Below are 144,179 nucleotides of genomic sequence, written 5' to 3'. Positions count from 1 at the left end.
CAGGTCACTATCATTGATTTCGGTTGCTGGCACTATCGCAGTTTAATTAATAACTCCCAGTGTATTACATTACCGCAATACGTTAAACATGTTGTGTAATGTTACCCCATTGTTCTCTGTTGAAGCTCAGTGCCACTACTTTACGCGAAGGCTGTGGCCCTGCTGTTCTCACATTGGTAACTCACGCGCATGTATCGGAAGGCTGCCACCTGAAATCTTCAGAAGGGTTTCTCATTTTGTTTCTGCACAAGCAGGAGATGTTTAATTAAGTTTAACATGGAATTTAATGTGCCGCTCTTGTTCCTTCCTTATTTTCGGAGTACATGAGAAGCATGGTGATCGGGGGATTATCACTCATTCCGCACTGTCAGTCACGCAGCCTCGGAACTGCTCGCAGCGAGATCTCTAACCGTAATTACAGAGCGCGGAAGTGTTTCTCAGGGATCTCACCGGCACACACAGGCCAAAGGGAATCTTATCTTTCCTTTCTTTCAACCCTTTTGGTGGCGCAAACCTTTCCTGCGTCCTACTCTGTGGGATTATTTAACCCTTTCCTGTGCCCTACTCTGTGGGATTATTTAACCCTTTCCTGTGTCCTACCCTGTGGGATTATTTAACCCTTTCCTGTGCCCTACTCTGTGGGATTATTCAAAACTTTCCTGTGCCCTACTCTGTGGGATTATTTAACCCTTTCCTGCATCCTACGCTGTGGGATGATTCAACCCTTTCCTGTACCCTACTCTATGGGATTATTTTACCCTTTCCTGTGTCCTACTCTGTGGGATTATTTTACCTTTTCCTGGGTTCTGTGTATAATTATTTAACCCATTCCTTCCTCCTTTGGTGTTTAGATTATTTAACCTTTTCCTTCCCCTTCTGTACGGGATTGTTTAACCCTTTCTTGCCTCCTTCTGTGTCAGATTATTTAACCCTTTCCTGCCACTGCGCATTTTATAACAGGGAGAGGATTAAAGTTTTTTCTGCCCCCTCTGGCAGTGCAATTTTTTTTGTTTGTTTATAAGAAGAATATTCCATTGTGTTATATTTTACATTTTTAAAAAAAGTTCTGTTTTTAAAATATCCAGCACCAATGTTTTTTTTATTCTTATAGGCTATATATTTATTTATATTCGCAGAATAAACGAGACTGCTTAAAATGGCAGTGGGACGGACAGAAACAACCATCGTGGACACAGATGGAACTCGACTGGATTCCAAGAGAAATTAGAAGACCAAAACGACGACCAAAAGTGAGATGGGAGGATGGGATCAGAAAATGTGTGGGAGCGACGTGGAGAAGAGAGGCTGTAACCGCAGGACCTGGGAGATCATTGGGTCAACATGGGCTGCTGCTGATATACTGTACAGTACATATATACATATATCTATTGTTGTGCCTGGCTGTTCTTTAAACCATGTTTCATAGTTGGTGTTTCCCTAATTTTGCTACCTATTGGATTTGGCCAAAAGAAAGGGAAATTACTAATAGTAACTGTAATTTGCAGTGATCCTGAATGATGCCCAAAATTGTAGGACAGGGTGAGGAGTGGGACATTATCTGATATACTGTATCATATGATTACTTTTTATTTTATTCTCAAGATTGATGCCTGTGAGCTTGGAGGATAACTCAACTGCAATGCAAAATATTTTGAAAACTGTAAGAATTCAAAACTGTGTTTGAGACACAGGGGAGGAGGGGAGAGGTCCCAGGTACTGGAGGAGGTGAGGAGTAGGAGGTGAGAGAGCAGGTGTAGAAATCAGGCCTGGGAGGGCATAATGAGAGAGGGAGGAGAGGAGGAGGGGGAGGGGAGGAGGAGGGGGAGGGGAGGAGGAGGGGGAGGGGAGGAGGAGGGGAAAGGTACTGGAGGAGGTGACAGAGCAGGTGTATAAATCAGGCCTGGGAGGGCAGTGTAATACTGGAGATTAAACAGCAGCTTAGAAAGTGAGTCTAAAGATGTGTGAACAATTCTCAGCACATTTAGAAAGTCAGGTTTTCACAGTTGCAGAGTTGTTGATGAAGGGAAGAGTTCAGTTCTTGTATTATTCCCCTCCAATTTTAACTCCAATATTAACTCCACAGACACTTTATATGCGACACTTAGGATGTTACACAGCCATATGGTACAGCCAAGATACACTGGCTTAAATACTCTAAACACATTCACATGACTAATAATTAAGGGAGGGGTTTGCCTACAACTCAGACAGACATACAAAGGAGATGTTAATTAGATAAATTCTGTTTCTATTGGGGTTAAAGTAATATAACAATTCCACTCAGACAGACATACTGTAACAATGAAGAGAAAAGAGCAAGTCCCAGAAGGCAGGACTCGCAGAAACTCCAAATGGGGCACTCTGAGTGGATACAAAAATGTATGTTTATTAAACAAGCAGCTGAAAAAAGGACAAACTAGACATACTATGATAAAAACACTAAAAAAAACATTTAGTAGACCGTCTCCTCTACAACTGAAGTCACAGCTAGATACTAATATCAATAAAGAAATGCTGTAAAGGTTCCTATGTGTATAACAAATGAAAAAGGTGCATATAGACAAAATTAGTATCAAAGAAAGTACTAACAGTACTATCAATACTCAGTAATCCCAATGATCTGGGAGAGGATAAACAATATGCCTCTCCCAAAGAAGGGGATGTAACGATATACTGTGGTGTGAAAAAGAAAGTACACCCTCTTTGAGTTCTATGGTTTTACATATAAGGACATAATAACAATCATCTGTTCCTTAGCAGGTCTTAAAATTAGGTAAATACAACCTCAGATGAACAACAACATATGACATATTACACCGCGTCATGATTTATTTAACAAAAATAAAGCCAAAATGGAGAAGCCATGTGTGAAAAACTAAGTTCACCCTTACTGCTTCCATGGGGATTAAGATGCTAAGTAGCAGACAGGTGCTGCTAATCAAATGCCCTTGATTAATTGATCATCAGCAAGTGTGACCACCTCTATAAAAGCCAAAGTTTTAGCAGTTTTCTGAAGCATTCAGGTGTGTGTTAACACAATGCCAAGAAGGAAAGACATCAGCAATGATCTTAGAGAAGCAATTGTTGCTGCCCATCAATCTGGGCAGGGTTATAAGGCCATTTGCAAACAATTTAAAGTCCATCATTCTACAGTGAGAAAGATTATTCAAAGTGGAAACATTCAAGATAATTGCCAGTCTTCCCAGGAGTGGACGTCCCAGCAAATTCACCCGAAGGTCAATGTGCAATGCTCAGAGAAATTGCAAAAAAAACCAAGCGTTACATCTCAGACTCTACAGGCCTCAGTTAGCATGTTAAATGTTAAAGTTCATGATAGTACAATTAGAAAAAGACTGAACAAGTATGGTTTGTTTGGAAGGGTTGCCATGAGAAAGCCTCTTCTCTCTAAAAAGAACATGGCAGCACGGCTTAGGTTTGCAAAGTTGGATCTGAACAAACCACAAGACTTCTGGAACAATGTTGTTTGGACAGACGAGACCTAAGTGGAGATGTTTGGCCATAATGCACAGTGCCACGTTTGGGGAAAACCAAACACAGCATATCCGCACAAACACCTCATACCAACTGTCAAGCATGTCAAGTATTCTAGAGTTAAATGTGAGGCCATATGTCCGACAGCTAAAGCTTGGCCGAAATTGGGCTAAGCAACAGGACAATGATCCCAATGTAACGGTGTTTCTGAACTGGCCTGACCCACCCAATCTCACATTGGCCCCTGTGGTCTAACCAGTCCCCATTACATGGTAGTGTCTGGTGGTGCACCTGTTGGCAACAGGACTCCTGAGTCTCCCGCATGATAGTGTGTGGGGATTTGCCAACCCAGACAGGCAGCTGAGGTAGTGTGCTGAGTCCTACCTAGATCCAGTGCAGCGCATCCACCTCATCAGGATCCCGGCGTCCGCTTGGGGATGAGTCTGATGAGGACCTCCTCTGTGGTGCTTCTCTCTGTGCAATAACTCCACACTTGCACACAAGAGTGTTGTTAATCAGGAACATCTTTATTAGTACGGTGGGCCAGCTGCCCTGCACAATGGGGTGTATTCAGCCTCCCATGTTCACCGCACTTCCCTTTGAAAGGTATCTCTTCCCTTAATTGGTGGGTTCCCTATTTCCCCTTTAGGGAGATAGTCCCTGTGCCAGGTCCCTGGTCACAGTCTTATAAGCTGTCTCCTCCCAAGCCTGCACTCAGACTTGCTCCTTGTCTCATAGCTCTTACATATCTCGGCACCTCGAGACTCCGCTCCGCTGCGACACAGGTAAGTGCTGGTTCTTTTGCAGCACCGCTGTAGTGGTCCGCCGGTAGGCGCATCACCACCGATGTCGGGCTTGCCTGCTCCTCGTCCGATGAAGCAGACTCCGACGCTAGTAGTGGCACTTCCGCAGAGGACCGACGGTGAGGTTCCGGGTTCTCACCGCGGTTGTAGACCCCTTTCTCTCTAGGCTCCGTTGCGATCATTAGGAGCGATCCCCATTCTCTGGGATCAACTGGTTCGGTGCAGGCCGCACGCAGGGCTTCAGCAGTCAGCATGGCTGTGTCCGCTCCCGCCTCCTCGGTCTGCCCAGGTACGAAGGGCTGCCTGGCCCCTAGGAAGTGGATGCCACATTGGGGACACCTTGCCGTGGTGCTAGCTTCTCCGCCGGGTAACCTGTACTGCGTGCACAGGCACCGCAATGTCTCTTTGTCCCCAGCCTTGACTACCAGGAAGCCTCCTGGCAATGAATAGGGATATATGTCCATCTCGCTTTTGGTAGTGCTGGTTACAGGAGACACTTTGCACAGTGGTCTCTCCTGTTCACCAGCTCCTCGCAACTGTGGGACAGGAAGCTCACATCCAGCTCCTCCCTCAGACAACTCGGGTCTTGCCTGGCAGAGATAGAGACCCCCCCCCCTGGTGAATATTTGGGGAGGGTCCCACAAGTTAATTGGATGCCCCGGCACAGGGGCTGAACTTTTCACAGTCCTGGGGGGCGCGGCCTCCGATTTCGCGCCCTTATCCCCAACAGGGTGGGGTTCCTCTTTTGCCGCCAATTCCAGCCGTTTTCTTTCAGCTGCCTTGTGTGCGAAGTACCCTTCCTTTTTGCACACCACTCCAGCTGCCGGAACTACTTCAGGTAATTGCGTCGTCGGCTCACCAGTTCCTTGGCTCGCCGGATTCATGCCCAAGGGGCACAATTGGAAACCACTCCCCCTGGTTGAGATTAGGGGGAGGTCCCATAGATTTATCGGGTGACCCAGCACTGGGGCTGAGTGAGTCACTGTCCATGACGGCACGGCTGCAGCTTTCGCGCCATACCCCCCATCAGGGCGGGGTTTCCCCGTTGGCGCCACTCCTGGCCAACTCCCTGCAAGTCTTGCATTTGCAGAATTCTCTGCACTCGGCCCACGTGGTCTCCCGGGGAAGCGGGAACCGCCATTTTGGGTTGCACTGTCAGTCTGTTCAATGAATGAGGTAGCGTTCATCTGTTTGTATTCCGACTGACAGTCACTCTCACTATGTTCTCCACTTGTTACAGCAATGTCCTCAACACTGTCCTCCAGGGTAGTACCCTGCGGTCCTAGGCAGGACCAAAACGGTGCGGCCACAGCTTTCGCTCCACTCCAGAGCAGGCTTGTAAAAGACATGTCAGCAACAGCTTGCTCTTCAGTGGGGCGCACGCCACGTGTGCTCTCCCTATCAGCCTCCGGTCGCCATTTTGGACTATCCGCACCGCGCGGATCCTCCATTCTTGCGATCGTCATTCCCTCGTAGTAGTTATCGTACATGGGGCTCCTCTCTGCGGGGCAGCCACCACACCGGTACAATAAAGATTTCTCTGATGCACCACCATGTGTACCTAATGTAGGCTGGACTCGTGTATGCACTACCTCAGGCTAGGCTCACTCTCTCAGTGTCTGCTGTATCTCCTTCCTCACAGTCTGTGCTCCCTACGGTAAGTGGTCTGGAATGGGCTAGAGTACTCTGGGCTTCCATGCAGTACTGGGGCGTCTACCTGTCTTGGTTAGCCTAGCGCAGACCCTCTCCAGGAATCCTGACCACGTTAACAGGCTATCCCTTCTGGCATCCTACCAACTAGCACTACCTCACGGTGACTAGGACAGCTATAGCCCGGCTCCAAACCCCCAACTCCTTTCAGGCCCCTAGGTCGTCCCTGCGAACTGACAAACTCCATCAGCCCCCTGACTACCCCTAGGTCCGTCCCAACGCAGCACAAAGTGGCAGCAGACACTCTCCCTGTTTCCAAGTGACATAGCAAAAGCCTGTCCTGTTGACAGGTCTATCTCAGCAGCGCCTCCAAAATGTAACGGTGTTTCTGAACTGGCCTGACCCACCCAATCTCACATTGGCCCCTGTGGTCTAACCAGTCCCCATTACATGGTAGTGTCTGGTGGTGCGCCTGTTGGCAACAGGACTCCTGAGTCTCCCGCATGATGGTGTGTGGGGATTTGCCAACCTAGACAGGCAGCTGAGGTAGTGTGCTGAGTCCTACCTAGATCCAGTGCAGCGCCTCCACCTCATCAGGATCCCGGCGTCCGCTTGGGGATGAGTCTGATGAGGAACTCCTCTGTGGTGCTTCTCTCTGTGCAATAACTCCACACTTGCACACGAGAGTGTTGTTAATCAGGAACATCTTTATTAGTACGATGGGCCAGCTGCCCTCCACAATGGGGTGTATTCAGCCTCCCATGTTCACCGCACTTCCCTTTGAAAGGTATCTCTTCCCTTAATTGGTGGGTTCCCTATCTCCCCTTTAGGGAGATAGTCCCTGTGCCAGGTCCCTGGTCACAGTCTTATAAGCTGTCTCCTCCCAAGCCTGCACTCAGACTTGCTCCTTGTCTCATAGCTCTTACATAACACTCCAACCGCTTTTCTCTGTCTGCCTTGTGCTGCCAGACTCACAGCTCTGCATCAGACTACTGCAACAATGTTGCAGACCTCCATGTGCCTCTTACTGAACAGAGGCAGCACAACAACAGGAACGCAACTAACTTTAGACAGTGCTGTGTCTTATATCACCTAGGAACAGGCACATCTCTGATGTCACTAACCGTGGACACACAGCATATTGTCACTTCCTATGGGACATATGACACCTCACCAGGGTGTGAGGGCAAACCTCCATGATAACTGCTGGCATGCCCATAACTTACCAGGCCTTACTGTCAGCAGGAGAGATGACTGCAGCCATTTTACAGCATGGTTACACCAAGTACACCAGCAAATCTACTACAGAATGGCTGAAAAAGAAAAGAATCAAGGTGTTGCAATGATCCAGTCAAAGTCCAGACCTAATTGAAATTCTGTGGCTGGACCTTAAGAGAGCTGTGCATAAACAAATACCCACAAACCTCAATGAACTGAAGCAATGTTTAAAGAAGAGTGGGCCAAAATTCCTCCACAACGATGTGAGAGACTGATAAAGTCATACAGAAAACGATTACTTCAAGTTATTGCTGCTAAAGGTGGTTCACAAGCTATTGAATCATAAGGTGTACTTATAGCTTATCCATTTTGGCTTTATTTTTGTTAAATAAATCATGACACGTGTAATATGTCACGTGTTGTTGTTCATCTGAGGTTGTATTTACCTAATTTTAAGACCTGCTGAGGAACAGATGATTGTTATTATGTCCTGATATGTAAAACCATAGAATTCAAAGAGGGTGTACTTTCTTTTTCACACAACTGTGTATGTATATATATATATTATGCATGTATATTTATCAACCCAAAAATGTATTAGCCGCAGCATGGGCGTCTCATTATGTATTATTTTCATATGAGGGCTATTATATATAATATTACACTAATAATTTATATTTACTAATACTATTTATAAATGTAAAAATACACATAATTCTGTTTTTATTTCAATTGTATCAATCAGGTATTCAACATGACCCGATGCATAAAAACGATTTAAAAACAAATGATGCGTTCGTTATATGTATGAAGTTCATTCATAGGACGCACATTTTATGAAATGTATTCGTTTGTGTTAGTACATGGGCCCTTAAAAGATTTGCCTTTAGAAACACAGGCTGCAAAACTGGAGCAAAAAAACAGCACGAGATTTATCTAAGAAAAAGTTCCCATAAAAAGTAATGGCATTCTCTGCTTTAATAAAAACATTATATAAATATCTGACCCAGCACTCAAAGCAAAAAATCACTATCCAAATATGATGGGGCCTCCAGCTGTTATATCAAGAGCATTAGAAATGTATTAATATTACAAAAAAAATACATATTACCGACATTTCGTTCCATCGGGACTTTCATTAGGGCTTTAAAACATTTTCATGCTGTTTGTTCGGGTTTTGCAGGCTGGACAATTTAATACATAACGCCCTTCATTTTTCAGTAGCCCAAGTATTTTTTATTGGAAGAGAGCAGTCTTTCTCAGTCTGATTTTATTTTCCTGCGTGCTCATTTGATCGGCATAGCACCCTGAACAAATAATGCACTTTTAAATGACAAATCTTTCTCTATAAATCTACATTGGATCTCTAGACATCAAGGTGAATTAGGCTTAAGGGGATTACATGCATTGCACTGAGTATATTGATTTTATTTTTAACATGCCCATGATAACCTGATTTATTACCTCTGACGTTATACTGTCCAGAATAAAATCTGTTATTTATGGCGGCATCCTGCTGAAAACAGGGGAAAAGCCATGTTATTAGTTAAGATTGAGAATGTGTCTTAACTCTTTGTGATAACAGAGGAGTCTGCAACACATTGCAAGGTTCCCCTGAAGGAAAATGGTACATTGCCTGCATTCATTATTCAATATTTATCCAATCCTTGTGTGCATCAGACGTGTGATATGTGTTAAACAGCTGCAACACGCAAGAGGACATATTGTTGCATGTTTAATTAAAGTATTTACATTGGTAAACAATTGTATGTTGAAAGTCATCGACTCAAGTTTTACAGAGCAATTCATCATGGGCAAAGCACATACGGGAGAGGCTGAGTCTTATTATTTGCTATAAATTGTGTGCAATTAGCCTCTGATTTGATTCTGGATAAGAACAAAACATTTTTCAATTCAACAGCTGTCAAGTGGTATGAAATGAACTCTGCAAAGCGCCTTTCTATCACCTTCTGCATTCAAGAAAGAATTCTAGTTATCCCAGCAAAACCATTGTCCTTCCTGGTGTCCTGATTGTTATCTGAAGGACATTATGGGGTCTGTGTGTGAGACAATGCAATGTGCGCTTTGGTGAGCAGCCGTCGTTTATGTTTTCGGCGGCTGTGGCAAACCATCAAAACATCAAACCTCTTATTGAAATTTCTTACACTAATATAGATTATTTGTCTGGGAAATTTACATCAGTACCGACCCGGGGGACATATCTCTGCTGCAAAGATGGGGCAAAAACTTGTACCGAATGTATCAAAGGAAAATGTTCTATTAAAACGAATTTGATGCAATTTTTCGGGTTTCTATAGATATGTATATTCTAAAAGCAATGAAATGCCAGACGGAGAGACTGAATGTGATATATCGTGTTATAATACAGTAGATGTGCCAAATATACACAGGTCAAATTAATACCAAACTGTTGTTTAATGGTTTTGTTGCAGATTCCATGTGCCATTCCAGGACGTGTTCAGGGCATGTGAAGGACATGTGCAGGGCATGTGAAGGACGTGTGCAGGGCATGTGAAGGACGTGTGCAGGGCATGTGAAGGACATGTGAAAGACGTGAAGCACGTGTGGCTGTTTCAGCTGGTACATAATTTGGGGGTGAGCTTTGTGTGTTAAGGTTCCATTACTACGTATTCCCTATACTGGCAACCCTCTGCTGGTTTCCAGTCAGTGTTTAAATTACTTTACAAAGTAGACCATAGGACAGGACAGAATCATTTTAACTTCATTAATATCCTGGCGCCGGCAGCATAGATCTCCGACATCCAATGTCTATTCCTTATCCAAAAGGATTTTTTGAAGCTCTGGGACCATTACTTTGCGATACGTGGAATATGTGTAATACGTGGAATTCGTGGTCTTTAACAATTTGACCGGCTTCTGTTCCAGCTGGAACATACATTTTGTAGCAATGAGCCAGATTGCGCCATAAAATGTAATTAAGGCTGAAAATTAGGTGGTATTTTTAGCATATTTTAAAAAGGAAACGCAGTACCATGATTTAAAAGATGGATATTTATTTTACGATTATAAAGTCCCAATAGATTTCTGTGAAAGCTTTAGCGTTTATATTTTGCCTCAGTTTTTCTGTAAGAATAAATGTAATCGGTGCAATATAGTGAAAGTAACAATAGTAATCTGTAGCACTTCATGCCCTGTGGCGTACAGTTCTCACTCGTTGCCCAATAAAGCTGGCGGTCTAATTGTTGGTGTTTGAGACACACGGATAATGGGAGTTGCAGTAATTAATGTTACCACTACACTACTCGAAAATATAATCTGTGGTTCTAGTCCGCACCTACAACTAAGTGTTGATGAAACTTGCAATGCTGCTTTGGCTTCTAAAAACACTAAAACTGCCTGAGCCCCCAGGGAATAGTTGAGCTTGAGTCAATGATACCTTGAAGCTTGGCTGGTTCCCTTATTTAGGATTTTCCATCTGGTTGGCCATCTCCAGTCTGTTGTGTAGCTTGACAAATGGAGCCAGATGGAGGATCCCGCGCAAGCTAGTCAGTTTCCTGTTCTATTTTGGTGTCAAGCTGATAAAGAGAGAAGATGCATGTCCGTAGTACCGTGCCAAATGATTGGTGTTGGCAGCTCCTCCTGTATGCTGTCCAGGTGCCGACCACAGATGATCAGAGTCAGTCATTCTAATTGTGCACTTAGCAGTCATTTCCCACATATTTCTGAGACTCCTGTGGCAAACAGCACCAACATTGTCTTGTTTTTCTCATATCTGAGATATACCGTGCACTATCAGACCATCCCATTATGCCACCAGAAAGCTAGTAGGTACATGATATGCATTTTAATTAGAGTTTGCAAGTTAATTTCACATTATTTAGATTGTTTTCTTCTCTCCTTCAAGGCTTTGCACTTCTCTGCTTCTCCTTATATCTCAGCTGTAATATCTTGCTATGCCCGTGCGCTGTGTTCCTCCCTGCCTCTTTCACATCTGAAGCCTTTTTCTATCTATTTGCATTTATCGTTGGAATTTAATTCCCACCAGTCACCATCAGGTCCTTCGTCTTCAATCCTGTGCAGGGAAGTGCCAAGCTTCCTACACTTTTCTCTTCACTTGCCCCCTCTATTGTGCACTGAGTTTGCAAATTCACCTATATTTTTTCATATTGCTAGTAGCTGTCTCCTAACTAATGTACTTAGATTGAAAGAACTTCAGGACAGGAAAACTATTTCCTGTGTGTGTGTGTGTGTGTGTGTGTGTGTGTGTGTGTGTGTGTGTGTGTGTGTGTGTGTGTGTGTGTGTGTGTGTGTGTGTGTGTGTGTGTGTGTGTGTGTGTGTGGTGTGTGTGTGTGTGTGTGTGTGTGTGTGTGGTGTGTGTGTTAAGGTTATTACATAGTTGCATAGTTAACAAACAGACCTGTGAATTATGGTTATGCCTTGGAGGGGCTCGCAGGTTTACAATGCTTTGGCCAAAGTGTTAAACTAAATGACCCTTTTATTCAAGAGATAAATAGGTATTTCACTGTGTATTTTTGCCATTTGATGCAGCACTGGGCTCTGTCTGTGTTTGTTTATAGTTGCATAGTTGATGAGGTTGAAAAAAGAAATGCGTCCATCAAGTTCAAACTACTGTATGCTAAATTTAGACGACACATACTTTATCCTATATTTCTATTTACAGTATATTGATCCAGAGGAAGGCAAACAAAAACCCCCAGTGACACATCATCCAATGAAATCTCATAAGGGGGAAAAAAAATCCTTCCTGACTCCAATATTGGCAATTGGATTAATCCCTGGATCAACATCCTTCCCATGTATACTTATTTGGGCTATCCATGTATAACTTTCCTTTATCTGCCATCACAGTCTCCATGGGTAATGAATTCCACATTTTAGAGGAGCAATTCATGCTTTTTTAAATTACTGTTTTTGAACAAAGAATTGAAGCAGGGGGTCTCCCGAGCTGAACCCCATTAATTTCCGCTCCGGGGCCCCCGCTTCCTGAGATACAGACATCCAAAGTGGGTGCTGGTATCTTGGCAGTTTAAAGCTCCTGCGTCACGCAGACCAATAGGAAGCTAAACCTGATGACATCACGGCTTCCTATTGGCCCGTAGGGTGCGGGAGCTTTGAAAAGCGGCCACTACATTATCCATGATAGTCGATCCAGATCAGCTACCGGCATACACTATGGAGGTAAGAATCTCCGGAAATTAGTAGGGTTCAGCTCTGGAGACCCCTTGCTTCAATCCTATGTTAAAAAGAAATCAGATTGCCTCTTTCCTTGTTGTTGGTGGAGTCTCCTTTCCTGCAACCTTAAAGGATGACCCTGTGTCCTTTGTACTGCCCTTGGGATGAATCTCAAAAACAAAAAAAAATGGGGGTCGCAAACAATGTAAAATATTTTTTAAATGATTAGTAAATCAGCATGAAATATATAAAAACTGTGCACTCACACATAAAAATGAAAAGGTATATTCGCCTGATTCATAAAAACTCCTGTCTCCCGTATGGCTGGTTAGCTGTAATCGTGTGAAGTCCAATTCCCCGACAAGGACCCGCTGGGCGCCTTCCTGGTCAATGTGATGGGGTGTGAAGTCGTTTGCAGGCTGTAGACCCCCGTTGGGTGGCAGCGGTCTCAGCTCTGTTCTGCAATTTTCCTCCCTCCTCTGGCCGGCGTCCCGATCTGTTGCGGTGCTCTCCCGGAACTGATGTCACTGTACCGCAAGAGATTGATCCTTGTCTGCGTTCCACATGCCTTCCAGGCTTCCCACTACTCGCCGGATGCTGACTACAGGGGAGCAATGGCGAATTTGCCAGTACTGTGTCTGCTTGTAACATCCAACGCATTTCCCCACCTACTGTGGTCTCATCAGGGATAGTCTGCACCTACCTTACATCCTTCCCTTCCTTGGGATGAATAGTTCTTTTAAAAGCTCTGTGTACTGTCCCCAAATATATCTGTATATAGTTGTCATATCCCCTCTTAGACACCTCTTTTCTAATGTACACAAATATAATTTTGCTAGCCTATGCATAAATCATATTTTCCACCCTTTTATTCATTTGGTGGCTCTTCTCTGCACTTTCTCTAGTTCCATAATAAATTCTGTTTTATGGCGTGATGCCCAAAACTGTACTCCATATTCAAGGTGAGGTACAGTCTGTACTCTTTCGATATTCTCCTATATCTCTTCTTTTACATATTGTAACGTGCTTCTAGTATGGTCATCAATGGCTAAAATGAAACTGAAATTGAAGCAGATGTCACTACAGCGATGCAGTACTGCAATAAAGCTCTCCTCTGATTCATACAGCCCCAGTGATGCTTATGTGGGTGGCGAACTCTGTGACATGCAAGTTGACATAGAGTGGAAATGTGCTGAACCATTAAATACTAAAATAACAATCCTGAGTCAATGCGCACAATGCACGCAATGCACACCACAGTGAAAAGTAGCTATTTCATAGTGAGAATTTATTTAATACTTTCCAAATGTTTCAAAAGTAAATAGTGCGCTAACTGAAAAGCTTGTTGTGTTACATTTGGTATTGACTTTAAAATACTAATTTGCAATGCACATGTATTTGTCTTTAACACATGTATTAATGTCTTTGTATTAAGGTACGATACACTGCAAATAATTTGTTATTGCATTAGCTAACATTGCCTTTCAATTGAAGAGACTGCCTCCAATTGAAGAAACTGTCTCCAATGGGTGAGACTGCCTCCAATGGGTGAGACTGCTGTGACGGTGTAACCAGGCTCACAATAAAGGTTTACGCCTGTTTAGTTACCTCTGGTCCATGTATTGGGGTTCCAGAGTGTCAGCCCTTGAGCCCAGGGTTTGTACATGCATAACCTGTAATGTGCGGTAATAAAGTATTTTATGTGTTTTTACCTTTCCAGGAGTGCCAGCGAGCAGAGATTGCTGTGGTATGAGTTTCAAGGGAGGTTTTGCGGAGAAAGTGTTGTCAGAATGTGCCTAGGTAGCCGGAGTCCGGTGTTGCTGGATACCCCAAAAATGTACCCGGGAATCATGAGTGATTCCTGGATACATGTAGGTACCTTGTCCCGGCAATATCTCCCCTTGAAAATGCTTTCGCAACTCACCACTAGGGGTTCCCTGTGTCAGCACAGACCAGAAAGGTAAAAGGGGCATAGGGATGTGAAGAGTCCCTGAAACAGTCAAGGGGTCGCTACGTTAATGGGGATACCCAGTAAATGCCCAGGTCACCCATAATTGAAATAGGGGTTCTGAGGTGCTCAAACCATACATATAAGGTTGTGAGGGGATTCTTAGAACCCATACTAGGTTTATGCAATAGTGTGTGGGGAATATGGCTAGTGAAAAATAAAGTGCAGCTTTTTATTCTATTTCCCAGACCAGAAAGACTTAGGTTTTGAAAGTGTATATTTTATTAACAAAGTGTGTTAAGCACATATATGCTTTGTGCACAGTAAATGAGCTGGGACTTTCAGAACCAATGTTCTGACAGGCCACTGGGGCTACCAACTTGGTGCCAGTAGGTCTGACAGGACATCGGAGATGAAAGTCACAGAGGATGTCTGAGTGTCACGGTTGTGCTCGCCACAAACCTGTGTCGGACCGCGTGGCTGAGGTGGGGTTGTAAAAGCACCGACCTTAGACCGCGCAGGCTGATCCGGATTGCGCAGTTCGTAGTCGTACGTAGCAGGGTCAGGACTGGAGAAGGCAGCATCGTCAGTGGACAAGCCAGGGTCAGGGTAAACGTTGTTCAAGCAGGAGTTCGGCAACAGGTAGTCAGGAGTTCCCCGCTTCAGCTTAGGAGCGTGAGTGTGGGAGTGGACTCTGTGCGTGCGGTGACCACGGCCCATGGTACTGGTCTCAGGAAGTGATAAGTAGACCGGAGTGGGCACACCGCCTGGCAGCAGTGGTAGATCAGTGCTTCAGCGCAAGAGTCCTGAGCGGGCTGGAGAATCCTCTGCTTCCGCGCAGGAACCAGGACACGGCCTCTGCAATAGAGAATGAGCAGCAGGCCCCAGGAACCAGGGAGCTGAGGACAACACTGGGGAAACCTCCGCTTCAGCACAGGAGACAGGAACAGACCGCTGCATGACACTAGCAGCCGGTCTCAGGAAACAGGGAGCTGAAGTCAAATAAGGAGAGTACTCCGCTTCAGCACAGGAGACAGGAACTAGGACAAAACAGAGTAGTAACGAGATAACAAGCCAGGGGCTTGTGGCAGAACACTCGGTGACATCCAGGAAGGACTATGCTCGGCCGAGAAGGATTGTGGGGATGCAGTACTTAAAGGCCAGCGGGCCAATCCCCGTAAGAGGGTGTGAAGGCACTGCTCCAATGAGTGAGTACAAGGCTAGGTTGCAGTGATAGCTTACACAGCTGCAGTAGATACCAGAGGCAGTGTTCAAGGACTGCACAGGTCTGTGAGGCAAGGTAAGCAGTAAACTGAGGTGTGGATTCCTTACACAGGTGTCAAGACAATTTGGGCAGGAGGGAAGAGCAAATACCTGGGATAAATGGACGTTCTCTGAATTTCCATGCGTGTGGCTTCTGAATAGCAAGTGGCTGAGGTGGTAACCTTGCACAAGCCCTTGGCAGATTCAGCACCCTAACTTGCCCGGCATCATAAGACCAGCATCATTCTCATTGGCTGGTTAGGAAACTCCCACGCCTGGATTGGCTACAGGGTTTTGTGAATGAAACTCAGAAGTATTATAAGCCCCTGAGCCAATCAGATTTGTAGATTAGAAGCCCCTGCACCTAGGAAAGTATAGTTTTCACTCCCTGACCCCCAGTAAGTGTGTATGTTCTTATGTAGTTTGTGTAACATTGTGTGTCTGCCTTTTCCTGTGAATAAATTTACAATTTATTTCATTACCTTGTTTTGCACAATGTTTGATCCTGGTAAAAAGGTGTAAATGCCTGGTCTCCCGTGACACTGCCTCCAATGGAAGAGACTGCCTCCAATGGAAGAGACTGCCTTCAATGGAAGAGACTGCCAGCAATGGGATAAGGGCACTGAAGGTGTGAAGAGATTAACCCAGGGGCGGCCAACTCCAGTACTCAAGAGCTACCAACAAGTCAGGTTTTCAGAATATCCCTGCTTCAGCACTGGTGGCTCAATCAGTAGCACAGCCTTCAACTGCACCCCCTGTGCTGAAGAAGGGATATCCTGAAAACCTGACCTGCTGGTCGCTCATGAGGATTGCAGTTGGCCACTCCTGGGTTAACCGCTTCAGACTCAGTGTGGCCCATGCAGCATGTTGGGGACTCACATGGTACTAGAGGGGTTAAATGCTGCTTTTAATACATTCCAGCTCCCTGCCAGACGGAAATTCATGCTATATGTTTATTTACTCATTAGCTGCTTCTTTTACTTGAAATGCTGCCAATTGCCTCACTGATCGACTGCGATGGAAACGTTCACTTAGAAACCTCTCTCCGAATCAGCCAAGAGGATTCATTTCTTGTTATCGAGTGCCTCAAATTCTGCTGTCAGGCGCTGCTGCTCTATTAGGACAAACAGTGTGTTAGTCTCAGTGGGTGAGTACTTTGCGTGTGCTATATAAATAACGATATAAATATATATATATACATACATATCATGATGTAAGATCAGTTATTCTACTTTCTTATTTTGGGTCAATGGTCCTTATGCTATGATTTGTGATAGCGGCGATATCCCGTTCAAATCCCATTGACTTAATCTGAACTATCCCAGTTTATGGAACAAGAGTCAGTGTATATTTGAAGAACTGCTTCAGAAGTAATGGGCAGTATGAAACATTTTCTAAATGTAACAAAATGGTATCAACCCTTCTCACCAGCGCCATGCTGTGCGTCACAAGACCGCACAACGCACACCAAGCTTTGGTTGGGAAGTGAAACTTCACCTTCTTGGTTTAATTTGAAAGATCTTCAGCAAATGTAAATGTCTAATGAATCTGACAATAACTACTTTAAGTTTATGCAGCTGCCGTAAACACGGTGATAAAAGTTTCATGCGCGTCTGGATACATTTTTTTGCTTCAAATTTTAGATTAGCTTGATAGAAAATTAATTGCATTTGTCTCCAAATTGTCTGCCATCTCCTAATCTGGCCCACATATTAATGGGAGCAGGCAGGGAATACACTGCAAAATGAATTCATGATGGGAAGATACTGAGACATATTACAGTTTTATTCTGGTTTTGCCCTGATATTATTCGTTTTTACAGCACTTGGAATAACTTGGAATTATTGATACATTTCTCCTTCTGTGTACGACACCGTCTGAGAATTGATGCACAGAAAACTTGGATTCGCTGCACCATTTTCTACTTGAGGCTTTATAAAGAGGTTGTCTTCAATCACATTGGCTCTAATACCATGTGATATGAGCCATGTGGTTTTAAGGATGTGGCGTACCTCCCTTGGAGATGACATCACATCCTTAAAAAAAAATTAAATAAAGAGGCGGGCACATGATACAGCGTCCAATTGGATTGGAGCTGTACCTTCTGACCCTAAAATGTGACGTCACAGGCCCTATATGAGGCCTGTTCCGTCTCATTTTAGCTAAAGAAGACATTGAGGCAACATCCGTTGTGGATTTAACATTGGGTTTTGGATTGAAAGATAGAAGATTATATAAAAGAAGAAAATAATGACAGGTGAAGATAGAAGAAAGAGACAGAGGATGTAGAAAGAAGATTGTTTTACCTGATGCTGTTGTAGTCGGACTGCAGGGGATGACATCGCAGGTCAAGAGCTTCCAGATACGTCGGGATTCGGAGAGTGAAGATTTCTAAAGGTAAAGAAAATATTGAATGTATGTCATTGTTTTTTGATCAAGTTTTTTTAATTGTATTTATTTTTATGTTTTTCATTGCCCATTGACTGCTAATCTGTGACCCTGTGTTGGGGGGGGGGGGGGTCTTGGGTAGAGGAGGTGGGTAGTAGGGTTGTTGTGTGTATTTTTGTTTATTGTGGGCAGAGGGATTGGGTGAAGGGGGTAGTAGCCCCAAGGATGGATGTTTAGGCCTACCGGGTCTTAGCGGGAGGGGTTAACCCCTTCATTACCTTAGCGGTATTAACCGCTAAGGTTATGAAGGGGTTAACTCTACCCGCAGCACCCCTGCAAGAACTAAACACCCACCAACGGCCAAATACCACCTTCACCCATCCCAGCTACCCACAATAAACATGGCATTGGTAATTAACCCCTTCATTGCCTTCGTGGTTAACCGCTAAGGTAATGAACTTGCCTGTAAATGCATTTTTATTGCATGGGATTCATGTCAGGGGTCTCCGGTGCTGAAATTAATGGTTATCAGCTCCGGAGACCCCTGGCGTCAATTCGATGCAGGAAAATGCATTTTTTTTCTATGTCCCTCTCTCGCCGCCTCTCAGCAGCACCAACTTTTCCTGGCGTGAGGATTTGGGGAGAAAATCGCCATTCTAGAGCTGCGATTAGCCTCGATAAGCTAATCGAGGCTACTAGAATCACCGAGTTTCATAACCTGCCGATAAGTGGCTTATCGCCGCTCACTCGGTTGTGTTTTGGTCAGAAGCAAAAAATGGCAATTCCTGCCTTTATCGCCAACGTATTGAGGCTTTCTGAATAGCAGTAGGCATTTTGGCCGAAAAGGACTTAATAAGTGGCTTATTGAGGCTTATAGAATAGGCCCCTTAGTTTCATTAAGTTGAACATATGGAGCTGCTATCAGTTAGGTGCAGTCCCTACATTCTGCCACTAGAGGGGGCTCCTCTTTCTGTTACAATTTAAGTGCTCCAGTCTAAAATGCAGCATTCAATGGAGAGAAATCACTCAGACATGCAACATCTTCTCTGTCACTTTTTAAATAATTGATTTACATTTGACCATACATTTGCACATTTTAGCCCAGAAGCCCAGCCTGTGAAAAGCACAAATAAATAACACACCACAAATAAAAATCCCACTTGTGAGCACATTCACACGTCAGACAGGTCCACAAACCTGCCTTCCCCATTATCTCTTAGAATGCAATGCTTCCACTGCAGCCAGGGATTCTGGGTAATGACATGAAAATGAGCACAGTTCAAAGTTCAAAGATTGGGGGATACCTGTAAACGCGTAAAAATACCTGGCGGTTCCTCAAATGTGAACGAAACGTTTTCACACCTCTAGGACAGCCAGTGACCTCACGGGTACATTTAATTCCTGCCGGCTACTCTGATAGTAAAGAGGTTAACAACACACGTTACTAATCATGTTTATTTGTATGTGTGGTTCTTTGCGGATCAAAAATGCAATCCAAGAAACGACATGGGACGGTGTTTGTATCAAAGGGAAGGAAATCCCCCTTAAGCCCCATACAATGATTAAGGACATTTCCTTCCTTCAAATACTTGAAATACAAAATGCATTTTTCTTAACCGAGCTTCTGATATTTGAAGTTAGACGGACGCGTTAATGTCATTTCAGACCTGGCTGGGGAAATGATCTCACTAAGAAACTGGGGGGAAATGGCTGAGCATATTGTTATGTCCTCTCTGACTCCTGCTATAGACACTCCACAAACCACACACTGGCACACAAGGGACACAATAGGTTTAGAAGTTCCTTGATACTGTAATGAAAATGTTCCATGCTTAGCGTTCAGTGATAACTGCTTTGATACTGTGACCTGAAGCATTGTTCCAAATGTTGTTCAATCAGACTAGGGACCCCCAAAATATTAAACCCCCATAACTTGAACTTTAGCTCTCTAATATTCCCTTTGAAAGCCACACGGGGTCATTTGCGTGAAGGAGACTTCTGCTGCTCTGTGTTTGCTTGTGTCCTTTTCTCTCCCTGCTGTCCTGCTCCTTGTGTTATTTCCCTGTGTTTCCTGAAGGCCGAGCTGATGATAGCAGATCAATAAAGTGCAGTACAATAATTTGCAGATCAACAAGTTGCAGAACAATAAATTGCAGAACAATAAATTGCAGATCTATAAGTTGTAGAACAATAAATTGCAGATCAATGGCGTGGGTGAAAGGGGTAGTTGCCCTAGAGTGGGTGGTTAGGCCTACCGGGAAGGTTGTGGAAGGGGTTAATATTGCCATTGGGGTTATATTTGCTCCCATTGAGGGCATAGGTAAACAAACTGGAAATCAATGGGTGTATTGGATAGTATTGATTGTTGTATTGTATTTTAATGTTTATTGGGGGTAGAGGGAGGGGGGCGTAAAAGTTGGAGTTGCCAGGGTGGGTGTTTAGGCCTACTGGGTGGGTAGCGGTTAACCCCTCCATTACATTAGCGTTAGTAACCGCTATGGTAACGAAGGGGTTAACTCCTGCTGCAACCCTCCCGAGTTGACTAAACATCCACCCTGGACAACTCCAACCTTCACCCACCCGCTCTACCCCCAATAAACTCGGCACTGGTATTTAACCCATTCATTACTGTAATGAAGCGGCCTATAAATGTATTTTTATTACGTTGGATGGAAACAGGGGGTCTCCAGATCTGGTATTAATGCGCGTCAGCTCCGGAGACTCCCGGCTTCAATACAATGTAGTAAAAATATATTTTTTCTTCAGAGTCACATCGCGGATCCCACCTTTGAGGTGGTGAGATCAGAACCTGCGAGTTGCCTGCGAGTTGCAGCCGCGATGTGCATATTGGAGATACTAGAAAAGCTCGATATTTTTTTTTTTAAAAAGCGAGGTTGAGCATTTTTTGAGCTGCCACTCGGTTTGACATTACGAGATTGCAACAGTTCTACCGATCGGGAAGAAGCCGTTTTCTAGCGAGTTTGGCATGTTATCGAAGCTTTCTGAAAGCTACACTTGCAAACTCGCTAGAAAAGTGCTCAAAACTGTCGATAAGTCACTTATCGAAGTTTACTGACTAGGCCCCATACTGTAGTGTCATAATAATGTTAAAGCAACATAATAAATAAGACTTGACATAATTACAGTATTAAGAAAAATGTAACAATACAAAACATCAATATAGCAGGAAGCATGAACAATGTCCTAATGCAACCAATAAATACTATCAATAAGTGGAAAGTCTCAACACAAAACATTAGTGATAGTGGCAGAAATATAAGAAATACCTGTTAATGTGTTACCTATCGAGTTAGAATGGGGGCAAGTGTGAATTTGGCAAGCAGTGAGGCACCCATAGTAAATACAGATAATACTAGAAAACGTCTAAAGACTAAACCCAATGGGCACAGAAAGGAAGGAGCAGATAAGATAATAGTACAGGCTGAACAAAAAAACTTAAATGCATGCTTGCTTATACAAGAAGCCTGACAGATAACATGGGGGAGCTTCAATTAATAGCTGCAAGGGAGCCATATGATATCATAGGCATTACTGAAACATGGTGGGGTGAAACTCATGACTGGGCAGTTCATTAAGAGGGTTGTTCCCTTTTCGCACTGGTGATCTCAGATTATCTCACTGACAAAAAGGGACGGTATGTTATCATCCGAGACGCCATTGAATTCCATTCTATCACCCTCAAATATCTATGCACCCAATGGTAGCCCCAATTTTTTTGAAGAGCTCACTAATCAAACAGAAAACTCCGGGGTTATTAATCTCAACGACAGATCAGGAGATGGTTCCTGTTTTACAGGAGCGGACCACAGCTTACTTAAATTTATCTCCGAAAAATGCGCTCGTCGATGTCTGGGCTAACAAGTATTTTAGCTCCAGGGATTACACATAATATTCCCCTAAGCACAAGACATACTCAAAAATGGACCGATTTATAGTTTACTCAAACCAGATTGTGAATATAGTGTATTAAGTTATGTGATATTGGGCAGATTACTCTCGCTGACCATGCTATGATATCTATATCACTCCATATAGGTATGAATGATATACCACCGTTTCAACGGTCCCTGAATAGATTTATTCTCAAAAAACCCAAGTATAAAAATCAGATACGTTGCTGGCGGGAAGAATATTTCTCCTTTAATGATACAGAGGGTCCCTCACCTGCCACAATATGGGAGACAGCTAAGGTAACTCTCCGAGGAAGATTCATTGATCTAGTTACACCATATTAAGAGGCAGAAAAATATAGAGAGAATATATCTAGAAAACCAAATGAAGCACCTGGAACACAAACATAAAGATGGTGGGGAGGCTGCACTCAAAAAACTTAAGAAACCAAAAACACAACTCCTTGATTTAGATAAAATCGAGCACTCCCTACTCCGAACCGAAACAAATGTATTATGAGCCCGGAAGTAAAACCTCATCTCTACTGGCCTGGGAACTTAAAAAACAAAGAACTAAAAACAGCATCACCAAAATAAAGACCAATGAGGATTTGGTATATACAGACCAGGGAGACATTGAAAAATAATTATTATACACAACTCAATTTGAACAGCCTGGTACCCCACCGACCTTTAAAACACTAACAGATGTTAGTTTCAGTGGCGGGGAAAACCTTCTAGAAGACCCCCACCTCCATCACCGAAATAGCGAGTGCAATCGCATCTCTCAAGAGCTGGGGGACTGGATGGCTATCCAAGCGAATTGTGTTAATTCCTATCTCCCGAATTGTGTTCTCTTTTATGTAGGGAGTTTAATAGTGTGTGGGAGGGGACTGTATCTTCTGAATTGCGTTCTCTTTTATGTAGGAAGTGTCCTGGAACAGGAATTTCCATTTCTGCTCCCTCTGTTTACCCCCACCCCCCTTTGCAGCTCTGCCTGCTAGCTTATTTGGTTGTAAGCTTTCCCTGCAGCTTCACTCCTAGTGCAGATGGATTGGATACATTTAGATACCTTTCTCTCTCCAGTCTGCTAGGCCCTGGTTGCCCTGGCAACATCTCCAGTCCTCCAAGTTAAATGGACTTTTCCATACTCCCCTGTCTGTTTTCACAGGTAGTTAGCCCTGACCCTTATCCTGTGTTACAAACTCTCACCCTGGAATGAAATGATTTGTGAGAAACTTTTTCCTCTTCTCACCGATAACGATGAAGTTTATAGATCTTCCTCGGAACTTCCCTCCTGGATCCTCGCACTGAGCCAATCAATGCCCAACTCCTCGGAACTTCCTCCCGGGATCCTCGCACTGAGCTAATCAATGCCTAACTCCTCGGAACTGCCCCCCGGGATCCTCGCACTGAGCTAATCAATGCCCAACTCCTCGGAACTGCCCCACGGGATCCTCGCACTGAGCCAATCAATGCCCAACTCCTCGGAACTGCCCCCCGGGATCCTCGCACTGAGCCAATCAATGCCCAACTCCTCGGAACTTCCTCCCGGGATCCTCCCACTGAGCCAATCAATGCCCAACACCTCAGAACTTACTCCCGGGATCCTCGCACTGAGCCAATCAATGCCCAACTCCTCGGAACTGCCTCCCGGGATCCTCGCACTGAGCCAATCAATGCCCAACTCCTCGGAACTTCCTCCCGGGATCCTCGCACTGAGCCAATCAATGCCCAACTCCTCGGAACTTCCTCCCGGGATCCTCGCACTGAGCCAATCAATGCCCAACTCCTCGGAACTTCCTCCCGGGATCCTCGCACTGAGCCAATCCATGCCCAACTCCTCTGAACTGCCCCCCGGGATCCTCGCACTGAGCCAATCAATGCCCAACTCCTCGGAACTGCCCCCCGGGATCCTCGCACTGAGCCAATCAATGCCCAACTCCTCGGAACTGCCCACCGGGATCCTCGCACTGAGCCAATCAATGCCCAACTCCTCGGAACTGCCCCCCGGGATCCTCGCACTGAGCCAATCAATGCCCAACTCCTCGGAACTTCCTCCCGGGATCCTCGCACTGAGCCAATCAATGCCCAACTCCTCGGAACTGCCCCCCGGGATCCTCGCACTGAGCCAATCAATGCCCAACTCCTCGGAACTGCCCACCGGGATCCTCGCACTGAGCCAATCAATGCCCAACTCCTCGGAACTGCCCCCCGGGATCCTCGCACTGAGCCAATCAATGCCCAACTCCTCGGAACTGCCCCCCGGGATCCTCGCACTGAGCCAATCAATGCCCAACTCCTCGGAACTTCCTCCCGGGATCCTCGCACTGAGCCAATCAATGCCCAACTCCTCGGAACTGCCCCCCGGGATCCTTGCACTGAGCCAATCAATGCCCAACTCCTCAGAACTGCCCCCCGGGATCCTCGCACTGAGCCAATCAATGCCCAACTCCTCGGAACTTCCTCCCGGGATCCTCGCACTGAGCCAATCAATGCCCAACTCCTCGGAACTTCCTCCCGGGATCCTCGCACTGAGCCAATCAATGCCCAACTCCTCGGAACTTCCTCCCGGGATCCTCGCACTGAGCCAATCAATGCCCAACTCCTCGGAACTTCCTCCGCTATTTGACATCGATCATGTAGGTCTAAAAAAATATAAAATGTAACTAAAACCTTCCACTACCAGAGGGGACTGCAACAACTCCACTCACCTACCCACTCACTCACCCACCTACTCACCCACACTCCCACAAAGGGTTAAAGACAAAAATCCCACAACATTTTAGTTTTGTTTTACTGTATTTTCTATGCTATTTAAGCTCAGACAGTTGACAAAAAGTAGTATTTCCTTTTGGAAAAGGCCTTTCCTTTTTTTTCCCCTCATTGTGGTCAAAACTTCCAGCAGTTGGATTTTGCAGACAGAGCGTTACATTGCCAAGTGCTTTCACTCTGTTACTTCATTTGTTTATGGGGTTTATTGAGTAATGTAACTGCCTTTGAATTTTGAGATCCACATTCAACCCCCTGTGTGCGCTGCTTGTGACCTTGGATAAGTCACCTTATCTCCTGGTGCCTCAGTCCCCAACTGTAGATTGTAAGCTATTTGGGACAGGGAGTCAATGTGCCAGTAAAATTCTATGTACAACGTTCTGGATAATGTCAGCACTATATAGGAAAGTGAACCTTAAAGTGTACCTATGTATAATATATTTCTGTCTCTTACAGCACAGCACGGATCATGTAGCACCTGTTAGGGCTGTAATATAGTGCCCGCGCGCGCTGCCGGACGCACACGCGTCAGTTACAATTGTCTGAGTTAGCCAGACGTTTGCATACTTGGGACGCGCGCGCACGGCTTTGAGCTGTGGCACGGCAGACCAGAGAAAATACAAGAAAATTGTATTTTCGCGCTGCTATCACGCCGCGAGCCAATCAGCGCGGCCTAACGCTGTGACATCAGTGTGACGCCCCTTAACCCGTGCGCATCACCGCTTGCGCAATAGCAACTAAACATGCATGCCACGGGCACGGGCAATGCCGGGCACGCACAGCCGCGCGTACTATAAAACAAGCCTTAGAATGGAATGGCCTCACCATGTGCTGTGAGATGTAAGCCCCCTGTTAGAATATAATGGCCTCTCCATGTGCTGTGAGATGTAAGCCCCCTGTTAGAATATAATGGCCTCTCCATGTGCTGTGAGATGTAAGCCCCCTGTTAGAATATAATGGCCTCTCCATGTGCTGTGAGATGTAAGGCCTCTGTTAGAATATAATGGCCTCTCCATGTGCTGTGAGATGTAAGGCCTCTGTTAGAATATAATGGCCTCTCCATGTGCTGTGAGATGTAAGCCCCCTGTTAGAATGGAATGGCCTCTCCATGTGCTGTGAGATGTAAGCCCCCTGTTAGAATGGAATGGCCTCTCCATGTGCTGTGAGATGTAAGCCCCCTGTTAGAATGGAATGGCCTCTCCATGTGCTGTGAGATGTAAGCCCCCTGTTAAAAAAGGGATTGCACCTGTCAGGTTTCTTTTGGCAGAACACAGCTCTTATCATACAAAACTCAAGAGCGCTTTGAAATCCGCGCAGACTGTGGTTTGGAGGCTGTAATTGGAGAGAGACAGAACATCTGTGATATATTTTCCTTTTTCTCTGGGCCTGTGAAGTCGGAGAGACAGACGGCAGAACCACTGAACTATCCTCCTCCCGATGTGATTCCATCACGGGAGAAGCCGCTTTCCATGCACAATATCTTATATCTGACACAGAAGAAAAAAAGAACAAGACACAGTGGCCCAGACACGAAACTGGGGCAAATCAGGCAAATAGCACCATGTTATTCTAAGCGTACTAATGCTCGTTAGCACAGGGTTAACGTGACATTATTGTAGGATAATGCTGTTATTAAATAACGTAGCTTTAATTTGCCCATGTCTGGCTCAGACACTAAAATAGGGCTTTTGGAGGACAGCAATTCCACGTTTTTTTTACTTTATACCTTAACCGGGCGTTAGTCCCATCCAGACACTGAAAAAAGGACCTTTTCCTATTGCTTTCTCCCTATTTCAGTGGCGCCAGGTTTAGGTATTACTTGTAGTTACACTGGCGACACACTTTATTCGAGCTCGGCTAGTCCCACGAATTCGGGTATACCCGGGTGTATTGAGGTTTGTGACGGTTTTCTGCCCGAGTGCATTGAGGTATTTTCCAGGCAGGGATTGAAGCATTTTATTCCCGCTGGCTGCAATACTGCACAGTATATATATATATACTGCATTACAATTCATGAATTTATGCCATCTGGTAGACACGCAAAGCATTTCAGCCTATTAAATCCTAATCATTATCATTTAACAGATCAGCCGCCCGTCAGCCAGGCATGAACCCAGGCTGGGAAGGCAAACGCAATGGGGCTTGTCAGAGGTGAGGAGCGGCGCATTCCAGGTATCTGCCAGGTACATACCGGGTATTTGCTCGAATAAAGTGTGTCGGTGCAGTATTGTTTGTCATTTACATTATCGGAGCTTTGTGGGCAGGGTGTTCAGAGGGCGTGGGCAGGACGTTTGAGGGCGTGGGCAGGGCGTTTGAGGGCGTGGGCAGGGTTTTTGGAGGACGCTCGCATGGTGTGGGTAGGGCGTTCTCAGGGTGTGGGCAGGGCATTTGCAGGGTGGGGTTAGGGCGTTGGCAAGGTATTCGCTGGGCGTGGTGTGGGTAGCACGCTCGCAGGGCATGGGCAGGGTGTTCGCAGGGCGTTCGGATACCAGTGACTCATTTGTATACACAGATGTAGCAGGCGTTATTTAATAGTAGTGATATTGAAAACAATGGGCGAGGAGATAACACACTTGTAAATAAATGCGTTATTTTGTGCGTTAACGAAGTACTAACGTCTGCTACACCTGTAATTTACATAATGTTTTTCAAGATCCATATTATACAGCAGCTTTGTTACCAAAAGCATAACCCTTCCTTCTTTCTCAGAGCGCCAAGAGATGAAGGCGTTAGTGATATGTGTTTTGCTCATTTGCTTCTAGGGTTTCTATGCTTTTTTATAGTAATCATTTTAATTCCTCTCTTGGATCCTGTTTTCCAGGGCTCAGTATCTCAGGAGTGGAAAATATCACATAGGTACCAAAACCAGGTTTAAGAGCGTGAGACTAGCAGCTTGCAAAGTTACCTAAAAAAATAAAAAATGATAAAGGCAGCACTGTAATTTATGACATTACATATCGGTGGCCTTTAGAACAAGCTCAAAGTCCAGTTTAAACTTTCCTTGTCGCCTCGGCCAGGTAATATCTTTTTTTCTGTGTTTCAGGCACCAAGATTAGATTGCAAGCTCTTCGTCAGGGCAAGGACTTATTGAACTTGCAACAACCAAACAATTCAAAGTACAGTGCTGTGTACATTTTTGGCACCATATAAGAAAAAAAGATGTAATTATTATATTTTTTCACTCGACTGTAGTTTTCCCGGTAAAACCTTTATTGTTTTATGTGGCTTGCACTGCATTTCTCTCCCCTCGGGCAGTAAGGGGTTAAGCGATGTGAATGTCATGGTTCTCTGTTTAGGCCTCGTTCAGGGTGCCAGAGACAGGAGTTGGAGGGAGGGCGGCAGTTTGCTGGGCGATGTGTGTTCATCCCCAGCAGACTGTTTCAGGGGGAGGGGGCGGGGCTACAGGCGGCAGGTTAGGAATCCAAGCTGCAGTCATGAAATCATTCTCAAGAATGATTTCATTGGCTGCCGAGGTCCCAGTGACGCTGCTGCAGCTTCAAAAAACGATTTTTTCGTTTATTGAAACTGTAGCCAGCGTCAACTCCGGGCTTCGGAGACAGGGCAGCTGCTACCCTGACAACCAGTATTCAATTTGAATACTTTGTGTCCCACGGCAGCACGCACGGCAGCACGCCCTCCCTCCGAAGCCTGCACCCTGAACGAGGCCTTACCTTGTGTTGTGAGAATTAGATGTACCACATTAGCAAACTATATGCAGAGATTCCCCTCTTCTAACCAAGGTGATTGGTTCTTCTCCCCCAGGAAAATCTCACATCCCTAGCCCCTCTCCGCCAGGACAATCTCACACCCCCTAGCCCCTCTCCGCCAGGACAATCTCACACCCCCTAGCCCCTCTCCGCCAGGACAATCTCACACCCCCTAGCCCCTCTCCGCCAGGACAATCTCACACCCCCTAGCCCATCTCCGCCAGGACAATCTCACACCCCCTAGCCCCCCTCCGCCAGGACAATGTCACACCCCCTGGCTCCTCTCCGCCAGGACAATGTCACACCCCTGGCTCTTCTCCCCCAGGACAATGTCACACCCCTGGCTCCTCTCCCCCGGGACAATCTCACACCTCTAGCTCTTCTCCCCTGGGACAATCTCACACCCCTGGCTCCTCTCCCCCGGGACAATGTCACACCCCTGGCTCTTCTCCCCCAGGACAATGTCACACCCCTGGCTCCTCTCCCCCGGGACAATCTCACACCCCCTGGCTCTTCTCCCCTGGGACAAATCTCACACCCCCTGGCTCCTCTCCCCCGGGACAATCTCACACCCCCTGGATCTCCCCGGGACAATCTCACACCCCCTGGCTCCTCTCCCCCGTGACAATCTCACACCCCTGGCTCCTCTCCCCCGGGACAATCTCACACTCCCTGGCTCCTCTCCCCCGGGACAAATCTAACACCCCCTGGCTTCTCTACCCCGGGAAAATCTCACATCCGTAGCCCCTCTCCGCCAGGACAATCTCACACCCCCTAGCCCCTCTCTGCCAGGACAATCTCACACCCCCTAGCCCCTCTCCGCCAGGACAATCTCACACCCCGTAGCTCCTCTCCGCCAGGACAATCTCAACCCCCTAGCTCCTCTCCGCCAGGACAATGTCACACCCCCTGGCTCTTCTCCCCCAGGACAATGTCACACCCCTGGCTCTTCTCCCCCAGGACAATGTCACACCCCTGGCTCTTCTCCCCCAGGACAATGTCACACCCCTGGCTCTTCTCCCCCAGGACAATGTCACACCCCTGGCTCCTCTCCCCGGGACAAATCTCACACCCCCTGGCTCCTCTCCCCTGGGACACATCTAACACCCCTCGCTCCTCTCCCCCGTGACAATCTAACACCCCCTGGCTTCTCTACCCCGGGAAAATCTCACACCCCCTAGCCCCCCTCCGCCAGGACAATGTCACACCCCCTGGCTCCTCTCCGCCAGGACAATGTCACACCCCTGGCTCCTCTCCGCCAGGACAATGTCACACCCCTGGCTCCTCTCCCCCGGGACAATCTCACACCCCCTGGCTCCTCTCCCCGGGACAATCTCACACCCCCTGGCTCCTCTTCCCCGGGACAATCTCACACCCCCTGGCTCCTCTCCCCCGGGACAATCTCACACCCCCTGGCTCCTCTCCCCCGGGACAATCTCACACGGCTGGCTCCTCTCCCCCGGGACAATCTCACACCCCCTGGCTCCTCTCCCCCGGGACAATCTCACACCCCCTGGATCTCCCCCGGGACAATCTCACACCCCCTGGCTCCTCTCCCCCGGGACAATCTCACACCCCTGGCTCCTCTCCCCCGGGACAATCTCACACTCCCTGGCTCCTCTCCCCCGGGAAAATCTCACATCCCTAGCCCCTCTCCGCCAGGACAATCTCACACCCCCTGGCTCCTCTCCCCCGGGACAATCTCACACCCCCTGGCTCTTCTCCTCCGGGACAATCTCACACCCCCTGGCTCCTCTCCCCCGGGACAATCTCACACCCCCTGGCTCCTCTCCCCCGGGACAATCTCACACCCCCTGGCTTCTCTCCCCCGGCCAAATCTAACACCCCTCGCTCCTCTCCCCCGGGACAATCTCACACCCCCTGGATCTCCCCCGGGACAATCTCACACCCCCTGGATCTCCCCCGGGACAATCTCACACCCCCTGGATCTCCCCCGGGACAATCTCACACCCACTGGATCTCCCCTGGGACAATCTCACACCCCTAGCTCCTCTCCCCTGGGACAATCTCACACCCCTGACTCCTCTCCCCCGGGACAAATCTCACACCCCCTGGCTCCTCTCCCCGTGACAATCTCACACCCCTGGCTCCTCTCGCCAGGGACAATCTCACACCCCCTGGCTCCTCTCCCCCGGGACAAATCTCACACCCCCTGGCTCCTCTCCCCCGTGACAATCTCACACCCCTGGCTCCTCTCCCCCGGGACAATCTCACACCCCCTGGCTCCTCTCCCCCGGGACAATCTCACACCCCCTGGCTTCTCTCCCCCGGGACAATCTCACACCCCCTGGCTTCTCTCCCCCGGGACAATCTCACACGCCCTGGCTCCTCTCCCCCGTGACAATCTCACAACCCTGGCTCCTCTCCCCAGGGACAATCTCACACCCCTGGCTCCTCTCACCCAGGACAATCTCACACCCCCTGGATCTCCCCCGGGACAATCTCACACCCCCTGGATCTCCCCCGGGACAATCTCACACCCCCTGGCTCCTCTCCCCCGGGACAATCTCACACCCCCTGGCTCCTCTCCCCCGGGACAATCTCACACCCCCTGGCTCCTCTCCCCCGGGACAATCTCACACCCCCTGGCTCCTCTCCCCCCGGACAATCTCACACCCCCTGGCTCCTCTCCCCCGGGACAATCTCACACCCCCTGGCTCCTCTCCCCCGGACAATCTCACACCCCCTGGATCTCCCCCGGGACAATCTCACACCCCCTGGCTCCTCTCCCCCGGGACAAATCTAACACCCCCTGGCTTCTCTACCCCGGGAAAATCTCACATCCCTAGCCCCTCTCCGCCAGGACAATCTCACACCCCCTGGCTCCTCTCCCCCGGGACAATGTCACACCCCTGGCTCCTCTCCCCCGGGACAATCTCATACCCCCTGGCTCTTCTCCCCCGGGACAATCTCACACCCCCTGGCTCTTCTCCCCCGGGACAATCTCACACCCCTGGCTCCTCTCCCCCGGGACAATCTCACACCCCTTGGCTCCTCTCCCCCGGGACAAATCTAACACCCCTCGCTCCTCTCCCCCGGGACAATCTCACACCCCCTGGATCTCCCCCGGGACAATCTCACACCCCCTGGATCTCCCCCGGGACAATCTCACACCCCCTGGATCTCCCCCGGGACAATCTCACACCCCCTGGCTCCTCCCCCCGGGACAATCTCACACCCCTCGCTCCTCTCCCCCGGGACAATCTCACACCCCTGGATCTCCCCCGGGACAATCTCACACCCCCTGGCTCCTCTCCCCCAGGACAAATCTCACACCCCCTGGCTCCTCTCCCCCGTGACAATCTCACACCCCTGGCTCCTCTCCCCCGGGACAATCTCACACCCCCTGGCTCCTCTCCCCCGGGACAAATCTCACACCCCCTGGCTCCTCTCCCCCGTGACAATCTCACACCCCTGGCTCCTCTCCCCCGGGACAATCTCACACCCCCTGGCTCCTCTCCCCCGGGACAATCTCACACCCCCTGGCTTCTCTCCCCCAGGACAATCTCACACGCCCTGGCTCCTCTCCCCCGTGACAATCTCACACCCCTGGCTCCTCTCCCCAGGGACAATCTCACACCCCTGGCTCCTCTCCCCCAGGACAATCTCACACCCCCTGGATCTCCCCCGGGACAATCTCACACCCCCTGGATCTCCCCCGGGACAATCTCACACCCCCTGGCTCCTCTCCCCCGGGACAATCTCAGACCCCTGACTCCTCTCCCCCAGGGACAATCTCACACCCCCTGGCTCCTCTCCCCCAGGGACAATCTCACACCCCCTGGCTCCTCTCCCCCGGGACAATCTCACACCCCCTGGCTCCTCTCCCCCAGGGACAATCTCACACCGCTGGCTCCTCTCCCCTGGGACAATCTCACACCCCTGGCTCCTCTCCCCCAGGACACAAAGTGTTAGGTGAGGTGTATAAGTAAATGGAACTAGAGTAGTATAGCCCCCTGTGTCATGCAGTGAGACGCTTATTAGATTTCAATGTATTCTTGTCGTTTTCTCTGTATGCATCCTCCTGTCCCTTGTATTTACACTCATGTTAAGTGCTCTTATCCCTCACTGTGAAGGCATGGTCCTGTCATTTTAAATCCTCAATATGCTTCCACTGTAAAGTTTTGTGCGCCTTTTTTGGGGCATCATATAAATAATAATAATATTGTTAAGCGTTACCGTGTTTTCACCCCCATACACAGCCTGGCAGACACATCCAGCTGTGAAAGGGTTAATCGTCCTAAGACTACGTATCTCATATGTCCAAAATATCCCTGCCAAGATGGCTTGGTCAGATATCAAGAGATTATCTCCCACTTCAGCAACCCATCAATATCAAGGGCTTTTCTGCAATACACTGCCATGTATTTTGTTTTTTTTTCCGTGGCAACTAAAATAACAGTCTTGACTTTAAGGCTCCTTTCCATTCCATCTTTTCCTTTTTTTTTTTACTGAAATTGTTTCTCATCTGTTGCCAATTCCTTGCTACTTATCTGGCTCTCATGTCAAGCCTGAAATCTATTTCTCTTGTCATTGGAGTTAATATAGTCAGAAAGAAAAATGAGCCCGGCACCAGGCAGGCGGCTTTCTTGCTGATGACATCTAGCTTCATTGCCTCTTGTAAGAGCGAAGTTTATGATTGTAGCTTGAGTGATCTAAAGAAGGAGCTACATGTCCCTGCAGATGTTTTGATCAAACTTTGCTACATGGCAGACACGCTAGGGTAACCGTGTCACAGATCAGGGAGATGGAATAAGATTGGAAAACAAGACAAACGGGACATAGTTGAAGTTCTCACAACTTCATTATCCTACAGCAGGGGTGGGCAACTCCGGTCCTCAAGGGCCACCAATAGGTCAGGTTTTCCGGATATCCCCGCTTCAGCACAGGTGGTTTAGTCAACGATGGAGCCAGTACCCAACCTGAGCACTATGCCAGGCAGTGCCACCCAGTGCACTATAACATTTTGGTTAGAATTGGCAGGTCAGCCACCAATAACATAACATCTAGGTTGGCATTGGTACACTGTGCTTAGCTTGTTGTGTTTAATAATATATGTATGTCCTAAACTTGTTACTGTTCCATCTCTCAGTAACACACAGATGGGAGGGAGAGCCCAAACAAGGACACGCTTTTTTTATTTTATTTTGCTCACAATAATTATTATCTGTGAACATCACTATTTTGAGTGTTGTACAGTATATCGGTGTTCCTGCCACTAACCTAGTAGCAATGAGTGACTGACTGAATAATTCAGTAACAACAATAAGTAAATAACGCCACCGTTCAGAGAGGCTGAGGTGGTATGAGATTAACTTAACTTAGTACTGAGAACGTCCCACGATCTCTGCTGCCAGTGGCTCCACCACCACTTAATTATTACACTTATCATAATAAGCACACAGGGTCTAGTCAAGAGGCATCTAGATTGGAGTTGGCAACTGGCTCTGCTGGCTGCCCACCAGCCACCGTCACGTAAAATTTAGGTTGGCAGAGGGCTAGGCTTGATTAATATTTGTATGTCTTAAAAAACGAGTTACTGATCCATTTCCCAGTAACGCATGGGGGGGGGGGGCACTGCCACATGGCCAGGCTAATCACATGGTCAGGCTAATAGGACAGAGTTATGATGAAGAATGACTCTGAAGGAGTTATTCAGTTACAGCAATAAGTAAATAAAACAATAACCGCTCAGAGAAGCCGACTGTGAGATAAAAATAATATATAATATAGCTAAGCTTTGCGACTGCAGAATTAGGTGCAGCCAAGGACTGACGCTACACTCACTGATTTGACACTGTCTCTCACTGATATTGCCAGAGGCCTGTTGTTGTTGTTGTTGCTGTTGTGTGTGTGTGTGTGTGTGTGTGTGTGTGTGTGTGTGTGTGTGTGTGTGTGTGTGTGTGTGTGTGTGTGTGTGTGTGTGTGTGTGTGTGTGTCCACGACAGTGATTATCTCATTGCCAAAAATTACAAATGTCATCATATTGATATTTTATGTTCTTGTTCGACCATCTTGTGGGGGCCCAAACAAGCCAGGCCCATTATACAAACTGTCTTCTATGATGACCCGGAGCAGGATCATCACATCTGGGGACACATGTGGATGCAACAGGATTCACTGAAACTGTCTCCACCAGAGGTCATGGTACTTGCCATGCAGATGTTACTGGAGAGCAGTCATCCCCAGGCGGCATCCACTCCTGCCCCTGCACACCACTGCACCACAAAGAAGGCAGTGTACCACCACAGTCTCACCCACCGAATAATGGTGGGGCAATTAAAATAATTCCCAGACCAATTAAGTGGTTCCTCTGGGCAAACAACTGGTTCCCTGTGATGATAGCAAGCTACGGGAGGAGGCTGGAATGCCAACCTGGGGATTACCACCATGACGTATTTGAGTCAACGTTCCTCCATCTAACCTTCTCCAATACGCTCCTCGCTAAGCTCATCACAAGACCCACCATCGCCACGACATATGTCACCCTTATCCTTGCTGTGACAGGGTAGACTCCCACTCTAGCTATGTAGCTGCTGAGCACAGCAGTGAGCGTATAAACGCCCAGGCTAAGAGCAGCCTGAGCTCATTAGCTAGGATCCAGGTAGCTCGTTAGAGGGTTTTTAAAGCCTGGATCTCCCAGGAGTCTGGTGTCTTTGTGAACCAAGCTACCATGGGACTGTGCTCGAGGAGCTAAGGGAACCCTAGAACACGGTCTGTTTGTGTTCTCCTTACTCTTTGTGAACCCTCTGGCCTTGAACCCCCATATCTTCCTGAGGGCACAGCCCTGATCGGGAGGAAAGACTGGATCTTTCTGGCAAAGGGCCCAGACTTATTTTTGATACGCTGAAATTAATCTCTTTTACGTTACATGTTTAAAGGCCCTGAATAAAAGCGAGGGGCATGGTGTTGTGCGAGGGGCATGGTGTGAGGGATAGGGCAGGACGCGAAGGGTGGTGCAGCGTGCGAGGGATAGGACAGGTCAGCGCACAAGAGACGGGGCAGCGCGGCAGGTGCGGGGCATTTCGGACAGGGCGGCATGCGAGGAACGGGACAGCGTGTGAGGGGCGGGACAGCACGCAAAGGTGCGGGGTGTGAGGGACGGGGCGGCGCGCAAGTAAGGCTGCGTCCACGCTAGCACTGAGCACGCGGCACTTGTCGAGTTTAGTTCCTGCCATTTAAAATTGTCCCATCCCCGCTCACGCGGTGTGCGAGCACACACACTCTCCCAAGCACTAAAATAAAGAGAGTTTGAAGCTCGCTCAACTTGCCTGCAATGCCCCCCCTGTCCCCGCTTGCAAAATAGGAAGGACACCCTGCGCTCATGCTTAGAGAGTTGGTGACGTCACCGCTCTCAAGCATGAGCGCGGTCAGCGCCAGCGGGGCCGCAGCCTTATCCTTAGGCCGAGCTCACTGTGTCAGCGCGTGCTTCCGTGCATGCCCCTGCGCACACTCCTGCAGCCCCAGCAATACGTGCGCTAGCTGCAGGAGATGGGGCGCGGCGATCAGGGGCGTGGTGGGGGGGTGGGGCGAATTCATCACAGACGTGTCACGGAGCTGGTTCGCCCTCATTTTCTGAACATGCTGCTGTCACGCGACTGCAGCCCGCAATTTACATTTTTATTGTGGCGGCAAAATGTTGCTGCGTCAACGCGCGCAGCGCTGCGGGCACTTAAGGAACTACCTTAGAAAATCAGGTAAGAGTCCTTGAAGTAGCGACGTCGCAACCGTGAGCTCGCCTTGGGCCAGGGTGAGGAGACACGCACTCACGCTCACGAGGCGTGACGTCAGTGTCTGCCCAGCAGGAGCGATTGGCTGTCGTGCTCACCAGAGAGGGGGGGGGGGGGTGGGCGTGCCACATCCTCTGTCAAAGTGAATTTGTTGGGAGGGGCGGGGGGAGGCATGAAGGGAAAGGGGACACCTTGGCATAATCGGAGCTTTATTAGGGTGTCACGGCTGGTGATCTAAAAGCCGCGCCCTGGATCTATCAAAAAATTCTAAATAACGCTGCGTGTCCTCAACACTACCCCGTCTCTCACTGTCCCTTCTCATGAGCCCCTGCTCAGAGAGAGGAGGTGGAAAGCGACCCTTCAGGCCCTGCAATAACTGCGCAATGTTCCACTGAAGGGAATAAAAGTTTTTGCACACGTAACCCTTCCCTAATGTCCCTTATCTCTGCCCCCTGCATTCATTCTGACTGCCGCCGTTTAGTCTGCTGTACTTCGATTGGCTCTAACCTTGCCATGTGATCAGCCATCGCGCCGGAAAAACAAACTCTACTGTCTCCCCAAGCACTGCTCTGGTCCAAGCGCGTGCGCACGCAACAGCACCAAGGACGCGTCCATCAGGAACAAGGTATTTAAACGCGGCGAGCGCGTGTGTCTCGTCACCCTGGCCGTGGCCTTAAAAATCAAACAATAAAACTGATACTTCCATTTCTTCAATATAATAATAATAATAATAATAATACTAATAAATCGTCTCCCTTGTGTTACTTATTGCACAGATAGGCCACAAACATTTGACGAATATTACCATTTCCTTAATGTAAATTCACCCACTGATAAGAAGTATTTATTGACGTGCTGTAGACCCTCGGAAGCCAGATCCTCTAACGTAGGGTCACTATCTGTCCTTATCTATATTTCACACTTTGCTGCCAGAGAAGCCCGCAATGCATTGAAGTCCTTCATATCCCAAACCGTGGATTCACAGAATGACCTTCACAGAATGACCTTCCTATGCGCACTGCCAAGGTTCAAAGACTGTCGGCTCATGTGTAACCTACTGTATAGCGGGTTAAGGTGTACTGTATACACATTTATAATCTACAAAGGCCAGAGTTATGGCAGTCAGCTACATTTAATTGCTCAGTTCTCTGCGATTTCCTCATAAAAATATAGGGGTTTATATGACCAAAAGAATCCATGCTACGGAGTGATTTGTAAGATGCACACGTGTTACTGGGTACCTACTGTTTTCTTTTCTGCTCCCATCATTAAGCATTGTGGCTGTTCTGAGTAATAGGAGATTAAGAATTGTACATATGTTAATGGAATCTACAGTGTCAATTTTGCGTTATTTCGTTCCACTAGAGTAAAGCAATAAAACGTTTTCGGAAATCTAGAAAGGACTCGAATGTTTAAAAAGTAAAACTTGACAAGTATTGGACACAGACATTAAAAGAGAAAATAGTTTGTTAGTGGCGTGCATGCTGTTAAGAGGAAGTTTGATACATTGCTCTTAATGTTGTGAGTGAGCAAGTAATTCATGGTAAAGATATCGGAAACGGAGACATTGTTGGTGGTTATTTTTTCCCTCTGTTCTTTGTCAGCAGTGCGAAAACGGGGGGGGGGGGGGGGGGCGCAAGACAGGCCCAAATAAAACAACATTACATTGCAAAATGAACACAGTACTAATGCCAATATGTTTTATTTTAAATGGGCAAATTCACTATTATCCATATCTGGATAATAGTTATTTTGCCCATTATTGTACCGTATGTGTTAGGAAGGAAGGGGAGAAATTTATTTCCCATTTTTTTTTTTTTTTTTAAGCCCAGGATTGGTACCGCAGGCCAGCGGGGACCCCCGGACACCTGTGGAGATCACCCAAGGGCCCCCACCGGCCTATAGTAACATTCCTATGCTTTAAAAAATTATAAATAAATGTATGTTAGGGGGGTGTAGGGGTTGTTGGTGGCACAGGGCAGTGGGTGGGTAGCACATATTGCAAGGTTTATTGGGGGCAATTTCCACCAATAAAGCTGCTATTGGGCCTTAACCCCTTCATTGCATTAGCGGCTAGCCGCTAAGGTAATGAAGCTGCTTTAATGTATTTTTTTTAAATAGTGTCTGGGAGCAGGGGGTCTCCTGATCCGAGCTGATTTCTGGCTCAGGGACCCCCTGCTTCCCAAGCTACAGGCCCCGGTATTGGGCATCGGATGCCAGTGGCACCGCCATTTTTAACATAATGGAGGCGATACCGGCAGCCCATATCTGGGCCTGTAACTCAGGAAGCAGGGGGTCCCGTGGCTGTAATAATGCGGTTCATCTCGGGAGACCCCCTGCTCCCGCACACTATTAATAAAAATGATATGATTGCAGCTTCATTACCATAGCAGCTAGCCGCTACGTTAATTAATTATTTTTGATTGATATGTGTGTATTCATACTAGTGTACATGAGCCGGGGGTCTCCTTAGCTGAACTGCATTAGTTTCAGCCTCGGGGACCCCCTACTTCATGAGATACAGGCCCCGTTATGGGGTGCCGGTATCCACCTGTGGGATTTAAATCCCCCGGTCAAGTGACGCGGTTTTATTTTTAAAAGCACAGGGGATACCGGCACCCCATAACGGGGCCTGTATCTCATGAAGTAGGGGGTCCCCGAGGCTGAAACCAATGCAGTTCATCCCAGGAGAGCCCCTGCATATGTACAAAGTATTAAAATGTATATGTATACTGTACGATCGCCTGTAAGAGCTGCATGGAGACGCAGCATCTCCATGCAGCTCTTAAAGGCTGCTTTTTTTCAGCTACCGCGCTTTACATTTTTAAGCATGATAGCAGGGGGAAAAAAGCAGATCGGGCATGTTTTTGCCCGCACCTACTCATATGCGCTTCACTTCTTAGTGATTCCCGCGTCTGGCTTCATTTTTTATCGTGGGATTACAAATTTCCCAATCGGGCGCAAAAGCGCGCTGCTTAGTGAATGGCCCTCTCAGTCTCTTATTTAATATACAGTGAGGCTTCCCTAGAGAAGATTGGTCTTCTGTTCAGGTAAATGGAGCTTCCCGCGCATGGGGAAAACAACTTCACAGCAAACTGCAGAGATTTATTCTGAAAATGTGATGCAGAAAGAGATATTAGGGGAGATTTGCTAAGTGGCTCTGGAGCATGTATGAAGATGCGCTATTGCATCTAGCGGAAGCCGCACCGATCTATTTACTAAGCCGTCTTGTGGCAACGTGTTTATATTTTGTGTCTGAAATGCACCTTCTAGCTTCGCCATCTCTGGAGATATACAGGGAGAATTACATTGCTATAAACACCATAGAATAATGTAAACCAATTACAATGTAGGCCTAATATTTTATGGTCATTAATATGATATTTTACTCTGTGGCAAAGTCAATTTAAATAAATGTCATTATAAAAGTTGACTGTGTACATTGTATTATATTATACTGTAGTTGTATTGAATATCAGGGCCCAATTATACGAAATGCTGCAAGGTGGCAGCGCTATTCTGTGACGTCACCCAGCGCTGCCGCCGACCAGCATTGTAATTATACCAGGGAGCCAGTTGAGAGAAGGCAAGGAGGCGTGGCGGAGGCGTGGCCATGAGCAGTTCCCCCTCATTGGCTGCCAAGAACAAATCTGCAGATCATATGATGATAACATTTGTATGGCTCAGGAACATTGTAAATCACATAGAAATAATACCAGTATCCATTCCTTGACATCATGTTTGATGTGTCAATTAAACTGCCCCATTTGATGTAACTTTAAACACACGACCACTTTGCAATCCATTACCGGCTACACTGGCAGCAAAGACATTGACCGAGTCTGCCAGAGAATCTTGCGTCAAATGTATCAGATCCCAAACGGAGTTGGGTCTCCCCACAGAGATTATCGGGCGGGGTGTTGCATAGATATCCTAATTCTTAATACATAGTGTAATGTTATCACTCTCTGCAAACGCAAATCAATCAGAGCATTTTGCTGTTGGCTCCTTAGAGATTATTGGAATGAAACTACAAAGCCAAAATGCTGAACTGAACCTGAACCTTTTCCTAATCAAATGAAAGAGAGAGGAAAGAAACAGTTATGAGACGGATGATTTTATTATTTGTTTACTGTGAGTGATGTGGTAACACAAATGGAAGCTGCGCTATTGACTAAAAGCTGTTCGATGTTTATTATAAGGAGAAATTATGGCTCTGTATTGGCCCTGCCAGTTTACCCCACAAATCAGATGTTAATGACAGAGCTTCAGCTCAATGCACTCGAGTGTGCAGTCCAGGCATCTGTCAGCTGAATCGCATTGAAACTCCAGCTCCCTTTATAACCTTGCTGCAGTTACATGAAATGCCAGTTTCTACCACATAAAAGGACAGTGAATTCTTTGCTTCCTCTGGCTCTGGAAGCGTTTGTCTCCCCACCAATCTCCTGCACATTTACAGCTAAATTCAGAATTTGATTAATCTCCAAGAATATGATGTGCCTGGGCCCCATGTTGTGGGGGTTCGGTATCTCAGGTAGGCTTCAGCCTATGGTTACAATCAAGCTGCTAGGACTCTGTACCTTCATTATGGGGTTAGGCATCTGGTTACTTTGGTAAATCTGTTGTTTTTTTGCCCCACTTTTGCCTTGATTTTCATGCATTTCCTCCGTAGAGTTGAACATACTTTGGGGAGCTTAGCAGTCGTATGACATTAAGGGGAGAGGTTCCAAATGAGCACAATCTCATCAAAATGGGAAATACATGGAGAAAAAGGAAAAAAGCACACAATAGTATAATTCTGTATAAAACAGTTAGCATATAGAAGGTAATGCACTCACATTGGGCGAGGTTAAGCGAGCACTGATGTTCAGGAATCTCCGCTAACAGGATATCTCTGATGGTATGAACCTTCTCCAATGGCAGGACTCGCAGCGTCAGTGCAGGCTCCTCAGCAACAGGATATTCGTGTACTCCTGAGGAGAATCATCCAGGGGTCCTGGACCACTCCAAGTTTAAATCTGCGGACGAAACGAAAAAAAAAAAAAAAAGGAGTGGGAGCGCTAGGCAGGACCCCTGGATGATTCTCCTCAGGAGTACACGAATATCGTGTTGCTGAGGAGCCTGCACTGACGCTGCGAGTCCTGCCCTTGGAGAAGGTTCATACCATCAGAGATATCCTGCTAATGGAGATTCCTTAACATCAGTGTGGTTATACTTAGCAACCAAAATGCTCGCTTAACCTCGCCCAATGTGAGTGCATTACCTTCTATATGCTAACTGTTTTATACAGAATTATACTATTGTGTGCTTTTTTCCTTTTTCTCCGTGTATTTCCCATTTTGATGAGATTGTGCTCATTTGGAACCTCTCTCCTCAAACAACTCAAGTGGCCTAAAACTAATCCCACTTGCTGTCCGGTGCGGCACCCATCAAAGAAATTCACATACTGTATTTGGACTATTACGTATCCTTCCAGTTCACAGTTTTTTTGCGCTTGTTTTTCTCCCTTCGTATGACATTGAGGGTTAATTACTAAAGTCCTCTGGCTGCAAACTGGGGCAAAATCAGCACTACAGAATTGCACCAGATTTATCAAAGGAACAATTCCAATTGCATTACTTGTACAGGCCTGAGATGACGCAGGAGCTGTTTATTCGCTGGTGGAGACATGCACGTTAGAAGAACAGTGTTGGTGATGTTCAGACCCGTGTGAAATAGGATTCTGTCTAGCCCTCTGTAAGGGCCAGTTTTAGAATTTGCCCACTCATAGGCACTTACTTTTTGCTACCATGGCCTCCTCTTGCAGCGTCCCTACGTGACGTGTTCCATGACAATGGGACGCAATGTGACATGTGGCCATAGGGGGAAAAAACATAAAAAACAGACCTTTAATGGTCTGCAGGTTTTTATGGATGCAGAACGTGCAGGACTTGCCAGTTTAGGTCCGCCAGCAATACAGAATTTATCTCAAATGTTACGGGGGAAAAATTCCTTGTGGATTCTTGTATGACTTGCAGAACTGATCATGTTATATATCTTCTAGAGTGTCCATGCAAAATGCAATACATTGGAAAAACAGAAAGACCTATTCGGACATGAATCCTGGAACATTTGAGTAGTATCAAAAGGAAATTAGAGACACATAGTGTATCTAACCATTTTGCAAAATTCCATCAGGGAGATAGTGCTGGCTTGACCTTTATTGCAATAGAACACGTTCTGCAACATTGGAGAGGGGGGGACAGAAATGTGGAATTAAGAAAAAGGGAAACGTTTTGGATACACAAAATGAGAACATTATCCCCTAGAGGCTTAAACCTGGAAATTGATATTGTACCCTTTTTGTGACGCCACTAATGCTTGTCTCTCTCCTTCTCTTGTCTCCCTTTGTTATTGTCATGCTTGTGCGAGCCCACAGACAAGACCTGACCCCGGCACTGAGGTGGGAAGGACAGTGCCACACACCCACAGTAGCGAAGGTGGGCCCAGTAGGTGGTTTGTAGCGCTGCTGGGTCTGGGTATGAAGAAAGAGGGTTAATCCAATACTCGCCAGGTTCCAAGGGTAGGAGAGGTACACGTAGTCGTTATCCGTAAGCCAGGGGTAAAGAGCCAGAGAGAATCCAAATGCAAAGCCAGGTCGGTACACGAGAGGTTAATCCATAAGCCAGAGGTCACGAGCCAGAGAGAATCCAAATGCAAAGCCAGGTCGGTACATGAGGGGGAACTGTAGAAATCAAAACAGGACTGGGCTGGACAAGCCAGGCACACACAAGGCTACACAAAGTCTATGCTCAGCAAGGTATGCCAGGAAGAGGCAGTCTTATATAGGAGACAGGAACCAGTAGGGGAGGGAGCGGAGGCGGGACCTCTGCAGATGCCAGGATAGGCTGCAGGAGACAAGGCTCATAGCAAAGCTTGACACGTAGCTGGGGCTCGTTGCACGCCGTCATGCGCGTGCACCGCGCACAGCGGAGGTGCGGCACGTCCTGAGGGGGATGGAGCTATGCTCAGTGACCGTGCATAGAAAGAGCGGGTGCGCGCACGCTCTGTAACAAGAACGGTGATGCGCACATCAGCGGGGGGCGAATCTTCGCCAGCTGCCGCTGCAGTACTATAGATAGGCGAGGAGGGAACGCGCCGCAAGGGACGCACTCCCCGATTCCTCACAGTTATATTGTGAGTTAAATTGTACCATTCAACTAATCACCCTATTGTATTCTGTTATCTAGGATGCTCTATAGCTTTAAATATATGAGACATTAGTGACAGTTTAATGCAGGTCATTTATTATTGTAAATTCCCCATTATTGTGTTTAGAGATGAGGAGTTCTAACAATATCTTAACATTGCGATTATTGGCTTAATTGATTCCATGTATATACCATCAATGTGGATGTCCTTTTTGTTCTCGTGTTGACACCATCGCATAATATAACCTATTCCTAGTACTAATCCCCGAAATATTGTGGCCATTAGCCATCATTAGCTTGATGTATTATCTCTCTATGTAAGTAGAGTAGTGGTGATATGATTATTTCCCCATTGATATTATCATTATGAAAGTTCAAATTATGTATCTCCCTTGTTAGGTTATCTCCTTGGCATGGGAATTTGCGATTGTTTATTCACTCTCCAATTATTCAGATCAGGCTTTTTTGTTGTAATTGTTTAATTGTGTAATTGTATAATATATGCAGTTTAGGTATATATATCAGACAGGAGATTGGGATAGGTACACTCCTGAGGAAGCCGAACCAATCGACAGGCGAAACGCGTAGAGCTGTACCACCCACACAATGTGACGTAGCTGTGGAAGCAGGTGCCCCTGCACTCCACGCATACACCTGCTGTCCGCTGTAACGCCGCGACCGGAAGTGACGATATCGCTCCGCGACCGGAAGTGGAGCAGTGCCGCTCGCAAACGCAGGTGATGATTCGATCGGAGCTCCAAAGGGAGATGGTGTGGTGAGAGACGGTGTGGGCTTTCGTCCAGGCCGCGTCACTTAGCTTTTATAAGCTACAAATGCTGTTTTAATTCTGAGACACTGTGAGTGTGCATTTTATTTGTTTATTGATAAAAGGTTATTGCTGCCAGATCTGTGCTGTGTGTGTTCTTCTCCCTCTCTCGCTGAGGTACATCCCCTGAGTTACGGAGACCAGTGATATCTCTTCTTCTGCATATTGATCTCTATTGCCTGAAAACGTCTATCTTCTTGTGAGTAGGAATAACACAGGAGCCAAGATTAATAGGATTATTCCCAGCACTGTATATACCACTGCACTTAGAGTGTTTTTTATGTTTTTTCCCCTATGCTCCCCCTGGATCGTGTGATACAAGTTCTACCATTTGGGATAGAGTGAAAACAACCTCACTGGAGGGTTGAAGCAGGGGGTATTACATTTGATTGTTTTTCCACTTGTGAGTCTTATCACTGCACTTTAAATCACGTTTAGTCACTTGGTATTTATAGGGCGTGGCGCCTTTTTTACACCTTTGTTGCACATCATGTGGTCATAGCAACATGTCGCCATGTGACATTGTGGCATCATTTGACACGGCAACGCTGCAGAAGGAGGTAAGAGACCTTTACTGAGGTCCAGCACTTTCCACCCAGCAATCAGTTTAATTGTTGTGGGTGTAACCCCTCTTTCTCACAGACTATAGGACCTGTCACTGAGGTGGGGCCTGAGTCCTATAGATAGAGAGATGGAGAATATATATATATATTATAATCTATCACAAACAAGACACAAAATAGCCTCAGAAACGAGCACTCCGAATATCTACTGGACAAATTACAAACTTTAATGTCTATACTTATAACATGTTAAAAACATATAAAACCAAACAGCGGGGGGGGGGGGGCGGGACCCTCAAACACAGCGTGTTTATGAAGACTGACAGGCTAGGCTTGCTGCATCATCATCGTAAATAGAAGTTGGTGCAATAAGATATATTATACAAACCTAGGAAAAAATTGTATTTTCCCAGAAATGCAAGACCGGCCGGTCATCAGTATAATCAACAGACCTGAGAATGTAAATCCAAATAACAATGTCTTAACACATACTGTATACACCATGCATACCATAGAAAGATGTAAGTCTGGTAACAAGCACATAGAGAAATGGATAGATAGCAACGGATATAAGGGAGACAAAGGAGTGTCAAAATACACTGGATCAAAGGGATTCCCTCAATTGCTATACAGCTATAAGTAAGGTAAAATAGTATCCAGTGAATCCAGAGTTTGCACAGAACTTCATGTTGTTACAGGGAGGAAATGAAACAATATTCATCCCTACAAGAAAGTCCTGGATATACAGGAGAAATGGTTGTATAATGTCTCCAGATATACTTATCCGTTTTGTGTTTAAAGTGTTGAAAAAAATCCACAGGTCCGCTTTAAAATATGAAGACTGTTCTCTACAACAATAATTAAGACACAGAAGAATCATGAAAAGTTTAAGACTTGTGATCTATTGGACACTTAGATTGTTCTACAGTTCTTTACTTGAAGATATTAATATTATAATACTAAGATGTACCATTGGTTTTAATAATTTCACTCTACAGGCACTGTGTCTTTATCAATAATGGACTACTGCCACTTTGTTCCAGCCAATATCACATACTTATTTGCAGTGTTTGAATTATTCTGGTCCAAACACAAGGAGGGGAAAAGGGGAAGTGGAGGGGGAAGGAATACCCTCGCATTCACATTATTTCTACAGAACAGAAAGTTACAGAGAAGTCATCAGGACAAAGAACATAAAAGGCAATTTGACATTTTCTTCTTTTTTATATTTCCACCAGTTATGTTGACCTGGCTTGCTGGATGTGGCTATATGGAGGTGCTGCTATCAGGGGTAAGGTCAATAGAAAAAAACAGAGAGAGATAGAACCCCAAGGAGAGCACTCTGCCAATATATAAAGCCTAATGTATCAGAACCTAGTGAAGGTGGGTGAGTAATGAGTTAATTAAAACCAGAAACTTTAATTGAGTCTTAACTCTTAATGTTAAAATAATATGGGGAACACTGTAGATCAAGTCAAATACTTATGATAGCCAGTGTACAGTGAATTAATAATAAAAATGAACAAAGTAGACCACAATAAATCTCTATACTGTGAACCCAGAGTCTGGGATATGGCCGCACGATAACACTAGTGGTATAGAGTAGATCCAAAAGATGGTTTTAAATCAAAACAGGTAACGGTAAGTATCTAGTTTATACTATATCATATGGCATAAATCAGCATATCGATATCAGTGCTGACTGTAGCAGTATACAGGTATAGCTGGTTACTTGTACAAGTTAATGGTATTGTACCTATATAGGTAACACAGCACACAGAGTCAATTATCTGTGTAAATGATGCCAAAAGCCGTGCCTGTTTGTGGTGGATCTCTATATGTAAAAGCCACTTGGTGTTAGTGCGGTGCATGAGTGTTGTCCCTCAGCATAGAACATACACACACATACACACCATGTCAGTATCAGTATTAATCTAAAACAGTGCACAGGTAGTGCCTGTTAACATGGATTGTGGTAGATTCACGAAATTCATACACTCACACACATGTCAGATAGATGTATAGAATGAGTCAGTGTTAATCTAAAACAGTGCACAAGTAGTGCCTGTTAACATGGAGAGGAATCACGCAATGCTTTGCTCATCACACACCAGACATACCTCCTATGTGGGGGCTGGGCGCCTTTGGCAGTATGCCAGGAGCTCTCTAGTGTCAGCCGCGGTGCGTCTGGTGATAGCTTAAAAGTTATGTTGATACCATCGGTAGCACAGCCATGCAGCTGAAGCTACTGGGTGCAGGAGGCGCTCCGACCGCCAGCGCATGTCCCGCCCCTCTGACGTGATGACGTCATAACCTGACGACGTACGTTTCACTCGTACTGCTTTCTCAAGGCCAACCTGGGGAAGGTTTTTTGGCCATCCAGGGACACCGTAGCTGTGCACATCAGACGGTGACGTCAGCGGGAGGAGACGGTTGGAAAATACTCTGTTGGCAGCAAGACCACAAGGACCGCAGGAGATCTCCCCGCACTAACGGACGTTCTGCACCCCACGGCGAGCAGCTATCCCTGGCAAAGACCCCGAACCACTGCACATGTCCTACTCATGGACGGTGAGTAGGATTTCAGTTTTACCACACGGCGGAGCAACGTAGCTTCCTTAAGCACAAGCGCTTGGGAGCTTACTTCTTATTTAGCAGGAGAACTATCTTCTTGTGTAGCAGAAGAATAGAATTTCTTGTTCCCTTCTCTGAGGCATTCCTTACAAGAAGAAATCACTGCACAAGACTCTATTCCATTCTTCATCCTCAGCGCCATAGGAGGCTACTCCACACGAATCTTCTCATCTGGTTGGAAGATACCGGATCAACCTCTCAGGCAGCTCAAGGACTACCTTCATCATAAACTGTATCACAGGTTTTGTTTCACTGTTTATATCACTGTATAATTTTGCATATATCACGTATAATTATTTTGTTTACACTAGCGCTAAATCTGCACTTATTATTTTACCACTTTGAGGTGTATCCTTTGTCTTGACACATTATGTTTCTTTGCATGTAACTCTTTGCAACAATATAGCTGTGTGCAGTAACTTGTTCTGTTACAACTCACTTTCCTATAGGCTTGTATGCCGTTTTTCCATCTCTTGATTTTTGCTATTGCCCTCTGTATATTATTCTATACCACTGCCCCAGATGGTCATCATCAGTAGTATTACATATTTAGCCTTACAGTACTTGCATGTCTATTGTCATTTGTGGTTAGGAGTCCTCCATTTTACCATGTTTTTGTACAGTTTTAATGGTACATTAATAAATGTGTTCATACTTTACTTGGTATATGTGTGTGTGTGTGTGTGTGTGTGTGTGTGTGTGTGTGTGTGTGTGTGTGTGTGTGTGATATAGTCACTATCGCTGTATGCGGGAGTAGTGCATTAAGTGTGCTTTCCAGCATGCAGACGGTTAAATTCCTCCTGGAGAGGCTAGGTATAGGTGTAGCAGACAGATCTGTCACACTGACAGATTATTGACCCCTGAGAGGGGGAGATACTTTTTCCCCAGCCAGGAGGAAGCTGGTTGGCACAGTTCCCCAGGCTTGCTGGGACTGCCTTGCTATATCTATAAACTGGACTGTGGGTTTTGGGCTGGGAGGAGTAGGTGTTTATTTTATGCTTTATTTTCTTAAAGGGACAGTAGCCTATTGTTGTCTTATTTATCCCCAATGAATAAAACCCCGTACAACGAAATATAGAGTTTCCTGACTTGAATATGGGACAAAAGACCCTGCAACATGAGAGGCATCACAATATATTTATTTTATATATAATAGTTTAAGAGTATACGTTATTGTCACAAGTGGAGGACCTTGTCAGGGGCTCTGGGATGTGTTAATATTTAAGTGGGCTCCATGTTTAAGGTCTTTTGGGGAGGTGGCTCAGGTGAGGTTGTCCAGGGGATTGACTGCAAGGCTGGGACTGATGTTACCTCCTTATTGGTGTTTATATGGGGTTGGATTGTTAAACATAAAGCTGCTTTTGGCCTGTAGCAAGAGTATTGGTGATATATATATATAAATATATTAGGGTCTTATTGTGTTAGCTGAATATAATTTACAATATTTCAATAAATGCTGTGACTTTCAGCACCACCATGTTGTCAGTTCCTTATTGACAAGATGCTGATGGGGACATGTTCCCTAATTATGTTATCTCTATTATGGGCCTCATAAAATGAGCTGCACAGTACTGTATGCCCCTCAATACAGGCAGCCTGGTATATAGGATCCTAGTTTATATAACACTTGAGGTGATGTATCTTGCTCACTGTATCAAGGTCTTTGCTCTCAGTTTGGTGCCATGTGCGTTAACTTGCAATTTAGCCAGTAACAATAGGAAGTTACATGATGCACAGATTATAATGAGAAAATATCTGGCAATATAATTGTAAACTTGACTCCCCCATGCATTGTGGATTAATGGAATAGTCTAAAGAGCTGTTCTAACTTCTAACACTTGAGTAGCCATGAAAACCGTGTGAGCCAATCACAGTGCCCCTGTTGGAAAGACATACAGATGCAGCGGCCGTTATCCGAACATTTCACAGAGCCGTTTTCGTGAACTCTGATGTATTCCAGGCGGCATTCACTCGTTATTCTTCTGTGAACGCTGCCGTGAGTGCCGCCAATCACACCTGTCACACCTATCCCAATCCAGCAATGTGCCAGCGCCGGCACTAGTAAAAACACTAGTAAAAATACGTCTTAACGTGGGAAAGTTTGAAAGAATCATGCGGCACGACCTGGGTGTGCCCAGGAATACAGATCGTGAAATGTTCGGATAACGGCCGCTGCATCTATAAGGTGTCTACGGCCTGCAGAAGCTTCTGGGGACCTCTAATAAATAGTTACAAACTAGCACACTTTGTATTTGTCCACAGAGATTTGAAACAATTGGCACTTTTGCAAATAAAACACTTTTACAAAGTTTATTATATATATATATATTTTTTTTTAATGCATTCACAAAAGTAATTTAATTCATTACAATATTAAGATCAGATGTTGAGGAGTGAATTTCAAACCATCATCTTGGTGGTGTGACTCAGAGGGAATCCCCCTCCTGTGTAATGCGGCCCTTCCATTCTTTCCTGCTGCATGAAAGGCATCTCCATGTCAGCCATATTCCTCTCCTTCTCCCTAAACAGAACAGTAATACACAGAATTACTAGCAGACTGCACTGTAAGGCTAAAGCAAAGACAGCTGCAAAACAAGAGCAAATGTGGTACACAGGTCAGCATCAGTATTGCCCGGTAATCCTGGTGCTGCTATTTATACATAGCCCCATTTTCTTCTGCCCAATGGTTTCTGTTAAAGGAAAATTTGCCACCCAAGAGTATTCATATAATCATCAATGTGGTTCGCAAGGTTCATTAATCTCTGCTAATTATGCCTTGGAAGTTTATTGTAAGCAGATGTTTTATTGCTTTAGCTGCTAAAAGTTTGGCTTATTTAACAATTATTCAATTCCTATTTAAACTCTTTGCTGCCAGCGGGGCAGACAATACAATGTACTGCTGGCCTTGTCTTCTCAGTGCAAGAATAAATACTCCGAAGGGAATATCTCCTCACCACTGGGACCTGAACATGCAGAACTTTAGTACATCTAGTACTCCATTCTTTCCCTTTGTGATCTAATAACCTGAAGTACTGTAGCCTCATCACAGCTCTCCATGTAACCTACAGTAGCAGCAATGGATTGTGAATGGTTGGGGGACTCCAGTTCTAGGCCCACAAGTTGCTGCTTGTGACACTGGTCCCTCTATGTACTGTAAGCACAATTAGAATGGAAACATTCTGGAAAAGAGAATGATTTTGCCTGTATTGTTCTTCTAGATACAATGCTGTTCGATTGTTCAGTAAAAGTCCTGTTTGCATTCCTCCTGTTTGCATGATGATTTGTTAAATAGTGCAATGCTTTATAATCCATTGAAATTGGGTTTTCTGTCCTGACCTACAGTAAAAGTGTCACATTCCAACTTTTTCTGGGAAATTCCCTTTAAAAATCTGAAACGCAAACTTCCAATTAAGGAATATCTGGGTTTCTAAACTCAAATTTTCTCTTTAAAGATCACCTGCCTTTACATTGTATGCTACACGGAACACAGATCTCAGGAGCAGAACCCACCTGTCCAGGTCTTATGGTTCGGTGACAGCCACAGGGTTAAATAATAATATTAATGAGCAAAAAGCAATTTGGGTAATCAAGAATGTAACGTATTCTATAGCATTTGATATTGGAAAGAACACAAGTAGATGCTAGTAATCTCGAGTAGAGTCTTGAAAGGTTTTCAGGATATCCCTGCTTCAACACAGGTGGCTGATATCCCTGCTTCAGCGCAGGTGGCTCAATCAGTGGCTCATTCTTAGACAGTCACTGATTGAGCCACCTGCGCTGAAGCAGGGATATTCTTAAAACCTGACCTGTTGGAGGATTTGAGGACTGGAGTTGAGAACCCCTTGGTTAACCCATCACGAACCAGTGTTTTGTTCCCTGAGATTTCTCATTAATAATTAATCGATTCTTATTTCTTGATTAATCACAAAAGCGTCGGAGTCTCCGTCCTCATCACAATAAAACAGATTGGAGGTTAAATTCACAAGGTAAAAAGATAACGGTGAAAAACACATAGCAAGACGTGTTCATTTTTCCCATTATATGGATGCTAAAAGAAGCATATTAAACTTGTGTTTGAGTGTCAGTGGGTTAAGCTGCCTCATAGTTCCACTCATGCTAATGAATATTTTGGGGTATGTCAATAAATTCACTTAGAAAAGGATGAGTTACAATAAATATGAAAGTGGGATTAATTAAATTCTGTGGCTTGATAAGTCATGTTTCCTTTTTTCACAGTGTAACCCCCTTCCTAAAGGGTTACTAGCAGTGTTAGTGTAACCCTCTTCCTATATAGGAGTTTCTAAAAGTAATTGTTTGCTATCTATGTACTTAGGTATCACTTTAGCATTCGGAAGACGGTTCACTATGTTTTTAGTGTTTTATTACAGTCTGTTTGTCTTCATTTGGCTGTTTGATTAATAAAATGTACAATTTTGTACTCATATTTGTGTGCCCCATTTTTGGAGTTCTAGTAGGCCCTGCTCTATGGGACCTACAACGTTTTCTGTCCTGTACGTTCCTGACCTCATTGTACCTTTTTTTTTTTCAAACATTTTTTATTAGGTCGATGTTACAGACCAGGTAAAACCCCATTACAGATACTCTTCAATACCCAATATGAACACGTTTTTGTAATGTTGAGAAAAAGGAAATAGAAACATTGACCGGTTGAGGAAAATCTTCCTTTCACCTGAATTCTACGATGGCGGGGGACAGTCCCCTCTAGTTAGACTGAGATACTAATAAGCCCCTAACCGTGGGGATCCAGGTGGCCAGCCAGAAGTAAAAGAAGTGACAAAGTAAAAGAAATGGGTGGAGAGGGTAAGTCAAGGGGTTAAGGGGAGTGAGAGGAGGGGGAGAGGGCAGGAAGTGGAGAGGGGGAGTGATGGACCCCACCCGGCCGCCGGTCTCGGGCCACCCCGGCATCGGACCTTAAACTACTTTTTGCTACTTGTGAAGGGATACCCATTCTTCTGGGGCTTTTAGTTACATTCTCACACTTGGCTATCCTATATCGGAGAGTGTAGATACGAGGCGGGTAAGTGTGGAGGATTATTGGCCTCAATTTAACCAACCCTTTATCTATATAATTGTAGTTTGATCAGTGGGCCGGCCACAACTCCCAGGTTTTATAGAATTTGGGCGTTGATTGTTTTAGGAAGGCGGTCAGCCTTTCCATTAACATGACATTTGACCTTTTTTTTAACTGTATATACCCCATCATGATGAAACATTTAACAGATGAATGCTGGCGCTAAAGATAATAACTTAGGAATGGAGTCACTTTTGGCAAATAGGCAATGTAAAAATTAACAGACAATATTCATACACAACAGGAAGAGAAATGATGGTCCATTTCCTTGACCCTAATGAGTGAAACATTCGCTGCCCCTCAGTTTTCATACATGGGATGAAGCTCTTTCAGAATTATGGAACATTTCACTGAAGGAAATCTTGACCTTTCTCTTATGACCTACTACAGCTCCGGCTTTAACAGTCTCAGCTATATGCTCTACTATTGTAAAAGCTTCTACAAAAATAAGTGTCTAACTCAGCACTAATCTTGCATCTTTTTCCCCCACTTCCCTCTGTACACCACGCCTATTAGTTATATAACGACTATCATCATTAGCCAGCTTTATCTTTGGGCTTCTGAAATCTATTTTTTTGACTACTGTGGCTTATCTTCCTATTCTCAGCCTTCTGTTTGTAAATGTCACCTCCACTCTACACCCTGCAAACCTCTTTAAGCACACTATAAAGCAAAATACATGCTGCCGAGACTTGTCTGAGTGCTTGTCATAGTATATTGTATATATTAAATCATATGGAATATATTGGACATGCTGTTATATAGTGTAATTTGTTGTAATGTCCTTGCCATCAATGGCACATGTCACATGAGATGAGTCATACTTGGCCTGCTGTTCTTTGCGTTTGTGGATGAGGTATTTCTTCTTCAGGTTCTGAAGCTCGTTGGCCAGCCTCTCAATCTCGTATTTGTACTCCTGGCTTTGGGATTCATACATGTTTAGTTCTGACGACAGTGCCTGTAAAGAGGGAAAACATGCTACATATTAACATATGCAATGAAAGACATCACGAAACCTTCCTATTTACCAACTGCTATTGCAGTGGTCTTGCATTCTTAATATTTCACAACAGAATATACAATACATATTGCTTTGAGTAAGGCTGAATAAACAGTTCATACTGTGCGTAAATGAACTTTCAGTGATTGCCGAGCTGCTCTTTGCAGCCTTTGCGACAGTGTCTGGGTTTAGCCGCACACCATTATTTATTTCTGCCGACCTAACTCCATGTTATCTTTGTGTTCTAAGGGCTGGGACCCGCTGCGCCCGGCGGCGCGGGCAGCGGCGCGGGCGTTCCCCACCATCAGGGGAATCCTTCTGAGCCGGTCCCAGTCCCCCCTCGCTGCACGGCTCACTACGCGCTGTGACGTGTCAGCTGACAGGGGATGCAAGAAAATTGTGATCCCGAGCGGTGACGCGTCACGTGTTGCGCTGATGAGCCTATCAGCAGCGGGGGCGGGAGCTGTCAGACAGCTTCCTACACAAGGTAGGGGGTCGGTGTGTGTGGCATTTGTGGGGGAAGGGGGAGGGAGCGGGAGCTGCTTACCTTCCCGCAGCAGCTCCCTCCTGCAGCACAGGAGACCGAGCCCGTGGAGGGGGGCGGGGGGGAGTAGCGGGTCCCTCCGCTCAAACCACGCCCCCCCCTCCCACAAACGCCCCCCTCCTGCTCCGGCTCCCTGCTCCCTACAGACCGCATATCGCGGTCTGTGTCTGTCAGCGCGCCGCCTGTCTGCAGTGCCGGCGCGCTGACTGAGGGAGCGGGGCCTTAGCCTAATTCTAATCCCAATGCATTGTGCTCAGTGATAATCCTGTATCCCTAGTGATAACAGTAACTTGGAAAACCGGAAGTAAGAGCACGGTGCCAGGCTGAGAATATTTCCATATGACACTGCACATTGAACATTGCCTTGAGTTGCTTGGTCTTTTGCCGCAGTGTCTGCTGGTAGATCTGCAGCTGCTCAGCCGCTTCAGGGCCAGGCTGCCGGGCCAGGATGTGCTTCAGCTCAACATACAGCTTTTCCTTCTCCTGTTCAACAAAAAAAGGATTTTAGTCGTAATTAGTCCCTTATTAATATATAAAAAGTAAATGGAAAACACACGCATGCTGCGTTCCTCCACTCGCTCCTCTGAACGCCTCTGGAGGAAATCTCATACGCTCGCAGACTTCCTTCACTACAAATTTATGCTGTCCTGTTTCAACTCTGCCCTCTCTCAGGCTAAACAAACCTACTTTTCATCACTAATCGACATGCACAAGTCTAACCCACGTCGACTCTTTTCTGTCTTTGACTCTCTACTCAGACCACCCTCGGCTGCCTCCTCTTCTAACTCCATCTCACCTCAGGACTTTGCTGACTTTTTTAAGGAAAAGGTGGAATCCATACGTCAGAACATCCCATCTGTTGCCTCCTCTCATCCCACACCGCTTCCTAACTGTCCTCCTGCCTTTCTGGACTCTTTTTCTGCTATCTTGGAGGAGGATGTGTCACTGCTGATCTCCTCTTCTCCCTCTACCACCTGCCCTCTTGATCCCATTCCTTCCCATCTCCTAAAACCTCTTGCTCCTTCTATAATTCCTATGCTCACACAGATCTTTAACTCTTCCCTCTACTCTGGTACTTTTCCATCCTCCTTCAAACATGCAACTGTGATACCATTGCTCAAAAACAGCAAGCTTGACCCTACCTGTTCTTCTAACTATCGACCTGTCTCCCTCCTGCCTTTTGCCTCCAAACTCCTTGAACATCTTGTATTCTCTCGATTGCTACACTTTCTCAACACCTATTCTCTTCTAGACCCTCTACAATCTTCCGCACTGCTCAATCTACTGAAACAGCCCTCACTAAAATAACCGACGACCTTCATGCTGCCAAAGACAGAGGTCATTACACTCTGCTCATATTACTCGACCTCTCTGCAGCATTTGACACCGTGGACCACCCTCTTCTCCTCCACATTCTCCATACTCTTGGTATTCGGAACAAAGCTCTATCCTGGATCTCCTCTTACCTCTCCCATCGTACTTTCAGTGTCTCTTTTGCTAACACCTCCTCCTCTATCGATCTCTCTGTCCTGGGACCCCTTCTCTTCTCTCTTTACACACTCTCTCTAGGTGACCTAATCACATCTTTTGGGTTTAAATATCACCTCTATGCTGACGACACACAAATTTACCTTCCAACCCCTGACCTTACACCTGCTATACAAGTGCAGTTTCTGAAAGTCTCTCTGGAATATCATCCTGGATGGCCATTCGCCGACTGAAACTTAACATGGCAAAAACAGAGCTCCCTTTACTTCCTCCCAAACCTGGCCCTACTACCTTCTTCCACATTACTGTTGGAAATACGATCATTCACCCAGTAGCCCAAGCACGCTGCCTAGGGGTCACACTCGATTCCTCTCTCACATTCTCCTCTCACATTCAAAACTTTTCTAAAACTTGTCGCTTTTTCCTCCGCAATATCACAAAGATACGCCCTTTCCTCTGTTACTCGTCTGCTAAAACTCTGACTCAGGCCCTCATTCTCTCCCGTCTCGATTACTGCAACCTCCTGCTGTCCGGCCTCCCTGCCTCTCACCTGTCTCCCCTACAATCTATACTAAACGCTGCTGCCAGAATCACTCTACTCTTTCCTAAATCTGTCTCCGCGTCTCCCCTCCTGAAATCCCTCTCCTGGTTTCTGATCAAATTCCGCATCTCACACTCTTCTCCTCCTCACTTTTAAAGCTTTACACTCCTCTGCCCCTCCTTACATCTCAGCCCTAATTTCTCGCAATGCACCATCCCGACTCTTGCGGTCTTCTCAAGGATGTCTTCTTTCTACCCCCTTTGTATCTAAAGCCCTCTCCCGCCTTAAACCTTTCTCACTGACTGCCCCGCACCTCTGGAATGCCTTTCTCCTCAATACCCGACTAGCACCCTCTCTATCCACCTTTAAGACCCACCTTAAGACACATTTGCTTAAAGAAGCATATGAATAGCACTGTGGATAATCCTGGACACATGATACAAAAAGCTTGGCCCCCTGCAGACGCACTTACTAGAATTCCCTCCTACTGTCTCTATAAGTTCTCTTACCTACCAATTAGATTGTAAACTCCTCGGAGCAGGGACTCCTCTTCCTTAATGTTACTCTTATGTCTGAAGCACTTATTCCCATGACCTGTTATTTATATTATTTGTTATTTATATGATTACAACATGTATTACTACTGTGAAGCGCTATGAATATTTATGGCGCTATATAAATAAAGACATACTACTACTACTACTACTACTACTACTACTACTACTACTACTACTACTACTACTACTGGACTGTTAGGAAAATGGTGGGAAATATGAAGTATTTTCATTAATCTGGTGCTTATGGGTTTAATGTAGCTACAGTTTGATTATAATATATTCGGTTTATGACAGATCAAGACTTTTCCTGTGCTGGTCTTCAAAGAGGACTTGGTTGGGGGAAGGGGGGGGATTTTTGTTTTAGATTTTTGTGTGTTACGTGCATAGTTTTTTCTATAATAAACTGAGACCCTGGCAGATATATATAATGACATATTTCTGCATATTTCTTGGGTGGTGGAAGCGTATAGATATGATTGCAATTGAGAAAGGGGTTAATATTAACTCATTGAGAGAAAGGTGAGTTGGCAAGAGTAGCCGTGTGTATTAACCCTGGTTGCATATCTAAGTCACATGTTCACTTGTGTGCTGTTTATTACAGATGGTATATGGGGACGGATTGAGGGGAGATATTGTTAATTTGAGGGACCATTGTGAAGGTGAAAAGTGGGCCAGCTAGAGAGCTGTGCATTAACCCTTAAGGATCGTGTGATTACTGTGTGAATGGAAGAGCCCCAATAAGTGAGCAGAAAAGATGGGCACAAAAGCCCCCCTCCCCCCCCCCCCCCCCCCCCCGTTAGTAAGGTTTATCAGCAACGTAATGGATAAACAGACAGTTATTCAGGCCAGCTCATTTCAATGCATCATATTATTGTTAATGCCATGATTACAGCGTTATCACCTGACCGCATGTGATAGTTAGTGTGTGTTACTTGCGTTAACAGGGGTAACAATGCCTGCTACATCTGTATCGGTAACAAAAATACTGTACAATACTTTCAACGCTCATACATTTATTCTCCGGGCTTCTCTTATGAGTCAGACACATTATCTTGATTTGTGAGATACTTCTGTTTTGTTAACAATTTCTGGCAGCAGAACGGTGAAGAATAAATAAAAGGAAACACCCAGTGATTCTCTTTATGAAACACTGAATTGGAGCAGTGTATTCCTGTCACTGGCTCCAACAATAGCAAACGTATATATCATTTTGAATTTGAAATAGAATATTTTGTCTTTGCTGCCAAAGTCTCCATTAAGCTGCTAAGAGGATGGGTTTGTCGCACAATACAAAATGTCTATAGTAACATATACTAATAATAATTTTTCAGCCATGCAACATCATCTGTACCATTTTTAACCTCGGTTTCACAAATCAATATAATATATAATAAATATTTTAATTAATATGTTCTGAAAATCACGACAGCAAATATCACACAATACAAAATACATGGGCTTGAATTCATCAAGGCCTGATGTGGGGTATCACACCCACATGACTTGAATGGCAGATACCGCAGGATTGCATCGTGATACTCTGCATCGTGGCTTAATGACCCCCAGTCACAGGCTCCTATTTACTCAGAAGTACTATTCCATAAGATACCTTAGGGCCCATTATAATAAAGGGAGTCTTCTCGCTCAGAAGCAGGTGCGGGACACTGCTGCACTCCGTACAAGTCACAGCGGGCCAAGCTGCATTAGGGCCCCACTGCGTGATGCAGAGTGTGATATACCAGGGTCTGGCAGGCGCAGTACTGCCCCCTAGGGGGACCCCAAAATATTCTTGCATCAGGGTCCTCCTTTCGCTAGTTCTGCCCCTGCCCAGTAGGTGTTTTATGGCATGTGGCATAGCACCACTTAGGGGCGAGAATGTTTTTATTGTAGGATATTTAGGGAATGATATCTAAGAAAGTGTTGCGCTCGGCTGTGGCAGAGTAAGGTCTAACTGAGGAAAGAATATTTCAATGATTGCAAAGTCAAAGTGATCCGCTTATATTAACCACTATCTCAGTGCTGTGCTTACTGCACATACTGATGGACTGCCATTCTGGGGTGGTCGCACAAGCAGAAGTGCGTGTGTCAGTGCTGTTAAATCTGGCATAACATGAAGCACCAAGACAGGGAACAACAAGGGTTTCTGAATTAAGGGCTTTGGTTCTAAAAATGTTTGTGTTTTGTGGTTTTCCTGGAACTCGATTCGCTTTGGATTTTTTTTAAGGAAAAAAACCCGTAAAATAAGCAGGAAAATGTTCTAACGCTTTTACAACATTTTCAAACGTTACTTTTTTGGTAAAAGTTTCCAAACTCAAACATTTGCCCAGTTTATAAAATAAAACGAATAAACAAAAAAAGGCTGAGCCTCAAGGGTAAATTAATTCTAAACTTTGACTAATCTCCATAAGAAGTTCAAAGCCCATCATTAATAGTAATTTAGGTTCATAGAATCACTCATTACCTTTGTACTATACTGAAAGTGATATAGTCCGTTAAAATGCACCTTTACTATCCATCCTTCACAAAAAGAAGCCAGAAACAGCCAATGTATAATGTATGTACTGTATTTAGCACTAGGTCAGATACTGGGAGCGGGGAACCGACAGACAGCGGCGAAGACGGTGGGAAGGATGATTTCGCAACACTACCGCCGCTCAAATGTATGTATGTGTGTATTTATGTATGTGTGTGTGTGTGTATGGTTGTGTGCGTGTCAATGAGTGCACAAATAAAAAATACAAATTATTTATTAAAGTTTTTTTTTCTTTAAAAATATCTTATTTAGGACTTTCTTCACTCACACAACCCAGCTCTATAACAGGGAAAAGCATGGGCACGTGCACACGCGTTCGCACAGGCACGCGCGTGCGCACGGCCGCATGCAGTATAGAACGGGCCTTACCCAGCACAGGGAGCTGGAAGACTCGAGTTCCCTACAAATGTTCTCCATAATCAATTTCAAACAGTTGCTTTTTCTAGCACTACTTCTCACTGCTGCAATCTTTTCAAATCACCCACCAAAGTAGCTTCTATATTTGTCTTTTCAGCAGCTTATGCATTAACAACATCAAATCAATAGCAGCTATTTAAAGCCAAGGGGAGCTGTATTAAGACTGATGTAAAGCACAGAGAAGCTCTGGGCTGCAAAAAGGGTCTGAAAATGGGCAGTGTTCATGCCAAGATATTTAAATAAGCCCTCAATTGCATACAGCAATCCCTCTAGCCAATTAGGCGAGGGATGGCCATGATCAAGGGGCAAGCCCGCCCCTCACCTCAGTGGGGTCTCTGGGCCGCCGTCACGGCCTGGGGGAGGGGCTTTAAAGCGCAGCTGGGAGCAGGAGCATTCATTCTGCTCTTGGCTGTGGTGGGGGCAATTGCTCCCATGGCTAATGGCCAGAGTTAGAAGAGCACCACGGATCCATATCCTTCACGCTGGGGGCAACGACCTGGCCAAGCGACTTTGGGCTGGTCGATGCGATAAAGCAAGACCTGGCTCGCACCCTCGCTCTTTGGCCGGGAATTCAGATTGTCTGGTCAGACATAGTCTGCGGGGCAGTGTGGAGGGGCGGGCGTACCCCAGAGCAGTCGACGAGCGCACGTAAAGTTGAACAAAATGGTGGGAAAATTTGTGACGCAGTGCAGAGGGGGTGGCGGATCAGCCACTCAGATTTCTATTGTAAAATAGTCGGCCTATTTAGGGCTGACGGTGTACATTTATCAGAGATTGTGGCGTACAGTATTTGTTCCACAACAAGCTGCAGGACGGTAGACGTAAGTGGGCGGGGTCAACTGAAAGTGACTCCCGGGAACCCACTCGCGACAACGGCCGGCTCATGGGGGCTCAGCTAGCTACGGGGGCAGCAGGCGAAGGCCTAGCTGGCCCATTAAGCGAGCACCGTGGCAGGGACTAGAGGTTACTCTATTATTGCTTAATAAACAAAGCTGCAGCCTTTTATACCTCCAAACTGAGTCTGTCGTTACTTGTCTGTTATTTGTGGGTTTTGGTTAGCGAGGGGAGGGGTGGGTTTTAGTTAGCGAGGGGAGGGGTGGGTTTTGGTTAGCGAGGGGAGGGGAGGGCTCGCAGCCTCCCTGGTTATGCTATTGCAAGACAAGCTGCCTTCATCTTTGATGCACCCTACTTTTCTAAGTGTCACTTTCCAGAGTGGATAAAGGCAGAATAGCCTCTCCTGAGCTGTTATTTTGATCTATTGCCTTCTAATTTGTAAGATAAATGTGCAGCTTGCCTATGTCACAAGCCGTTTATCACAGGGAATATGCACCACTTGACAGAGCACTGTAATTGTCCCCAGATTTAATAGGAAGTGCAGTATTTCCCTGGGAAATTCTTAATGTAGAAAGTTGTTCTGTTTGTTATCTTTGTGTCATAGTTTCTGTTGGGTGTAATCAGTTTTCTCTATATTAACCCTTTGGATAACGGAGGGGCAGCAGCATCCGGCTCACTGAATGTGGAAAGGTAAGTGGAGGGGCCCTCTTCCGTTTCCCTGAGGGCCACATTGCGTTCTCCATAGGAGCACAGAATAAGAACAATAACTTTATTTCATATAGCGCTTTTATCCCAGTGAGAATTAAAGCGCTTCACAATTACAGTATAGTGGGTGGTAAGTAGCATTGTACATAGGATTACTGACACAGTCCTTGCACAGGTGAGCTTGCAATCTGAGTTTTTGGCGCCTGAGTCACGGGGAGATAAACTGATGGTCCCAATGTTACAAGGATCTCACAACAGGATTTGAACCAGGCTCCCCTATTTCACACCGAGTGTTGTCGTTATCAGAATGAGTGTCTTCACTTAGTGAGTCTTCACTCACTGAGCCGATCCATCAGCCCAGATCCCAAAAACCAATCTCCCCTGGAAAACAAGCAGTAAAAAGCCATGACGTAGCCACTACATCATGGGGCCCTAGAGTGCCAGACTCCATGAAGTAGCCACTATATAATGAAGCCCCCAGAGTGCCAGACTCCATGATGTAGTGGCTACTTAGGTCACCCAAGGGGTTAATGCATGCCATTCACCGAAGCATATATCATATATTACAGAAGAAAAAACAGTTATCACTGAATAGCTTTAATGTTTGAATTCCACATTATAACACAACTTTGCTCTGATATACATTTCCTAAATTGAAGCCTTTGACGTCAAGGTAAAATTAGATATTGTGATATACTACACATGCATTTGTGATGTAATTAGTAATACGACCGAGTCAAAGCTAAGAATGAGTAAAAAAGTACACAGTTTGATATTATATAAGTTACTTTGCACTGCAACAGAACAACTGTTTTTCAAAGAGCCCCAAAAGATTTGAAGAAACTCCTTATAGAGATAAAGAATTCATTATCAGAATGTGCAGAGTGGAGCTGAGCGTAATGCCATCCATATGCACTATAAACACACGGCTATCAGCATGCTTGTTGGACCAAAACAGTATCCTAGAGGGACTAGGTTGGCAGAGTCAGTACATTTACAGTGTAATTGCATATTAGACTGCCAATAAATGTCCTACTAAACAAAGGATCTATTCTGGGGGTGGTGCAGCAGTTTTTCATGGAAAATGTAATAATAATGCACATAGCTAGGATAAGGGGAAAGCTCCCCACTGCGAGATACAATTTGGTGCTGAATCAGAATAATACAGGAAGCTGGCACTGGGAGAATTTATGAAAGGGCAGAAAAATCTGTGCCAAGTTGTTTAAAACAAAGCTTGCTATGCGAAAAGATAAGCGGGGCACTAGAATATAATAGGGAATATTTACAGCCTTAGCCCCGTATTATGGTACTGTGACAGTCAGACCTACCCGCTGAAAGGAAAAGAAATGGGCTTGGAAGATTGAATAAACCTTTGCAGATGCTCTCGTGTGTGTGATTTAGTGAACACATTGCACACAATTCCCCGATTAAAGTCTCTGCTGTTACATTACGAGCACAGCTGATAAAAACACTGAATAGTTCAATTTGGGTCTTTGATGACAGTTTTTTTTTAGCTTTTAGGTTGAAATGGGAAAATAGATGGTGGATTCCTTGGCAGGATGGGCTGGGTGGCTTAAATCTATTGCAAGAACCATGGGCGACCCGTAAAAGTGCAGTACTGAAAGCAACATACCTCTGTATCAGGCAGGTGAGCAGAACTAAAGGGGTTAATCATGTGCTGATAGGGCACTATCACATGGAAATTCCCACTGACTTGGACAGGCACTATTGCAATTTAATAAATAAACCCCTAAAATGTAAAATAAGATCCTAGTGCAGGGGTGGTAAACTCCAGTCCTCGAGGACCACCAAAAGTTAGGTTTTCAGGATATCCCTGCTTCAGCACAGGTGGCTCAGTCATTGACTGCATCACCTGTGCCGAAGCAGGGATATCCTTAAAACCTGACCGGTTGGTGGCCGTTTAGGACTGGAGTTGGCGACCCCTGTGCTAGAGTATTCGAAAGGTTTCAGGTGTGATATAAGGGGAAAATAACAGGTTTCAAGAAGCATAAGCACTCAGGTGTAGGAGGACAGGGAATTGTACTGAGAGGGATTTCATTGCACATCATGTAATGTTGTGTATAAGGCTGCGCTTATAGTGACGGCGACGCAACGTTGTGGCAAAACAAATGTATTGCCGCCGTCGCGTGCGCTTATAGTAGAAGCGGCGCGACAGCGTGGTCGCGATCGCTGGATGTCAAGTCAATTTGATTTTTCCAGCGACCGCAGCGTGACGTTGCGCCGCTGTCGCCGACACTATAAGCGCAGCCTAAAGGTCCAAAAAGAGGAGAAAACGGAGAGGGACAGATGATTTGTAGGATTTTAAGTGAAAAGGGGAAAACAGAAAGAGGAATCTGAAAAGGGAAAACACTATATAGCAAATATCGTAAATTATTCTTTTTGCTCTGTATTTACAGAAGGTAGTAAAGGTGCGATACCAGTAATACAAAACAAGAATGAGAGGGAGATATACAACAATCCGTGGAGTGACATGTCTCACTGTGAGACCAGACAATCCAGGGATATTGTAAGGAGGCGCTTACAACACCATTAGTAGAACTCTCCAGGTAGAGAAGGGCACATTTTTTGCTGAAATTCGATCTGCAAGTTCAGTGGGCGGATCACTCGCTGGTCAGAACTATTTGCAAACTGATTTGCGGATTCCCCCTGGCTTCCTTTAAAAGCAGACCAATTCCACTTGCTAGTTTTCAATGTGCCTTGTGCACAAAAAGGATACACCTGAGATACCTGGGTGATATGGTACTATGATATGCAAAGTATAGGAAGAAAGCCAGGGGGAATACTGTCCTTTAGTATGATTAACTACAGGTCTGAGCAGTACAGCTCACAGGTATGCAGCAAAAGGGGAGCTATCCAACGGCTGGTATAGTTTTAACAGCTACAGTAGAGCTGCTGCCCTGAATAACAGAGGTACAAAAGCCCCCTTGCTCACAAGACATAGCTTGTCAAGATAGGTCTTGGGTGGTAGTCATTTAAATATACTTTGCATTTCCTATTAATGTACCAGGTGTGCTGTTTTGTGCACAGTTAGTCTCTCCACAAGTTATTTGAAGGTGGGTTTGAGGTGATAGATAGATAAATAGATAGTACTCGGGATGCTACTAAAATAGGTTTCCCTCCCTTCTCTCCTCCAAAACCCATATTTCAGGGTCTGGAATTGAATATTGTAATATTCGTGGGCAGATTCGCAAACTAATTTAAAAAGATGGTGGAGTTAGGAGCATTCACACTCATTTTAAATTGTCCAATCCACCTACAGATGGAATTTTGTTCAAAAATCCGCTGATAATTCACAGCTCGGATTTTGACTAATTTGCCCACCTCTATATCCAACCTGTCACTAAATACAGATACGTGATGGAAAAACATAGATTTTCTTGCAGGGTAAATATGCAATGCTTTGCAGGGCCCTTTAGTGCAGTAGGAGTCCAGACACACTTAAAGATTTATTGGCATATTCATCAAGCACACCAATCAGGTCATAAAGAGTTAACGCCGGATCGGGTACCGTAACTGTATGGGCGCTTGATGAATCAGGCCCTATGTGTCTTAGTCTCCTTACTGCAAAACCGGGACAAAAACATTGCAGCAGAGAAATCAAAGAAAAGGATTCCCACTGCTCTCAATTGGGATTTGCTGCTTAGATAAATCTCCATTTTTGAGTGACACTTTTGCCTCCGTTTTGCAGCTGGAAGTCTTTGATACATTCCTCCCATCATTGGCTACCTCACAATTACAGCAGGAGAAAGACATATTTCAACGTCCCATTAATGTTATTTTTCTTCAGTTTTCTCGCGCGTTTCGCATCAGGTTCTGCGAGGAAGTGCTAGAAGTAATTATGGGCCATTAACCCTTTTGTTGCCAGCGAGGCCGCAACACCAGGGTGCCACGGCCCCTCCGGCAAATCGCAATCATGTGACCGCTCCTCCGTGTGATCACGGCATCACTTAATCCGGAAACGTAAGAGGCGTCCTCTTCCATTGCCCTGCGTTTCAGATCACGTATGAAGCGCTGAATGCGATTTCCCCTGGAAGACGAACACGAAAAGGCCATAACACAGCCACTATAATATCGAGCCCCTACCGTGCCAGACCCCGTGACATAGTCCTGAGGGACCCAAAGGGTTAAATCCCAAACCCCTATTTTTTAGCGTACTATTTACATGTAAAATAATGACTAAAGGACCTTCACATGTTACCCAGGTCAGGTTTTTCCTTTTGAAGTTTCAGTCATTGTGTCTAATAGTTTCTGAACCACTGCAAACACAATACAGGAAGTTAGCCGAATAATGGCAAATCAGAAGAGGTTGGCAGAAGAATGTGGTTGAAATGTCTGTTTATAGTTGGAAGACACTTGAGATACCTAAACATTTGTGGTTTTGAACATACATGAGGTGGGTAGCTTGGCAGTGCAGTCTGGGCACACTGATATTTACTGCTCACTAGTATGAAGAAAGACTGACTGAAATCTGAGCTGCAGCTTTCTGAGAATGTATTTCAAACACTAATGGGCTTTATAAGTAAAGAAAGCTCACAACTGTTTCGGTTTGCTCCATTTGACACCCTAAGTTTCAAACATTGAATAAAACAGTGATAAATGAGAATATTTTAATACCCATTTGGGGTCTTTAGCTCCCCGTACTGTATTGAAAAAGCAACATCTACTTGGCAAATAATTCAGCAACAAACACAAAGAACAACCAAAATCCAATTTGCCAGCATCCCCACTGCCTTAAATGGTATAAATAAGGCTGACAAAGTGCCAGTCTTGAAAGATTTTACATTAGAATTGATAGAGAACATTGATATTTCATCTTCTCATTTCTCCATATCCTCTCTCTGGAGATTGTGTGTGAATTAGAGATGAGTGTGTGATGCTGCATCAGCTTTGTTTCATCCTTTAAACTCTTTTGCCACCTAATGTTAGGTTTGGGCTTTACATCCACATATGAGAAATGAAGGATAACTTCAAAAGGAATTTCTGAAATTGTGAGCAGCAATTACCTGACAAGAAAAGCACAAGGAAAGAAAGTGCTTTTTTTTTTTTGCAGTGTATAAATCCAGCAATCCTTCCTTTGAACAGTCTTTCTGTTTAAACCTTTTATTTTAACCTTGATTTCAACCCTGGAGATTTTGATTTAAGAATGGTAACTCTTTCTGTGCTAGAAGCATTTGCAAAGCATTTCACCCACTTGCTCTATGCAGTATCCGCTTTCACATACGTATGTACAGTACAATATGCACGTACTCATATTACTTATTTCTACGTTCTGCCACGGACATCTCCACCCCCTTTAAGGGGCATTTGCGGGCGGATAACACTAATCCGAGGGCTGCAGATATGGCCTTCATCTTCACTCAAATGGGACAAATACCTGTGATCAGTCACAAGCCCGAATGCCAAATTTTAAGGGTCGCTATACATCAATAGTGTTATTTCCATTAATATGAAGAAACAGCATTAAAGATCATTATACAAACCTATTCAGTCACACAGCGGGGTACATGCCACACTTTGGCCTGTGTGATCTTTAGCCTTTCAATTATGTCCACAGCTCGACTTCTACTCATGTCCACCCCTTCCTCCCATTGCAATGTCCATACCGTCCCCTGTCACACTCCTATCTCTCCTGTAGCGTAGGGGAATTTGGCCAAGGGTTGGAGGAGGTAATACAAAGGCGTAACAGACAGTACAATGTAAGGCTCTGCCATGTAGTCTCAATGATCTCCTCTGCTGATGCTAAACCCCATAGGTCCTTTCTGTAACTGTATGGACTTTAGAGCACCATCAAAGCAGCAGCAGCAGCCGCTTCGTAATTAAGGTAGAAATAACAGTAAAAATTATGCAAAGGATGAACGCAAATCTTGAAACTTACCTGCAGCAGTAATTCTTTTTCCACAACTTCCTCTGTCTTGCTGATAAGACGCTTTTGCAGTGTGTGTATCTTCTGGATCAGCTCATAGGCGCTTGGGTCACTAGCCTGTCAAGGGATACATGTATACAGTAGAGGCTTAAGCAACATGTTACTCACACATTATTCAGAACTGTCTTAAAGACACATTTATCAAACACTATAAGGGTCATTTATCAGAGTCTGTTAGAGATACGGCACCACATTTATCAAAGAAGAAACATCTCACTGATGTCAATGTTTTTCCTTGATAAATCTGGTGTTTTTGTGCCTTAGTTTTGTAACTGGGAGACTTAGATAAACGGCCCTTAATCTCCCTTTTCCCCATTTCTGATATATTTCACATGTAAAAGAAACTAGTCCCAATAGACCAGAGTAAATCATATCCATTTCTTTCTCATGAACTGTCCTAATATCCATGTATTGCATACTCCTATCATTTGTGAGTATTCTTTAGCAGAAACAAGCAGTAACCAGAGCACTGGCTCTGAGCAAAGGAAACCACCACAGGGCATCCTGAAAACCGGCAGACACAGCAGCACAGCGTGTGTGTGTGTGTGTGTGTGTGTGTGTGTGTGTGTGTGTGTGTGTGTGTATATATATATATTATTTTTTTTCTCATAAGTGAGGGTCATTTAGTTACATTCTTTGGCCAAATGTGTGTAGATTTTAATTGGTAAATATTACAGTATATGACATGTCTTAAAAGTACTGTGAGGAGGCAGCTATTTAACATATTTGTTGGGGAATTTCTTTTTTCTAACAGTTAATAGTGATTTTACCATTAAACTTAAATAAATGCCTTTTATAATTCTATCATGTAATCAGAATCTCTCAATTCTATCAGTTTATTTTTTTTAAGTTTCATTTCTAATTTAACAAAGATTTAATACTTTCCATCCTTTGCTTTACATCAACCTTCCGTGAAACAGGATTAATGGTTTACTAAACCAAAGCAACAGAATGATACCTGAGAAGTTATGCATGTAGCTTTAGCCAGCCCCAGGTTATTATATCCCAGAGCATCACCAAGGCTTCAATGCCAGGCAGATGGTACTTTGGTAGATTTGCAAGGGTAACACCCAGAAATTTGGAGTTACGGGGCATCTCGTGCTAGGAATACCTGCTGAGCAGTTTCTGCCTCGGAGTTAGGGGGCATCTCGTGCTAGGAATACCTGTTGACCAGTTTCTGCCTCGGAGTTACAGGGCATCTCGTGCTAGGAATACCTGCTGATCAGATTCTGCCTCGGAGTTACGGGGCATCTCGTGCTAGGAATACCTGCTGACCAGATTCTGCCTCGGAGTTACGGGGCATCTCGTGCTAGGAATACCTGTTGACCAGTTTCTGCCTCGGAGTTAAGTACGGGGCATCTCGTGCTAGGAATACCTGCTGAGCAGTTTCTGCCTCGGAGTTATGGGGCATCTTGTACTAGGAATACCGGCTGAGCAGTTTCTGCCTCGGAGTTAGGGGGCATCTCGTGCTAGGAATACCTGCTGAGCAGTTTCTGCCTCTGAGTTACGGGGCATCTCGTGCTAGGAATACCTGCTGAGCAGTTTCTGCATCGGAGTTAGGGGGCATCTCAAGCTAGGAATACCTGCTGACCAGTTTCTGCCTCGGAGTTACGAGGCATCTCGTGCTAGGAATACCTGCTGAGCAGTTTCTGCCTCTGAGTTACGGGGCATCTCGTGCTAGGAATACCTGCTGAGCAGTTTCTGCCTCGGAGTTACGGGGCATCTCGTGCTAGGAATACCTGTTGACCAGTTTCTTCTGCGGAGTTACAGGGCATCTCGTGCTAGGAATACCTGTTGACCAGTTTCTGCCGTGGAGTTACGGGGCATCTCGTGCTAGGAATACCTGCTGACCAGTTTCTGCCTCGGAGTTAGGGGGCATCTCGTGCTAGGAATACCTGCTGACCAGTTTCTGCCTCGGAGTTAGGGGGCATCTCGTGCTAGGAATACCTGCTGAGCAGTTTCTGCCTCGGAGTTATAGGGGCATCTTGTACTAGGAATACCTGCTGAGCAGTTTCTGCCTCGGAGTTAGGGGGCATCTCGTGCTAGGAATACCTGTTGACCAGTTTCTGCCTCGGAGTTACGGGGCATCTCGTGCTAGGAATACCTGTTGACCAGTTTCTGCCTCGGAGTTACGGGGCATCTCATGCTAGGAATACCTGTTGACCAGTTTCCGCCTTGGAGTTATGACTCTCACATACTTGGAGTATGTTCTCACTTTGCACACACTACACGTGTGGGGAGAAACCTCAGTGAAGTTACTTCTAATCAGGAATGAAACTTTGCTCACTGTTACTTTAGGGACTGGTCACAGCTTTTCTGTTCTGTCAAACAGGAATCAATAAATAACAGGAATAAAATGGGACTTTGAGTTAATATAGTGGGCTGCCCCAGGGCAGGAATGCTATACTACAGTTACATACTCATTTCTGTTATAATGTATGCTATGGGCAGCCTGCACTCATGGCTATTGTCCCACAGTCACTTATACCACCCATTGTGGCCAAGCACAACCATCTACAGCACTTATTACCTCACCTGCTGTCTCTGTAAGTTTCCCCTCAAACCTCTTAGATTGTAAGCTCTTCGGGGCAGGGATTTCCTTTCCCATTGTCTGATTTTTGCTGCACTTATTGTATTTTTAAAATTCCCTGTTCTGTATTCTTTGTGAAGCGCTGAGTACACTTTTGGCGCTATATAAATAAAGACATACAATACAATACAATGCAATACAATACAAGATGGGCCAAGTAGTTCTTACCTGCCGTCAAATTTTATGTTTCTATGTATTTTGACCCTCTTTGGTAGCTCCTCTAAGGAGTTTTAAAGAGGATTTAAGCTCAGTCATAAGCTACTGTATGTGTCGCTTCTCATCTTAATAACTCTTTCTGTATCTGTATGTAATGTTATGGAATAGAATTACCTCCAGTTTTCTCCATCTGTGCACATTCATTGGGTTCTCCAGCTCCTCCTCCAAGGCTCGGCACCGGGTCCGCTCCTTCAGTAACTCCCTCTGCATGTGATACACCTCCCGCCTGTAGAGCACCATGAAATACAGTCCCTGAAACATCACTTTTTATTTATAAACACAGATGGCCACATTAACTAAGCTGTGCAAGCAGTTCTGCTGCCGTTACAGCTAAAAGGCAGCCATGAAAACGCTTTGCACAGCTTAGCAGGAGAGAGCCAGTTCTCATCTGATACTGTGTAGAGCAGATGGACTAGCTTCACTGGTCCTTAATCATGGACCTCATGGAAATAAAATGCTCTGTAGGAGAAATGTGGGGATGAAATGGATGCAGATGCTGCAGTGTTATTATTACTGAGTGCATTTGGGAAACTCAATCTGTTTATATTTTTCTCTGTTTTATGCTTGAAGGAAACGGACCAAATAGGAAAAGTATATCTAACATTTGCAAAACCAGTCCAATTAATTCTGATAAAATAACTCATGTGGCAGAAACTTTTCCAAGGGTCCTGGCTCTTTTTGCTGCTGGACAGGCCTGGTCAGTGCTACATATCTGAAATACAGTCACCAGCTATAAGTTAACAACAACTGCATTTTAATATAACTATGGTTATTCATCTTGGCAAATTGAGCTACAGTATGTGTTCAAACCGTGAACTTGTTTGCAGTCAAGCTGAAGTGCTCCAAAACAAAAAGGACATAGGGCAGACATGCAAATCTTATATGTGCATAAATAATATCTCATTGTATTTTCTACAAAGGCTACCAGCGCCTTAAGAGGAGCAAGGTCTGCCAGGTGAGGTTATATTGCATCCTGATTGCCTGAGATCTGAATTTCAAGGTGAGGCCAATTATCCAACTACAGAACACTTGACTTTGCAAACTTTGCTTTGCTAACCAGAGGAATCATTTAAAATGACAAGTGTTTGACTGTGACACTTTTCTCAAACTTTCAACCTACAATGGTCAGCAAGGCTTTGCTGGAAAACCATCAGGAAACGCCAACCGGTAGTCCCACAGGGAGTGCCACAGGTAGCTGCATGTTTCGCCACTCGGAAATGGAATACTAAATGACAATGTGGCTTCCAATTATATTCAATACAGATAAACTAAACTAAAATGAACAGCGTCCGTAACAAAGTCACCAGATGAGATAGGATTTAGCACTCTGAACACATTTTTAAAATTTGAGATGTATTTAATAACTGAGCAAATATACAAAAAAACTACCACAAACGTGATAATAAATCACCTGTGTAATGTGCAAAAGATCTATAACTATAGTACTGGTGGTATAACAACTTAAATCTACAGTAGCCACACTTTTTAGAAAGTAGTCTCACTGCAAGATATTTATTCTTTTTTTGCATGCATTTTATTGTAGAAATCTGGACGCACTGCGGCTACTGAAGATTTCGGTTGTTATACAGATTTAAATGGCGGAGTGGAAGTCCTCGCCATACTTCAAAAACTGGCGCCAATAAGCAGAAACCCTATCATCTATAAATAAGTGCGGTAAGACCATATATACATTGATAAATATAGTAGTGGTATGGTACAAGTTACAATTCTAGCTAGTAATAACCCAATCAGAAATTTTATAAAAACAGAAAAATCCAGTGCAACCTCCAAAGATTGAGGAAAGTAGATTTTTTGTTTTTTATTTCACCAATCTTCGGATGTTGCGGTAGTTCTTTCTGTTTTTTGAACATTTAATAACTGCATTTGTTAGAGATTTATACCTAACTGCAGAAAAGATACTGTACACATTTTCAAGTTGTTGTAATTATTTCTGAATTGTAAGAAAGTACCTCTCTGTTTGCAAATACAAATCTCTGTCATGTATAAAGACCGCTTGTGATGTACAGCGAGTAATGTCTGAAGACTTTCAGAGAACATATTCACAGTGTACCTGAGGTCTTCCACATTGGCCACAGTCTTTGTAAGGATTCCTTTCTCTCGTCTGAGCTTCTTTATCTCTAGTTTGAGAAGTCGAATATCCTCCACCCTCTGTTTGTACTGACTTTCTCCTTTGTTTAGAATGGATTGTTGGATTTTGATCTTTTCATAAAGCAGGGCCAGTTCATCGTTCCTCCGGACCAGCTGCGTACCCAGAATATCCCTCTCGCTGATAACCTGCGGATTCAAAGCAGTGACAAACAGCCGAATATTAAAGAATTGACAGTATTTATCTCGAGACAAAACATAACAAACTGTTTCATGTTAATTAGCGCGAAACTTCTATAGTACGGATAAGCTGCAGATACGAAACAGCTGCATCTGTTTGTGTCTCAGTTTCCAAAATAATGACATTTAGTATAAAGCTTTGTGAGGACTGGTATCCTGAGTACCTGTTGTGTACTGTCTGTGCAAGTCTCTGTATCTATACACATGAAGTCACTGCTAACAATATGATGAAAAAGATATGAAACACATATAGTGTGAGTACAATTTGCAGCAAAGCAAAACTTGGGGAAAGTGCATGCTTGATTGTGCAACCTTCAATTCATTTAATAAGCCTGAGCAATAAGAATAAGGTCTGCATGTGATTTATCTGTAGATTGTCATTGTTTATATCCATTTGTTATTTCACAAAATCACATTCAAGTAATTAATTCAGTTGACATCTCCATGTTGGGGATGTTTCCTTTTGAAATCCTGATCTTGTGTTTAAAGCTGCAGTTCAAGCGCCTATCAGAAGGGAAAGGGGCTGTCACTTTGGAAATGCTTCCTACAGTATATTAGAAACATTAAAAATGTCTTTAAAACATATTTTTTTAAATGCTACAAGTATTTTCTCATAGTACAGAACTGTTTTTTTTTTTTTTTTTTTTTTTAAACACACGGATACTGCTTGAACTGCTGCTTTAAAAGAACTGGGACTAGATACTAAAAAGCAGAAGGCCTTGCCTATACTTCTCTTTCTTCCCATACTGTAGCTCTGGGTTGAAATGTGTTGGGATAAGAGCACAGAAAGCAGCAAAGCATTCGGACGCAGCCACTGCTGAGACATGATAGAAATGATAGCCATGCCTGTTCTAGCTCTTTCTTTTGTCTTAACCTCTCCGTGTCGGCCTCAGAGATTATCTTCAGGAGCTTCCTCTCTTCTGCTTCTTGATTTTCAATGAAGTGCTTCGTCTCCAAGCTCTGCTGCTTCATCTTCTGCAGCTCAACCTGCAGGTATTAACGGGAACATAGTTACACTCATAATATGCTGCAGGTATTAACAGCAACATGGTTACACTCATACTATGCTGCAGGTAGTAAAATGGTTACACTCATACAATGCGTACTATATGTACATCTGCGCCGCCTCAAAGGCAGACGTCTGATGGGGTTCCTCAAGAGCTGCTCCCCTCTGCACAGGACCAGCACGCTTTTTCCTTATCTCCAATAATCTGCCTGCCCATCTCACACTGAAAGGGTCCTATATTTTCTTTTCTCTTTTTTTGTTATTAAAGTAATTAAAGAACTTTTTAGGGTTGATATTACTTTATATTGCAATCCTTTTTTCATTATCCATTTTTGCTAATTTGATTGCCCTTTTGCAATTTTTGTTACATTCCTTATAATTCTGATACGATGCTCCGTCCCTTCTGACTTAAAGAATCTAATTGCCTGCTTCTTCTTTTCCATTTCCTCCCCAACCTGTTTATTTAGCAACATTGGTTTTGACTTATTTCTTTTATACTTATTACCAAGCTTATTACCCACTGATGAGTGTGCTTTTCTAACAATGTTTTAAAGACTGCCCATTTATCTTCTACATTTTTCCCTGCAAAAAAAATCATCCCAATGTATTACAGTACTTGTAGATTAGTTCTCAGTTTATTAAAATCTGCCTTTCTAAAGTTTATGGTCTTTGTTGAACCCAAGTAATCTGTTTTTTGATCATTTATTTCAAATTAGACCATGTTATGATCACTATTACCCAAATGTTCCAGACTTGAATATTTGCTATTACTTCTACATTGTTTGATATTACCAAATCCAGTATTTCCCCTCTCCTGGTTGGTTCCTCAATAATTTGGGTCATATTGTTTTTAAGCACCCCCAAAAAACTGCTTCCTTTTGTTGTAACGCTAATCTCATTGCCCCCGTCTATGTCTGGATAATTAAAATCACCTATTATGCAAACATGACCTAGTTTTGATGCCTTCTCCATTTGAAAAAGTATTTTAGCTTCCACAATCTCACATATATTTGGAAGTTTATAGCATATCCCTACAAACATTTTCTTTATACTTGTACCTCCACTGCTAATTTCTATCCACATGGTTTCTACATTTTCATAATTCCCTTCATAAACATCTTCCCTTACAACAGGTTTTAGATCTGGTTTAACATACAAACATACTCCACCTCCTCTTCTATTTGCTCGATCCGTCCGGAAAAGGGAATAACCCTCTAAATTAACTGCCCAGTCATGAGTTCCATCCCACCATGTTTCAGTAATGCCTATGATATCATACTGCTCCCTTGCAGCTATTACTTCAAGCTCCCCCATTTTATCCGTCAGGCTTCTTGCATTAGGAAGCATGCATTTGCTTGGCATGGGACAGAGTGAGGGAGAGGCTTGCAGCTCGGGGAGAGCCAGGGCCCGGCGGCCACGAGATGTCGGGGCCAACTGCTTTGGCCGGCCGCTGGGCCCCCTGCAGCCAGCGGGCCCAGTGAGTTGCCTGACACCTGTGACCAGCAAGGTAAGAGAAATGGCTGCCGCTCACCTTTAATTGTTCTACTATATACATGTGCTGGTGTATGAGAAATAGGGTGCATATGGGAAGAAAATATTCTAGAGTACGGTGAAAGGTCACAGCAGTGGCCTAAAAGAATCCTATTTGCACTCGCTATACCAGAAATGCTAGGCTAGGAAAGATTCAATCCTTGGAGTTACCTCCATAGCCATACATAAACAATTTTAAAATCATATTTATTGAACATATATGCAACAACTTTTATCTAAAATACCACTGTGTGGCTACAAGAGAAAGCAAAGGGGTGTAGGGGATAAGTACTGGTATAGTTACCGGAGCAGAGCGAGACTCTAAATTGTAATCAGGACAGTATATAGAGTATAGTACTCAAAAAGACTCCCCAGGAATTTCTTCTATCAGTTCTGGGTACAGCATATAACCTGAATGGTTTATAGAGGAATCAATGAGTATTTTAAGTATCCGTAATGTAGTGAGTCCCCTATGGTAGTATTTCCATAGGACTATATAGTCCTTGGGTGACGTCACTATGTATGGTATACAGACGAGGTAACCTGTGTGCCGCTATACATAAGATACTCAGCGTTCAAATATCATATGTTTGGGACACAGCCTTAGTTTACTCTCGGTTGCTAATTCGCAACTCTATACGTGCCTTTAAGTCCCTAAAGTACAAGCCAGCGCGTCACTCTTTATCCCGTGGCGTCGCTGTCACTCTAACCAAAAAGCCTTTATGTACTTAGAACTGATTAGGCCGTTTAAATATATCAATGCCAAAGCAGGAATGGTCTCACATCATAATCAGCTCTCTCATGCACGCATACGACCTGATAGTCTCTCAAAACGGTTGCTCGCTTCCCGGTTCCCTATGCTTCCGGATGACGTCATCGGAAGTACGTCATCACGTGACCATTCCTGTACTTATCCCCTACACCCCTTTGCTTTCTCTTGTAGCCACATAGTGGTATTTTAGATAAAAGTTGTTGCATATATGTTCAATAAATATGATTTTAAAATTGTTTATGTATGGCTATGGAGGTAACTCCAAGGATTGAATCTTTCCTAGCCTAGTATTTCTGGTTTAGCGAGTGCAAATAGGATTCTTTTAGGCCACTGCTGTGACCTTTCACCGTAACCTGTGACCAGCAGCAAGGTAAAGGTTTATGTATTGAGGTTTTTTTCTATGTATTGGGTTTTATTTTCTATGTATTGTTTTTTTTTTTTTCAATGTACAGTATTGGGGTGTTTTTTTCTATGTACAGTATGGGGGGGTTTATGTATTGGTTTTTTTTTCTGTGTATTGGGTTTATTTTTCTATGTACAGTACAGTATTGTTTTTTTTTTCTATGTATGGTTTTTTTTTCTATGTATTGCTTTTTTGTATTGGTGGGGTTTATATGTATTATTTAAAAAAAAACATGTATTGGGGGGGGGGGGTTTATATGTATTGGGGCTCGGGAGGTGTGAAATGGGGGAGGCTTGCTAGACCCCCGACACGGGGGGGGGGGGGGGGGCGGCGCCCAGCCGTAACTCTAGTCCTGGGCCCTGGGAAATCTGCGGCCCTGCTATGCTGCAGGTATTAACGGGAACACAATTATTCTCACTATGCTGTCAGAAAGAACAGGATTAGAGCAAGGTGGTTTTTTTTTACTTAGTACAGGAGAAAACATAGAGCTAAAGACAATTAAGCACATAATTCACGTATGTATGAGCTACTACCTACAATAGTGCACAGTTTGCATTATAAAAACTCATTTGGAAAGGCTAAATGACCTGAACATGTACATGTACATCCTGGAATACCCCTGGTCTAAGAATTTGATGTACGCTGATACAGAGGTTTGTGAGCAACTCCTCAAAGTCTTTTGGTCTTTTAAAAACATTGAAACATACAACATATACCTTGATCCATGAACAACAACTGAAACATTTCTTTATCATACTATAGGCACATAGAGAAAAATGGAATCAATATAATAAAAGGAAAAGAGAGAGAACTTTGAAAGTTGGAGAGTGATATAAAAGGCCAAGCAAACCTACAAAATTGTTTATTGTACATTTATGCAAAAAAAGTTAGAGAAAAGTTATTTTGGAAAAGTCCCTTATTCTTAAGAAATGAAAGCTTGGATGTGTAAATAAAAAGTAATGATCCAGGATAGCACCTGAAACCATTGCAAAAATGATTTTGCCTTTCAAATGTTTTGTTTAGTAAATGAAATAGTTTTAGCAGCTTTTGGTCAATGTGCAGTGCTCAGTAAGAAAATAATGTGGGTGAAAGATTGCAAATGCCTAGGGCTTGTAACTAACATGCCAGTGGGTTTTGGATACATTCCATGTATATAATTTGAGCAGAAAAAGCATTCGTCAAACTAATAGCCGGTGATTCCGAGGCTGGTAGACAAAATGAAGAGTTTGTCGAGGCAGGATGTTGCAGACTGGAAATTAGACAGTGAGTAGCTTCCCTGTGAATATGAAAAGTGTGAGACGTGACAGGGAGATGTGCTAAGAATCATCAATTGTTTTTCTCTCCCATGGATCGATTGGCGTTCTGTCACATGTGCAATGTATCTCTGACAGGGAATACCTGACAAAGCTAAGCAGGAGAAGGCAAGAGAAGAAATGATAGCAAAGAAATAGAGTGTGCAGAAGCCAAACAGCTTCAGTGCTGGTACCAAGTTAATAGGTTAGGATTCCCAAGGGGAAAACATTCAAAATTGAGATTTGTTTGAGAACTCTGGCATTTTGTTTTCATCTTCCAACGCTACTGAACTGCGCTACGAAATATGCTGACGTGTTATAAATAAATGATAATCATAATATTGAAGAATAATGGAAGTGCAGTGGTTACATGATCATAAGTCTTCAATGCACAACACTGTATCTATGTATGTGATGGTGAAGAGGTAGCCAGGCTCACTAATAGTTAGGTTAAGCCTGTTTGGTTACCTCTGATCCATGTTTTGGGGTTCAGGAGTGTCAGCCGTTGGACCCACCTTTTGTAAAAGCATTACCTGTAATTATGCGACAATAAAATAACTTTTGTGTTTTTACCTTTCCAGGGATGCCAGAGAGCAGGGATTGCTGTGTTATGAGTTTCAGGGGGAGTTTTGCGGAGATGGTGTTGTCAGATTGTGTCTATCTAGTCAGCTCCCAGAGTTGCTGGTTCCTCTAAAAATGTACCCAAGAACCAGGTCGGATGCCTAGCTGCATATAGACACATTGTCTCGGTAATATCTCCACATGAAAACGCTTGCGCGACTCACCACTAGGGGTCCCTGCTTCAGCACAGACCAGAAAGGTAAATGGGGCATAGGGATGTGAGGTGTCCCTGAAACAGTCATGGGGTTGCTAGGTTAATGGGGATACCCAGTAAATGCCCAGGTCACCCAGAACCAGTATAGGGATTCCGGGGGTACTACTATCATCTACAAGGTTGTGAGGGGACGTTTAAAAGTCCAGTCCTACGTTTACTGTATAGAGTGTGGGGAATATGGCTAGTAAGAAATAATGTGCAGCTTCTTATTTTATTTCCCATAACCAAAAGACTTAGGATATTTAAAGTGTATATTTTATGGAACAGTGTGCATTAAAGTGTATATTTTATGGAACAGGGTGTTTTCAAACATGTAACAAAAACTGCACTTGCCTAGGACCCCTTTTACAACAAGCACTCGTATGGTGATGAACGTAAATGGATAAAATAAAAGGGGGGGAGTGCTTGTTGTAAAAGGGGTAATTTTCTTGCCTAGGCAAGTGCAGTTTTTGTTACTAGTTTCTTTACCCCTGGCACCGTTCTCTAGACAGTAGCTTGAGCTCATTCCCTCACCCCCCCCCCCTCATTTGTTTTAAAACATATCAGTTTGTGCACAGAAATGAGCTGGGACTTTCAGAACCAATGCTCTCAGAGGCCACTGGGCTACCAAGTGGTGCCAGGAGGTCTGGCAGGACATCTGGAGATGAAAGCTCCAGGGGATGACCAAGGTGTCAAGACCATTTGGACAGGAGGGAAGGATTCAAGTATCCACATTCTGAGATCAATGGACGCCCTTTGCATTTCCATTGATCCCACCAGAATGTCAGGAGCCTGTCACCGCGGGTGGCATTGAGGGAACCAGGGCAAGAGGTGGCAAATTGCCCATGCCCCTTGGTTCATTCAGATTTCCAGATTACCCTGTTGTGTCTACCAGCTTGTCTCTGATTGGCGGCAGAGAAATTTCTCACGCTTTGGATTGGGCGATAGTATTTTTTTTAATTAAAGTCAGAGGTATTAAAACACCTTGCGTCCATTAGAGAGTGGGGTTTTCAAGAGGTTCTCCAAGGTGTCTCATTGTTCTCCAATCCCCTAAGATTCTCAGATTCTAAGTTTCCAGTTGCAAGTCTCCAGCAAGAAAAGGGCTGCTTCAGTGAAAGCTGCCTGGAATATTTTCTGTCCTGTTTTTGCAACTGTTATCAGGGTTAGGATTCCCTGCATCTAGGAGAGTCTAGGTTGTTACCCCAATTCCCAAGTAAGTGTGTCTTTTTGCTGTAGTTTGTGTAACATTGTGTGTTTGCCTTTTCCTGTGAATAAATGTACAATTTATTTGATTAACTTGTTTTGCTCAATGCATGATTCTGGTAAAAAAAGGTGCAAATGGCCTGGTCTCCCGTGACAATGTATACGCAATTTCTCCAGTGGATCTGACCTTCAAAGCCTCCTTCTCTTTCTCTATGCGCTGGTGGTCCAGGTGCACCTTCACTAGGGCCGACTCTTTGGAAGTGATCTCTTCCTTCAGCTGGTCCACCTGGTGGTTCATGATTTTCAGCTTCCTCTTCATTTCTGTAATTTCATCCTAACAGGACAACACAAGTGTATGTTTAGAAAGATAACAAGGAACGGTTCTGCAGCAAACTCCCTCAGCAATATGAGGTTCAGTTTGTTAGTCCCCAGGTGGATGCAACCATTGGTCAATTTGTTACAGGCAAACTACTGATACTTTACCTGATTTTGCGCCTAAAGATGTTTAAAAAGGGGGGAAACTACTCTGCTGACATCAGACAAATACCAGTTATGTATCTATTTTCCTCACTGTGCCGGAGGCAGCAAGAAATAGATTGCAAGCTCTTTGTGCAGAGACTCGCTCTTCCTATAAATTGTACTTTGTGCAGATTTGTATCTATACTCCTTAGGCCTAGGACATAGTAGAATCAGCGTCGCTGAGGTGGGCTGAGCCGCGCTGAACAGATGCAAAGCCCCTGCATCTGTAATCAGTGCGGCTATAGTTTCTCCCTCCGCATGCGTGCGGAGGCTGAGAAAATCGGAAGAGACAGGCAGGTTTGAAATTTTGCCACTCGGGGAAGCGGAGGAGCGGTCATGTGACCGCTCCCATCCAATGGGAGCGGGGGACTAGCCCCGCCTCCCGCTCCGCCCCCTGAGCGCGCTCACTGCCTCGCCTGCAAGGACAGGAAAATTATCATTTTCAGCAGGCGAGGCAGAACAGGAGCGCGCCTCAGCGAGCTTCAAGGCCACTATGTCCCAGGCCTTATATAGTGCTATACTTTAGTAAGTTATTAAGTTAGATTTTTACATGTTGGTCTATGAGGTATTCTTTTGCTGAAAATTAACAGTACAACCTATTATGTTATTTGGTGCTGGGAGTAATACTGCCTTTCAAGACAAAGATTTAGCTCCTTATTGCTTTGAAGGCTCCTTTGGTCCTCAAATTGTTAATTGTAGATCTCCACAACTGAAAGCTGCAGTAGTTTGTGATAAACTAAAAGCCAATGTTCATTTTTTTACCTGCGCTTCAATTAGGTTTTTGCTGTACAGATTTCTATCTGATCTCACGGCCTCGTACAGATTCTGCTGCTGCTTTAATTTTGTCTCTGCTTCTGCAATCTTCTTCTTGTAGTCAAAGATCTGCATCTCTCGCACTTTGATATCCTCCATGTGCTGCAGAACCTGTAAGGAGGAAGAGCAGAAACACAAACTCTTTAGTCTTTTTTTTACCATAACAGCCACTCAAAACCCCTTACTGTCTTTTTGTAGTGGCTGGCAATGCTAGCAAACTGTAACAGAACAGAACACACTGACTAAGACTGACTAAGAGTAAGTATTCACGACCAGTAACATCAAGTACTCGAGCATTTAATTATAATAACAATCTAGTTATGATTAAAAATGATAAAGGTACTCCCAGCACAACCCTCACTTTCTATACCACAGTAATTTATAAATGTACATTATATAAAAAATACGTTCACATTATAAAGTGATGTAAAACAAATTCAACAGCTCAACATTTCAGGGTAAAAGAGACTTTATGGTCTAAAACCTAATTTGGGTCAGAGTCTTTATTATTTTTGTACGACCAGATGAAAGCAGGATCCTTTGGGGAGCATCTCGGCACACATACTTTGTCCAAGAGAATCATTCTTCAATCACATTTCTAATTTTGGGTGAAACTACAGGGACCCTGTCATATAGTCTCATATGCTAGCAATTTTTAATTTGTTTCACATTAATTATTATGAACACACTAGAGATGCAAACTATTCAGGATTCAGTAATTCCCTCATTTTGTAAAATTGTGACACTGCTAATTTCTTTTGGCAAACTTCTGCAATGTGAACAGTTCACACATTTCTTGAACAAACTCATATCCAGCTAATGTTTTAAAGGTATAAAATACTATTCCTGATGGGGATAAAGCATTGATTGGAATGAAGCATCTGAAGTAGCTAATTTCTGGACTGTAACTAAACCATGAAATGTAAAGTCGCCGACAGAAGTAAACGATGTAAACAATTCACTATGATTTATCTTCTGCTGCTAATGCTTTTTATTATGTCTCATTACTATTACAATGTTAATTCAACTGACTTTGAACAAAACGATAACAGAAAGTTGACCTGAGCCTGAGAAATGGATACTGTACTCACCTTCTGGGTGAGGTCGCTGGCCTCGTTAATGTAACGATCTCTTTCCTTCTCCAGCTGGTAAATGATTTTTCTCTGTTTCTGCGCCTCCTCTTTGTAACTTTGGATCTCTTCTTCCAGGTTTTTCTTTGACTGTTCGTGGAGTTTTACCAAATTGAGCTGCTTGTGGGCTCCGTGTGCAGCTTTCAGCAGGTTCTATACACGAGATTTGTGAGGAAAAACACAACTTAGATGGCAGACTATTGCACTTTTTGCATGCTTAATTTGAAGTTACAGCCAACATTTACCAGTTCATATTTCACCAAATGCACAATCTGTCCCTCATGTACTTTGTAATATTGTCAGACAAATTGAGATGTACATTTTACTTGAAGGTATATCTGATAACACAGTAACCTGTTATCACTCTAGTAGAGTAACTCAAAGTGCAGTAACATGGCACTGGATACATGTACACTGGACATTACTGGACATATCTCTGCATTGTTGTTAGATGAGCACTATATATTAACAGTCAATCCGTACAGCCACCATAGCCATTCATGGAGTTTAAGTTTGAAAAAGTTAGGCCAAATTTCATGAACATTTTTTTTTTCCAAATCCAAAACCTTTTATGTACTTTGGTACAGTGCAAATTATAATCAGAAACATAATCGAAATGTGTACAACATTTGTAATTATATTTGCCCATCTTAAAAAGAGCTACTACAGTGGCTAGGTATTATAGCTCGGATATACATAACTTTGGAATCACTACAACATTCTTTAACCAGTCATGCATGATCTGCATCCAGCTTTACCAAAGCATGATGTACAGTATTATATACCGGTGATGTGTGTGATATGGCTTTTTAGGGTTACTGCTAATAAATATATCCTGTCTTCTGTAACAACCATTGCAAATGGTATAGAAAGTGTCAGAGACCTGAGTGCTTTCACTTTATTGTAATCTAATTATACAGTGGTTTGCAGAAGTATTCAACCCCCCCCCCCCCCCCCCCACCAATAATGTCCCAAGTTGTTGAATTACAAATAATGTATGTACAGTTTTTCAAACAAACTTTTTCATTCAAGGCTATAGAGCTGTAGGGGTTAAACGGAACATAGTTATATGAGGAGGTTAAATGTCAGCAAAAGAGAAAAAAAGAATGAAAAATACTGGTTGCAGGAGTATTCAGCCCCTTAAGTCAGTACTTGGTAGAAGCCGCTTTTGCAGCAATTACGGTTACGAGTCTTTTGGTCTCTACTAGCTTTGCACAGTAGGATGGTGAAATCTTTGCCCATTTTTCACGGGACAATTGATCCCGTTCTGATGACTATGACCATAAATGTTCGATTAGATTTGTCAGGAGTTTGACTTGGCCACTCGAGAACATTAATTATCTTCTTGTTCAACCACTCCAGCGTGGCTTTGACATTCTGCTTTGGGTCATTGTCCTGCTGAATTTAGTCCCCAGTTTCAGAGTCTTGGTTAATTCAAACAGGTTTTTCTCAAGGATTCGCCTGTACTTTGCACCATCCATTCCCCCTACTATCCTGACAAGCTTCCCAGTCCCTGCTGAAGAGAAGCATCCCCATAACATGATGTTGCCACCACCATGCTTTAGGGGGCGGTCCCAGTCACTTCTACAGCGCACGGCTCGGCGTGCGCTGTGCTATCAAGCCCCGTCCCCCCAGTCCGGCCGGTCCTAGTCCCTACCTTGTCGCGCACCTTTCCCCAGCTGTGCGCGACAGGTTTTCAGGGAGGCATGGGAATTTGAAATTAGCATCCGCGACGGAGGCGTGGCCACGCCCCCGGCGGCGTTTCAGCCAATAAGGGCAAACCAGCCGTGGGACGTCATAGCCACGCCCCCGCAAACCTACAGGCACGCCCCCTCCCATCGCAAATCTTCCCTCTCCCCTCAGACCGCCTATCGCGGTGCAGCGCTGTGCACGCGCCGCCCCCTCGCCGGGCGCGCGTGCGCGCGTGCGTGCCACAGTGAAGACTGGGGACTCAGCCTTACAGTTGGGATGGTGTGTCTGGGTGGTATGATGCATCTTCCACTTATATACCTGAGGGAAATTATCTACAAGTGAAACCAGTTTGATTACACACAGGCTGAAACCATTTGACAAATGTTGTGACCTTTCAATCAATTAATTTGCACCTGAGCTGATTTAGGGCTGCAGTAGCAGAGGGGTTGAATACTTATGCAACGGAGATTAATCTGTTTTTCTCTTTAAATCTGACTTCTTTGTATTCTACAGTATATGCATTTTCTAACTATCACTTTGGAGTTGTTTTTGAAGATTGTACATGTAAAGTCTAATTTGAAAGCGTCGTGGAATACGCGCAGGTGCCAACAAAATTTGAAAAATGTGCAGGGGGTGAATACTTCTGCAAACCGCGGTATACCACTGTATCACTGACAATCCCTCTTCAATGCAATGCAGATCGCAGGAAATGGAGTACAATGTACAATGCCCATGAATGCTTCCTTACTGTGCCATTCGGACTTGTGCAGTTTGTTCTTTCACACTCTGAACATTACTGGAACAGACAGCTCTCCCCAATTTTCCTGCTGAATGTTAGCGCAGTATGAAAGGGGCTCTGCATGTCAGCAAATGGTACCTGCCAGCACAGAACACTCAATGCACACAACCTTTTCTGTGTATTAGCCGTCACCATGAGTCACTCAGCTATTTCCCCTTCTTTTATTTAGCCAAGGTAATTTCTCTTACCACTGAGTTCTTGAATGTAAATTCCAATTAAAACACACTTTAGAACTTACCCAAGCATTCATCACACAATGAGAAACGAGACCAATGAAAATGTGTTGATGGTGGAATAAAGGAAGTAAGGTCATGTTTTCATTTAAAGTTACATTTGGGGCATATGTTTCCATGTTTAAAAGAAGCAGTGATACCTCCTGAGAAATAGTGCTGTCAATGTCTCTGCACTGCACTTTTGATCATCTTTTGCAGTTTACAGCTGATTAGGGCTGTGATCATCAAAGAAACAGATCAATTTAGCATACCACCCCACAAACCAACATGCTGCAAAATAAAATTGCAAGGAGTGTGAATACACACTTCTTTGTCTGCAGAATGCATTGTTGGATCTACCCAGTAATTAAAGCAGTTTGCACTAATTGTCCTTAATGCCCACTTACCTCGATAACCTGTGAACTGTGTTAAGCTATGTCAGTGTTTACTGCAGTAAGGGCATATTGTATTAGTTATCACCGTGGTATGGAGGGAATGAAACCAGACAACCCTGCCCTGGCTATGGTGAGTGAGAGAGCTTTTTCTTACTAAGGAGAGATGTTTCTGGTGTGGAAATGTATGTCAATGCTAATATCACAATAAATTGCAGCTTATTCAATTTTAAGTGCGAAACGCTTCTCCACGGTGCATGAACTAACATTAAATAACTAATCGTCAATACGTGTTCTGCCTCGGTTTCTGCTTAGCCTAGTTTCAGGTGTGAATTTCCTATAGCATTTCTCACGAAGATTGGTGGTTTCAATTTTAAATGTATATTGCAGCTGTTATCATTTTCATCCACTTTAATCTATTATCTATCCATTTTCCTTCCCGAAATCCGAGTTACAGAGACAGGCTTCATGTTTCCAAGGAAACTGACTCACCTTATTGAGAATGTCCCTTTCTCTCACCAGCTCATCGATGGCCTTCTTATCCAGCTCCGCTTGCTTCTTGGAAGACTCCAGCTCTGAAGCAATAAAAAGATGTAACAAGTGGCAGATTGAAAGGGTAAACTCATATTGCGGTTTCAATGTAAACATCTGTATTTTCTTTGTTCGTATAATACTGGCCACTATGTACAGTACAAATGAAATAATTGAGCTCGACGTGGGTATGTGTTAACGCAGCAATACCTCCCCCCACCCTAGAAATATATATAAGTTTAACTCATATAATGTTAGGATCTTTCCCCATGAGCATGTGCTGCTCTATAAAAAAAATATACAATGTTCTTTTAGTGTTAAAAATCTTGATTGTCTTCATCTCAGGCTTCTGCGTTTAACCGTGGTAATCTTTAGGCTGCACTGAGCCCTGCGGAGAGCTTCATTTTAACCTCCCGGATACTTCATATTTCAAATGCTTATTTGGCCTGAACGAAGCATCAGATTGTATTAATAAAAGCAGTGTTTGAAAGGGCAAGAAGAGAATTATAAATGGTGATCAGCACAGACTACTGTAGTGCTGTAAGGCAGGGGGGCGCAAACTTTTTTCCCTGCGCCCTGCTGACGGCTGTCCCCTCACTCCCGCGCCCCCCCCAACCCCAACTTACCCGCGCTCCGGCGTAATGACGTCACGTTGCCAAAGCAACGTGACGTCACATGACCTCGCAGCGTCATTTTGACGCCGCGTTGCCATGGCGCCGCAGGGAGGAAGCCGCCGGAGCCACGGTAAGTTAGGTTTACAGAGGCCCTGCAGCTCCCCCGGCACTTAATTTAAGTGCCTTCAGGAAGCGCGCGGGGCCTCTGTAAACCCCGCGCCCCCCGTCGGCAGTGTCGCGCCCCCCCTGGGGGTCGCGCCCCACAGTTTGCGCTCCGCTGCTGTAAGGTACAGTATCATATCATTTCTGCAATGTGCCAATGATTGTTTTAAATCACCTCATTATCCAGAAGCAGCAGTTGCTTCTCAATGCATCTAGGACTGAAGGGTGTACTAAATGTAGTCAGTACAGTGTGTGTTATATAAAATATACAAACCCCTCACTGGAAAGCGCACTATAGTTACATGAGTGGAGCAGCCGTGGGATAAACAGTATGATATTCAACCAAGTATCACCGCACATATACAGTAACATTATTCTGTAGAACATGTAAAGGTAAATTGTGCACAATATGTGTGTGTGTGTGTGTGTGTGTGTGTGTGTGTGTGTGTGTGTGTGTGTGTGTGTGTGTGTGTGTGTGTGTGTGTGTGTGTGTGTGTGTGTATACGTACATACATACATACTGTGACAGAAACCAGGGGATGGTAATAAATTCCATATATAGGGCTCCCAGGATACTGAACAGTTTCTATCCTGTTTAGGCTGAAAAGTGCAGCCTCAGAATGCATGCACTCCATCCCACAGTTTGGCAAGTGCTGGTATTGAGGGATGAGGGATCCAGACCAGAGTTTGTCTGCTGCCTGATTTCTGTCACCTGTCCTGCTAGTTAGAAATCAGGTATTTAAGGCTGATTTCCTGGTTCCTCTGCCCTCTCCCCGAGAGCCTGGAGGCAGGAAGGCTGCTGGAAGCAGAGAGGGGAAACGCCTCTCCCCAAACAGGTTAAATCATTCTGTTCCTTTTTTCTAAAACTGCAAAGTTCCTTATTTTGTTGTTGGAAGTGGATAAGCCGCTCCAACCCCAGTCAGGGAAAACCTTAGTTAAGTTATTGCTCAGGTGAGCAGGGTTTTGTTTGCTTATGTATTATTTTGTATTCCGTGTGACAGTCTCAGTGCCTGGGACTGAATAAACCAGGCAGTAGCCTGTTTAAAGGAACAGCACGTTACGCCTCGTCATTTAACCTACCCTAAAAGACCGTGTTCTAACAGTCCCGGACAGACGGCGGAGCCCCGGAGTAAGCCGTTTGTCACATATGGTGGAGAATGCGGGCAGAACACTAAAAGGTCTGCGGGTAAAAGAACTTTAAAAAAAAAAAAGGGGGGGGGGGGTTCCAAACAAGATGGAAGACGTGGTGAGTGCACTGGTACGCAATGTCGCTGCCCAGAAAGAGACGAATGCAAACCAGCAACAGACGAATGCAGCCCTGCAAGAGGCGAATGCAGCCCTGCAAGAGGCGAATGCAACCCAGCAAGAGACAAACCGCTTGCTGAGAGAGGAGCAACAACGGTTCGCCCAGGGCTTACAGCAGGAACTCGAGATCCTGAGAGGGGCTATCATTAAGACTCCACTGGCAGAGGCAGGCCCAGTACCAAAAATGACCAGGGCAAGCCACTACCTCCAGAAGATGAGGCCCTCGGATGATGTTGAAACCTATCTTCTCACTTTTGAACGCACGGCACAGAGAGAGGGTTGGCCAGAAGCTGAGTGGGCCAGTCTAATCGCACCCTTCTTAAGTGGCGAACCCCAGAAGGCTTACTTTGATCTAGAGCCAGCCGAAGCTAACGTCTATACAAAATTGAAGTTCGAGATCCTCGCCCGCCTCGGCGTAACCACGGCCGTTCGCGCCCAAAGGTTCCACGCACGGTCCTTCACGTTGGATAAAGCCACCCGATCCCAGATGTATGACCTCATCCACCTCGCTCGGAAGTGGCTACAACCTGATATCAACTCAGCAAGGCACATCGTGGAACGGTTGGTCATGGACCAGTTCTTGAGGAACCTTCCCTCTGCCGTATGCCGTTGGGTCAGTCAGAGTGACCCCCACAATGCAGACGAGCTGGTGGCCCTCGTAGAAAGGTAGAATGCAGCAGAAGAGCAACTGCAACCCACAGTCATGGAGCATCCCCACTACCCAAGGTTCCAGGACTCTTCCAGAGACGGTAAAAGGGTACCAGGGTTAAGGGGGGCTGAAGAGCGACGACCGCCTTCACACAGCACCAGCAACAGTGGCTCGTATACTAAGGGCAACAGCCAACATGGAGAGCCGAAAAAGGACACAGACTATGTACCTAATGTGTAAATTGTTATGAGAGGGGCCACACCGCGAAAGTTTGCCCACTAAATACTGAACCAATGCAATGCAACAGCGTTGAACCTTATTCGTTGTGGTCTCAATGTATGGGCCCTAGCCCAGAGGACCCCTTGAATAACCATCTCTGGGCATTGGTAAAAGTAAATAGTAAGAGGGTTCGGGCACTACTTGACTCTGGGAGTATGGTTGCACTAGTGTCTGAATATCTGTTGCCTATTGGAAAAAAACAGGTAAACAATTCACAAAGAGTGGCAATTTGTTGTATACATGGGGATAATCACGAATATTCCACTGTTGATGTTCTTATTGAAACAGAGTTTGGTTCTTTAGATTTCAAAGTGGGTATAGTACCCAAACTGGGACATGATATGTTAATAAGGACCGACTTTCCCCATTTTCTAAAAATGTGGTCCTCCTCTCAGAATAGCGCCCAAAGTTCAATAGCGGAACATAAAGAAGTAACAGAAGAAACAAATCCTTTCCCTTTTTCAGAAATGGAGGTTGACGAGGGCCCAAATAAAAAGGGGAAAGAGGAAGAGGGCTGTAAAATCCCCTTTCCCATGGCCACCTTGGTAGGGAATACCCCAAATCAAGATGTTGAACAGGCGCTTACCACCCCAGAACAGGATAAGACCTTCGCAGACCTAGAAGTCAGTCCTGGGAGTTTTAAGAAGGCCTAGTGGGAAGACCCCACATTAGCGGAAGCAAGGGGGAATATACGGGACCAGAATAGTACTCCTGGCCAACCAGATAGGTCACTTGCCTAGCCCTACTTCGAGGTAGAGAATGACCTAGTATATCGGGTTGATAAAAGGAAATCCATTATAACTAAACCATTGTTGGTACCACGGACATTCCGTAATGTAGTATTACACCTCGCACAGTCACACATTGGGGGGACACGTAGGGGTGGAAAAGACAAAAGAAAAGGTTCTCTGAAGCTTCTATTGGCCTGGGGTTCTGGCAGAAATGACAAATTATTGCTCCTCATGCCCAGAATGTCAGATCACCGCCACGTTCAAATCGTATCGTAGCCCATTGGTACTCCTTCCCATAATAGATGTACCATTTGACCGGATTGCTATGGATCTAGTAGGACCCCTATTAAAGTCTGCTAGGGGACATCAGCATATATTGGTAATATTAGATTATGCCACCCGATATCCGGAGGCAATTCCCCTACGTAGCACCTCTGCTAAAAACATAGCAAAAGAGTTAATAGTCCTGTTTACCCGGGTCAGAATTCCTAAAGAGATCTTAACTGACCAGGGAACACCATTTATGTCCCAAGTAACAAAAGAGTTATGTAAACTCCTAAAAATCAAGCATCTCAGAACCTCAGTCTATCTTCCACAAACAGATGGTTTAGTGGAACAATTCAATAAAACCTTAAAAAGCATGTTACGCCGGGCAGTCGATAAGGATGGGAAAAACTGGGATTGTTTGTTACCATACCTGTTATTTGCCATTAGGGAGGTTCCCCAATCATCCACAGGCTTCTCCCCGTTTGAACTATTGTATGGCCGACACTCAAGGGGCTTACTGGATATAGCCAAAGAGACTTGGGAACACGAGGTTACCCCATACAGAAGTGTAATAGAGCATGTTGCCCAGATGCAGGACTGCATAGCTGCAGTCCTACCTATAGTGAGGGAACACATGGAAAAAGCTCAAGAGGCACAGAGGAATACGTATAATAAGGGTGCTAGGGTCAGAATTTTTTTTCCAGGCGATAGGGTGCTAGTTCTGGTTCCCACCGTAGAGAGTAAATTCCTTGCTAAGTGGCATGGGCCATATGAGGTCTTGGAAAGAGTGGGAGAAGTAAATTACAAGGTGAGACAGCCAGGTAGGAGGAAACCTGAGCAAATTTACCATGTAAACCTACTTAAGTCCTGGAAAGATAGAGAGGTCTTGTTAACCCTAGTACCCCCAGGTCCGTCAGAGAATCGAGAAACTGACCCAGAGGTTAGCATAGCTGAAACCCTGTCCGTTCATCAGAAACGAGAGGTCCAGAATTTAGTGAGAAGAAACAAAGAAGTCTTCTCTACACAGCCAGGTAGAACTAGCGTAATTGAACATGACCTAGTCTCTGAACCGGGGGTCCGAGTTAACCTTAAACCGTACCGAATTCCAGAGGCCAAAAGAGAGGCTATAAGTTTAGAGGTTAAAAAAATGCTAAAACTAGGCGTAATTGTGGAATCTCAAAGTGGGTGGAACAGCCCTATAATTTTAGTTCCAAAGTCAGACGGTACAACAAGGTTTTGCAATGACTAACGTAAACTAAACGCTGTGTCAAAATTTGATACTTTTCCTATGCCCAGGGTTGGTGAACTGGTAGAGAGACTGGGCAAAGCCCGATATCTCACGACCCTAGACCTAACAAAAGGGTACTGGCAGGTTCCCCTCACAGAAAGGGCAAAAGAAAAGACAGCCTTCTCAACCCCAGACGGCCTCTTTCAGTCTAGGGTGCTGCCTTTTGGCTTACATGGAGCTCCCGCCACATTCCAAAGAATGATGGATACAATTTTAAAGCCACATGCTCAATATGCTCTGCCGCCTACCTGGATGATGTGGTAATCATAGTTACATAGTAGATGAGGTTGAAAAAAGACGTAGGTCCATCAAGTTCAACCTATGCTAAATTTAGACAACAGATACTTTATCCTATATCTATACTTACTTATTGATCCAGAGGAAGGCAAACAAAAAACCCCATTAAGGGGAAAAATTAATTCCTTCCTGACTCCAAGAATTGGCAATCGAATTAATCCCTGGATCAACATTCTTCCCATGTAAACTTATTTGGTATATCCCTGTATACCTTTCCCATCTAAAAAGATGTCCAACCTTTTTTTGAACAAATCTATTGTATCTGCCATCACAGTCTCCATGGGTAGTGAATTCCACATTTTAACTGCCCTTACTGTAAAGAACCCTTTCCTTTGTTGCTGGTGAAATTTCCTTTCCTCCAACCTTAAGGGATGGCCCCGAGTCCTTTGTACTGCCCGTGGGATGAATAGTTCTTTTGAAAGCTCCTTGTATTGTCCCTGAATATATTTGTATATAGTTATCATATCCCCTCTTAGACGCCTCTTTTCTAATGTAAATAAATCTAATTTAGCTAGCCTCTCCTCATAAGTTAGAATGTCCATCCCCTTTATTAATTTGGTGGCTCTTCTCTGCACTCTCTCTAGTTCCATAATGTTTTTTCTTAGGATTGGTGCCCAAAATTGTACTCCATATTCAAGGTGTGGTCTTACTAATGCTTTGTAAAGGGGCATAATTATGTTTACTTCCCTTCCATCCATTGCCCGTTTGATGCAAGATAAGATCTTGTTTGCCTTTGCAGCTACTGCATGACATTGGGCACTATTGCTAAGCCTGCTGTCTACAAGCACTCCTAAATCCTTCTCCATCAAGGATTCCCCTAATATATCTCCATTTAATTTGTAAGTCGTCTTTTTATTCTTGCATCCCAAATGCATAACCTTACATTTATCTGTATTAAACCTCATCTGCCATTTACCTGCCCACGTTTCCAGTCTCTCCAAGTCCTTCTGAAGAGAAATTACATCCTGCTCTGATTCTATTACCTTACACAATTTAGTATCATCAGCAAAGATGGAGACTTTGCTGTCGATCCCAACCTCAAGGTCATTAATAAACAAGTTAAAAAGCAGGGGTCCCTGTACCGATCCCTGAGGTACTCCACTCACAACTTTAGCCCAACCTGAAAAAGTTCCATTTATGACAACCCTCTGTTGTCTGCCCTTTAACCAGTTTTCAATCCAGGTGCATATATTATTACTGAGTCCAATTTTCTTTATTTTGTACACCAACCTCTTGTGTGAAACCGTATCAAAAGCCTTTGCAAAATCTAAGTAGACCACATCAACTGCATTACCCTGGTGTAAAGTCCTACTTACCTCCTCAAAGAAACAAATAAGGTTAGTTTGGCAAAATCTATCCTTCATAAATCCATGCGGACTATTACTAATAATTTTGTTTTCCATTAGGTATTCCTGAATATTATCCCGTATTAAACCTTCAAGTAGTTTCCCTACTATTGTATGTCTTTATTTATTTATTTATACTATTGAAGTCAGGCTTACAGGTCTGTAATTTCCCGGTTGTGATCTAGCTCCCTTTTTAAATATAGGCACCACATCTGCTTTACGCCAATCTTGTGGTACTAAGCCTGTGGAAATTGAGTCTTGAATATTAAATATAATGGTTTTGCTATTACTGAGCTTAACTCCTTGAGAACTCTTGGATGTATGCCATCGGGGCCAGGTGCCTTATTTACTTTAATTTTTTCAAGTCGCTTATGAACTGCTTCCTCAGTTAACCAATTGTTCATTAATATGGAGGTTGTGGCTTCTTCCTGAGGCACTACTATTGAACTTGATTCTTCCCTGGTAAACACAGAGGCAAAGAATTTGTTTAATACCTCAGCTTTTTCCTTATCTCCAATAATCTGCCTACCCATCTCACACTGAAAGGGTCCTATATTTTCTTTTCTCATTTTTTTGTTATTAAGGCACTTAAAGAACTTTTTAGGGTTGACCTTACTTTCTATTGCAATCCTTTTTTCATTATCCATTTTTGCTAATTTGATTGCCCTTTTGCAATTTTTATTACATTCCTTATAATTCTGATACAATGTCTCTGTCCCTTCTGACTAAAAGAATCTAAACGCCTTCCTCTTCTTGCCCATTTCCTCCCCTACCTGTTTATTTAGCCACATTGGTTTTGACTTATTTCTTTTATACTTATTACCGAAGGGTATACACTGATAAGTGTGCTTTTCTAACAATGTTTTAAAGACTGCCCATTTATCTTCTACATGTTTCCCTGCAAAAACATCATCCCATTGTATTACTACTAGATTAGACTTCAGTTTATTAAAATCTGCCTTTCTAAAGTTTAAAGTCTTTGTTGAACCCAAGTAATCTGTTTTTTGATAATTTATTTCAAATGAGACCATGTTATGGTCACTGTTACCCAAATGTTCCAGGACTTGAATATTTGTTATTACTTTTACAGGCATATCCCGCATTAACGTATGCAATGGGACCGGAGCATGTATGTAAAGCGAAAATGTACTTAAAATGAAGCACTACCTTTTTTCCACTTATCGATGCACGTACTGTACTGCAATCGTCATATACGTGCATAACTGATGTAAATAACACATTTGTAACAGGCTCCATAGTCTCCCCGCTTGCGCACAGCTTCGGTAGAGGTAGGGAGCCGGTATTGCTGTTCAGGACGTGCTGATAGGCGCATGCGTGAGCTGCTGTTTGCCTACTGGGCGATATGTCCTTACTCGCGAGTGTACTTAAGGTGAGTGTCCTTAAACTGGGGTATTCCTGTACATTGTTTGATATGACCAAATCCAGAACTGCCCCTCTCCTGGTTGGTTCCTCAATAATTTGGGTCATATAATTGTCTTTAAGCACCCCCAAAAACCTGTTTCCTTTTGTTGTAACGCTAATCTCATTGTCCTAGTCTATGTCTGGATAATTAAAATCCCCCATTATGCAAACATGACCCAGTTTTGATGCCTTCTCCATTTGCAAATGTATTTTAGCTTCCTCAATCTCACAGATATTTGGTGGTTTATAGCATATTCCCACAAACATTTTCTTTATACTTTTACCTCCACTGCTAATTTCTATCCACAAAGTCTCTACATTTTCATCATTAGGTTCATAGACATCATCCCTTATAATAGGTTTTAGATCCGGTTTAACATATAAACATACTCCACCTCCCCTTCTATTTGTTCGATCCTTCCGAAAAAGAGAATAATCCTCTAAATTAACTGTCCAGTCATGAGTTTCATCCCACCATGTTTCAGTAATGCCTATGATAACATACTGCTCCCTTGCAGCTATTAATTCAAGCTCCCCCCCATTTTATCTGTCAGGCTTCTTGCATTAGCAAGCATGCATTTAAGTTTTTTTTCAGCCTGTACTATTATCTTATCTGCTCCTTCCTTTCTGCTCCCACTTGGTTTAATCTTTAGAAGTTTTCTAGTATTATCTGTATTTACTATGGGTGTCTCACTGCTTGTCAAACTTGCACTTGCCCCCATTCTACCTCCATACCCCCTTGTATCCTCATCTATTCCATTTAGTTCATTATCTGTTTCATTCCCCTCCCCCATCCAGCCTAGTTTAAAATCTCCTCCAACCTTTTTAGCATTCTCCCCCCTAGCACAGAAGATCCCTCTTCATTGAGGTGCAATCCGTCCCTAGAATATAAATGGCACCATAGTGAAGATTGGCAATCCCACCTTCCAAAGGTCCAAGCTGTGCTTGACGCAGTTCGGTCTGCTGGACTAACTGTTAACCCCGCTAAATGCACTATTGGTCTGGAGGAGACCAAGTATCTAGGGTATTCTATTGGCAGAGGTTTACTCAAACCCCAAACACTCAAAGTAGAGGCGATACAAAATTGGCAAAGGCCAGTTACAAAAAACAAGTAAGAACCTTTTTGGGATTAATTGGCTACTATAGAAGGTTTATTCCCAATTTTGCAACTAAGGCAACCCCACTAACCAACCTCACAAAAGCAAGAGGGCCGCTAATGGTAAAGTGGTCCCTCGAAACCGCACAGGCCTTTAGAAGCCTGAAAGAAGCTCTCTGTGCCCAACCAGTGTTGGTCACACCTGTCTTCTCTAAAGAGTTTTTAGTCCAAACCGACGCATCTGAGGTAGGGCTGGGGGCTGTACTCTCCCAGGAGTCTCAAGGTGAGGAGCACCCCATCCTTTATTTAAGTAGGCAACTAAATCCCCAGGAGAAAAATTACTCCATAGTCGAGAAAGAGTGTCTCGCAATAAAGTGGACGCTGTAGAGACACTCAAATACTATCTGTTGGGGAGAAAATTCTGGTTGGTCACAGATCATGCACTCCCTAATATCCATGGTCGTTCATCCCTCGAGGTCTGAGCTGGTGGGGAGGATATGTGACAGAAACCAGGGGATGGTAATAAATTCCATATATAGGGCTCCCAGGATACTGAACAGTTTCTATCCTGTTTAGGCTGAAAAGTGCAGCCTCAGAATGCATGCACTCCATCCCACAGTTTGGCAAGTGCTGGAACTGAGGGATGAGGGATCCAGACCAGAGTTTGTCTGCTACCTGATTTCTGTCACCTGTCCTGCTAGTTAGAAATCAGGTATTTAAGGCTGATTTCCTGGTTCCTCTGCCCTCTCCCCAAGAGCCTGGAGGCAGGAAGGCTGCTGGAAGCAGAGGGGGGAAACGCCTCTCCCCAAACAGGTTAAATCATTCTGTTCCTTTTTTCTATAACTGCAAAGTTCCTTATTTTGTTGTTGGAAGTGGATAAGCCGCTCCAACCCCAGTCAGGGAAAACCTTAGTTAAGGTGTTGCTCAGGTGAGCAGGGTTTTGTTTGCTTATGTATTATTTTGTATTCCGTGTGGCAGTCTGAGTGCCTGGGACTGAATAAACCAGGCAGTAGCCTGTTTAAAGGAACAGCACGTTACGCCTCGTCATTTAACCTACCCTAAAAGACCGAGTTCTAACAGTCCCGGACAGACGGCGGAGCCCCAGAGTAAGCCGTTTGTCACAATACATACATACATACAGCACCCGAGCAAGTTAATATGATTCTACATAAATTCAGCTAATATATATATATATATATATATGGAAAAAAGGAAAGAGAAAGAAACAGGCGCACACCTAGTGCATTACCATAATAAAAATTATATTAAAGGAACATAAAATCTATAAAATGCCCACTCACAAAAGTACAGCAATCAATAGCATGTATGAGATAGGCTCTCATGTGCCAACAGCTCGATCATCAGCGTCCGGCTCAGGTCAGTGGCGTCATCACGTAACCCTCCTTCGTGCAGCCGAAACCGGAAACGGAATACCTCGCATTCAGTGTTCAACGAGAGAGGTCCCTCAAGGGAACAGTGCTTAGAAAGTCCTTTAGATAGTTGTAAAACGGCCGTGGAACACACACAAGAGCCAAAATCTGACTGCAAGCAGCAACAATGTTCGTGGGCAAATGGCGGCCGCAATCTAACCACAACCTACGCGTTTCATCATCGATGATGACTTCTTCAGGGGACAATATATATATATATATATATATATATATATATATAAAAAAACAAGGTTATATCACCATGTGTGTTACTTAGTAACAAAGTAACTGGAAATCCATTGTGTAATTCATATGTTTGGAAACAGAGAGGGAAATAGAAGCAGTTACTGGGCAAAATGCCATAGAAAGTAGCTGTACTGTGTCTATGTTATGGAGAGCACACTGCTTTTAAACACGAGGAGCAAAACTTTGACCAACATTTTTTCTAAAGCTTTACAGAATATTTATGCAACAACCACAAAGAGGGCAGTCCCATTAACAGTGATATTGTTGTTGGATTAGATCCAGACCCCCCCCCCCCCTCCATCTCCCAATTGACAACACAAACAAATAGATCATTAGCTATGTTCAGATGGGAAGTATACTATGAAAATGTGTATAATAGAGAAGAATTAATACATAGATGGTTTGCATTTACAGGAAGTGATGGACAAATGCAAGGTTCTGGGTCAAGGGCGCTAAACAATTATCTAGAGGGACGCTGTACAGAATTGAGTATTTATTTACAATAATTGTACAAATTTAAACTACGGCTGGTCAAGAGATGGGCCAATGATGATTTTGATATTTTTGCTTGTGTCTGTCTGTTTGGATTAAGGTACACCTCTGTTCCTATTATGATCTATAAACCCCTTAGAAGCCATCACTGTTTTGTTTAAAATTTGGTTTTAATGTTAGTATGTTTATGGTTTTATTTTATCTTTTAAATGGTAATCTTCTGTAAAGAGAACAAAAAAAAAGTGTGTGTGTATATATATATATGTATGTACACGATAAAAGGTGTGTATATCAGGCCTCACAGATTTAACAGAAAATCTAAAGTTGGAATCAAAATATTGTGTGTCTTTTCATGTAAGAAAGAAAGAACTGTGTGGTGCTCTAAACATAGACCCCAAAGATTTTCAAGTCATTTAAGATATAAATGCCATAGCTTGTAGCCTCGAAGTATCCCGTATATAGTGTGACCTCTTACAGAATAAAACACCTATTCCATTATATATCAATAAACTGGATGAGCACCACCTCTTGAATGGTGAGTGCTCACACCTGCTGGTGTCCAGCCAAAAGCATTGAATAGGAATATTGCGGTGTACCCTGAGTAATAAAACTCACTTGTTTGTAGTAATGGTCCTCAGGGGATTTAATCTTCGCAGGTGTGTGCTGCCGGTACTCCATAAACGTCAACAGGATTCACAAAGGAGAGTTGGAGCACTACCACAAAAAACGATTGCTAGAGAGTGTGTCCCAAAGAAATCAGGGTTTATTGGATCAGAGCATGGTTGACAAGAAAAAACGAGCCCTCAGGCCCCCACCAACGCGTTTCGAGCTTCCGCTCTTTTTACCTTGAGAAAGAGCGGAAGCTCGAAACGCGTTGGTGGGGGCCTGAGGGCTCGTTTTTTCTTGTCAACCATGCTCTGATCCAATAAACCCTGATTTCTTTGGGACACACTCTCTAGCAATCGTTTTTTGTGGTAGTGCTCCAACTCTCCTTTGTGAATCCTGGTGTCTTTTCATGTAAACGATGTAGGCATATGGTTTTCTTTATATGATGCTTTGTTTCAATGTATATGTCAATCTACAATAAAGAATTGTTAAAAACAAAACAAAAAAAACAGTGATATTGTACTACAATATGATGCAGGCGACTCTGGCAGTGCAAGAGTTAAACAGGGTAGACGTTTTGGCTTGTAGAGAAATAAAACATTGGTACATACTGTACCTCTCTCAAGTCCGGTGATTTGGTTTTTCAGAGTCTCCCTCTGCTGCTCCACCTCAGTCTTTTGTTCCTCCCCTTGGCGAAACTTTCTCTGTATTGCTTCCCTGACCTTGGAAAGCTTTGAGACCTCCTGTCGCATCTGATTCACCTCTTCTTGTTTAGACTAGTAACATCAAGGAGTAAGTCTTATGGGTATGAAGATTAAATATGCAATCCTGCCAACTGTACTGGAAACTGAGACTATTCTGAAATCTTTATCAAAACAGATTATTTCTTTGTAAAATAGAACATAAAAAAACAATTGTAATAATTATGTAAAAGTGATACAAGGTAAAAATAAGCGCAAATAACACCACTTAACCAAAAGAAACAAAAAATATATACTGGCCTTAGAAAGTGCAGCTCCCGGAACAGGATTCAGACCAAATCCAACCAGCAATCGACGAAGAATAGCAGGTGCGCAATTCTCATCAGGACATAGTGGGGATAAATAAAGACACCAAAATAGTGCAATATTGTCAAACACAGCAATGCAGTCAATGTTGAAGTTTCTATAAAGTTTGCACTCACGTGTTGAACGTGATACACAGGCGTTGTGGTTGTTAGAAGTAACCAACTTTTGTTATAACCGGACAGATGCTCCGGATCAACACCCATATTATTCCATAGGAAGGAAGGGAAATCCACATACAAAAGGAAAAAGCAAAAATAGTATAATATTGCTTTTTAATATTAAAAACACAAAGTATTACACTTACATAAGTGCCTTTGTGGTAGGCATTCAGACCACCCTGGGTCAAATGGACAGGTAGCACTCCACACAGCAACAGCTTGCTCCACGGCCGATTTAGCAATTGTTTAGCTGAGCGATGCAGTCCTCCACTCTGAATGTCACCAGCCAGGTCACTCTGTAATCCACGACGTCACCCTACGCGCGTTTCTACTCAATAGTCTTCCACAGTGGCTAATCTAACCTTCTGTGCTGTTTCCCTTCCTTAAGTAACCCGCCGCCTCCAGTTTCAATTGCGGCGCGCTACGTGTGACGTCATTACGTCCGACGTCACCCAACGCGTCATCGCGTGTGTTCAGGGTCTAATCGCGCTCTTAACGCTATGTGCAATAGCGATTTGAACTGTAACACAGCTATCATAGGATTCTATCTAAATCCATGTGTGTACTTAGCAGTTTGCACACACAAAAAATGCATATCTCTCAACAGTGTTGCTTTTGTATTATACATGTCTAGCACTTCTACCATAATAACAAATTGGCAAGTGCAACATATATCTTGTGTCTAACATTATCATAATAACAAGTTGACAAGTTAACAATACATTTGTCATACAATCATTTATACAATACACATAAAATCTTTTATATATGAATTCACATATTACTAAGGATATCTCTGCATGTGTGTATACATTGCAATATTATAATTACACATAGTATACATCTAATCTGTTTCTAATGGATGATATCTTTTTAGATGGATATCTAAAATGCAAAACAAAGAGAAAATATATCATTAAAACTTAAAACTTTAAAAAAGTTAACTCTAAAATAGTCAAATCAAAATATAAAACCAAGGGGAATTATATACCAGAAATAATATAATCACAAAATATATGTTATAATGACATCAAGTTTTAATATGTTTTAATGATATATTTTATCTTTGTTTTGCATTTTAGATATCCATCTAAAAAGAGATCATCCATTTGAAACAGATTAGATGTATACTATGTGTAGTTTGATCAGAATAGGATACCCTAGATAGATTGTATTGCACATTCTTGCCACTGCTGCTCTGTTTGGGTGTATGTATATATTTAGAAATAATTATAATATTGCAATGTATACACACATGCAGAGATAGCCTTGGTAATATGTGAATTCATATATAAAAGATTTTATGTGTATTGTATAAATGATTGTATGACAAATTTATTGTTAACTTGTCAACTTCTTATTATGATAATGTTAGACACATAAGATATATGTTGCACTTGCCAATTTGTTATTATGGTATAAGTGCTAGACATGTATAATACAAAAGCAACACTGTTAAGAGATAGCAGTTTGCACACACAAAAAATGCATAAGTACACACATGGATTTAGATAGAATCCTAGGATAGCTGTGTTACAGTTCAAATCGCTATTGCACATAGCGTTCAGAGCGAGATTAGACCCTGAACACACGCGATGACGTGTTGGATGACGTCGGACGTAATGACGTCACACGTAGCGTGCCGCAATTGAAACTGGAGGCGGCGGGTTACTTAAGGAAGGGAAACAGCACCGAAGGTTAGATTAGCCCCCGAGGAAGACTATTGAGTAGAAACGCGCGTAGGGTGAAGTCGTGGATTACAGAGTGACCTGGCAGGTGACATTCAGAGTGGAGGACTGCATCGCTCAGCTAAACAATTGCTAAATCGGCCGTGGAGCAAGCTGTTGCTGTGTGGAGTGCTACCTGTCCATTTGACCCAGGGTGGTCTGAATGCCTACCACAAAGGCACTTATGTAAGTGTAATACTTTGTGTTTTTAATATTAAAAAGCAATATTATACTATTTTTGCTTTTTCCCTTTGTATATGGATTTCCCTTCCTTCCTATGGAACAATATGGGTGTTGATCCGGAGCATCTGTCCAGTTATAACAAAAGTTGGTTACTTCTAACAACCACAACGCCTGTGTATCACGTTCAACACGTGAGTGCAAACTTTATAGAAACTTCAACATTGACTGCATTGTTGAGTTTGACAATGTTAATATATATTTCAGTAACCATTTTTTATTTCAGTAGCCATTTTGTCTTCTATTATCCTAGTTTTTACTTTTAATGTATGTACTGCTTTAAAATGTGATCAGGTGCTCTGGGCAAGTCTCCTAGAACTTTTAGCCTTGAAGATAAGAGAAAAATGTTAGCTTGTTAGCTTTTTATAAACAAAGCCTTTCTCCCTCACACTCCCACAACTCCCTTTTTCTCACTCCCCTTACTCCCTAGAAATAAGTGAAAGGCACAAATGTAAGCAACATTTAATCTATGTAGCAATAAATTAGGTAGAGAACGTCAGCAAATACCTCTAAGACGCTTCAGCAAAATACCTCTAGAACTCTTTTTGTCTATATAACTCTGCTTGTTATCTTTAATAAACCAGTCTAGTGATTTGAATGCAGAGCTGCATGTGTCTCCTTCATTTTGCTTGACTCCGGGCCCGCTGTTTTCTGCCCACACATTGAACACACAATCTCCCGGGCTAGCTTCCGAGTCGCGGACGGGCATAAAAGATTTACATATTTACAGACAATATTGCACTATTTTGGTGTCTTTATTTATACCCTCTATGTCCTGATGAGATTTGTGCACCTGCTATTCTTCATTAATAATTATGTAAACCTGGTCTCTCCCCACCATTGAGCCCATAAAACATTGAGTGACGCCTACATGTTCCTCTACCACTCGCAGTAAAACATGGTCTCACCCCACCATGGAACCTACAGTATAAAACATTGTGAAAAATTGCCCTTAAAGCTGCAGTTCAGTCTTTTTTTTTTTTTTTTTTTTAATTTTTTTTTTTTTTTTTAATTCAATAGTTTTATGTGGGCAATCTCTAATTACCTAAAGAACTGTCAATTCGTTCTCCATTTATTGATCGGCGAAATTTGGCAACACCTTTAGATATGGGATATGTTTTTCCTCTGCTTCTGTCACTCAGTGGAAGGTCATGAATATTCATGAGCACTCCTGCACTGACATGTGCAAGAGGGAGGGGAGGGCTGACAAAGGGGTGTGCCATGGCTTGTGACAGGACATGAAGGGGTGGTGCCTTAGCAAATGCTTGTTAAAATAGAATACAAGAAAATTGGTCTTTCAAAGTTGTTGTTTTAAAAACAGAAAATGCTAAAAGTAATTTTTCTTACTACAGAACTGATTTATTAAAAAAAAAAAAAAAAAAACACACATGCAGGATATTGACTGAACTGCAGCTTTAACTGCCTCAGCAACTAGTGTGAAATTAACAGGAGCCGGGTCTAAGGGCCACATTCAGGCTCTCGTAGGGCTGCATTCGGCCTGCAGATCACCAGTTAAAGAGCCCTGGAACACAGTATGCAGTGTCCAATAGAACATGGGCTATAGCCTGACCAGCACGCAACAAACATAGGGAAAACATAACTAACAGTAGTAAAAATATAGAACATATTACTCAATGTTTCTGAGCTTCTTTAAGATTCTCCCTGGGGACTCAAACAATAATGAGCAATGTGTTCTGTTGTAAGACTAGATGGGATGACCCATAGAAGGACCTAGACATCAAGCTCCATTAGTTGGATTTTGGCTTCTTGTGCCTGTATTTAGTCCGGGGCAGTTGTAATTAGTAGGGGGGTAGCTGTAGAAGTCAGTGAGGAATTGGCTTACATTTGACAATGACACAGACCTGTGAATTACTTACAGGTTGAGACATTAATACAGTATGCTTGAGATATAAAAGCCCTTTTTCCTAATTAAACATGTTTCTCAATGTTATATATGTCAGAAGATAATGGATTTGTGTTTGCTCTTTGTTTGGATTCTCTGGGTTCTATGGTAATAACCTTTTAATCCATCTTATACTATATTAGTGAAAGCACTGTATGCCTGTCTGGATGTCCGGTGTCCCTAGGGGAAATCTCATTGGTCCCTTGGCCCGCCCGCCCCCGCACACCTCTCATTGGCCTGAGGCGGAGTGACGGGCCAAAGGACGGACACACACACACACACCTCCCCCCCAAAAATAAGTACAACACTCCCCCCCCTTTCACCCCTGTGGACTTGCCCCCCCCAACTGTCACCCCTCTGGCCCTCCTCAACGGCTGGCCGCCCTTGACCACCCACCCTCTCACCCCTTCTCCCTTCCCGGCGCTGGCCTGCAACAACAGAGCCACCCCCTATCACCATTACGGCCCCTTTGCTACGCCCTAACCCCACGCGGCACTTTCCGCCGCGGGTCCTTGAAAACGAGCACGCTACCGGCGGGGATGGGTGGTTTCGGAGAGCAGAGGGGTCTGGCGGCCAGAAGGGGTCTGGCGGCTAGAAGGGGTCTAGCAGTCAGGTTCCCCGCTTCGGGTCCGGCGGCCGCGCACGGTAGGCGGAGGTACAGCCACTGGTGTGCCACATGGTGCTCCCGCAGGGGGAGCACAGGCACTTGCGTGCTCCGAGCGTTAGGCCCGCCCGGTCCCGAGGCGGGAAGTGGAGCGGCCAGCCATGCGGCACCCCCCCCCCCCCAACAACACCCTCTATCAGCACACGTACCCCACATCGCCGCCGCCAGACAGCAGAAACAGAACACTATCACCACCCCTCCTGCCACCACTCTGCGGGACCTCACAAACAGCCCGCTTACCCCCACTCCCCCCCTCTCTCTCCCCCCCTCCCCTCTCTTTCTCCCCCCCCTCCCCTCTCTTTCCCCCCCTCCCTCTCTTTCCCCCCCTCCCTCTCTTTCCCCCCCTCCCTCTCTTTCCCTCCCCCCTCCCCTTTCTTTCTCCCCCCCATCCCTCTCTTTCTCCCCCCCATCCCTCTCTTTCTCCCCCCCTCCCCTTTCTTTCTCCCCCCCTCCCCTTTCTTTCTCCCCCCTCCCCTATCTTTCTCCCCCCTCCTCTCCTCTCTTTCTCCCCCCCCCTCCCCTCTCTTTCTCCCCCCCTCCCCTCTCTTTCTCCCCCCCCTCCCCTCTCTTTCTCCCCCCCCTCCCCTCTCTTTCTCCCCCCCTCCCCTCTCTTTCTCCCCCCCCTCTCTGTCTCCCCCCCCTCTCTTTCTCCCCCCCCCTCCCCTCTCTTTCTCCCTCCCCTCCTCTCTTTCTCCCCCCCTCCCCTCTCTTTCTCCCCCCCTCCCCTCTCTTTCTCCCCCCCTCCCCTCTCTTTCTCCCCCCCTCCCCCTCTTTCTCCCCCCCTCCCCTCTCTTTCTCCCCCCTCCCCTCTCTTTCTCCCCCCCTCCCCTCTCTTCCCCCCCCCTCCCCTCTCTTTCCCCCCCCCTCCCCTCTCTTTCCCCCCCCTCCCCTCCCCTCTCTAATAAGTCCCGTAACGTTACCCTCAGCTCCAGGATCTTCTGTTGGTTCTCCAGAGTTAGTTGGTCGCTCACGATACTGTGCTGTTCATTTTCTTGTTGAAGTTTAGAGTTTCTGATCTGAAACTGTTCCAGTTCTTTGGCGACTCTTTCATTTAGGATCTGTAAGAGATTCATAAAATACAGCAGGTAAGTGATTTTATAATGTGTTTCCTCTCTGCATCTTCTCCTTTAAATGCACCAAAGCAGAAAAAGCCAAGTTAGACATTGATTTTATGAAATCCTTGTGTAAACTATAGTCGAATCCTATAGAAACCAGTGGTGTACTACAAAGAATTTGAAAGCAAACACACAAGGTAGAAACACAGATGAATCCCTTCTCGAGATACAGGGTTGCATCATTTCTCTCCCTCCGTCAGCTACTGTAAACGGATCTTAGTTTTTTTACAACTCTGAGTAAAAGAGAGCTTCACAGCAGCTGGCTGCTACATATTTAATGCACATTTGCCAAAGTGTCGCCTGGGTGTCACTGTAATCATTGAAAATGAGTGTAAAACCGCAATGGGTTTTACCAGCTGTAGGGCAAAAAGGAAATTCTAATCTGGCCGTCGCCTCACATCTTCCAGGCACAGTTGGCTAAAATTAGTGATCTTTAGTGACGTGCTTGTAATAATTAATGCAATAATTGCTAGAATTCTGTTAAGCTTATCGGTTTCATTAACTCATTCTAAACTCGAAGACGTCTCCAGGAATGAGAGGGTTAATCTGTGCTAAGTCACAATGTATATAAGAACACAGAACTTCTCTAGTTAAAACATCTGTGCACATTCCAAATCCCTTTTTGCTAATTGTTTGTAGTATGTGACACCCCTTAAAGAACCAACAAGAGAAGTCCTTATAGATGAGGTAGAATGTACAGAGTAGTGTTGGACCGGGTCCTACATTTTTTTAAAACCGGGTAACGGGTACCCAGAGGATTTGGCACCTTATACCCAGCCGGGTACCCGGCTACCCGGTTTTTCACTTACCTTGGGGTGGAGGAAGCCCGCGGCGACATCTGAACAGGTAAGCAGAGGTGCGGGGGCGGTGGGGCAGCATCAGCGGTCAGTGTGGAGCCCGCGCGGGAGCTGCAGGACTTCATACTGCACTGTGAGCTGGGACCATGTGACCGGAGCAGGAGAAGAAGCTTTCCTATTGGACAGCCGGCTGTCCAATAGGAAAGCTTCTCCTGATCCGGTCACATGGTCCCAGCTCACAGTGCAGTATGGAGTCCTGCAGCTCCCGCGCGGGCTCCACATTACTGTGATGCTGCCCCCGCACCTTTGCTTACCTGTTCAGATGTCGCCGCGGGCTTCCAGCAGGTAAGTAAGAGATACTTTTCAACTACCCTGACATTACCCGGATAACCGGCGCCGGGTCCACTTTCCAGCTGCCAGGTCCGGGTAATTTCCGGGTAGCTGAAAAGCCGCCCGGTAACGGGTAGTACCCGGTACCCGGTACATCACTAGTACAGAGACCTGTGAGGATTTCAGAGATCTGTACACACAAGTACATCATTTTGGTCCATAAAGATAATTACAACAAAGGGTGGTCAAGCACTTTCCCTCATGTTTTGTTGTTGGTTCTAAAGCATTTTTCGGGTTTTGGTTTTGTAAAAAATTCTAGAAATAATTTTAAAAAAAAGGTTGAGGACTGCAGCAGCTGTGAAGCAGGGATGTCCTAAAAACCTGACCTGTTGGTGGCCCTTGAGGACTGGAGTTGCCCACCCCTGATCTAAACTATATAAACAGGTGTCTCATGGGAGTGCGCGGATCAACCAGTCTTTTCTACCTTGTGTTCTTTGAGCTGCTGTTCCAGCCTCTGGAGTTCCTCTTTGTTCTTCAGTAGCGTCTGCTGCATGGACTTAATCTCGACCTGCTTGCTGTCCAGCTCGTTCTGCACATGTTTCAAGTCTTTTTCCAGCTTCTCCTTCTTCCGTGCTTCCCTGGAGGCTTCATTCTGGCGCACTTGTATTTCTTGTTGGAACTGCAGCCAGGCAGGGAAAAGGTGGCATTAGTTTGGCAGTTCTGCTCACTATACAATCCAATAATACCATTATTATACACTACTATACTATTACTTTGTGCGTGTGAGTGTGTTTATTTGATTGTTTACTAACACTATACTAACATTATATGAGTTAAAACACTTATAGGCTTCTGGAATCGCTACTTTAAGGAGGTCGAGGGTGTGTTTGGAACAAATTGGAAACGGCGGTATGTGTGTGAACTAGGCCTGTTTGTTTTTACCTTCATGAAGAGAATAGTAACTGGTCCCTGTACAGGAGCAGATTGGAAACCCATGCTGTGAGCTGCTTGCTGCTGTAGGGACCATTTTCAGGATGGATTAAAATAAAATCCCAGCAAACTTCTCAGCAAGAAAAGTCGCCCTTTTTTACATTCTTCGCATGGCAGGGACAACAAAAACCTTATCCTGTGGCTTTACTCTTGAAAGAGGGTTTGGAAACCAGTGTCAGACATGAACGTATGACCGGTAATTTTTTGTCTTCTGGAGGGTTAAATGCATCAATCACATAAAATGTTGTGAGCAATAGAGAGGCATAAAAAAAGCAGGACCTTTCCTTTTTGAGACAGAATAATGTATTCAAAACATAGTTTCTGACCAACATCTGAGGATTGGGAATAGTGATTCTTTAGTTTGCATTAGATTAGTGAAACAAGTAATAATACTTTGTCCAGCTGGTCTCATCTGTTTTGGAGGTTAGTGGCTCCTCCTTCCCAGGGTTTAAGCTCGCCCCTCCCCACTTTCCAAGTAAGCAGGTTTTCTTTTCATGCAGCTGCTTGTTACAGGTTCAATGCCAGGACAAATCTCCCTCTAATTATAGCGGTAAATAAGAATTTTAATCAGTTAGTGTTAGGACCTGCGAATTGGTAATTCCTTGATGTTGCTCACAGGCTTATACGCTTTGGCCAAAGGGTTAACAAAATGACGCTTTTTCAAGAGATATATAAGTATTTCACTGTGTATTTTTGTCACATTGGATGTTGCTCTGGACTTCTTTGTTTCTTGTTATATACATTTAGCCACGCCCAGTAGCACTCCTTTTGACACATATACATACAGTATATACTGTATATTGTGGTAAATTTGGGGGGTTTCTAAGAGCTTGCTGGGTATCTGTAAGTAATAATAAACCTTTATCTTTGCGTTATCCCCAGTAGAGGAAAGAGGCGTGCAGACCTGTGGGCGTATACATTTATCTTGGGTTGCACAGGTGACCTTATAACACTTCCCATTGTAAAAATATCTGAAGTACATCCCCAAGACAGCACGGCCCCACACACCTGGGTTATAGTCTGCTCTGTTTCTTCCTTTGCCCTCTCGGTTTCCTGCTGTTGCTCCGTCGCTTGCATCAGGCTCTCTCGTAATTTCACCACCTCTGACAAAAGCTGGTCACGCTCTTTGGTTAGTTCTTCCTTGATGTTCAGCAGATCATTCAAACTAAAATGGAAACCGAGAGTTGTTTACAGCCAGGCCCAGTCTTTGTTACTTACTTCAGGCACATTTATATCCTTCCTGACAGTTACCACGTGATTACGAACTTTATAGTGAAGTGAAGGTCTGTATCAAGAAAATAAATTATATATTTGCCATCAAACAGATGCTAGGAAAAGCACTGTATGCAATTCGTAGAGCACCAATCCCTTTGGTGTCCACAATTATAGAGTAAAAAAAAAATGTCATGACCTTACCTGTGCTCTTGGCCCACTGATAATCCAGATCCTTGCTCAACCAGTTTAGTCAAATTGTTAATTTCCTCTTTCAGTGAGTGAATGGTTTCTTTTGCTCGCTGTTCCTTTTCGTAAGCCGTGTCCACCATTTTCCAAGCCTTTTCAATCTCCTAGTAAAAAGAAACACAACAACAGTAACTTAGAACATGAGGGGTGTTCTGCATTATGTGCAAGACTCATACGGCTAATCACAATGTCACTACTACACCTGTCCAAGAAACGCAACTTCTCAGCTGGACCCTTTCAATATTTTTTGCATTTGCCAATTGCTTGGGTCCTTTGTGCTTTATTTTGGATGTGTTACTTACATTTACATTGCATTTGTTTGCATTGATTAACACAATTAAAATGCATATAATATTATTGGCATCTGAGTATCAATAAATATTTGGAAGAGGACAGAAATATTTCCTTTTATTGTTGTTCTCATTCCCGGCAACAGACAAAGCACTCACTACCATTTCATAAATATTATTAATGTTCTGAAAAACATATTGTACAGGTTTCTTTTTATTTAACAACTGATTTCAATATAATTTTAGTTATTAGAATGAAGTCTGCTCAGACATTCATATTAACATTCAAATCACCTGCACTTCATACTTATCGGCCTGCGCTGAGGACATTACACGGAATTACAGAGGGAAAAATGCAATTTCATTTTCAGAGCAACAACTTAATGGTTTCCCGCGCACTAAACATGTCTGCTACTGCTGGCTATGCATGGTGAGTTCTAATACACAAACGTGCAAAGTTCAGCTGTGTAATTAGAAGTGGGACATTAACTAATGTCAGGAAGAATAAAAGACAATCCAAGAAATTAAACTGATCGTTAGCAGAAAATCTACACAACAGGTGCAAAGAAGGTGTGTTAACCTGTGTTACTAACCAAGGGAGGGATGTAAACACGATAGCTTAATACGCAGTTCAACTAATTTGAGATAAGGCTCTTATGTCTACTTTGATTGTATAGCTGGTGCAGGGGCCTCTGCTACTAATGAGGCTCACAATAAAAATGTGTGTACATCAGTAGTGCATTGGAGCAGACACATAGTCTTTAATGCAGAAAAATAAAGATCAAGACCTGGACTCTGAAATCCTGTGATCTTAAGCCTTTTGCTGGAGGCGCGACCTGCATTTCAGTAAGTTTCCCTTTGTAAACTCATTTGATCCTTCCTATAGAAGTCTTACCTTTTTTAATGACTGGATGGTGGTCTGGTCTTCCTGGGACAGTTTAAGGGCTGTGGCCACTTTGGATGAATTAGCCACAATCTCTGCATTTAGCTCCCTGCATTTCGTCATCAAGCGCTTCTCATTTTCATAGGACTTTTTCAGGACACCGTGAAGCTTCTCATATTCCAGCTTGAACTTCTCCAGGCTCTTATCCCCAGTGAGCTCACCGAGCACCTCTTGGAAGTCTTTCTCCAGAGTTTCAACTGCATTTTCTTCACCTATGTTTCTATCTGCCTTTTCCTGCAAAAAGAAAGAAAGAAAGAAAAGACACAAGATGAACAAATGTGGGCTATGTATCCCCTTCTCACGCCTGCAATACCGTGCGTCATGCGTCCCACAAAGAGAATCCCGTTGTAGTTATAGGGATTTTTCCTTTAATAAATATGAAGGTGTTTTTCTGCGCAACTTTTTACAACCAGGAGAATTTGATAAACAGCGTCCTTAATGTAGATATTTTTTCCAGGACCACACAGGACGAAAGTTGGCCCTTGACTTGATTTCAGAGAACGGTGCTGCAATTCAGACTTGGTGGGAGATATTAACGTATATGCCAGTGTACAAACTCTTAACAAAAAGAAGAAAACACCACTTGTGTCTTCATTTTACCAATGCCTGCCAGCCTCTGCCTCTCTCCCAACTGGCCTCTGCCTATTTGCCACTCTGCCAGCCTCTGCCTCTCTATGCAAATGAGTTCCTGGTTCACGAGCTGGGAAGTGGGTAGGTACTAGTGTATATAAAGAACACTTTGAGTCACCTGTCTCTATACACCTGACGAAGGGATGTTTATCTCCCCAAACGTTGTGCTACTATTTCTCTGCACTATGAAGATGTTAAATAAATAATGCAATTTGTGTACTTTTGGACACCAATCCTGTTGTGCAACTACTGTACATCTTGCAAACGACTGTAACTGTTTCTACATTCATACGAAATCTCAAAAACACAAACACGATGTATGCTGCTTTGGAGCAAAAATATAACTTGGAATTTCTCCAAACTGTGATGCTTCATTTTGATCTTAGTGACCTGTCCCGCTGGCACACATCACTGTAATATTGGATTTAACAATGAAAAGTGTTAAACTATGAGTGCATTTCTGCACCCATTGACCTAATGAATACGAAAACTAATTCCAACAGTGGTGCCTGTGAAACTTGGCAGTACTATGCCAAGAACCTTTACATATACATCAACTACACCACAAAGAGACAAAGCTAAAAGTGCATGTGAATCGATAGGGTTGCAGACCTGTCTGAGACATGCAAATGTACCCACAAGTGCTATTTCTATTTATTTTACGTTCCAAGGGTTTCAACTGAAATGTAATGGAACTGAATCATTTAAGGGTACAATCCCATTCCACTATCCTCCCATGCACAATATATTGACCTGTGCTGTGAAACCCTTGGATAGTCGAGGCGCTAAAAGAACATTAATTGATTGACTTCAATAAATATATTGGAACATTGGAATGAAAGAGAACAAGGCTGCGCAAAACCTGCAAAGACAATGTGTAATATAAATATCATTTGTTACTTCAAATTGCAAAATCAGAGTGAAAAAAAGGGGAAGCAAAGGCAATCTGGAAATAATAGTATTTTCGGAAACAGCATTTGAAATTTGAATATTGACACCTTCATATATAGAGTGATGAAGCTGCGTAAATACGGCATCACCAAGTACCAAACACGGCAAACGTTAGTGACTTCGATAGAAAAAATGGAATGGTTCATAAATGTTGTTTGTCTCATGATTCCCTGGAAATGTTTGGAAGATAAGGCGAGATCAAATGAAAGAAACGCGATTTGGGGGGTTTGCGGGGTCGCAGGATACATCAGAAGCAGCTTCACTTCTTTAAGAAAGAGACATTTATGTGAACTCCTTCCAGACCTGCTGTGTATTCATACGACCCTCTGACTGAGAAGGGGGTCAAAATATTGTAATAAATAAACCATATAACCCTTTTATTTAATCATCTCTGCACCATTGTTTAATTCAATCCAAGAATGGTGTCACTGCTGATTGAAGTACTTTGATGCACAGCTCGGGTGCTTCATACATACAAATAACTGCTCATGAGATGACAATAATAGAAGGGTATGGCGCACCCTATTGCCCCTCTCTGTAACATAGGAGGGCAGCTTCACACTTTATTGCCCTATCTATAATACCGGAAGAGGAAAAGTAGTGGAACCTGGCACACAATAAAAAGAAATACAGCCCATAAATGTATGTGCTGCCTGCAGCGTCAGTCAGGAGTCTCTGCAGACCCCACCTACAGTAAAGTAAATAGGATATAGGAGACGCATTAGGCAGCCGGACGCTCCAAAAATTATTTTATTAGTACAAAAAATAGAAAAATCGTCTTAAAAAGTGACGTTTCGGTGCAAAGCTAGGACTGAAACTACATCCTTGATAAAGGGCCTATCTTTGCACAGAAACGTCGGATTGTATGGCAATTTTCTATTTTTTTTAACTAATAAAATAAGTCCCTGGCTGCCTATTGCATTGTCTATATTACGGGAGGGCCACTTCCCATCTTACTGCTCTCTAATTATAATGTTGCCCCTTATTGCCCCTGTATAACAATGTAGGGGTATTTCCTCCCTTATTGCCCCTGTATAACAATGTGGGGGTATTTCCTCCCTTATTGCCCCAGTATAATAATGCTATGGTATTTCCTCCCTTATTGCCCCTGTATAATATTGTATAGGTATTTCCTTCTTTATTGCCCCCTGTATACTAATGTAGGGGTATTTCCTCCCGTATTGCCCCTGTATAATATTGTGAGAGATATTTCCTGCCTTATTGCCCCTGTATAATAATGTAGGGGTATTTCCTTCTTTATTGACCATGTATAAAAATGTAGGGGTATTTCCTCCCTTACTGCCCCTGTATAATAATGTCGGGTTACTTCCCCTCTTATTGCCCCTGTATAATAATGCCATGCTACTCCCCCTTTAGTGCCCCTGTATAATAATGCCGGGGTACTCCTCCCCCTTATTGCCCGTGTATAAAAATGCTGGGGTAGTTCCCGCCTTATTACCCCTGTATAATACCGGGGTACTTTTTCCCTTAGTGCCCCTGTATAAAAAATGTCGGGGTACTTCTCCCCTTATTGCCCCTGTGCTGTGTCCCCACGCCCCGGGCTCACCTCGGACATGATGCCCACGGTGCTGACAGCTCTCCCCGTGTGTACATAAACGCGTCCTCCACGTATCCTAGCAACCGAGGTGACGATCGCGCCTGCGCGGTGACGTCACCGAACGCCTTGTAATGAAGCGCTGATCGGCGCTTGGCGGCCATCTTTACTTCTGGCACACATCCCAGCCTGTCAGACACATCCTGGCAAAGTCTAGCGCATGGTCAGAAAAGGAAGCCAGACCTTGTAATGTCAATGTGACAGTCTCACAGGATATCACTGTTGTTATTGTTACCACAGGTTAGTTCTAAAGCATTATACCACAGAGCATCACAAATATATCCCCATATACAGATAACATTATTATTAGTATATCCCTATAAACAGATAACATTATTATTATTATATATGCAGTGGCTTAGCTAGATATGTGCGGGCACTTGGGCAACCATTTTTTTAGAGCCCCATTAATATCAATACTGACTGCAATTTATTTCTCCCGTCCCCATCCTGCCCATGATCCTCTCATCATCCCTCCTCTCTTCTCAGCTCATGTGCCCTCACTTTGTGGCGTGTCTATGAGTGGGGGAAGTGAGGCTCACACAGGCAGCAGGTAATGTGCCACCCCATCCTGTCCATGCTTCCCGGGTATCCAGAATGTGAAGGGAGCGATATTTCAGGAACACCCCAAAAAGAAAAACACAACAATAGTGCAATAAAATCACACAGTAGTGAAGCAGATGAAATCTTGGCTCAAGTGGATTTCCTACTTACAACAAGTAAGTGAAGAATCAGCGTTTAACAGGAAAGCAGGATTGGAGGATATTCAGAAGCACTCTCACTCAGGGTTGTGTTCATGTAAAACAGCAAGGAGAGACCATGGTATGGACCAATAGGCAAAAAATTTATATAGATGTAACGGATTTTCTGGCCTAGCCTGACCCACCCAAACTCACATTGGCTCCTGTGGTCTAACCAGTCCCCATTACAGTGTAGTGTCTGGTGGTGCACCTGTTGGCAACAGGACTCCTGAGTCTCCCGCATGATGTTGTGTGGGGATTGCCAACCCAGACAGGCAGCTGAGATAGTGTGCATGAGTCCTACCTATATCCAGTGCAGCGCCTCCACCTCATCAGGATCCCAGCATCCACTTGTGGATGGTCCTGGTGAGGAACTCCTCCGTGGTGCACTCCTCTCTGTAATCACTCCACACTTACACACAAGGGTATGATTTAACAGGATCATCTTTATTGACTTGCGGCGGGCCAGCTGCCCCTCACAGTGGGTGTACTTAGCCGCTCATGTTCACCGCACTTCCCTTTGAAAGGTGTCCTTTCCCCAAATTGGTGGATTCCCTATCTCCCCTTAGGGAGATGGTCCCTGGTCACAGTCTTATAAGCTGTCTCCTCCCAAGCCTGCACTCAGACTTGCTCCTTGTCTCATAGTCTCTTACATAACCTTCCAACAGCTTAGCAACAACTTCTGAACAACCTAACTTTTGAGCAGTGCTGTGCCTTATGTATCCTCTGGGGGCTGGCACAACTCTGACATCACTAATCATGGATTCAGAACATGTGACCACTCCCATCCATACATAGGGCACCTCACCAGGGTGTGAGGGCAAACCTCCATAATTACTGCTGGCATGCCCATAACTTACCAGGCCTTACTGTCAGCAGGAGAAATGACTGTAGCCATTTTACAGCATGGTAACATAGATAAAAGCATATGAAATGTACTCACAATATGTACATCAATTGCGGACACATAAAGGTATCTTTTGAGGCGGTGTGGTTCACATCAGGAGAGGTGGTAGTCTAGCCTTTCGATTTGGAACTCCCTCAGTCCGATCACGGTGGACGGCGTCTGACGTCACATCCGTCAAGGGCCGACAACTTCCGGTAGGGCGGAGGGCAAAAACGGATGGTGGGACGGCACAGAAGACGCTTCACCTTTGCCTCTAAACCAGGAGCAGCTGCATGCGGTGTACAAGCTCTACACGTTTCGCTGATCTAAACGTCAGCTTCCTCAGGAGCAATATAACACCCCTCATGGGTCTGCTACTTAAATAGTAGGCATAATTACTAGCTAATTGGTAAATTACTCACAGGTTCTCTCTTAAAGGAGTACATAACACTGTGATCCAAAATATATAAAAGACAATAAAAAATCTTTAATAAAAATTAAGATAACTAAAATGGTTAAAAAATGTTTTTAAATAATTAAACATAATACTCAATAAGCTCGAGACAGAGATTGCATAGGGATGAGAGAGAGAGAGAGAGATGGCATTAGTAACTATTCAATAAGTTATAAAGAACTTAGCAATAATCTTAAATTAAGTGAGACATTTATGCAAGAAGAGTATATAGACAGAGACAAAAATATATATCATAGAGATCGAATAAATCATTAGGGCTAGTCTAGGAAAGGTGTTATTTCAAAATCTGCATTGAGTCCATTTGGTATTAAAGTATTTAATCTATGGATCCAATACATCTCGCGTCTACTTAAATCAATGTCTCTACTACGGCCTCTCCAATGTTGGATGACATTTTCAATAGTAGTGAATACTAGACCTTTGGTGTTTGAATTGTGAAAAAGAGCAAAATGTTTAGAAACGCTATGCGTCATTACGCCACGTCTAATATTACTTAAATGTTCAATAATGCATTTCTTTATTGCTCTCTTTGTTTTACCCACGTATTGCCCACATGGGCATTCTAATATATAGATTACATATTCGGTGTAGCAATTCATGTATGGTTTAATCTTAAAGTTTTCATTTCGATTATTTGATCTAAAATTCTTTTTGTCATATTGTTTATACTCACAAGCTTAGCAAGTTGAGCAACCGTAGAAGCACTTCCAATGCCCACTTAATTGCCAGACATTCCTTCTCAACCGTGGCATATCTGGTTTCCCTTGGATATGTATACAAAGAAGAGGGAAAGATCCCAAAAACGGTGCACTCTACTCTACTCATTCAAAATAACAAATTATTTATTAACATATAAACATAGAAAATAGTTAAAACGAAGACGAAACATTTATTAAAAAATGGGAAAATGTACTTTTCACATGTTCTACTGAATTAATGACATTGCTAATCCAGTATGAATCCACTAAATTGGAAGAAGCAACTGTGGAATTAGACTTGGAACTTGCACAAACAGATAAGTGGTCTGTAGAGTCGAACTACGTGGAGCTAGAATTAAAATTAAAGAAAAATATTGAAAAATTTACTAAAGAAATAAAAGTACGTAAACATAAAAAATTTCTGAGAGACGCCAATGATTTTAAGACAGGTAATATTTACAAACAAATGGTGTGAAGGGGAGGGAGGGAAGGGGGAAGGGAAAGGGATAATCCTGCTCAGCTCAAACAAAAATTACTTGCTAGAGAGGTGCTATCAGGGATAGTACATATGTATAGGAGGGGGAGAGACAAGAACCCAAAGTGATGCACTCAACTCTACTAATATGAAAATAATAAATTTTTATTAATATCTATTGAAGTAAACATAGAAAAAAGTTTAAAACCTAAGCAATGTACTTGAGAGATCCTGAGTGTGGATCTTTCTTAATGGTCAGATGGCATTGGTATACACCTTTAAATAGCCATTCAAGCTAGACAGGACTTGCAGTTAAATGTGAATATGTATCACACAGCACTTGAACATAATAGCTCTTAATGTGGACACTTTGTTGAACCCCTCAAGGATAATAGTACATAAAGTGTTAATCCTAAAGTGCGATGAGATACAGTGATAAAAGGGGGAGCACTAATTCATTTGACACTGTATAGCAATGCTTGTGTGTTACACATGGCATTGGTGCCTGCATAGATAAATTAGATGCAATCCCAAACAGAGAAGAACCCCAGCAGTTGTAAACAAAATCTGGGAACAGGCGTCGATATACAGCAGGTGTTGGTAAGTACAAAACCTTAATGGCCAGTGTGGTATACCAGCCGGGCACATGTACACCCCAGGTTACTTACATCCACCCAATGTATTATTATACCGACAGACACTTCCTGTAGTATAGTAATAGCACTACATCCACTCGTGGTTAACTCTGACCGGCATGGGATAGAGAGACCTGATCGTCCCTATCACTTGCTAGTGGGATCCACATCTGTGGCCCACATCAGAGTTTAAACTGCCAAGTTCCTATTCTAGCTGACCGGAGACAAACTCCTGTGAGTTTGCAGTACACTAAACGTCGCTATGACGTCATCCCAAACATAACATTTTTCTGAAAGACGCCAATGATTTTAAGACAGGTAATATTTACAAACCACATAAGAACCAACACAAGGAATACCACGAATCATCCACTGAGTGGGAAAATTCTGATATAGAGGAGAATAACATCAAAATACCTGGCCTTGGTCCCTTCACCACCCTTAAACCGAAGAGTAAATTCACACCATCTATAAGTTCAGATAATAACATCAGTATGTTTCTTAAGTTGGTAACGAAAGATTTACAAACCATGTCCACAAGGGGGGGACAAGAAAACTTAACCAAAAATGAAAAAAGTGCCCTAAAAGAGCTAACAGAATTAAAGGGGATTGTAATCAAACCCTCTGACAAAGGGGGGAACATGTTATTTTGGAAGAAGATAAATATGTCTCAGAGAATGTTAGGCTACTAAGTGACAAAAACTGTTATGAAGTACTACCACATGACCCAACAATCACATACTTTAAATACCTTAAAAAAATCTTACAGGAAGGCCTAGATAGTAACAAGAATTTAAATACATGTTGGTTGAAAAACCTAAAGTAGCCACATTCTATAGTATCCCAAAACTTAACAAAAACGCCAAAATTCCCCCAGGAAGACCAATTGTTTCCGGGATTGAGTCTCTTAGTGAACATGCCAGTACGTATCTGGATCAAGTTTTAAGACCATATGTGACCAGTCTCCCATCCCACACAATAGATACTACAGATATCTTAAGGAAAATAGATGGTATACAGATCTCTAAAAATACCTTTTTAGCATCATTAGATGTAGAGTCTCTGTATACTAGCATACAGCATCCGGTGGGGATTGGAGCTGTGTCACATTATCTAAGAGCTAGAAGTTCAGAATGTACGAAACACAACGAATTTATACTTGAACGTCTCAATTTTGTGTTGAAACATAATTACTTTCTGTTCAAAGGCACTTTCTACCACCAAATACAAGGTACGGCGATGGGCACGACATGTGCACCCACATATGCAAACATTTACCTTGGTTGGTGGGAGGAAACTAAAGTTTTCACTCAGGAGATGCATACACACACACAGCACGTCGAACTGTGGTCTCGCTATATTGACGACGTGCTGTGTTTGTGGAATGGAACAGTTGTGGAATTTAATGATTTTGTGAAAACTATTAACCGTAATAATCATAATCTCCGCCTGATTTGTGAGATTAACCAGGAAAGAATAATCTTTCTGGACCTGGAAATTTTCAAGGATAGTCAAAGGGTATTACAATCAACAGTTCATACTAAAAGCACTGCCACCAATAATCTACTACTGTTCACAAGCCATCATCCCAAACCTCAGATTGAGGGTATCCCTGTTGGACAATTTTTAAGAGCAAAAAGAAATTGCTCTACCCTTAGTGACTTTGAAAAACAATCAGAAATTATGAGAAAAAAATTCTCAACTAGGGGTTACAGTAAAAGCTACATAAACAAAGCTTATAAACGCGCCAAACAATAAGATAGGAACACTTTACTGTATGGCAAAAAAGAAATAGACAATCAACCGAGTCCGATTAGAATAATCAGCACATACAGTAAGCAGTGGAGGGAGATTAAAAGAATAAGCACTGGCATATCCTTTTGGAGGATGAAACATACAGGCAAGTGCTTCCTGATACCCCCTCAATTACATATAGGAGATCCAAAACCTATCCGACTCTTTCGTACATAGCCACTATAAAACGCCTACAGCAATAACGTGGCTAACTAATACCACAAAGGGCACTTTCAAATGTGGGGCGTGTAAAGCCTGCAGCTTCATTAACCCCCAGAAAACTTTTCAAAATGTTACTGGTTCTAAAATATATACAATTAAATAATTCTTTAATTGTAAAACATGTGGTGTTATATATTTAGCAACCTGCAAGTGCAGTTTGATGTATGTTGGGAAAACGTCACGCCAACTACGTCGCCACATTTTGGAGCATGCCAGCACTATTAGAAACAGCGTTGACACACCGCTGGCACGACACATAAATCGGTTACACCAGGGGGACATAACATCAGTTCAATTCCAAGGCATTGAACATGTCTCTCTGGGGCTGCGGGGAGGAGATATATTTAATGCCTTGCTTAAAAAAGAAGCAAGGTGGGGGACTTCCGGTGATGTCACTCGGCATGGACGGGTAAAAGAGGAGCTCTAGAGACCCGCAGGCAAATTCATATAATAAACCACACTTCCCCCCAAAACTGCTGGATTTTATTGGACTCCCCTGAAAGGTTAACCGAGAGGCAATGTCCAAAGCAAAAAGAACGGGCAATCAGAGAGTGACAAAATTCTTTTCACCATCTCAACGGGCTAAAGAGAGCACGGTGGATCTCCAAGATGGCGCAACGCCTCATGGCACCTCGGTGCAAACAGGGAAAAAAACCCAGCCGAAAGAGCACCCCCAACAAGCCCTGAACACCCTATAATCTGATCATACCTCGAGGAGCTGCTCACAACAATGTCAGCAACACTCCAATCTTCTTTCCAAACGGAACTCAGGACAGCAGTGAGCGACATCAGAAAGGAAATCTCGGGGCTAACTGAAAAAACAACTACCCTAGAGAACAAGCTCATTGAATCCCTGCAACGTCAGAGCGAAGCAGAAGAGGAGATTGTCCGCCTGGGAGAGGAGATTACCCTCCTTAAGGAAGGAATGGAGGAGCAGGAAAATCGGGACCGGCGCCAAAATATACGCGTCCGGAACGTAACTGAATCAATTCTACAAGAGCACCTCCGTCCCTATCTCCTGGAGCTCTTCACCTCGGTCTGCGGGGAGCTGGAGGAAAGTGAGGTCGAGATTGACAGGGCCCATCGTGCCCTGGGTCCTAAGTCTGATGATCCCATGCGGAGAAGGGACATTATAATAAAAATGCACAATTACACCACAAAAGAAAAGATTATCACGGCCTGTCGGGACCTGGATGAAATAAACTTCCAAAATGAAACCCTTCAGGTTTACAATGACCTCTCGAAGGTAACAAGGGACCGCAGACGTGAGCTCAAACCACTGACTAACCTGCTACGAGAGAAGGGGATCAAGTATCGATGGGGTTTCCCTTTCAGACTCACGGTCAACAAAAATGGAAAATTCCTGTCTCTGAAATACCCCGGGGACATGGCTCCCTTCGCCCGAGCGCTTGGTTTAACACCACCACAATCATGGTCATCGACCCACCCGACCCAGGAGGGAACCGCAGGAGACCCACCTCGAACCTCCGAAAGAATTGCGGCCCATCACTCTAAAGACCAATAATGGCCGCTGCGGTAACCACCCAAGCTCCATACATTGACCTACAAAAAAGGAGAACACCACCACTTACCTTAAAGAGCCTCTCGCCGGGTTTAAGCCCCGCCGGAGGACTAGCCGCCTACCTCCCCTTGATGCCGAAGCAGGATATCTCCCCCGCGTGAAGCCACACGTCGCCTGTTCCCGCGATGGTTCCTGAGGAGTCCCGCTCATCAACTGAGAGACCGAGCACCCGCGCGGTTCAGCGCCATCGGAGGAGCCGCCCCGACCCGCAGGATCGCTGATCTTCCCACTCTCAGGACCGGAGGGGAGGCCTGACTACGTCCCTACGTCCCTCCGCCCCTGCGTTCTTCTGTCTCGCCGCAGCTCTGTATCTCCGTCCCTCCTTCCCCCGGTTGCTCCAGCTTCCCGGTATGATGTCCCTTCCGACGGAGGGGGGGGAGAGGAGACTCCTAGTTTATCCCCAGTGACCCGCATGTATGTTAACGGGTCATCGGACCCCGAACCACACTGGGCCCTCCGACTTCTATGATCAGGGATGATCGGAGCCTTGGACGCTAAGCCGCCCGCTACCAGGTGCAGCCAAAATGTTTTTGTTGGTCTAGGTGATTTAAGTTATAAATCATAGTCCATGTTCAAGAGTTTGTATATATAGTGTTAAGTTGCCATGTTTCATTCGCCACCCCATTCCCCCCCCCACCCAGCTACGCACCCCCCCCCCCCCACCCACGCACCCTCCCCTTCCACGATCCCCCCTTCCACGCACCCCCCCTTTTTCCCCATCTCCACCCCTACAATCAGAATCCATTGCGCAGTGTGATTGCTGAAGATACACTCACTGGCTATCAAAATGTGTAAAACACGTCAATAGTACAAGATTGCACACTGAATGTATACTAAAAGGTTTCAAATGTGACTTTGACCTCCCCCCTCTCCCTCTCCCCCCTCTCTCCCTCCCCCTCTCCCCTTCCACGCACCCCCCCTTCCCCATCTCCACCCCCACAATCAGAATCCATTGCGCAGAGTGACTGCTGAAGATACACTCACTGGCTATCAAAATGTGTAAAACACGTCAATAGTACAAGATTGCACACTGAATGTATACTAAAAGGTTTGAAATGTGACTTTGACCTCCCCCCCTCTCCCTCCCCCTCTCCCCCCCCCCCCTTCCACGCACCCCCCCTTCCCCATCTCCACCCCCACAATCAGAATCCATTGCGCAGAGTGACTGCTGAAGATACCCCCCCTTTCCCCCCCCCCTTTCCCCCCCTCCCCTCCCCCTCCCCTCCCCTCCTCTCCCCCTTCCCCCCCTCTCCCCCTCCCCCCCTCTTCTCCCCCTTCCCCTCCTTCCCCCCCCTCCTCTCCCCCCTCCTCTCCCCCTTCCCCCACCCTCCTCTCCCTCCCCACCCTCCCCTTTCCCTCCCCACCCTTCCCTTTCCCCCTCCACACCCCTATTATCAAGGTTGCCCATAATACCATCCGCCCGCGGAGAAAGTACTCAGATGAATCCATTACGCAGAGTGACTGCTGAAGATACACTCACAGGTTATCAAAATGTTTAAAACCTGTCAATAGTGCAAGACTGTACACCAAATGTATACCACAAAGCTTGAAATGTGACTTTGAACCCCCCTCCCCTCCCACCCCCCTCTCCCTCTCCCTCCTCCCCCCTCCCCCCCTCCCTTCCCCTCCCTTCCCCCCCTCCCCCCCTCCCCCCCTCCCTCCCCCTCCCCCCTCCCTTCCTTCTCCCTCCCCACCCTTTCCTCTCCCCCTCCACACCCCCATTATCAAGGTTGCCTATAATACCATCCGCCTGTTATGTCAGCGGAAAAAGTACTCAACAGTTGAATCCTTTACGCAGAGTGACTGCTGAAGATACACTCACTGGTTATCAAAATGTTTAAAACCCGTCAATAGTGCAAGTTTGTACACCAAATGTATACCCCAAGGCTTGAAATGTGACTCTGACCTCCCCCCCTCCCCTCCCTCTCCCCCCTTCCTCTCCCCCCCCCTCCCCCTCCCCTCCCTCTCCCCCCCTCCTCCGATTACCCCCCCCTCATCCCCTCAAAGGGACCCCTCAAACAGGGTAGTTAGACTAGTAGTAACGCACAGTCTCCGCTCCAGAGAGTGCTGCCCTTATCGACTAAAGCTGTTAGAGTAACCCATGGAATAAGTATGATCATTCCAGTTACCAGGTTGCTGTATTCAGTTTTCAATGCAAATATGGCTTTACCGGTGAATAATGATCCATACACTACAAGCCCCACCGTAGATATTGCAGTAGAATAAGGCTCCCAGGCCTCCCCCTCCCTCCCCAACCCCTCCCCAACCCCCTTCCCCCTCCTCCATCCCCCTCCTCCCTTCTTAAGAGATAGCATTAAAGAAACTGCATGGTAACATATGGGATAGGGGAAAGAGTGTTAAGTAAATTTATTAGAGGGTCTGGACCCCTCTGACGCCCACAGGCCGCTGACGCCGGAACCACCCCTGAAGGGCCTCCCAGCCCAAATGCCGGTCGCCCACAGGGCTGGCAACACCTTGTTAAGGTCTATGGCAGACCTCATTTCTACTATTCTCCATCTGCTGACCCTGTCCCAGCAGATCTTTGCTCTATCCCCCTCTACTCCCTTCCCTCCCCCGCTTCCTTGGCCCACCATACCTGACCCGAACAAAAAGTGTGTCCATCCTACATATTTGCTGGGCACAAACTAGGCTCTGAGCTACTGAATCACGACCTCCCCAGTGGGAAAGGAGAGGTCCTATGGTTCTATATAATAAAGAGACCAAATGGCTAACCCAGCCATGATTAACGTGCTTTTTCGCATCATTCAGTAGTATGAAAAGGGGAGTGGCTATCCTAATCAGACAAGGCACCCCATTCAATCATGTCAAAACAACAACGGACCCAGAGGGTAGATTTCTAGTGGTATATGGCTCCCTAGCGGGCTCGGCAATTGCTCTGATTAATGTGTACGCCCCTAATGAGAATCAAACGGAATTCTTACAGACTGTTCTCGAGGGCGTCGACCCGGGATATCTGTCATCGATGATAGTGGGAGGAGACCTAAACATGGTCCTAAACCCCACCGAGGATAGATCGACCACAATGGGTCCTCCTCGCACAACCCACTCCCAGATCATAGGGAAAAGGTTTAGAGGAATCCTGAGCGAGTTCTCACTGGTAGACGTGTGGAGATCCCAGCATCAGGGCCAGAGAGACTATACCTTTTACTCAGCACCTCACCAGACTTACTCTCGAATAGACTACTTCTTGGCCACCAAAAATGTGTTGGCGGCAACCATTGGCTCAGATCTTGGCCCAATCACTTGGTCTGATCATGCCCCGATCACCCTGTCCCTATCACCCTGTTTCGAAAAAACAACAAATTATTTATTTATTTTATTTATTTATTTATAAAATATTTTACCAGGAAGTAATACATTGAGAGTTACCTCTCGTTTTCAAGTATGTCCTGGGCACAGAGTAAAACAAATAATACATGGTTACAAGTACAGTTACATAAATGAACAAGGTATACATTATATACAAGACATTGCGTGCACAGTTAAAGAAAATATATATTATGAGCGTATGAAACAGTTACAGACCAGATTAAAGTGTGAGACAGCCTTAGATTTGAAAGAACTTAAGCTGTTGGTGGATATGAGAGTCTCTGGTAGGTTGTTCCAGTTTTGGGGTGCATGGAAGGAGAAGGAGGAACGTCCGGATACTTTGTTGAGCCTTGGGACCATGAATAGTCTTTTGGAGTCTGATCTCAGGTGATAGGTGCTGCATGTGGTAGGGGTGAGGAGTTTGTTCAGGTAGCTGGGTAGCTTGCCCAGAAAGTATTTGAGGGTGAGACAGGAAAGGTGAACTTTGCGCCTAGACTCTAGTGATGACCAATCTAGTTCTTTGAGCATTTCGCAGTGATGTGTGTTGTAGTTGCATTGGAGAACAAATTGACAAATTGAATTGTAGAGGGTGTCAAGTTTGCTAAGGTGGGTTTGATCTGTTCCTAGTACCCCTAGTTTGGCATAGGTCTTGGTTGTCAGGGTATCAATGTGCATCCCGAATGTTAAGTGGGAGTCAAACCATAAGCCCAGGTATTTAAAACTAGTGACAGGTGTTAGGGTGGTGTTAGCGTTGGTTCTAATCAGGAGCTCAGTCACTGGAAGCTTTACAAATTTAGTCTTGGTCCCAAATACCATTGTTACAGTCTTGTCAGTGTTTAAAATTACTCTTGGAGATTAAATGACTCATTACTAAACCATCCTGAGATAGAAAGGGAGATTAGATCCTCACTTAAGGACTATTTCTTTTTTAACACAGGATCCGTTTCCTCCCCAGCAATCCTATGGGAAGCCCATAAGGCAGCCATTAGAGGGAAATTCATTTCCATCGCGTCCCACAGGAAAAAAGTCCGCCAAAAGCTAATCAAGGAGCTCACAGATAACATCAAAACAATAGAACAAACCCATAAAGCTAACTCCTCAAAAAAAAAATATAAAACATTGCTAACAGCCAGAACAAAACTTAGACAAATCCAGCTGGAGGATGTTGAGAAGGCCCTCAAATGGATCAACCAACAATATTATGACAAGGGTAACAAGGCCGACAGACTCTTGGCCAGTAAACTAAGAGGGGTACAAAAAAGATCCCAAATAACGGCGATCAAGTGTAGGTCTGGAGAGATACAATATAGCGACAGCAAAATAGCAGCAGAATTTACAAAATACTATACTGAACTCTATAACCTAAGATCTAAAAATGGCCGACCTGAACCGATAGCAACTGAACTAATAACGCAGTATTTAGACAAATGTCAACTCCCTATATTAACAGAGGAGGAAAACACAGTCCTCAATGCTGAGATTTCAAAAGAGGAACTGGAAGAGGCGGTCAAATCACTAAAAATCACTAAGTCTCCTGGCCCTGACGGTTTCACCAATGTCTATTACAAGAGATTCTTGCCCACACTATCCACGCATCTCTTAAAAACATTCAATCATTTTATGGAAGGGAACCAAATCCCCCCATCAATGTCCCTTGCCAACCTGGCTATTATACACAAGGAAGGCAGAGACCCGATGCAATGTGGAAGCTATCGCCCAATCTCCCTTCTCAACAGTGACCTCAAATTATATAGTAAAATACTTGCAAATAGATTAAACCCCATCTTACCAAGATTAATAAATATTGATCAAGTAGGATTTGTCGCGGGCAGGCAAGCCTCAGACAACACTCGGAAGATAATCAACATTATTGATCATGTCCACCTCACAGGAACCAAAGCATTACTTTTGAGCCTAGATGCAGAGATGGTGTTCGATAGAATAGATTGGCTATTCCTGGACCACACTATGCGCAAATTTGGCTTCAAAGACGCATATCTAGAGGGGGTCCGTAGACTATACCAAAACCCGTCAGCAATGATAAAACTACCAGGGGGCAGTAACCAGAGATTCGAGATCACGAATGGAACTCGGCAGGGATGCCCCCTATCCCCTCTCCTCTTCGTACTAACCATAGAACCCCTGGCATCGGCAATAAGAACCAATATAGACATCCAAGGAATAGAAATTGGACACAGGCAGCATAAAATATCACTATTCGCAGATGATGTCAGTTTAACTCTCGCCAAACCCCAAACCTCCCTACCCAACCTTCAAAAAGAACTCCAGGATTTTGGAAGAATCTCAGGGTACAAAATTAATAATGACAAATCGGAAGCCCTGAATCTAAGCCTGCCAGAGCCAGAGGTGAAACTCCTCAAACTAAACTTTAATTACCATTGGAGCTCCTTGTGTATCAAATATCTGGGAGTCAAGATAACAAGGACCTACCAATCCCTATACCAACAGAATTACCCGGCCCTGTTTCTGAAAATCAAACAAGATCTAGATAAATGGGGAGGATATCAAATATCATGGATCGGGAGAATGATCTCAGTTAAAATGAATATACTCCCTAGATTATTATATTACTTCCAAACTCTCCCGGTCCACATCCCTGGTTCAGAATTAAAGAACATTCAAAAACGAATTTCCACTTTATTTGGCAGGGTAAAAAACCCAGAGTTGCCAGAACAGTTCTTTTGGCCTCAAGGGGGAGAGGAGGACTTGGCGTCCCAGACATCACAAGATACTACCAAGCCGCCCAATTGCGACAGATAGTAGTCTGGAACGCTAACCCAAACCAATACTGCTGGCTAGATATAGAAACGTATTATGCCGGGACGCCTTCACTGCCGGCTTGCCTTTGGTCCCTGAGCAGGGAAGACATGCAGAATAGTAAATTCAAATTAGGTCCGATGAGACACACATGGGAGACCTGGATGAAATGCAAATTCAAGTTCAAGCTCACAGTACCTAATTCTCAACTTACACCAATCCATAAAAATCCAAAATTCCCACCTGGCTGTGAGCCCAGACAATTCGATCAATTTAAAACAAAAAACATCAAGGTAGTTGCCGACCTCCTGAGTTTTAGGCAGTTCCTGAGTTTCCAAAGTATACAAACCAAATATGAAATAGTAGGGTTGAACGTCTTCAAATACCTACAAATTCGACACTTTATTCAAACATTATCCCCAACGTTGGAATTTCCCCCTCTCACTGGTTTTGAGCGGCTTTGTAGAGAAACAGGCCACCAGAAAGGTCTCATAACGCAAATTTGTGCAGAACTGGAGAGGGCAATAGAAGCCCCCACCCACGAATACATGCTGCATTGGGCAGCAGAATTGAATATAGTTACAGACCGAGAGGATTGGGAAAGTATTTGGGAAACAGCCTCAGGAACTTCCATATGTACCACAATCAAAGAAAATATATACAAAATATTGTTTCGCTGGTATTTTACCCCAGCTAGAATAAATCAAATCTACCCCCTGGCTTCCGATCTATGTTGGAGAGGCTGCGGTCAAAAGGGGGACATGGCCCATATCTGGTGGACATGTCCGGAAATTCAGAAATACTGGGAAACTATACAAAAATTAATAGAAGAGGTCACAGACCTCACAATACCCATTGACCCGCTGACCTACCTGTTGGCCAGGCCCTTAGATACACTGGACCGACCAACAGGCAAATTAGTCTCCTTCATTCTCACAGCGGCTAGGTGTGCGGTGGCAGCCGCCTGGAAGAAGGTGTCTCCCCCATCTAAACAAACAGTAAAAAAAAGGGTACAAGAGGTGATGACTGTCAGCCACTGTCTCTTTCTATAAAACATGGGACTCATGGTTGACCCAAATGGCACTCCAACGCTGAAACACCTCATAAGAAAAGAAAAGGAGCCTAGACAGAACAGAGACCCCAGTAATAGATGCAGAGGAAAAAGGAGGCAATGCCCCCCCCCGCCCCCACCTCCCTCCCCACCCTCTTCCCCCTCTTCTCCCTTTTCTGTTTCTACACTCACGCTGCCCCTGTAGACTCCGGAGGGTCAGGGGAACGTTGAGACTTTTTTCCCCGATGAACATCAACAAAAATGAGAAAAACTTGTATTAGGCCAAAATATTTTATGTGTCTGTAATGTTGTGAAATGTATAAATGCCTAATAAAAAACTTTTATAACAATTAAACAAAAGACACCCTATGGGCAGCACTCGTTGTAAGCAAATATGAATTGGTGATAAATTTAAAATTAAAATGCTTTAATCGTATAATTTAAAATAGATGTCAAAATTGTTGAAAAAATGGTCAACTGACTGTGGTAACAAAATACAAAGAAAACAGACAAAAATATATAAAATACTATAACTGAGGTCTAGGGGGGGAGGTGGAGAGCCCACCTAGCTGCTAACTAGCAGAAATCAACAATCAAGGACTGTAATAGTCAACCCCCTAGTTCAGCAATAACAAGGTTAAAAGGCCTGTAAAGTGGATACAGGTGACGGAGAACTACCCATGCAAAGGTATATACCTATGTGCTATGCACAATAGATTGAGAGCTCACTAATTGCTATTTGATAATCCACAATGAAGATGGTGAGGAATACCCTAAATTAAGGGTTAAAGCAAGCCTAACTATAGGAGGGTTAATATGGTGGGCAATGTGTTATATTATAGTGTGCACAAGAGCTCACAAAGTGTGGTACTTAGCTCTGGGGCACGGTTCTAGTCCGTATCCAGTTATAGCCCCCTAACATAAATGTGCCACTTAAACATGCTTAATAATACCTCACAATATACACATAGGTCAGTCAGTGACTATCAATAGCTAAATGTACAAGAGCTTACAAAAAATGTATTTTTAATTCAAATGTGTCACAGTAACAGAAGATGGTGAGGAATACCCTAAATTGAGGGTTAAAGCAAGCCTAACTATAGGAGGGTTAATATGGTGGGCAATGTGTTATATTATAGTGTGCACAAGAGCTCACAAAGTGTGGTACTTAGCTCTGGGGCACGGTTCTAGTCCGTATCCAGTTATAGCCCCCTAACATAGATGTGCCACTTAAACATGCTTAATAATACCTCACAATATACACATAGGTCAGTCAGTGACTATCAATAGCTAAATGTACAAGAGCTTACAAAAATGTATTTTACAGCTCTGGGGCACGGATCTAGTCCGTATCCAGTTATGGCCCCCTAATTCAAATGTGTCACAGTAACAGATAGGTAAACAGACTGTGATAACGTAGTGAGCACTTGCTTTAACCCTCAATTTAGGGTATTCCTCACCATCTTCTGTTACTGTGACACATTTGAATTAAAAATACATTTTTTGTAAGCTCTTGTACATTTAGCTATTGATAGTCACTGACTGACCTATGTGTATATTGTGAGGTATTATTAAGCATGTTTAAGTGGCACATTTATGTTAGGGGGCTATACTGTAACTGGATACGGACTAGAACCGTGCCCCAGAGCTAAGTACCACACTTTGTGAGCTCTTGTGCACACTATAATATAACACATTGCCCACCATATTAACCCTCCTATAGTTAGGCTTGCTTTAACCCTTAATTTAGGGTATTCCTCACCATCTTCATTGTGGATTATCAAATAGCAATTAGTGAGCTCTCAATCTATTGTGCATAGCACATAGGTATATATCTTTGCATGGGTAGTTCTCCGTCACCTGTATCCACTTTACAGGCCTTTTAACCTTGTTATTGCTGAACTAGGGGGTTGACTATTACAGTCCTTGATTGTTGATTTCTGCTAGTTAGCAGCTAGGTGGGCTCTCCACCTCCCCCCCTAGACCTCAGTTATAGTATTTTATATATTTTTGTCTGTTTTCTTTGTATTTTGTTACCACAGTCAGTTGACCATTTTTTCAACAATTTTGACATCTATTTTAAATTATACGATTAAAGCATTTTAATTTTAAATTTATCACCAATTCATATTTGCTTACAACGAGTGCTGCCCATAGGGTGTCTTTTGTTTAATTGTTATAATTCTGCTCCTTCCCCTTATTGCACCGTTGTTAATTCTTTCTTTATTAGAGGCTGATGCGAGGGTTTCCACCCCTTTCCCCCTTTCCCATTGTTGTAATAAAAAACTTTGAAACAAAAAAAAAATAAGCAAGGTGGATCTTTATCCTAGGAACACAATCCCCGCATGGGTTAAATTAAGATTTCAATTACTCTGCATTTTTGTAGTTGTGCTAAGCGATGTGTATTCATTAGGATTATACATGACATTAACCTATGTTATGGAAAAGTCCCATCAAGGATCATATTTAGGTTTGTCATAGTAACCTTCCTATATGCTCATCTTAGCCTATAATAACATTGTTATCACTTACAGGCTATTACAAACATATAAGTCAAGAGGATGCTAGTGCATTGTGTTTAACTTGGCAGCAATAATAACAACACAAGTCATTGGTGTCTGTTTTATAAATTTATCTTTTACTTACCTTGTAGATCTCATGTGCAGGTTAAAGTGTCACTCATCATTACACACAGACACATTATGATTATATTGCCACACTTTACAGTTTCAGCTATAGTTGCTAGATATTAGCATACATTGTCTCAATTTACAGGATTACCTCCTATCCAAGCTGCAACCCCACGGGGACCTAGCTTAGTTATTGTATATACTGTTTTGGTGTGCATGATTGGCTATACTAGGTTATCATACCTGTGCCATTTGACTAACTGAGGAATCCATAATTAGGATTTCCCATAGCACACCTCCATAGGTTTTAACTATTTTCTATGTTTATGATATGTTAATAAATAATTTGTTATTTTGAATGAGTAGAGTAGAGTGCACCGTTTTTGGGATCTTTCCCTCTTCTTTGTATACATATGCTTGTTATCCCAGGTAGCACCTCTCTTTAAAGGTATAATTCCTAGCTGAGCAGGATTTTCCTCTCTCCCCCCCCCCTCTCCCCCCTTGGATATAGCTTACGGCTTATATACAAAACAGGGTGTTCCACCCCTTCAACTTCCTGGCTAAGTACTGCCCCTAGCCCCACCTCTGAAGCATCACAGTGTACAATAAATGGTAACTTGAAGTCTGGACTTTTCAACACTGGTTCACTGCATAAAATATCCTTCAACTGGTAAAATGCAGCATTACACTCTGGAGTCCAGGTCACCAAATTTTGCTCCTTCTTCTTGGTTAAATTGGTCAGCGAGGCTTCTATGGAGGAAAAGTTAGGGATTAACCTTCGGTAATATCCTACCAATCCAAGAAAGGATCTTACCTCCTTTTTGGTTCTAGGTATCGCTGCTTCCCGAATAGCATTCACCTTGCTATTTTCCGGTCTCACCTCTCCATTTCCTAACATGTATCCCAAATATCTAGTTTGTGTGAAACCCAGTGCACATTTCTTTGGGTTTATGGTTAACCCAGCCTCGGAAATCAACTTAACCACCTCCTCTAGATGGTTTAAGTGACTTTCCCAGTCTGGGCTATAGACCACTACGTCATCTAGATAAGCTACCACAAACTGTTCCCTCCCTACTAACAACCAATTCATCATTCTTTGAAAGGTCGCTGGGGCCCCATGCAAACCAAAGGGCATGTTTACAAATTGATAGAGCCCCTGGTTGGTGGCAAATGCTGTCTTGGGCCTATCTAACTCTTCCACCGGAATCTGCCAATAGCCTTTTGTAAGGTCCAAAGTGCTGATATAATGTGACTTACCCACTAGATCCAAAAGCTCATCAATGCGGGGCATAGGGTAGGCATGAAAACGGGCCACCTCATTTAACTTTCGAAAATCTACACAGAATCGTACTGTTCCATCCTTTTTAGGTACCAACACTATTGGGGAACACCATTCGGAGGTGGAAACCTCAATAACCCCCATTTCCAACATTTGGTGCACTTCTTCTTCCACTATCTTTTTCTGCCTCTCAGGAATACGATAGGGACGGGTATGGATAGGTCTTGCATCCCCAGTCTCTATCCTATGAACTGCTTGTGTAGTGCGTCCTGGCCTTTTCGTAAATACATGTGCATACCGAGTAACTAGTTTCTCCAACATATCCCTTTGCTTTGTTGAAAGTTCCTCCCCAGACGTTACTGCGTCTTCCTTACTTTCCAACTGCAATCTCTGATATGCCTCACCTGCCATATCAGGTTCACACTCTCTCAGGACCATCAAAGACAATTTTTCTCTTTCTTTCCAACCTTTTAACAAATTAACATGGTATATAGACTGGTCCCTTCTTCCTGATATGCTTACTTGGTAGTTCACAGCCCCCTTTTATTCCACAATGGTATATGGACCTTGCCATCTAGCTACCAGTTTATTCTCTCTATCGGGCAACAAGAGGAGCACTTTATCCCCAGGAAGGAATACCTTATCTCTGGACTTTTTGTCATACCACACTTTTTGGTGTTGTTGAGCCTCCCTCAAATTTTCATTAGCCAGATCCTGCATCCGGATAATCCTTTCCCTCATCTGGTTAATATATCCTACTACATTATCCCTCAAAGGATCCCGCTGCACCCAGGAATCTTTGATTAATGCTAGTAGACCCCGGGGTTGCCTTCCATAAAGTAGCTCAAACGGGGAAAATCCTGTTGAGGCTTGTGGTACCTCCCTGTATAAGAACAATAAATAAGGCAACCACTGGTCCCATTTGTTAGGCTGCTCACCTACCACCTTTCTAATCATCCTTTTTAGTGTCCCATTTAGCCTCTCTACTAAACCATCAGTTTGGGGATGATATGGGGATGTACGCAGGGTCTGGATTCCCAACAATTGATACACCTCTTTCATTAAATTTGACATGAAATTTGATCCCTGATCCGTGAGAATTTCACGAGGGATTCCTACCCTTGCAAATACTTGAATAAGAGCATTCGCTACATTCTTAGCAGTAACACTGGGCAAGGGAATTGCTTCTGGATACCTGGTGGCGTAATCACATAGTACCAGTATATACTGATTACCTTTAGAACTTTTTTGTAAAGGACCCACCACATCCATGGCCACCCGGTCAAAAGCTTCCCCAATTACCGGTATAGGGATCAATTTCCCCCGATTCATGAGGTTTACTGGGGCCACCTGTTGGCATATAGGGCAAGAGGCACAATATTCTCCCACATCCTTATGTACTTTAGGCCAAAAGAAATGCATTAATATTCTACATAAGGTCTTGTCTGCCCATATGACCCCCCCATGGGAACATCATGTGCCAGTCGTAGAATCTCCTTCCGAAATACTTTTGGCACCATGACCTGCTCCACCTGAAAAGAAGATTGAGGATCCTTGCGGACCCTGGTTAATACACCCTGCCATAATACATATGATGGTATAGGCCCAAACTCGCTCATCTCTTTAGTTACAACCTGCTGAAAAAAAGGGTTTAGTGAGCTGTCCTGCTGTTGCGCCTCTACAATATCCTTGCCCCAAACATTATTGACCTCGTCCAAGTCCTACACCCCTAATTCTCTAGGACCGAGTGCTTTGTCCTTTCTTTTTTGCCTACGGGATTTCCTGTCTCTCCCCTCTTCACCAAAGATCTCTGGGTGAAAAGGAAAAAGCCCCTCCAAAGAAGTTTTCAAAGACATGTCCTTCTCCTTTTCAGCCTGCTTCTTCGCTTGGGCCCTTGTGGTAACTGCTGAGCAGTGTGTCAATAGTCATACCAGACCTGGAAAGTACCGCCCCAGAATCACCATGTAGGGCATATTTTCTACTACCCCTGCCTGTACTACATGTGTAACTGTACCCACGGTGATAGGCAGCGGAATGATTGGACACCGCTTATGTCCATGGACACATTGAATGTTCAGAGAGCCCACTGGTATCCCTTTAGAAAAGTGTCCTTTCTTTACCAAAGTACTTTCACTCCCAGTGTCTATGAGGGCCTTCACCATTTTCCCTCCAATGGTCACTTCCTTAATGAATCCACCACCATTGGTGATCATAGTACTTGGCCCATTCTTCCCTTGTCGGCAATATCTGGCTATGTGTCCTGGTTTCTTACAGAGATGGCATACTTGTGTATCCTGTATATGTGAGCTCCGCCCTGCCCCCTGTCTAAATGAAGATTCCCGTACTGGTGCATGTGATGAGGGGGGAGGAAATCTTACCACTGGTCTTCTCTCACGTTCCTGATGAGTTGCCAAATAGTCCTCAGCCAGGTCTATAGCTTTATCCCCAGTTTTGGGTCGATGTTCCTGCACCCACAGTCACGCACCTTGTGGCAGAATCTCCAGGAACTGCTCAGGGACAAATAGCTCCAAAATTTCCTATTTTGCCTTCTCGGTCGGCTTAATCCACTTATTCATAAGATCCCTCAATTTGGCATAAGTCTCCCGCGGTCCTTCTGAATGATTATAGCGGAGGTTGCGGAATCTTTGCCTGAACGTCTCCGGGTTGATGTTATATCGCCTGTAAATGGCCTCTTTCACCATCTCGTAGTCTTCGGCATCCCCTGGACTTAGAGCACTGTAGGCCATCTGAGCCTTCCCGGTCAGTGTGGGCACTAGCCTCATTACCCATTGTGATCTTGGCCACTGACTGGCTCTGGCCACCCTCTCAAACATGATGAGAAAAGCTTCAATGTCATCCTCAGGGCTCAGTTTATTTAAGCCGATCTCTTTGAGGATGATAGGCCCAGGTGCCGGTGTTATGGTTCCTGATTGAAGGAGCTTCATCATGTCCGTCATGTGCTGTGTCTGTCGCTGCTGCATATCATCCATCCGTCTCTCCTGTTGCTCTACTTGTGTGGCCCATCGCCGCTGCATCTCATCCATCCGTCTCTCCCGTTTCTCTTCCATCTCCTGTCGCCGCTGCTCTTGTTTCTCTTCCATCTCCTGTCGCCGCTGCTCTTGTTCTGCCTGTTGGACCACCAGCCACTTCAGAAGGTCCTCCTTTCCTTCCACTGCAGTCTTAACTGCTTCCACTGTATAGGTCTTGGGCTTGGCTCCAACATCCCCAGTGTCCTCCAATCTCTTGTCATCCTCCATAATTACCTCCACACCCTGCACCAATTTCTTCTGCTCGATCAGCCCTTGTCTGGTCAGTACACCTGGATATCTTCGTCTGTTAGGGCGAGCTGCTACCTTCCTTTGGGTCCTTTTCATCGGGGACCATAGGGTTTAGATGTTGGGTACAGCATCCATTATCCCACCGCTGCCACCATATGTGAAAGGTTGTGTCCCAGCCTTTGTTTAAAGAAGCTGCAGCATCAGACCCTGGGAAGAATGGAAGAGGTTTTTGCTATTCTCTGAACCTTCTTTTTATTAGGTATTCCACATTCAGGTGTACAACAACCAGTTTCCCCAGCGTGATGTCTCCATACAGAGAGTAGCCAGCAATATCTGCCTTAGAAAGTTTGCATCCTTTCACTGAAGTTCCACAGACATCCTCATATCACATAACAGCAACAAGGAGTGCAGAAAAAGAACAACCTCCTATCACACAGCAACAACAAGGGGTGCAGCACCCCAGGGAAAGAAACCCCCTCCCTTTTATTACTAGTTAATTTGGACCAAACCAAATTAAGTATACCACACAGGTGAGTTGTCTCCCAAAACTTACACAATTAGCAAACATAATACACTTCACACAACATATAATTTTCTATAGCAAGCCCCAAAACAGTACCTTTTATAAACATCCCATGCATGTCTTTACTCTGCAAAATAAATTACATTTAGTATCACTTACTTTAATTCCCCCTCCATACCATGGTATAATCCACCCTGGATGGTATGCAGGAAGGAAACACCCTTTTCCTTTTTAACAGGGACTGCCCATGGCTGTGTAACATCAAACTGTGTTTAACACCAACCACACCAGCATTGTACTGACTGACCTCAGGACACCACATTAAAGGTAGTAAAGTTTCAAGTAAAGGAAACACAAAGAAAAGATCGCTGGGCCCAGCAAAGAAAGACAGAAACAGAAAGAAAGAAAGATAAAGTGGTGCACTTGATCCCAAAAAGCAAACATGCATTTAACTTCCACTATAGGGCAAGCAGCCCTGTCACACTCTATCGGTGGGGTTTCTAAGATTTCTACACTACTACTGGCTGCAAAACCTAAAACAGATGCCCCTTGAAAAAATAAACATAAGCAAGAAAAAGACAAGCAAAACGGTTAATACGGCCAGTCAGTAAATGTACCGTTACAAAGGGTAGCATGGTAGAGAGTCTGGGATCGGCAGCGTGGCAGAGGGTCTGAGAACGTTGGCATGGCAGAGGCTCTGGGACTGGTAGTGTGGCAGAGGGTCTGGGACTGGTAGCGTGGCAGAGGGTCTGGGAACGGCAACGTGGCCGAAGGTCTGGGAATGGTAGCGTGTCTGAGGGTCTGGGAACGGTAGCGTGGCAGAGGGTCTGGGATCGGCAGCGTGGCAGAGGGTCTGCAATTGGTAGTGTGGCAAAGGGTCTGGGATCAGTAGCGTGGCTGCCTGTAAGCATTGTATTTCCTGGGATACATTTATATGTTTGTAGATCCACCTCTGCTCTCACAGACCAGATCTGTGCGGGGGAATCCCAGGCTTATATACTAGTGGTTGGCACATAGAAGAATGTCAGGTCCCAAGGGCAGTGATGTTCTGAGCCTGCATTGTTCTGCCTGGCACTACTGACACAGAACTCTTCTTCTCCACACACTCGGTGTCCAGCCAAGTTTCATTCACAAAAACATGGCTTTATTAGAAGCATGGCACTTGGTAGTAGAAGTGACCTATTGCTAACTAGCAAAGCATATAAATTATTGTGGCTACAGAGAAGTAACAATAATAATCCTAAATAATAATACTATTCTCTCATGTAGAATTTTTCGAAGGACATACGGGTCTCTTATTCTTCAATTCTCTAGGCTGCAAAAATCCAGCAAAATTGGAGAAAAAATATCACCATGTTGATAAAAAAATAAACCCGATTCAAATGTGGTGCAGTTCTAGCAATTGTTTGCAGTGGTTTTGTAGACAGGAGAATATATATATATTTATAACCCCTCTATTTCCCTAGATGTATTAATATGTAGTTACTAGGACAGGGGCCTGAGTCCACCTCCCCTGTGCATAAGAAAGAATATTCAGCCGGCGAGGGACCAGGCTAGGGTCAGACAATGCAGCGGGAAACGTATCTTTTAAATAACAATACTTTATATATGAGGAACACAGAAATCACAACCAGTGGCCCTCAGAATCAGAGGACCATGAACAATACTTACGACAAGTGTCTAGAGAGCAGCACCCCTAGCCGCCTAGGCGGGGAGCGCCATGACCAGGGGGGCATGGCCCTCCCTGGCCACTCTCTTTTCCGCTGGCATGACCAGGGGGCAAGGCCCTCCCTCGGCTCCCTGACCACTCTCTATTCCGCCGGCGTGATCGGGGGGCAAGGCCCTCCCTCAGCTCCCTGGCCGCTCTCTTTTCCGCCAGCGTGAGCGTGGGGGTAGAGCAACCAGGGGGTGGGGGGGGATTTAAATGACAGCAGGGAGAGAGCGCGGCCATTCTGCTCCCGGTTGGAAATTTTCCCCTTGATGAGAAGTGTTAGCATGTAATTAGTGTTTGGCCACATGTTTTGGTCAACGAGTAGAGTTAACAGTCACTATTGTTTGCTACTAGTATATTGCCTATGAATATTGTTAACATTTATCATTGTTATGTTGCAGTGTGAAGTCGATGTACTTTCACAAAGGAAAAACCAGGTTGCCTCTGTCACGGCGGCAGTTGGGGAGTGGGGGGGTAAGTATTTGTCCTTGCCAGACGGGGCTCGAGGCTGGAAAAAAATGGTGGGAGTGGCGAGTCGGCGGGTTCATCCAAAGTGACATCCAGGAGCCCACTCGCGACAACAGCCGGGTCACGTGGGCCCGGCTAGAGGGTTACGGGGTCAGCGATTCAAACGCCGGGAAAACGCCTGTGTCCAGTGAGGTTGGAAGAACATTCGCTGGACATCGCTACCATCCCTTCTCCCGCTGTGCCTTCCCGGATTCTTCTACCGGTTTACCTCTCATGGGGTTCGGCCTCAGTCTCTACTCAGGCCTTTGTGGATTCCGGAGCAGCCGGTAACTTCCTCGATCTTTCGTTCGCCAAACAGCACACATTTCCCCTTCGCTCTTTGGAGATTCCGCTAGTGATTGCAGCAATCGACGGAAGACACCTAGGACCCGGTACCATCATCCAGGAGTCCCTTCCCCTGATAGTGAACATCGGAGTTCTACATAAGGAGCTACTCCCTTTCATGGTAATCAATGCACGCTCAGCACCTATAGTATTAGAGCTCCCTTGGTTGCGTGCCCACAACCCTACTAGCGACTGGTTACCGGGGCAAGTGACCACCTTGTGGTCCCAGCTCTGACTTACCGCTGTCATCTGTATCTCTCCCCGATGGCCTTACCCTCGTACACTAGGATTATGGGGAAGTTTTCAACAAGAAGCAAACCTCTGCTGCTGGCGAACAAAAGACCGGTTTGGTTTTGGAGAGATTTTGGTAGTATGACCGCTCCTGGGTAGAATGACAGTGGATTGGTGTAGCCCCAAATCCTTAGAAATGGGTTTGTAACCATTTCAAGACTGATGAGCATCAATAACTGCATTTCTGAAATCATCAGAAATTTCTTTTGATCGTGGTATTATGTGTTTCCACCTATCTAAGTTAATACTGACTAACCTTAAAACTCGCCACACATACAGTATCAAGCATCCCAATAGCCTGCACTCATGACTGTTGTCCCACACCACACACCAAAATAATTGACGGCGCTTCCACACTAATCACATTAATTAAAGAAGAGAATGGATAGAAATATATATAAATATAGGTGATAGTTTCTCGTAAAAATTGCTCACAACCTCTGGTGAGGAGCAGTTAGAGGCAGAGTACCTGTGGTTCCACTACTCCATCGGACCAAACGTTACCTGAGGCGGGGAGCACTACCGGAGGTGACGTCAGACACCGGGGAAGCCGACGAGGAGAGCGGGTGGAGCGGTGAAGAAGGGGTATCCTCGCAATACCTAGAGGACTGCTGCAGCAGATATCATCTGAAGCCCCAACACTGCACCAGAGACTCAAGCCCAGCTGTGAACCCTTTTAAACATTGGCTGTTATACATGCACAAAGTGTGAGTACTGAGTGTACATGTTTACCAACTAAAACTTTTTTGTCTGTACTGGATGGCACTATGTCTCCTCTTTTCTCATCCTGAGGGAATATCCGTATGCATGTAAGTGTATCCTGGAGAAACCTGTACCCATATATCCCTGGGGATCACAAGCAATAACAGCATTAAGAAGAAACACTTGCCACAGATTGGATGAGCTTTATTATTCTTACTTTCTAGTAAGTGGGCTGACATATGACCCAAGATTAGTGCTACAATTTCTTCATTGTTGAATACAGTGTACACATTATTGATTTCTGTTTTCTGAGGTGATCCTGCTCCTTCTGTATTTTGGAGGAGTATTGTCCCACACCCACACTCCTACCAACAATTGTGACCAAGCAGTGCCATCTACAGCACTTTTATTCCCTCACCTGCCGTCTCTGTAAGTCTTCCATCAAACCACTTAGGCTTTGCCTATAGTGCTGCCGTCGGCGATACGATGGGTGACGTCAGCCGTCGCCACCGGCGAAAGTTATTGCGGCGGCGGCAATGCTTTTGTTTTTGGGCGAATTCGCGTCGCCGTCACTATAAGCACGGCCTTAGATTGTAAACTCTTCGGGGCGCGGATTTCCTTTCCTATTGTCTTATTGTATTATTTTTGCTTATTGTATTATTATAACTCCCTATACTGTATTCTTTGTGAAGCGCTGAGTACACTTTTGGCGCTATATAAATAAAGCTATACATACATAACCTAACTCTTAATTACTTATTGTTAGTCTAATTCATACATCATTTTGTTTCAAAAGACATCTTATTGGTTAATATAAACCCTATTGGATATTTAAGAAAAGACTGGTTTTGATTCAAGAAGGTTATCATGGAAAAACAATGGAATTTCCGTAATTATCATTGGGGTTCGCAAACGTTCTCTTGCCACTGTACAGTACATACATACATTTGGAAAAGGAATCATTGTCTTATTGTAATAACCCATTATGTACACTAGGTGACAGTGCTTCACCACAAGACTGTCGTTTTTGTACTTTAGGGCTGCAACATGTTCTCAGATTCTGTGCACTGTTGGTAACCACTTCAGCCTATTAAAGCAGCAGTTCAAGCAATATCCTACATGTGTGTTTTTTTTTTAAAAATAAATAAGTTCTCTACTATGAGAAAATACTTGTAGCATTAAAAAAATTAAAAAATACACAGTGAAATACCTATATATCTCTTGAAAAAGGGTCATTTAGTTAACCCTTTGGCCAAAGCATAAAAGCCTGCGAGCCACTTTCAAGGCATGACCAGTTCGCAGGTCCTAACACTAACTGATTAAAATCCTTATTTACCTCTATAATTAGAGGCAGGATGGTCCTGGCATTGAACCTGTAACAACCAGCAGCATGAAAAGAAAACCTGCTTACTTGGAAGTGGGGAGGGGTGAGCTTAAACCCTGGGAGGGAGGAGACACTAACCTCCAAAACATCTGAGACCAGCTGGACAAAGTTAACAAACACACAGATACCCAGCAAGCTCTCCAAGTAAGCAGGTTTTCTTTTCATGACCTCTTTGTTTCTTTTATACAATTAGCCACGCCCAGTAGCACTCCTTTTGACACTTATATACATATATATATATGGTGGTAATTTTGGGGGGTTTCTAAGAGCTAGCTGGGTATATGTGTGTTTGTTAACTTTGTCCAGCTGCTCTCATCTGTTTTGGAGGTTAGTGGCTCCTCCCACCCAGGGTTTAAAGCTCGCCCCTCCCCACTTTCCAAGTAAGCAGGTTTTCTTTTCATACAGCTGGTTGTGACAGGTTCAATGCCTGGACCATCCTTCCTCTTAATTATAGAGGTAAATAACGATTTTAATCAGTTAGTGTTAGGACCTGCGAACTGGTCATGCATTGAAAGTGGCTCGCAGGTTTATACGCTTTGGCCAGAGGGTTAACTAAATGACCCCTTTGCAAGAGATATATAGGTATTTCACTATGTATTTTTGTCACATTGGATGTTGCTCTGGACTTTTTTGTTTCTTGTTTTATTTCTAATGTAGGAAGCATTTCCAAAGTGAAAGCCCCCTTCCTCTTCTGATAGGCTCTGGCTCTTGAGCCCCACCCTCTTTCTAGCAGTGAACCAATTGTATCTAGTAACTGCCCAGTCAATCATATTTCAGGACTACATTGCCCATAATGCGGTGCAAGAACTGAATTAAATAACCCAGAGCAGGTTATTTAATCACGTGTCAGTGTGCAGATTGTATTGATGCACATATTGAATGGTGGAAAATATATATATATATATTTTAAAAGTCAGCTTGAACTGTAGCTTTAAATGATGTTTACACATTGCAATTAAACTTTTCTGCGCCAGAGGAATAAGGGGTATATCATCAACTTCTGTGGTTTCAAGTCTTCATGCATATGCCTTTCAATCTGAATCAAGCAGATGGCAGTTTTTAGCGTGTACAGTAGCTGTGTGTTGGTGTGCTATCATTTGCGTGTTGTTTTCCTGATATTTCAGGTGCAGTTTGATGGCTGCCATAACCTTTAAAGCAGCAGTTCACTCGCACTAACACACCCCAATCAGAGGAAAACGCAGTTAATCTATTAACTTCTCTGCAGAAGCGTTTCATTTTGCAGCTGTAACTATGAAAGCATGAGTCAGCCACTTTGGATGTGACACACCTTTGCAATATGTTACAAGCGCCTGTGGTAGGAGAAGGGTTTTAATCACGCACAGCAGACATGACACCTCATACGTCTTGGTGGAGGTTAATAGAATTGCATTTCGCGTTTAGTTCTGGCAGTATGCAATGAGCTTCCCTTCAGACGGCCATGGGACAAATAGAAAAGAGGAAACATTTTTTCCTTATTAACAAGTGGCCTTAAACACAGGAAGAGCAGCTGACGATCAGGAAGTGAGGGAGTGGGCCGGCGGTGAGAGTAGAGTATGTGGGATCGCACGGCCACGGTCGCCGCCAGTGTTTCGTGGCGTGGCGTGCACTGAACCGAGACAAGGCTACGGACCATGTTATAACACAATACTTCATAGTGTGGACACTTATCAGTGTGCTCCATTATATAATACTCCCGTTATTGTGCAAGATGAGGGTCTCCTGTACCTGCCAACTAAATATCTCTCTCATTTATCACAAGTACCATTTTCTCCCTGATTTATGTTCTCTCATCCCAATGCAGTCAGTGTTTTTGTGCGATTATAGTCCGTATTGCCTAATATTGAGGCATGTTTCTTTGCCATTACTGGTATTTCAGCTGTGACAAGGACACAAAGCCATGTGTGTACATTCCTATGCAAGCTTATTTTGCTTGCGCGACTTGTCCCCTGTAATGGGCAGCATTCCTGGGATAGCTACATGATGATATGAATGTGCCACTTTGTACATGCAGGTTCCTACTTTGAAAGTTGTCCATGGAAGGTCCGGCATGGTACAGCGCCTTATCCTGGCAGAGAACTCATCTATACATTTATCTAATACAATGTGCACTACTAGTCCACACATTCTCTCCAGAAGAGAAAATAGACTTAACAATCATTTTTCTGCCTAAGGTATCAGAAATCAGAAAGACTCGTCTGGGAGAGGTATCAGAAATATATACATAGAAATGTATGTTTCTTGATGCATATTAAAAATGGATCCGAGGATGTTAAATGGACAAGTGCTTTTGCTTCATCGCTGGGCCATTTACAGGCGGTTGGTGCAAAATGTATCCTATGACACTAAAGAGTTGAATAAGGACGCGCTTATAGTGCTGGCGACACGACCGATGACGTCACTAAGGGGGCGGGTCGCACAATTTCATTGGTTTAGAGACAGTACATGTGGCGACTGTCTCTAAAAAAAATCAAATTTACCCAGCTTCAAAATTTTTGGATGCTCCATCACCGTCGCGCTTACTATAAGCACTTGCGACGGAGTCAATGTATTTGTTTCGGAGCGACGTTGCATCGTCGTCGCCATCGCAAGGCACTAAGTTTGCAAAAGCCACACGAGGGTTTCAAGAATTTGGGGTCATATATCAAAATCTCCCAGCTGCAAAAAGAGTGTGTGAGTGTGTGTGTGTGTGTGTGTGTGTGTGTGTGTGTGTGTGTGTGTGTGTGTGTGTGTGTGTGTGTGTGTGTGTGTGTGTGTGTGTGTGTGTGTGTGTGTGTGTGTGTGTGTGTGTGTGTGTGTGTAAACCGCACCAGATTTATTGAACAATGAACCTCCCCTTGCACTTTGAGATACTTGGCACTGTTGCTGCAGTTCTTCTATAGCTGGGAGACTTTAATACAAGAGCTTCTGTGTCTTTAAAGATCCGGAGATTGGCAAAGTTCTGCGTGTTAACCCCCGAGGAACTGGAGCGCCTGAAACTGCAGAAGTTCCAGTAACAAGAGAGGCTAAAACTACTATACAGTACAAAGCCCTGAGCTGTTTGCAGCTACAAAACATTCACTGTGTCCAATCTATGTAAAAAAAAAATACAGATGTTGCAACCACTGCCTCACCCGTTAAGGAGGCACTTGTAATGCGCTACTGCTACAGCTCAGCAGGTTTGGTATTAACCGTATTAATATTATAATTTAAATTACACTTAGGACTGCAATTCTGTAACGCAATACAGTGGCAACAGCGATATTACAATAACAAAACCCGGAGGTATATTGTGGTATATAAAAAGTTCCAGTAACCCCTTCACTGCCAGAGAGGTCTGCATTGCAAGCAAAGCTGGCCCATCTGGCAGTGAAGAGGTCCTCAGGCATGGCTTGTATAATTAACCCCTGCATTCTTTGTCCTAGCTGGCTGCAGCCTTCCTGCACTCAGGCGTTCCACCTTAAGAGAACCCCAAAGGCAGAAAAGAGCAGCCTGCCGCTCTGTGCTTACATGGAGGAAACAACTACAGTGCATCCAGGAAATGAGTGAGACAGAAGTGAGGGGAGCAGCACAGAGAGGAAGAGAGGCCGGTACATGAGGCAGATCTCACCCACCCGAGGCTCAGCACCCTTTCTGTAAGGTGAGAATGAGGGAGACGTGAGGCTCAGCGGGGAACACAGGGAAAGGGAGACGTGTTTTCTCCGGTTACTAAGTTTCTGCTTATTTTAGTGTCACATAGAAATGATGATGAGCTAATTGTACCAAGGGAAGACTGGTCCACTTCAGGGGACATCGGATGGGAAACATTCGATTTGAGCAGGGTTGTATTTGTCATTGCTTTGTTTTTTTGGCCCTAGAATTGCTCCACATCTGCCTTGATACGAAGATGCATTGGATACATTTATTGTTCAGTGTCTTGTGGCTGCTACACTGGTGCAAAAAACACAAACTATAGGAAATGTAAAAGAGGATCCTTTTTTTTTGTTGATAATCTGGTGTCATTTTTGGTGTTTTTTTTGTTTTGATTTTTTTCCCTCTCTCTCCAGTTACGCGTCTGTTTTGTTGCTGGGAGAATGTGGTAATAACTATGGGATCTGTGTGGCACAAAGTCTGCACAAATGGCTAACAGATTTGTCAAAGAAAAAGAATGGGATTGAAAGGAATGGGATGTGTTCCTTTGATAGAAGTGCAGCCTTTGTGCCAAATGTTAAAATCTCCCAGCTTCAAAACTGCAGAACATTCAGTGCAGAAACCCAGCACCAGATTTATCGCAGGGAAAACCCCTTTGCTTTCAGTGGGGCCCATTTTCATTTATAGATCTAGTGTTGTTCTTTGGCAGCAGAGACTCTGATCTATAGACCCCTCCGCCTTCTGACTGCACAAAATGGCAGCAGATTTATCTATGGCTCCTAAGGGGATTCCTCGTTTAATAAATGTGAAGGAGGTTTTTTTTTTTTTTTTTTTTGCACAAAGTTGTTTCTTAATTTATGGAACTAAGGTTAGGACCTGACGCCAGATACCCAGGAGCGGTTCTGAGGAACATGGACACGTTTCCCAGCAGGTGGATTT

At 44.2% G+C, this 144,179-nt stretch overlaps 2 protein-coding genes across 3 annotated transcripts in view; one reads left to right on the top strand and one right to left on the bottom strand.

Moving 5' to 3' along the window:
* Positions 1–49,635: 49,635 nt before the first annotated feature.
* CFAP58 (cilia and flagella associated protein 58) lies at positions 49,636–112,335 on the bottom strand. The gene is made up of 18 exons (XM_075611818.1): positions 112,271–112,335; positions 109,075–109,356; positions 107,845–107,993; positions 107,437–107,593; positions 105,923–106,117; positions 104,117–104,254; positions 98,054–98,213; positions 85,169–85,251; positions 81,543–81,734; positions 80,401–80,562; positions 79,307–79,453; positions 72,946–73,086; positions 71,825–72,048; positions 69,868–69,979; positions 66,900–67,004; positions 54,292–54,411; positions 53,209–53,342; positions 49,636–49,813 (listed from the first exon to the last, which is right to left on the bottom strand). Exons 1-18 carry the CDS (start codon positions 112,277–112,279, stop codon positions 49,693–49,695), a joined length of 2,631 nt encoding a protein of 876 aa, XP_075467933.1. The 5' UTR covers positions 112,280–112,335; the 3' UTR covers positions 49,636–49,692.
* Positions 112,336–143,055: 30,720 nt separating this feature from the next.
* The window catches only part of ITPRIP (inositol 1,4,5-trisphosphate receptor interacting protein), a 10,315-nt gene continuing 9,191 nt past the window's right edge, over positions 143,056–144,179 (top strand). Inside the window, exon 1 of one of the 2 annotated variants that reach the window (XM_075611813.1) lies at positions 143,056–143,245. In XM_075611813.1, coding sequence (XP_075467928.1) covers positions 143,205–143,245 — 41 coding nt within the window. In that variant the 5' untranslated portion in view covers positions 143,056–143,204. Of the gene's footprint in view, positions 143,251–144,179 lie in introns of both variants that reach the window. The other variant, XM_075611814.1, reaches the window with a different exon arrangement.

Source organism: Ascaphus truei, chromosome 8, assembly GCF_040206685.1.
Source record: "Ascaphus truei isolate aAscTru1 chromosome 8, aAscTru1.hap1, whole genome shotgun sequence".
NCBI lineage: Eukaryota > Metazoa > Chordata > Amphibia > Anura > Ascaphidae > Ascaphus > Ascaphus truei.
This window is presented reverse-complemented; position numbering and strand designations above follow the sequence as displayed.

Bases quoted from the DNA above. Each gene is read 5' to 3' on its own strand.
- CFAP58 (XM_075611818.1), bottom strand. The intron at 106,118-107,436 runs GTGTGTGGGGCC...GCCTGGCTGCAG, and splicing joins CAGAGCAGACTATAACCCAG to TTCCAACAAGAAATACAAGT. The intron at 73,087-79,306 runs GTCAGATCCACT...TAATACCTGCAG, and splicing joins AAGAGAAGGAGGCTTTGAAG to GTTGAGCTGCAGAAGATGAA.